We start from the raw sequence: 123,230 nt of genomic DNA, 5'->3' as shown, positions 1-123,230 counted from the left end.
GGAAATAAAAGGATGTCTATTACCTCCTGTTACTTGGAAGATTCTCATTCCAGATTATGTGGGATTGGCAGGGTGATGATATTTTACTTCATGTCCTATTTAGCTTTTCTTTTTTAACCACAAGAACTTATCACTTTCTTTTTTGCAATAAAGAAAGAGTACTAGTAATTGGGAAGTGGGGCTAATTAGGTCATAATTTGGTTTGCCTGGGTTGAGGACCACACATTGTATGGAGCCAAGGAGTCAAGCAGCTGATGGAAGCAGAGACCCAGTGTGGTTCCCTGAAGCACACCTTTCAGTATTGGCCACATATTTTGTACTGGGAGATGTGTGGCTTACCCAATGTTAGCCTTCTCCCTACTGTAATTTTCTTGTCAGCAGGCTTGGACAGAAAGCCAATTTTATTAACCAGAAAACTTACTAGTGGGTGCACCTGCTCCAGTTCCCAGAGCATCTACCTTCACCAAACTGGATTCAAGTATTATTTTTCTTGTTGTTAAGTTGTTAAAGTGATTTTTAAGTTGTTTGAGTGATGCATTAAAGAAAATTTGGAAAGTACAGAAAAGTAGGAAGAAGAAATAAGTCATGCACAATCCCATCACTCAAAGACAATATGTTAGTGTATTTTTGGACACTCCAAATCCCTGAAAGATAGGTACCTAACACTGAAGGTAGTCAGAGTTAGACTTGTAGCTCTACAGAGAGAGGTCAGTATCCCCCAACGATACTGAGGGACTATACCCTTCACTCAGTTTCCCCTAAAGTTAACATCTTACATAACCACGGTACACTTGTCAAAACTAAAAATAGCTAATAATTACAATTAACTAAAATCAAGAATTTATTTGGAATTTACAATTTTTTTCACTAACATTTTTTTTCCCTGTTACAGGATCCCATCCAGGACACTACACTGCATGTGAGTCTTTCTTTGTTTTTCATGACCTTCATAGTTCTGAGGAATACTGGTGAGGTTTTTTTTTTTTTTTAATATTTATTCATTTATTTATTTGGCTGTGCTGGGCCTTAGCTGCGGCACGCGGGATCTTTTATTTGCAGCATGTGGGATCTAGTTCCCTGAGCAGGGATCAAACCTGGGCCCCCTACATTGGGAGCGCGGAGTCATAGCCACTGGACCACCAGGGAAGTCCCTGGTGAGGTATTTTGTGGAATATCCCTCAATTGGGATTTGTCTGCTGTTTTTCTCATAGTTAGACTGGGGCTATGCTTGTTTTGGGGAGTAAGACTGCAGGAAAAGTGACCTTGTCATTATGTCGTATCAAGGGTAAATACTATCAACAAGACTTATTGCTGTTGATGTTAACCTTGATCACGTGGTTGAGTAGCGTTTGTCAGGTTTCTCCTCCGTAGAAGTTATTTTTCCCCTTTCCAACACTGCACTCTGGGAGGAAGTGACCATGCACAGCCCACGCTCAGGGGTGCGTGGGTGGAGATTAATACACCCTCTGTATGGAGCATGATTAATTAGAATTCTTCTATAAGGAAGAGTTAGCTCCTCTCCCCAGTAATGTATTTAATTATTTATTTACAGCAGAATGGACTCTAATAAACTTATTTTATATTCTAAGTTATAACTGTGCCAGGTTTGGGCACTGGAAGCTGTTTCAGGTTGACTCCTATGTCCCTTGACAGGCCTACACGCATTATTTTTGAGCATTCCGCACTTCTGGCGCTACACGATGCTCCTCCAATCAGCTGTACTTTCCCCGAAGCAGTTCTAGAGTCAGTCGTTTCTCTAAAGAGCCCTGCCTGGCTTCTTTCACTGGACGGTGGTACTTATAAGCAAGATCACGGGGCCTACAGTTCCTTTTCAGGTGAAACTTAAGCCTGCGCACCCCGCGCAACAGCCAGGCTTGCCCGGGCCCCACCGAACCTCCCGGCCTGCAGTGCGTGCCGTGCGCATGCGCGCCGGGGAGACGTGCCGTCGGACGGCAGCCAAGACGCTGGCGTGAGGCAGTCGGAGCCGAGGAGTCCGGCAGTGTCCTTGCGCTCCCGCCCTGCTTCGGTACGTGGCTGCGGCCGGAGGCTTTGCAGGTGAATGTTCCTGTCTGGTCCGGGCGACCCAGACCCCCTCGGGCCGGGCTCACCCACCCCACGCCCTTCCAGGGAGACCCCAGGCCCGCGCCCTCCGTTCCCCACCCCGGGCGTCGGTCCCTCCGGAGCCTCTCCAGGAGACTCCCGTCAGCGCCCCCCAGCCCCACCCGAGTCCTTCCCCTCTCCTCTCCCCTTCCTTCCTCTCCTCCCCACTCCCCTTCCCCCTCGCCTCCCTTCCCCGGATCCCTCCGGAGCCTCCCCTAGAGCCGCCCGCTCGCCGCCCCTCCGGAGCAGACCCCCCTCCCCTTCCCCCTCCCCCGGTCAGTCTAGAGTCTCCCCTGGAGCCGCCCGCCCCGCCAGAGCGCTCCTGCTGCCGCCCCCTTCCTGCAGGTGATCCCCGCCGGCACCCCGCCTTTCTGCCCGCGGGGCGCAGGTCTCCGGCCCTGCAGCCCGTCTGGTCGAGGGGATTGGGGCTCTTTTTGGTTATCCTGCCGCCCGGAGGTCGCAGCCTCCTTAAGGAGTCCGGAATGGCATTGAAGCTGTGCGCTCTCGGGTGGGGCCCGCCTCCGCTCGTTTCACCTACTCTTGGTTTTGCAGTGTCGTTGGCTCTAAGTGCTTGGTGTTGTATTATAGGTCTTTTTCCACGTTTGATTCTCTCACCTAACTACATGGGGAACCCCGAAGGTCAGGGGTTTTCATTTCGCGTCAGAGTAGTGTTTTTTGTTTGCTTTTAACTCAAAAATAGAGTAATTTACACAGAAAAGTCTGCATAAATGACCGAATAGTAAAGTTCCAGGTTTTCAGCGTGAGTGGGGGAAAGGAATGAGGTGGGATGATCACAGTGTCAAAAGATCCAGGGGAACATGCGTGGTTAATTCCAAACGCTGTTGACTCTTGAGAAGCTTTCGTTGTTTTAATACCTCCTCTGTCTAGGACGCGGTGGAGCCTCTGCCAGGGGGAGCGGCGCTTAGTCTAAAGGGAGGGAAGTTCCTGGGTCTTGGTAGTCTTTGAGGAAACCAGCGCCAATGCAGGAAGTGACTTGTGTAAAAGTCACGAGGGGAATTAGGGCCCAAGCTGGGACTGTTAACTACCTGTTTATTTACGACGCTTAATGTTTGACAAATTAATGACCAAAATATCTGTGTATGTGTGCATGTGCTTCTGCGACTGGTTCTCTTGTGCTCAGGAGTGGCGCCTGGGCTGGGCTGATGGTTATTGATGGGAGGTGGGTATTGGGAAGAGAGCTGGGCAGGTGCTTGTCTGGGCTTCCCTTGTGCTTGGTGTTTACTCAGTGGGGTAGTGATTCCTTAACTCCCCCCATCTCTGAGGGCAGGAATCAAGCATATGTTGCAGGATTATCCTGGCAGATAAGAGTGTCTCGCACAGTGTAGGTGGTCAGTAAATGCTTCCTGAAGGAGGCTGCAGAAAAGAGCTCAGAACCTGACAATGGTTCTTTACTAGCATATTTTTAATGGTTTAGCACATTCTGTAGGTAAATTTCCTGATAATCTCAGGGACTGAATTTGTGAAATGTATAGGTCAGTGGTATAGAAAGAACAGATACCACTCTTGAGGTAGTCATATTACTCCTTGGGGGAAGACACAGGTTTTTCTTCTCTTTTCTTTCTTTTTTTTTAAATTAATTTTTATTGGAGTATAGTTGTTTTACAATGTTCTGTTTCTGCTGTACAGCAAAGTGAATCAGCTATACGTATACATATATCCCCTCTTTTTTGGATTTCCTTCCCATTTAGGTCACCACAGAGCACTGAGTAGAGAAGTTTTTCTTGACTCTCTGGAAGGTTTGCTATACTTCCTAGCTTGCCATCCTACATTAATATTTGGGTTCTTTCTCCTTTCCTCTGTCTTTTTTCTTTTTTACTGGATGTCTAAAGAAATTAAAGAATTACTTTATTAGTGTCAGTAACTGCCAAAAACTGCTGAGTAAAATAAACTATTAAAAATGTTACAAAAAGTGGGCTAGTTGAACCAGTCATGTTTTATTTGTTGTGTATTTGCTTCTGAACTTGATCATGAGGCCAGAGTTGAACTTTCTTGCCTCTTTGTTTTAGTCTGTCTGTCCTTTGATGAGTGCTTATTATTGGGCTTGTTATTAAGAACTGATTGCTACCTGAAATGGCCAACACCACATATGAACTGACTGGGATGGATCACCCAGTCCTTCTTGTCCCCTGTGTCGTTTTGGAGTCCTTGAAGAACAGAGTTTTCCTCTCTTTGATAAGGAAACAACTTTCACAGCTAAAATAATAGTTCTTCTAGTTAACACATTCTGTAGGTAGATTTCCTGATAATCTCAGGGACTGAATTTGTGAAATATGTAGGTCAGTGGTACAGAAAGAACAGATACCACTCTTTTCTTCTTTTCTTTTTTTTTTTTTGGCCACGCTTCGCAGCTTGTGGGATCTTAGTTCCCCGACCAGAGATCAAACCTGGGCTCTTGGCAGTGAGAGCACGGAGTCCTAACCACTGGACCGTCAGGAAGTCCCCAGATATCACTCTTGAGGTAGTCATATTATTCCTTGGGAAGATAGAGTGCTAACTAGAGGAGCCAGGCAAAGTGGGTTTTCAGTTCAAACTGTCAGATTCCAAAGGCAATATTCTTTCCACCTCTTAAGTTGGTCCCTTTTGGATTCAATGATTTTTACAGTGATTTGAGTTCATATTTTAAAATAACTTGAATTGGGGAATTCCCAGGCGGTCCAGTGATTAGGACTGGCTCTCACTGCTCAGTCCCTGGTTGGGGAGCTAAGATTCCACAAGCCTCGAGGCGTGGCCAAACAAACAAACCTCAAAAACTTGAATTGTTGAATATGGTTTGTATTTTTAAAACTTTCTGTAGGTTTTATTGGCATGTGAGTAATGTGGCTATTTTGCAACTAGTTTGCTGGCATCCTCTAGAGACCAGCAGCAGATCAGACTTTAGTGAGTTTTAGTTTATGCATTAGATCCTGCTCCAGGGTATAAATAATAGTGAAAGGTTGAAATAAGTTATGGAGAGTGGAGTTCAACAAGGTACGTCCAAAAGCTACTCCTGTTCCTTCAGAGACTAATTTAGTTATGTATTCTGGGAAGGTTTTTGGTTTGATTTTTTTTTTTTTTTTCCTTCTAGGTATGTGTTCAAATTTTGACTGTCAGGCACATCTTACTAAGTCTTCTAAGCTATTTGAGAAGCAGCCTGATGTGCTTCTGTCTTCTAGAATGTTTTAGGCAAATTTTAGTCAGGTGGATAGTGAGGAAATAATAGCAAAAATAGTAGTAATACTTGCTGTGGGAGCAGCTACCATTCGTTAGTTTTAGTAACTAACAGGTACTATGCAAACACAAGTTATTTCACCCAATTTTCCAAACATCCTATCAAGTAGATGTTAGTATTCTCATTGTGTAGATGAAGAAATTAAGGCTTGGAAAAGTTAAATAACTTGCCCAAGGTAATTTATAAGTGACTGAGCCAGGATATAAACGCAGTTCTTTTAACTTCAAAGCCTGTATGATGAAACATTAGGCTCTATGAATTTTTCAAAGCATATTATCAAAATCATACTTTATGATTTTTGATTGCTAAGAATATACTAAGTTTCTCCCCCCATTTTAAAGAACTCTTAGAAGGGAGGTTCAAGAAAATGGTGTTCATCTAGGGTTTTTTTTTTTTTTGTATGTTTGAGGATAATTCAAATTATTGCGTACATGTTCACATTTATCAAAATAATACATATACATAGATTGAAAAGCCAAATAGCACTTTAAACCTCAGAGTCAAAAAATACTCACTCCCTTTCCATTAACTAGAGACAAACATTTTCACCTTTTCTTAGCTGCCTTTTTTACATTTATATTCGGGACATGATAACATTGCTGTTGATTTAGATGTAATCTTTGACTTCTTGCCATAGAAGACTTCTGCCTCCTGTAAACACTCTTCTTGAGTCCACCAGACTCTCTTAGATGTCAGGCTCTGTCCCTTCCCCTTCCCCTCCCCCGCCCCCCAACACTGTCCTCCAGTCTGGACTGGTTTCTTTTCTAGGCCTGTGGCACAGCTGTCTCCCTGGGACTTTCCTTCACCTGCATCCCCTAGTTCCTCTTGGTTTATGCTCTCATTTTGGTGGAATACATTCTTCGCTAGGCTCTGGAAACAGGGTAGGGTACATGGAAGGTAAATCTTAGGTCTTTCAGCATGCGTGTAAATGTCTTTATTTTATCTACTTGATTGATAATTTGACTGGGTATGGAATTCTGGCTTGAAAATAATTTTCTCTCAGCATTTTGAAGATATTGATCCATTGCCTTCCAGCTTCCAGCATTGTTGATGAAGATGCCCTAATGCTTTGTTTATCCTTTATGTGACCTCCTTTTTGCTCTGGGAAGTTTTTAGGTTCTATTCTTTGTCCGTAGAGTTCTGAAATTTCAGTTATAAACCTTACCGAGGATCTTTTAAAATTCATCTTAATGAACACTCATTAAATGTCTAGAAATGTGTCTAGAAATGTATTGTCCTGTTCTGGAAAATGTTTGTATAGTACTTTTTTTTATACTTCTTTTGCTGGTTTATTTGTGAAACTCTCCTGTAAGCAGGATGTTTTATATCCCAGGCTTATCCTGTAAGTTTTTTCATCTCTTGGCCTTTTTTTTTCTTTTTTTCCTTTCAGAGAGATTTCCTCCATCATGATCTTTTCAGTTCTTCTATTTTAAATTTTGGTTAATCACGTTTAACTGAGAGCTCTGAATGTTCCTATTTTAGAACATTTTGGTTTTGTTTTTTGGTTACAATATTGTGTATCATCTTTCTGATAATAGTAATTTTTTAAAAACGTTTCCTTTGCTCCCTGCAATTGTCTCTGATTCCTGTGAGGTTTTTGAGTTTTTTTACTTTTATTTTTTTCAGTCTCTTTAAGCTTCCTCAGATGTCTGAACATACATGCTGTTTCTATTTAAGATATTAAAAAAACTGATTGAAAGTTCATGTGTTTGTTTAAAGTTTATCACTTGATGAGAATCCCTGTAGGGTTTTAGGCAGAGACCAGCTTTTTTTTTTAATATCTTTTTAAAAATAAATTTATTTATTTTATTTATTTTCGGCTGCATTGGGTCTTGCTGCGCGTGGGCTTTCTCTAGTTGCGGCGAGCAGGGGCTACTCTTCGTTGCGGTGTGCAGGCTTCTCATTGCGGTGGCTTCTCTTGTTGCGGAGCACGGACTTCATTAGTTGTGGCGCATGGACTCAGTATTTGTGGCTCGCGGGCCACAGAGCACTAGCTCAGCATTCGTGGCACACGGGCTTAGTTGCTCTGTGGCTTGTGGGATCTTCCTGGACCAGGGCTCGAACCCATGTCCCCTGCATTGGCAGGCAGATGCCTAACCACTGCGCCACCAGGAAAGCCCGGAAACCAGTTTTTTTATAGAAAAAATGTCAGTATCAATGAACCTTTGGCTGTGCCCTTCGTCCAGAGCTAGAGAGTCTGGGAGTTAAGTAAAGGAAGAGGACAGGGAGTTTAAGACATTCACTTACTCTGTTACTCCTCTAAGTTTGGCATCTCTCTTCCACTCTCAGCTACCCCTGGTGTCCCCAAGACTAGAGCCTCAGTGTTTCAGCTTTTCCAGAAAGACGATCCTCAGGATTGGGGAGGGTCGTTGCCTGGATGTGTAGAGGGCCTACTAACTCTTCTTAAAGACTTTCAGTAAATTCTGATATTCTTCCCCACCTTCAGCATTATCTCATACTTCCAGTTTCTGAATCTTTACAGTGTTCTGTGGCTAGAGTTGGCTTGCTGTGTTTTGGCTTATTAGCACATGAAAAGCAGAGAAAGCTTTTTATATTTTATATTAGTTACTACTTGTTCATTTGCCTTTAAAACTTTCTCAGCGTTTTTAGCATCTAATCTGCTTTTGTCTCTGCTGCGATTCTCTTTGTGTTTGTGGATTTATGCCTTGTTTTCCCCTTAACTGTCATTTTAGTTGCGTTTCAGGAGAGAGCAGAGTTAGGTGTTTAATCTGTCATTAATGTTGGAAATAGCAAAGCAGTCACCAGCATGGGTGATCTTTACGTTATTCATAGATCTTTTGTCTTGGATTCTCATTTTTAAATTTTTAAAATATTTATTGATTTCTAGTTTTGGCTGTGTTGGGTCTTGGTTGCAGCATGTGGGATCCTCTGCTGAGGCACGCGGGCTCCTCGTTGCGTGGTTCAGGCTTCTCTCTAGTTGTGGCATGTGGGCTTAGTTGCCCTGCGACATGTGGGGTCTTAGTTCCCCGTCCGGGGATCGAACCCGTGTCTCCTGCATTGGAAGGCGATTCTTAACCACTGGACCACCAGGGAAATCCCTGGATTCTCATTTTAATGTCACTGTTGTGTCTTCTGTCTTTGAAAATAACTCTCATGTGATTTGTAGTGTTTAGTATCAAGAAATATGTATTTTCCAGAAATATGTAATATTTCTATATACTGTAGAGGGAAAAATGGGAAGATGGATTTTTTTTTTTTTTTTTTTTTTTGTGGTACGCGGGCCTCTCGCTGCCGTGGCTTCTCCCGTTGTGGAGCACAGGCTCCGGACGCGCAGGCTCAGCGGCCATGGCTCACAGGCCCAGCCGCTCCGCGGCATGTGGGATCTTCCTGGACCGGGGCACGAACCCGTGTCCCCTGCATCGCCAGGCGGACTCTCAGCCACTGCGCCACCAGGGAAGCCTGGGAAGATGGATTTTTAAAGTCTGCCTTTTTTTCTTTTTCCCTTCAGAGCACTGGTCCTAGGTAACCTCAACGCAGGGCAGGCTAGCAGGATTCAGGGCCAGGAATTGGTCTAGGCTAATGAGTAGGGTACCTGTTTTAGGCAGTGGCATGTGAATGCTCTATAAGACTGAGGGCAAGTAGGCTGAGTGATAGGCAATGTTTTCTCCTCCTCTGCTTTGTGGTCAGGGTTCAGGATACATTGGAGGAGCTTGGCAGGGGACAGACTCTAGATAGAAGGATTTAGCTGTGGTCCAGCATAGGTGAGGTGGGTCATTTGGGAGCAGATGAGGCAGCTGCTTATTTAAGTACTTGTTACCCTTGGCGTCTCTTACTTACATGGCCCAGTGTGGGGGTCTGTATTGTGTTACATCTTGCTTATGGGTTGGGAGCCAGAGGCGAGGGTGCTCCTGCTGATGAGGCAGTATGCTCCAGTGGTGATGGGATACCAACATGGTACCTGACAGCAGAGGCTGGTAGGCACAAAGGACACATACCCCTTTAATGGAGATAAAGAACTTACTTTTCTGCCCTCAGAGGACTGCCCATCTTGCGGTCTCTGCTAGATGGTAAAATGTCCAGCCTCAGTCCCCCAAGAAGATGACTGTTGGCTGATAATGTTGCCTGATCTGAATGAAGACGCCACAGATGCTTTAGGAAGCTCCTTTATTTTATTTTTTTAAAATAAGTTTATTTATTTAATTTTTGGCTGGGTTGGGTTTTTGTTGCTGCATGTGGGCTTTCTCTAGTTGCGGTGAGTGGGGGCTACTCTTCGTTGCGGTGCACGGGCTTCTCATTGCGGTGGCTTCTCTTGTTGTGGAGCACGGGCTCTAGGTGTGCGGGCTTCTGTAGTTGTGGCACGCAGGCTCAGTAGTTGTGGTGCACGGGCTTAGTTGCTCCACGGCATGTGGGATCTTCCCGGACCAGGGATCCAACCTGTGGCCCCTGCATTGGCAGGCAGATTCTTAACCACTGTGCCACCAGGGACGTCCAGGAAGCTCCTTTAATATCCTCTTGGCTTCTTCTGACTTCTGGAGATTGGCTTGTAAGTGCTTGCCCAGAAAGTGCAAGTAACCAAACTCAGCGCATTGCTGAGGGTGTGAATCCAGGGTTCTTTTCCAGGAGTCATTTCTCCCCAGCAGTGTAAGTTTTAGGATGGTTTGAAACCTGTTCCTGCGGTCTTCTCTGCTGCCTATGTAGCAGTACACTTGAGTCCTTAACTCAGAAATCTAGACTTCTTGTCTTAAAAAGAAATCCTAACATCTTAGACAGTAAACAACAAACAACTCTTACTTGTTAATTCAATAACTGTTTGAATTATTTACTGAGAGGAAGGAATTACACAAATCAAAGTGTTTAACCTTTTTTTAACCCACCCCGCACCTCCCCCACCCCAGTTGTGAAATTGAAGTCACATTGGAAGGTGTGTTTCTCTAAAACATTCTATAGTCATGTATATGGTTTTAATCATTTTATACTTAGGATGCCTTTTAGTCTCAGTTGGTTCTAATGAACCATATTATTATTTTCACATTGGCACCCATGTTGTCACAATTTGGGCATTAGATGCCGTTTCTTCAGCTGGTTGACTTTTTTTTTTCCTGAAATCATCTTTGTTTTTTTGACAGTAAGACAACTTAGGCACATCTTGAGGTGTCCTGTCCCTGAATTGTAACCAGTTCGTTTTCAAGGAGTACTGGCTCCTTTTAGAGGAGACCAGTATTAGAGATAAAGATCTGGACATGTGAGATTGTTTCACATAATGACTAACGGTAGACAGGATGATACCAGATAAGAAGCTGCTTGAGTCCGCAGAACAACTAGCCTTTTATAAAAAGTCCTGGGTTTCTATTGCTAATTTCAGTTCAGGTTTCTTTCTACCTTGTAATCTAATTTTCTCTTTCTTTAATAGTTTGGAACTATTTTATATAGGCACGCCAGAGATATGTTTATAATGTTGTCCTCTTGATGGAGAAGGTTTTTTTTCCATTTTAAATTCTTGACTCCAGTGGCCTGAAATTGATTTCCAAGTTGGCTTTTCAGTTTTCTCTTTTCTTAGTACATTTATTTATTTTATTTATTTATTTTTGGCTGCGTTGGGTCTTCGTTGCTGCACGCAGGCTTTCTCTAGTTGCGGTGAGCGGGGGCTACTCTTCGTTGTGGTGCGAGGGTCTCTCATTGTGGTGGCTCCTCCCATTGCGGAGCACAGGCTCTAGGCACACAGCCTTCAGTAGTTGTGGCTCGCGGGCTCTAGAGCGCAGGCTCAGTAGTTGTGGCGCACGGGCTTAGCTGCTCCGCGTCATGTGGGATTTTCCCACACCAGGGCTCGAACCCGTATCTCCTGCACTGGCAGGGGGATTCTTAACCACTGCGCCACCAGGGAAGCCCCAGTTTTCTCTTGTTGACATCCCTTGAGCCACATCTACCTGAGAAGTAAAAGAAACCCCGCCTCACCCCAAAGAAATGCCGAAGAAAACATAGGCACAATATCTGGCGACTCAGATGCTGACCCATACAATTAGTAGATAACTGGAAAGCTCTAGGTCCTTAAGGAACTCTGTTTTTAACTCTTTATTCTCCTGGATGCTACTGGTGGTGGTGTTAATCTTACAGCCACCTAAAGTTGTTGGACTCGGATTCTTGAAGACCTGTGAATAAATGAAGCTGTTCTTAATGTCATTGTTAGGCTGAGCTGACATTTTGACTATTATGATTGTCAGCAAATAACAGCCAAATTAATATCAAGAATCATGAGAGATTTAAAAAAATTTACCACAGAAGTTCGGGAGACTCCTTCCTGTTGCATCACATTTTTGCACTGTTCATTTGGTTCCATAACCAACTCAGAAGGTACCAGCAAAGTTGTATGACAACATTTCAGTCAGGTTTTAAATTTGTATTGTATCTAGGTAGCTCCCAATACATTCTACAAGTAATTTGTGATCTATTCCCAGCTATTTTCCAAAGAAAAATAAATGAGTTTATGTTATGATCGTAGGAAGTTTTAGTATAAATATCCAGGATTTGGCATGAGTTGAATACGTGTTATATACCCTTCCAGTTTTATGTTCTGGGGTAATAGTATCACTGCAGAGATGTGATGCTATCTATAACACTCCATCCTCTATCTTTTTAGCTTACAAGTGTAACCTGTTTCTTCCATTAGAATGTAAGCTAACATGAAAGCAGGGGTTTTAGCTTGGTCACTGCTGTATCCTTAGTGCCTGCTGCAAGGCTGGGCACACATTAGATGTTCAAAGAATATTTGTTGAATGAAAATATGTTGGTATTATTTCTGTGCCTCGAATCCTTTTGGAAGTAAATGATTGTTTTAGGATGTTTTAGGCTGCAAGTTGCAGGAAGCTAGTTCAACTCAGTTTAAATAATGAAGAAACGCATCGTTTTGCTTAATGGAAAGCCTTGCATTAGCGGGAGATCCCTGGTTGGGTGAGTCAGTGACTCAGCAGTTAGCGCTGCCATCTCAACAGTCAGCTGCCCTCAGGCTCGTCCCTTCACTGTCAGCAGGTGTCTCGCAGCAGCAGTGAGCAGTGTGAACAAGCACTGAGAGAAAGAGAAGAGACTGACTGTGCATCTAGTTCATCTGGGACTGTACGTTTGAGTACCTAAATGTGGGAGGGAAAAATGAAAAACGTCTTTCCTTTCTTGGTGAGGACAGACAGCATGAATTTGCAGAAACTGCAGGGAGGCTAAGAACCTTCAGATTACAGGATTTTGGAGATGCTGGAATATAGGATGATTTGTGAGACTCGAGCCATTCTTAGACATGGGGAAAGTTAAATGAGGGAGAACTCATTTGTTCTTTTGAAGTGCCCACTTGGGCTTCTGCTCCATTTTGCTAACCTTCCAAACCTTTGTGCCTTAAGGAGAATACCTAAAACTGCTAAAGTAGAAAACAAAAGTGGCCCATAATCTCAACCTCCAAATAATATGTGTTGATTTCAAAAATAAAATGATACAATACTTGCAAATGTTTTTTTAAAATTTATTTATTTAATTTTATTTTTGGCTGCGTTGGGTCTTTGTTGCTGCACGCGGGCTTTTCTCTAGTTGTGGTGAGCAGGGGCTACTCTTCGTTGCGGTGCACGGGCTTCTCATTGCAGTGGCTTCTCTTGTTGTGGAGCACGGGCTGTAGGCGCGTGGGCTTCAGTAGTTGTTGTGGTGCGTGGGCTTCAGTAGTTGTGGCACGCGGGCTCAGTAGTTGTGGCTCGCGGGCTCTAGAGCGCAGGCTCAGTAGTTGTGGTGCACGGGCTTAGTTGCTCCGTGACATGTGGGATCTTCCTGGACCAGGGCTCGAACCTGTGTCCCCTGCATTGGCAGGCAGATTGTTAACCACTGCGCCACCAGGGAAGCCCCGCAAGTTGTTTTAAAAAACTTAAATAGTACAGAAAGGTGTAATAGGCCTGAATAGTCACCCTCTTTTCTGACACATATGCAGCACTGCCTCATTCCTCTCCTCAGAGGTACACGTTGTTAACAGTTTTTATGATTCCTTCCAGAAAATAGCTGTGTGGGTATCAGCTACGTGTGCTCATCAGCACATACTGTTCTACTTCATTCCTTTTCACATCTGCATAAATATGCCATGGGTGGAGGTGCTCATTAAGCAGTCCTCTTTCGTGGAGCCCTTTGGTTGGGGCTAGTGTTACACATGTGTTGGTGAACCTGTGTATGTTTATCAATGAGGCATATTTCTAGTAATGGTGAGAAAGCTAGGTCAAAGTATATGAATATCTAAAATTTGGATGGATATTGTCAAATTTCCCTCCCAAAATGTTAACAACAGTTTTCATTCCTGCCATTATGCTTTCTCCTTTCTGGGTATCATAGTTTTTTTCATTTGTGGCCCTCTGATAGGTAATATTGTTAACTTGTGATTTGAATTTTGTTAGTTGAATTGAGAGAGAAATGGAGTAGCTTATGAGTTTTTTGCCCATTCATGTTTCTTTTCCTGTGAACTGCCAAATGATTGTTGTTTCTGTTATAAGTGAGCTTTGTATGTGAAGGAAATTAACTCACTGCTGCCATATATATGGTTGTAAAACGTATTTTTCTTAATCTTTTATTGGTCTTTTTGACTTTATTTTTTGCCACTCAGATTTTTATTTTTATGGAGTTAAATTTATCAACCTTTTTCTTCATGACTTCTGGTGTTCTGCTCTGACCTGGCCACTCCACCTGCTGACACCAGTGCGCACCTTACTGGGCTGTGTGCAGCTGTGTTCTAGGGCTGCTTTATGTCTGTTAGATGTAAGTGGAGTTAGACTTAGTTAGGTGGACAGGGTGCTGAGGCTAAAGCCTAGGGTGCGCGTGGGGGGTTGTATTGGCCATATTAAGGAGGTACTGGGTAAATTCCAGGTGGCCAGTGAGGTAAAATGGCTTTGGTCCTTTCCTCAGCTGACACTGAAAGGGCTAAGGATAGAGAGACCAAAGGGCTGTGATTTTGTGATATAATAAGAAACATATGAACTTCTAAAACTCTTGGAATTTCCTGAGAGATAGAGGTACTAGGGGTGTCTTTTTGTTGTCTTTTTATTCATAATAAACCCCTTTCAGCCATATCTAAGTTTATGTTAATGAGATGATGGGCCCCTAGATAACTTCAGGGTAGGGCTGGTTGCCAGAGGGACCAAGCTTGTGATGAGCAGGTTAGAACTTTAAGCCCCAGGGGCTTCCCTGTTGGTGCAGTGTTAAGAATCCGCCTGACAATGCAGGGGACATGGGTTTGAGCCCTGGTCCAGGAAGATCCCACATGCCACGGAGCAGCTAAGCCTGTGCGCCACAACTACTAAGCCTGCGCTCTAGAGGCCGTGAGCCACAACTACTGAAGCCTGCACACCTAGAGCCCATGCTCCGCAACAGGAGAAGCCACCGCAGTGAGAAGCCTGTGCACCGCAACGAAGAGTAGCCCCCACTCGCCGCAACCAGAGAAAGCCTGCGTGCAGCAACAAAAACCCAACGCAGCCAAAAATAAAATAAATAAATGTATAAATAAAAAATAAAAAGAACTTTCAGCCCCATCCCTGGACCTCCAGAGATGGTAGAGAGGCTGGAGATGGAGCTTAAGGACCAGTGTCCAATGATGTAATCAGTCATGGCTACCTAATGGAACCTCCTTAAAAACCCCTAAATGACAGGGTTCCAGTGATCACATGGAGATGCTGGGAGAATGGTGGCTGGAGAGGCATGGAAGCTCTGTGCTCTTCCCCCAATCCTTGTCCTCTGCATCTCTTCCATCTTGCTGTTCCTGAGTTGTATCCTTTTATAATGAATAGGTAATAGTAAGTAAAGTGCCTTCCTGAGTTCTGTGAGCCATACTAGCAAATTATCGAATCTCAGGAGGGGGTTGTGGGCACCCCCAATTTATAGATCAGAAATATGGGTGGCCCAGGACTTGTGTCTAAAGTGGGAGCACTCTTGTGGAACTGAGCCCTTAAGCTGTGAGGTCTGATGCTAAGTCCAGGTAGTTAGTGTCAGAATCTAATTGAATCAGTAGACATCCAGTTGGTGTCCTGAGAACTGGAAAATTGGTTGTTGGTATGGAAAAACCCCACACATTTGGTGTCAGAAGTGTTGTGAGTAGAAACAGCTCATACGGGTCATTCTGTTTTCTGGGTATAATTTTGAACCTGCCTGTTTCTTCTTCTACAGGTGGAAAGATGGCGTTTGTGAAGAGTGGATGGTTGCTGAGACAGAGTAAGTACAGGACGTGAGCCCCTTGGGCTGGGTTTAGTGTTGCCTTAGGGCACATCTTTATTTCTGTGGCTGACACTGCCAGTGTTTACAAACAAATAACAAAGTCTTACTAATGTTGTTGCCCTGGATTTCCTCTTGCAGATTTTTAGAGCTCTATGAACAGTTTTTCTGCACACGTGGAGCTTCTTGGTTGCTGGCTTGACAGGAACCAGGGGACAGTAATAGTTCCTGCTGGTTTCTCTTTTCTCACTAGCGTGCTATATTATTATTATTATTATTATTATTATTATTATTATTATTATTATTATTATTTGGCTACGCCGTGCGACAAAGTTAGTTCCCCGACCAGGGATGGAACCTGTGCCCCCTGCAATGGAAGCATAGAATCTTAACCACTGGATGGCCAGGGAAGTCCCTAGCATGCTGTATTATTAACGGCTGACCTGAGGTTCTTGGATCTACCCAAGCTGAGCTGATATATTGCCATGGAGCTGAGCTAATATATTAGCATGGAGGTACTGCTCGCTTTGTGGGAAACACCTGTCTCATCTGGGGATTGAACAGTGACCAGATTCTGAAATACTAGAGTCTTTAATTATAGATTAAGATTTGACCCGAGGGAACAAGTTTATCGAAAACCAAATCTTTTGTGTCTCCAAAAGGACTCTGGAGAAGGGACTCAGTTCTTTTTTTATGGGATTAAGTTCATTTTCTTAGACTCATCTCTATGGGCTTGCATATACTTAACTCTGCTTATCTCTGAGGCTGCCACCTTAAGTAGGATTCATAGTATGTTTTAAAGCAGGAAGGAGCAGCTCTGTTTATTGCAGAAAGAGTAAGCAGATTATTCTGCTGTGTTCTAGAAAGAGCAACATTAAGGGAAAAGTGACTAGTATATTGTTTATGACTCCAGCAAAAGCTTGAGTGGTGATACATACTGTACTGTTCAGATATGAATTTGTATTTAAGGAATATTTTCAATACTTAGCTAAAATTGAGCCTAGCAAGGAAGAATGGACTTGCATACCTTAGACGGTTTATAAAAACTATTTATGAAGCTTGTTTGTGTTCCCATTGTACAGATTTTTATATCAATATAATTATCACAACAGCTCTGTGAGGTGGGTGGCATTACCCCAGCTTCCAGCTGAAGAAATAGAGGTTCACTGATAACTGGTCCAGATGTTAACTATGGGTGGCAAATCTACATTCAGACTCAGGGCTGTCTCGTTTCAACATCAGCACCCTTTCTACCAGGAGACGAGCTTTCAGACTGTCTGTCCTGTTACTAGTTTTACGTTCTCAGACCTGGAGCTGAACAGGTGTCCTTTCAAGGTCTATGACAGTTCTGTAGTCTAAGAATAGATGCAGCTATTGTATTGTTGGCTTAAAAAAAAAAAAAAAGTTGTGACATATTGGAATCTAGCCCCAATGTTTGTGTAAGTTTCCTTGTCTTGGGTTTTGAGGATCTTGGGTGATCCTAAAATGGTCAGGGGACATGGAGAGCCTTGCTCAGACCTGGAGGATGTGCCTTCCCTTCCTGCACTCTTTGAGGGCAAGTGTCTTTTCTCCATCATGACTCAATGTAAATGCTCTGTCAACATAAGTGAACAGTGACCCTTTTGACAATTTTGTGCTTCCCATCAGCACTTAGCATGATGATGTACACAAAATAGGAGTTCTGTAAATAAGTTGTACAGACTTTTCCACTGTCTTAGTTATGGTTATCTCAAAAGTGTGTATTCGTAAGACTTATTCCATTTCCCAATCTCCTGATGTTGGGTTGATTTTTCCGTCTTTGCTAAAGCAGAAGCATCATTCATAATAAACTAAAATGAGGTGAGTTGTATTATATTCACTGAGTTGCAGAGCAGCAGAGATACACATGTAGTTAAACATATGCACCACTGTCTTCAGGTTTCCTTTTCTTGCCATTGGCAGACTCTTAGGCCTCAGTATCTGGACTCTGGAGGACAGCTTAATTTAGGGTTCTGCAGTCAGGCCTTTGATGGCAGGTGCGATCCTTGGGTAGAACTCCCCAACCCGGTGATTACACCTGTCTGTGTTCGGGTGGCTCTCTTTGGTAGTTTCTGCACAGCTCAGTCACTGCCAGTTAAATGGATGCTGGGTGTCACTTATTTATCAGTTTGGGCAAGTGCTGTGGTTGCCTCTCAGCAAGGTGGGTGTTTGATAGTGGTAAAAGAAATTTGGAAGGCTGCTGGGATGAATATTTGGAATTTGTGCACATTGGCCATGAACAGGGTGGGATCTATAGGAACAAAAGATGCAGCCGGTAGCGTATGGATGTGAGAAAGGTGCAGGGGTAACTTTTAGATTTCCCTTTTGGCTGACAAGGAACTTAGAGTTTTATGAAGTTAAATGCCTAGTCCAAGATTACAAATGAATGGATGAATTCTCTCAAACCGATAGAGACGTGTGAGTTAGTAGGATGGATGCGTGCTGGGTAGGAGTCAGGCCCTGGGCCTGGGTCAGTGTCTGGGTGTGGATGTATCCAGTGTCTGAGCCTGCCTCTGCATAGTCTTAGGCAGGGAGACTCCCCACACTGTGGGCTGTAAGGGAAGGTGAGCATTAGAGAAGAGTATATGTGAAGGCCCTTCAAGAAAAAGAGAAGTTTTTCCAGAAGAGGAAAGTATTACTGTTATTTGTGTGTAGAGGCTTTACAGTTCAACGTTTTCTGATCAATCTAGCAGTTAGATACTACTGGGAAGGATTAGATATACCACATGGAGAGTTAAATGTTAGACATGTTTCATTAGCTCAAAATCAAAGTTTTATTGAACTTTCTTTTTTTAAAAAATATTTTGATACTTTTAAGTTGGCAGCGTTCTCAGTAAGATCGAAGTTCTCATCTTAGAGCATGCTGCGTGCAGCCCTGGTACAGCATGGGTGTTCATGCAGTTCGGGTCTGCTTTCACTTCCATTTTGATGGACTGCTCTGGGAAATTGTATGCAGGTATACTTTTGGGACCAGAGGAAAGTTTCTTTTGTTTCTGTTACCGGTGAATTAAAGGACAAAGTCCTTGCTTTTCCACTCAAAGGCAACATTTCCCACTTTTTTTCAGGTACTATTTTGAAGCGCTGGAAGAAGAATTGGTTTGACCTGTGGTCAGATGGTCACCTGATCTATTATGATGACCAAACTCGGCAGAGTGTGGAGGATAAGGTCCACATGCCCGTGGACTGCATCAACATCCGCACGGGACATGAATGTCGGGGTAAGTGGGTCTGTCTTGTCCAGCTTCTGTCGCCTGCCCTTCTGCTTTCTTGATGGGAGTTGATTCTTCTTCCTTACCCATTCTGCTTTCATTTACAGACCAAAGAAGGGTTTCATCTGGGAAGAGGTAACCAGATGAAACCGGACACTTGGATTATGACCCATGTGGGTTGGCAGATTAATTTTCTCCTCTGAATCAGACCCATCAGTCCACATTTCCGTTCTCTCTCATGGAGAAGGTGGTGGAAGACTAAGGAACCAGAGTGCTGGGAACCCCAAGAAGGATGGAGCTACCCTAGGCAGTATAGATTTTGTGACTCAGAAACTGGCTTATTGATAACAACTCTAGTCAGTTTCTTAAAATCCATGATGTCTTTCAATATAATTATCACAACTATTGAAGGAATAGTTTTTTTTTTTGTTTTAATAAGCATAGACTTTTCTATTTCTAATTAATGGCATATGTAGACTTCCCTGTTTGTTTTATTAGCTCTGTTGCTATTTGGAATAAAGAGGCTGCTGTAGTAACCATTGGTGTAATAATATCCTGCCCCTATAAGTTCTTGAAACACAAGCCTCTATGGACTAGCTATTGAAATCCTTACTTAAACCAGGCTCAGATATCATAGGTCTTACTTCTTGGTACACAGAGATACTTTAAACAACCGATTTTCACTTTTAAAGCAGCGATCTAGTTTGATGCTTTGTGAATAAAAGCAGTAAGTATTCTGTTAACTGATGCTTTGCAACACTTTTCGTTGTGCTTATTCTTCTAATGTCTGGGCTATTTTGTGTATCACCATATGTGGATCGTGCTCTGGAAGAGGCTTACATGTTTCTCCAGCAGGAAGTTTAATTAGAATGGAGTAATGATTCATGTGTTTGGTTCTGTACAGCAGAACAAAGATGTTTTATAATTGTAATGTTCTGAAGTTCTGGTCCTTTGCTTATCTGAGCTGTTAAGAAATCCTTAAAAAAAAAACTATGTAAATACTCCTGTATCCTATATATTTTTCATAGATATTCAGCCTCCAGATGGGAAGCCAAAAGACTGTCTGCTGCAGATTGTTTGCCGAGATGGGAAAACCATCAGTCTTTGTGCAGAAAGCACAGATGATTGTTTGTAAGTTTTTTTCCAGGGTGTTTAATTTTAAAAGTGTTTTCTGTTTTAATTTCCAGTTATGAGGAAGGGAGAAGCACGGGAGTGGCGTGTTCCTGTAGGCAGCAGAATAAGTGACTCAGAGGTTGTGTGAAAGAAATGTTAAGAGTCTCACTCCATGTCTGATAACCCTGATCCTCGTTTCTGCCTCTGCAGAGCTGCCCATGCAGGGTCCCATTGTAGTGAGTATGGCAGAAACTATTAGATACAGTCACTTTGCACTCTCTTTTTTCATTACTAGATGCACATTGGGCAATGGGCATAGTTAAGTGGGTTCTTAAATTTTCTTTTTTTGGCCGTGCCATATGGCTTGTGGGGTATTAGTTCCCTGACCAGGGATTGAACCTGGGCCCTCGGCAGTGAGAACGTGGAGTCCTAACTACTGGACTGCCAGGGAATTCCCCTTAAATCTTGTCCTTTTTATGTAAATGTCTTTTTAAAAAGCACTGACATCTGTATTATATAGCCTTTCTCCTTTTGGTGGTTCTTATTTCCATCTGCCATCTCTGAAGAAGGGGTATGGAAGCACAAAGAAGGAAAACCCAACTTTATTAATTCTCAGTCTGTTAACATTAGCATTGATGTGGGATCAGAATCTTGAAAACACTGATTTTTTTTTTCCTGTCCACACTGTACCACTAACAAAGGTTAACTCTGGACATTGCAGATCTCTAGGGTTTATTTTAAATCCTAGATGTAGTTTCATTTTTACATGCTTCTCATTTATATTAGTGAATCTTAAATAGCACTTTCTGGAAAAGATGTACCTTTCCTAAAGACTAATGGAGAAATGAACACAGGTCAAGCCAGTTTGCTACTTTTTTATAAACTGGATCTATATTTTTACTCTTTAATAATTTGAACACTTACTTTGCACTGGGTACTGTGCTAACTGCTTTATGTATGTTGTTTAATCCTCACCATATCTTATAAAGTGGATACTGTTCTGTTGTAAGAAATTGAGGCATAGTGAGGTTAAGTAACTTTCTGTATCAGTTTTTAATGCTCTTGTAATAAATTACCACAAGCTTAGTGGCTTCGAACAGTACACATTTCTGATTACATTTCTGGAGGTCAGAGTTCTACACTAGGTTTCAAAGTGTTGGCAGGGCCATGATCCCTTCTTGAGGCTCTAGCGGGGAGTCCATTTCCTTGCCTTTTCTAGCTTCAAGAGTCCTCCTGCATTCCTTGGCTTCTGGGCTGAGCCCTTCTCCTGCTGTTATCTGTCTGATTCTCTGTAGCTGGGGAAGGTTATATGCTTTTAAGGATTTAAGAATAGTTTGAGCCAGCCTCGATAATCCAGTATAATCTTCTCCATTTCAAGGTCCTTAACCTTAAGTATAGCTGCAGAGTCCATTTGCCTGGTGAGGTAACATTTTCAGAGGTTCTGGGGATTAGGATATGGATCTCTCTGTAGGGAGGAGGCATCATTCTGCCTGCCACACTTCCCAAGGTTTTAGAGCTTGTAGGCTCGACTCAGAATTTGAATCTTTGTCTTCATAGCCCTTTGTTCTTAACTGCTCTATTCTGCTGTTTGCTGAGATGTCACATGTATGGACGGTTCCTTTAAGTACTAGTGGAAAAAACATCTAGAACTAAAATTTTAGAATATTTTAACAAAACATGGGAGGCTTTTTTGTCATAGAGGAGGGAGAAGGGGTAAAAGTACACTGAAGGACTTGCCTTGTTTGGCATGGAAGGCTGACTTTTTCTTAACCTTTATGGGAAAATAGAGGTTTATTTATGTGTCTAATTTTAAGGGTACAATTAGGGACAGAGCAATGGAGGATAATACTAGAAGAATAAAAAAACCCAGCAGGTAAACTTAATAAGGCATGACAGGAGATGAAGTAGCAGTAATTAGACCAATGATATCTGTGAATTCAATAAATGTGAGTTGGTTAAATTCTCCTTAAAAAGGATAAGATCTGAGATTGGGCAGAAAATACAAAGTCCACCTATTTATTCTGTTAACAGGAAACACACTTGAAATAAAATGACACAGCAAGGTCAAAAAGTAAAGAAGAGGAGACTGTTTGTTTCCTGGGGCTGCTGTAACACAGTATCACAAGCTAGGTGCCTTAAAACAACAGGTTTATTCTCTCACAGTTCCAGAAGCTAGAAGTCTGACGTTACTGTGTCAGCAGAGCCATGCTTCCTCTAAGACTCTGGATAGAATCGTTCCTGGCCTCTTCCTAGGTTTGGTTGTGGCCGGTTATCCTTGATGTTCTCTGGCTTGCAGCTGCACCACTCCAGTCTCTGCCTCTGTTATAACATGGTATTCTCCCTGTGTGTCTGTGTCCACATTTCCTCTTCTTATAAGGACACCTTCATTCAGTATGACCTCATCTTAATTTGACTCCATCTGCAGCGACCCTGTTTCTAAATAATTCACCTGTACTGGGGATTAGGACTTAAGCTTATCTTTCTGCAGGGGATACAATTCAACCCATGACAGAGACCTCTGAGAAAAAAGGGGGAAATGAATCTGTGTCATCTTCCTCAACTACCTAGTGAAATGAAGGGGAAGACATTCAGAAGCGACAGCCAAATAAAGAAGTTTAACTTCAAGCACAGAATACAAAGAGCAACAGTCAGAAAAAGAAATAGAAGATTCTGTTGAGATGTATCACAGTTTTTAACCCTACCCCAACTCCCAGAAGCAGTAACAAGATGAGCTAATTAAATCTTAAACATTTTTGGTAGTACCCTGCGGTCTGTAGAGGTGCTGATACTTCTTGAAAAAGCCAAGGAAAAACCCTTGAGCCTATGATATCCTTGGGACCTTAGCAGAGACTGGAAGGTTCCCCCAGGGCTTGTCATTTTAGAACACTGGAAGGCAGAGAAGGATAAGCGAGCCCCGGCATAAGACATTCAAAGGAATTATGCTTAGAAGAGTGTAGAACCCAGATTTTTCAGAAAGGACTTACTCCCTATCTTGACCAGTCACAAAAATTAACTTGAAATGGATTGAAGACTTAAATGTAAGACCGTAAACTGTAAACCTACTAGAAGGAAACATGGGGAAAAGGTCTTTGACATTGGTCTTGGCAGCGATTTTAGATATGACACCAAAAGTGCAAGCAACAAAAGCAGAAGTAAACAAATTGGGACTACATTAAACTAAAAAACTGCACAGCAAAAGAAACAATTAGAAAAATAACAAGGCATCTATGGAATAGGAGAAAATATTTGCAAACCATTTATGTGATAAGGGTTTAATATCTAAAATATATAGGGAACTTGTATGACTCCATAGCATAAAAACGAACCAATTAAAAGATGGGGAAAGGACTTGAAAAAACGTTTTCCCAAAGGTGCTCAACATCACTAATAATCAGGGAAGTGCAAACCAAAACCACAGTGAGGTCACCTCACACCTTAGAATGGCTGTTATCAAAAAGACAAAAGATAAGTATTGGTGAGGGTGTGGAGAAAAGGGAACCCTGTGCACTATTGGTGGGCATGTAACTTTGTGCAGCCACTATGGAAAACAGTATGGAGGTTCCTCAAAAAATTAAAAGTAGAACTACCATATGATTCAGCAATGCCACTTCTGTGTATACATCTGAAGGAAATTAAATCATTGTCTCAAAGAGGTAGCTGTACCCCTGTGTTTCTCGCATTATTCGTAGTAGCCAAGACATGGAAACAACTCAAGTGTCTGATGATGGATGAACTGATAAATAAAATGTGATACACACACACACACACACACACACACACACAGACTTGTGCATGCATGGGTAATGGACTGTTAATCAACCATAAAACAGGAAACCCTGCCTTTACAACAACATAAATGGACCTTGAGGGCATTATGCTAAGTGAAGTAAGCCAGACAGAGAAAGAAAAATACTATATGTTCTTACTTATATGTAGACTCTAAAAAAGCCAAAATCATGGAAGTAGAGAGTAGAATGGTGTTTGCCAGGGGTTGAGGGAAATGGGGGAGATATTGGACAAAGAGTACAAGCATCCAGCTGTAAAATGAGTGAGTTCTGGGCATCTATTGTACAGCATGGTGACTATAATTAATAATACTGTCTCATATACTTGAAAGTTAAGAGAGTAGATCTTAAGTGTTATCACCAGAAAAAATAAAAAGCTAATCATGTGCGGGGGTCCTGGAGGTGTTAGCTTATTGTGGTAATCAATTCATGATATACGTGTCAGGTCATCATGTTGTACACCTTAAACTTACATACGTTATAGGTCAGTTTCTCAAATACCAGCATTATTTTTAATAGCAAAATATTGCTGACCATCTAAATCTCATATCATGGAACATTATGTAGCCATTAAAAAAATCAGGTAGATCTGTGTGTATAACATGAAGAGATACTGCTAGTTCTAGTATAGTTAAGTATGGTACATTTTACATTTATTTAAAAAGTAAAGGAAAAACTGTAGATTATGCTTTAAATATTACATATGTACTATAGATTTATTTCTTTACATATCATATATTCCTAGTGCATGTCTTAGATAAGTTGATTGAGTACGTCTTGAGGCAAGGGCTTCAGATCTGCTCTTAAAAACAAGCTTTTTCAGAAATTCCGATGCCAATGCAGGTTTGAGAACCGTTGAGATAGATGTTGGATTGCCTGAAATAAAGTACCTCTTTCTTTTCTTCAGGGCCTGGAAATTTACGCTTCAGGATTCCAGGACAAACACAGTAAGTTGCTAATGGCAGTCACTAGTAATGTTTTCACTTAGTCTTGCTGTAACAAACGGGAGAACAGGAGGTTAAGAAGGGAAATGGGGAAGAGGGTTTTTTTGCCATCCGGCCCAGGATGAGCAAGCAGAGATAGGCAGGCTGTGTTTCGCTGACAGTGAGGAAGCTGGATTTTGCCAAAACATTTTGGCAGGAGGAGCCCTCCTAACACAGGCACACTGGTCCCAGTGTTGTTTTCTAGAAATGTTTGTATCTCACAAAGATTTGCAACACTTTGAATTCTGCTGCCGTTTACAGAGAAGGCACAAAAGGGACCACAGGGTCCTTTTCATGAATAGCATCTCAGCCTGTGAAATAAACATTTTTGGGACTTGTACTTGTCTCTAGTTTCTTCTGACTTTAGGAAGTAACTGAGACAGTAAACCCCATTTGTAGAGGCTAGTGATACCATCTTGGTGTCTGTCAGGGATTCAAAGGCAATTCCCTCTGTGGTCAACATTTTCATTCTTCAGGTAGGGTTTTATTTTTTCATTTATTTCTCTAGGAAGGAAAGAGAAAGGTAGATGGTGCTTTTAAAAGAATTTGTACAGGTGGGAAAAGAAAGTAAAAAGACTTAATATCCAAATGCTGTTTTTTCCTAGTTTTGTTAGCTCAGGACTGTTCTTCCTCCTAAGATTACAGGTCCAGTTACCTTTTCTTCGATGAAAATCCTTTACTTGAATGAAGTTAGTATTGATGATTCATATAGTTAGGGGCAAGAGCTAAGGTGATTCTTCACGTGGATATTTTTAAAAAGAGCACACATATTTTTGTTTTCCACCGGGGGGTAATTTACTGAAAGATTTTTAAATTTTTTAATGGAAAAACCAGATTGTGAGTGTAGAACATATCCCTGACTGCTACGTTTTAGATTGTAGGATTTTTATTTGTGAACAGAAGGGATGTTGAGAGTGATGTAACATCTTTTAAAAGGGCTGGGTAACAGTGGAGGCCCTGTGGCCTTCTTGGGCAGTGAGAACTCTACTTCTGCCCCCTGCTGGTGGCTAAGGAGGGCCACATCCTCCTGAATTCAAAGGACACTGGAGTGCTGGGTGGTGGGCAAGGGGAGGGTGGTCCTGCTAGTCATTGCTTCTCAGAGAGCTGTTATATTTCCTCTTCAAAGATTAAACTTTTCGGCTTTTATTAATTTTTTTATTTACTAAATAAAAGGGTATAGTATCATAAGAGCCTTTAGTTGCTTTGTGGCAACTCACTTGTTTTCATACTTTCTCTCCTCTCAAGGCTTATGTTGGCTCAGAAATCGTGTATGACGAGACTGCCGTGGTTTCCTCCCCACCTCCTTACACAGCCTATGCTGCACCAACCCCTGAGGTAGGGAGCAAATCTTTGCCTTATAGAATCCAAGTGAGGGAAACTTGGCGTCTCTGTGCTACTGTGCTTTTAAAACAAAAGAAAACTTTGAGCCAGCCAGTATCAGAGAAATTAGAAATGTACTGTAAACCCTTTCTTCTTTAAACTTTTCTTTTTTAAATAGATTGTTACCATCTTTTGCTTTCCTAAAATAAAGCAACTGCTTTATAATCTTCCTGTTCACATTTTCTTTTTAAGATAGACCTAAAAATGAATCATGGTAATATGATTTTGATGATTCAAGTTTATACTTAATTATTTACTTGAATACTCTCTATCATCAGAAAAAATGCTTTTTTTATTTTGAAAAAACAAAAACAAAACCTTAAAAACAAAAATCACATGCCCAATACCTTGTGGTGTCCCCTAGTTAGAGGTGCCAGGCATTCCGTGCTACATATAGAAGTCTCCTGTGGGAGGCACTTTGATTTTTTTTTTTTTTTTACTTTTAATTTTGAAATAATTATAGATTCACAAGAAGTTGCAAAGGTAATATGGAGAAATCTCATGTCTCATGTACTCTTCACCCATTTCCCCAGCTGTTACATGGTAGATAAAATCAAAACCAGGAATTTGAAATTGGTGCAATGTTTATGTCTGGTTCCATGTCATTTTATCATATGTGTAGATTTGTATAACCGCCACCTCAATCAAGATATAAAACTGTTCATAATATCTTCTTCCTGCTACACCCTCTTATAGTCACACCCTTCTTCCCCTTCCCTAACTCCTGTCAACCACTGATTTGTTTGCCATCTGTATAACTTTGTCATTTCCACAGTGTTATATACATGGAATCATATAACACGTGATCTTTTGAAATCTTTTGATGTTTTCACTAAGCACAACGCCCTTGAGAGTCATCCAAATTGTTGCATGTGTCAATAGTCTGTTCCTTTTTATTGCTGAGTAGTATGCCATGGTATGGACGTATCACATTATGTATTGAACGTTTAACTATTGGGAGACATTTTGGTTGTTTCTAGATTTTGGCTGTTACCAATAAACCTTATGTGAACACTCATGTACAGGTTGTTATGCAGACATAAAGTTTTATTTCGCTGGGATAAGTGCCCCAAAATGTAATTGCTGAGTTGAATGTATGGTAAGTATATGATTAGTTTTTTAAAAAGCTGACAAACTGCTTTCCAGAGTTTCTCTACTATTTCTCTTTCCCATCAGTAGTGTATGTGTGGTTTACTTTCTCTGTATCCTCACCAGCATTTGCTGTTGTCGCTGTTTTTTATTTTAACTATTCCGATAGGTGTGTAGTGATATTTCACTGTGATCCTAATTGGCATTTCCTATAGCTTGTGATGTTGAACATCTTTTTATGTGCTTACTTGCCATCCATATATCCTGTTCAGTGAGATATGTCTTCATGTCATTTGCTCATTTTCTACTTATTATTTTTTTATTGTTGAGTTTTGAGAGTTCTTATATATATGTTTGAGATAGGAATCCTTTGTCAGATATGTGATCAGTAGCATATCTTTTTATTCTCTTGACAGTGCCTTTCACAGAGTTTTTAATTTTGATGCAGTCCAATTTATCAGTTTTTCCTTTTATGGACTGTGTTTTGTTGTCATGTTTAACACTTCACCTAGACCAAGTTTCCCAAGATTTTCTCCTATGTTATCTTCTGAAAGTTTCATAGTCCTAGGATTTATACACGAGTCTTTTCTGTTGTCAGTTAATTTTGAATAAGGTGAGAGGGTTATGTTGAGGTTCTTTTTTTTTTTTTGCATATGGATGTTCAATTGTCCCATCACTATTTGTTGAAAAGACTGTTAATCCTTTCTGGAATTGGTTTTGCATCTCTGTAAAAAATCAGTTGGCTGTATTTATGTGCGTCTGTTTCTGGGTTCTCTGTCTGTTCCATCCTCTGATACCACACAGACTTGATTACTGTAGCTATATATCAATAATAAGTCTTGAGATTGGGTAGGCTGATTCCCCCCACTTCATTCTTCCTTTTCAGAATTCTTTTAGCTATTCTGATTCCACTTACTTTCCATGTAAATTTGTCTAAATGTACAACAAAATCTTTCTGGGATTTTGATAGAAATCAGGTTTTTTGGGGAAGCATTGACATCTTTATTATGTTGAGCTTCCAATCCATGAAAATGGACTGTCTATTTAGATCCTGTTTGATTTTTTTCCACTAGCATTTTGTAGCTTTCAATATATAAATCCTGTATGTTTTTTGTTAGATTTATACTTAAATATTTCTCTTTTTTTTGAATTTTTGTATATGGTATTTCAAATTTCATTTTCTCCATGTTTATTGCTAGTATATAGAAACACAGTTGATTTTTATATGTTGATCTTGTAGGCTGTGAGCTTATTACTAAACTCACTTATTGGTTCTATAAGTATTTTATTTTATAAATTTATTTATTTATTGGCTGTTTTGGGTCTTCGTTGCTGTGCACGGGCTTTCTCTAGTTGCAGCGAGCGGGGGCTACTCTTCGTTTGCGGTGCGCGGGCTTCTCATTGTGGTGGCTTCTCTTTCTTGCCAAGCATGGGCTCTAAGTGCGCGGGCTTCAGTAGCCGTGGCTCGTGGGCTCTAGAGCGCAGGCTCATTAGTTGTGGCGCGTGGGCTTAGTTGCTCCACGGCATGTGGGATCTTCCTGGACCAGGGCTCGAACCCATGTCCCCTGCATTGGCGGGCGGATTCTTAATAACTGTGCCACCAGGGAAGTCCAAGTATTTTATTTTAGATTCTTTGGAATATACTACATAGACAGTCATGTCATCTACAAATAGAGTTATTTCTTCCTTTGTAGTCTGTGTACCTTCTATTTCCTTGCCTTGCCTTGCCTTATTGCCCTGGTTAGAACTTCCAATATTATATTGAAGAGCAGTGGTGAGAGCAGGCATTCTTGCCTTGTTCCTGATTTTACGGGGAATGCGTTCAGTTTTTCCACACTAAGTGTGATGTCTTTTGTAGATGTTGTTTGTCAAGTTGAAGAAAGTCCTTCTTTTTTTTAGTTTTCTGAGTGTTTACCATGAATGGGTGTTGGATTTTGTCAAATACCTTTTCTGCATCAATTGATTTGGTCATGTGATTTTTTTTTAAACCTTTTTTTTAAAAACTTAAATATGGTGGGTTACATTGATTTTTGAATACTGAACCAGCTTTGCATCCCTGGAATAAATCTCACTAGGTTGTGGTGTATAATTCTTTTTATTTATTGCTGAATTCTATGTTTGCTAATATTTATTAGGAGTTTTTGCAACTGTATTCATGAGGGATATTGGTCTGTAGTTTTCTTTTTTTGTACTCTGTTTTATTTTGTTATCAGGTGGTACTGACTTTATAGAAGTTAAGGAACTGTTCCATGCTCTTGTATTTTCTAGAAGATATTGTGTAGAAGTGATGTTAATTCTTCTTTAATCATTTGGTAGACATTTCCAGTGAAACTGTCTGGGCCTGCCTGGAGATTTCTTTTGGGGGATATTTTAAATTACAAATTCTGTTTTCTTAATAGTTACAGGACTGTTCATTCTCTATTTCATATTGAATGGGTTGTGGTATTTTATACTTTTTGAGGAATTGGTCCTTTTCATTTATATAAGTTGTCTAATTTATGTGTGCAGCTCTGTCATTTGGTCCATACACACTTATATTTTCTTGCTGGATTAACCCTATTATCATTATGTTATGTTCTTCTCTGTTTCTGATAATTTTCTTTAGTCTCATGTCTACTCTATCTGATATTAATGTAGCCACTTCTGCTTCCTTTTTATTAATGTTTGCATGATATCTCTTTTCCCATCTTTTTTCTTTCAACATACATATTACATTTGAAGTTTCTTATAGACAGCATATAGTTGGGTCATCCCCTCATCCCACCATCTGACAAATCTCTATCTTGTAACTGGTATATTTAGGCCATTTACATTTTTTTATTGTGTAAGTTTAAGGTGTACTATCTGTTATTTTGATACCTTTATATATTGTAAATGATTGCAAATGTAGCAATATTTATTACACTACATAATTAAAGCATGATATTATTGTCTATATTCATTATATGATGGATTAGATCTCAAGGCTTATTTAATACTTGTTACAAGTTTGTATCCTTAAACACCATCACTCTTAACCTTCCCCACAGACCATTTGCATATGATGTAATTTTGATACGTTAAGTATGCCATTTTATTTTTTGTTTTCCTTTGGTTCTGTTTTTCATTTCTGTATGTTCTTTTACTTAAGCTTTTTGTGAGTTACTAGAACATGTTTTATTTTATCTTATTATTTATTTATTTTTACTTTTATTTATTTTTTGGCTGCACTGTGCGGCTTGTGGGACCTTAGTTCCCCGACCAGGGAGCTAACCCAGGCCCTTGGTGGTGAGAGCGCAGAGTCCTAACCACTGGACTGCCAGGGAATTCCCATAGAACATGTTTTAGAATTACATTTTGATGTATCTGTAATGTTTTGAGTATCTCTTTGTATTGCTATTTTAATGGTTGCTCTAGTTGTTACATTATACATGTACACATATTTTTCAAAGTCCGGTGTTCACATTTTACCAGTCCAGTGAAGTATCAAACCATTACCTCTAAATTCCTTTTTTCTCTCTCATTTTATGGTATAATTGTTTTAAGTATTTCTTTTACATGTATTGAGAACCATATTAGATGGTGTTATAGATTTTGCTGCAGCTGTCAAACTTATTAGAAAAATCAAGATGTGATTTTTATTATGTTTACATGTATTCTGCTTTGACCATATTTTTTTACCTCCTGATGTTTCAAGATTTCGTTTATTATTTACTGTTTAGTGAACTTCCTTTTGTCATTCTCTTAGGATAGATCTGCTGGCAACAGATCCTCAGTTTTCCTTCATCTGAGAATGTCTCAATTTCATCTTTGTTCTGAAGAATATTTTCAGTAGTAGAGAATTCTGAGTTGACATTTCTTTCAGCACTTGATAAATGTGTGCTATTTCCTCTGGCTCTCCTGATTTCTGATTAGAAATCTGCTATCATTTGAATTTTTTTCCCCCGTGTACGTAGTGCATTGTTTCTGGCTACTTTCCTTGTCTTTAGTTTTCAGAAGTTTGACTCTGATGTGTGTATTTGGGGATTTATCTTATTTGGTGTTCATTCAGTTTCTTGAATACGTAGGTTTATGTTTCTTGCTAAATTTGGGAAATTTTAACCTATTATTTCTGAAATGTTGTTTTAGACCCACCCTCTTTCTCTAATGAAACTGATGACGCAGATGTTAGATGTCCCACATGTCTCAGAGTTTTTGTTCATTTTTTTCTTCAATCTGCTTTTTCTCTGTTCTAATTAGGTAATTTCTACTCTTTATATTCATGTTCATTGATTATTTGTCATCTCTATTTGTTGTTGAGTCCATTCATTGAATAATTTATTAGTTATTTTTATATTTCTAAAATTTTCATTGGTTATTCTTGATATATATCTTTATATAGTTTTTCCTGATATTTTTCTGGTTTTGTGGAGACTTCCTGTTTCTTTTATGAATTTCAAACATGTTCTTAATTACTTATTGAAATATTTTAATGATAACTGCTTTAAAATCCTTCGCAGGTAATTCCAACATCTTTGTCATCTTGGTGTTGGTCTCTTTTGTTGTCTTTTGTCATCCAGTTTGAGATCTTCCTGGTTCTTGGTATGACTAATTATTCTTTATCAAAACCTGGACATTTTAAATATTATAAGACTGAATCTACTTAAGTCTTGCATTTTAGCAGACTTCCTCCTAATGCTCCTCCGCTGGGTGAAGAGGGGGTCTGCTTTGTTCCTTCATGTAACGGTGGAAGTCCAGGTTGTCCCCTGGGTCCCATTTGACACTGGCTCATTGTCACTGCTGAGAGGGCTGGGAATTCAGGCCCTTCTCTAGGTCTCTGTGACACCAGCCTGCCTGGGAGTTGGAGGGACTTTCCCTGCTGCTCCCCACTAGCCTTCACTGATACTATGGTTACTGATAAGAGGTTGTGGAAGTACTTGCTCTCCACTGGGTCTCTGTTGATCCTACTCCAGCAGGACAGGAAGGGGCACCTTGTTTCTGCTGGGCAGAGATGGGAGTTCTGGCTCCTTGCATGGTCTCCACTGACACTGTGGTATGGGACTGGAGGTAGCCTGTTTCCATCTGGTAGCAATGAAATTCCCAGCTTCCCACTTGGCCTTCTCTGACACTGTTTGAGATGGGGGTGGGAGAGCGTCTTTCTCCATACTGGACTTTGCTGGTGGGAGTAATAGCCACAGCTATTTTTGTGTTGTTTGGCTGGAGTGAAAATGGTCTCTCTTGCCAGATTGGCCTTTTCCTTCTTAGGCTCTTTGGGTAGAGACAGCAGGCTTTCCTTGAGGCAGACCAAGAAAGGTTGGCATTTCTTGGTTGCCGCTTCTACATTAGCCAGTCGGATGTAGGAGGCAAAAAGAAAACCCAGGGAACTCACTGTGTGTCCTTCTTAGGGTCATGAAGTCCCTAGACAGTCACCTGCTTTCTCTCTACCTTTCAGAGTCTCCTTGTGTTTGTTGTATGTATAGTGTCCAGGGTTTTCAGTTGTACTTAGAAGGAAGAATAGAGAAAACAACATCTGCGTCTATTCTGTCTTACAGAAGCATACATTCTGTCTCCTGCTTTTGTAAGATAACAGGTTTAGATCTACATACGTATTTGCCAGGCCATAGCTCCCTGTTCTCCCCTGTGTATAGCCTTTGTCACATAATGACAATAATTGTAATTGTCTGTAAACATGTCTGCCCTGTCACCACCTGTGAGCTCATAAAGAAGGTCAGGCCTTTCATCTCCGTATTTCCCAGTATACGGTAGTCCTTTACTTGGTCAGTGGAGGCAGTCCACTGCCCATTTCTGGCAATGCCCTTTCATAGGCATGTCCTTGTGGAAAACTGCCAGTCACCTGCCCAGGCCTCAGACCTCAGACCCCCCAGTATCAGTCTTTTATATTCTCCTGCCAGGAACTGCTGGTAATTGGGCTGGGGAGGGTTTTGCTGCTAGGCTGGCTTCACCAAGAGAAAACTGGCTTTGGATGAATCTTGTTTATCACCTGGTCCAAACTGATCATTTTAGAGATGAACAAAACAAGGCCTACAGTAGTTAGATGACTTACTGAAGGTCAAGTTAGTGGTACAGCTGAAATGAAATTGGAATCTCTGGGAAGTCCAGTTCTCTTTTTTGTTGTGTTTTCCACCTACTTTATTTTACAGCCTGAAAGTAGAGTCCAGTTGTGTGTTTGTTTTTTTAGGATCTTAAAACAAAGGGCATAAGCACACTGTCTCATGTTCTTTATTTATTGTTATTATTTTTAAAATATTTATTTATTTATTGGGCAGCACCAGGTCTTAGTTGCGGTGTGTGGGATCTTTAGTTGTGGCATGGGAATGATCTCTTAGTAGTGGCATGTGTGCGGGATCTAGTTCCCTGACCAGGGATGGAACCTGGGCCCCCTTCATTGGGAGCGTGGAGTCTTAGCCACTGGACCACCAGGGAAGTCCCGTCATGTTCTTTATTTTTTTAATAGAGTGTCAAACTTTATTGACTGCAACTTGGAGAACCAATTTTAATATATTCCCGGTGGTTTCCAAATCGTATTTTTCAAAATTGAGGTATAATTGACATGCAACATTTTATTAGTTTCAGGTATGCAACATAATGATCTGTATTTGTATATATTGCAAAATAATCACTGCACTAGGTCTAGTTAAAATCTGTCACCATAAAGAATTTTTTTTCTTGTGTTGAAAATTTTTAATACATACCCTCTTCGCAACTTTCAAATATGCAGTATAGTATTATTAACTATAGTCACCATGCTGTATATTATATCCCCATGATTTATTTATTTATTTATTTATTTATTTATTTAATTTTTGGCTGCATTGGGTCTTCGTGGCTGCACGTGGGCTTTCTCTAGTTGTGGTGAGCGGGGGCTACTCTTTGTTGCCTTGTGCGGGCTTCTCTTTGCAGTGGCTTCTCTTGTGGAGCATGGGCTCTGGGTGCATGGGCTTCAGTAGTTGTGGCTCACGGGCTCTAGAGCGCAGGCTCAGTAGTTGTGGTGCACGGGCTTAGTTGCTCTGTGGCATGTAGGATCTTCCCGGACCAGGGCTTGAGCCCGTGTCCCCTGCATTGGCAGGTGGACTCTCAACCACTGTGCCACCAGGGAAGCCCCCAAGATGTCCTTTTTTAATGGCAGATTAATATTCCATTGTATATTTGGACCACATCTTCTTTATCCATTTGCTGATGGACACTTAGGTTGTTTCCATATCTTAGCTATTGTAAATAATGATGCAGTGAACATGGGGATACAGATATCTTTTTGAGTTAATGTTTTTGTTTCCTTTGGATGAATACCCAGAAGTGGAATTGCTGAATCAACTGTTAGTTCTGTGTTTAATTTTTTCAGGAACTTCCTTCCATTACTGTTTTCCTTTTTGGAGGCACCAATTTATATTCCTGTCAGCTGTGTATGAGGGTTCCCTTTTCTCCACATCCGTGCCACTTGTTATTTCTTGTCTTTTTTTTTTTTTTTTTTTTTTTTTTGCAGTACGCAGGCCTCTCACTGTTGTGGCCTCTCCTGTTGTGGAGCACAGGCTCCGGACGTGCAGGCTCAGTGGCCATGGCTCACGGGCCCAGCCGCTCCGTGGCATGTGGGATCTTCCTGGACCGGGGCACGAACCCGTGTCCCCTGCATCGGCAGGCGGACTCTCAACCACTGTGCCACCAGGGAAGCCCTCTTGTCTTTTTAATAATAGTCATTCTAACAGGTGTGAGGTGATACCTCATTGTGGTTTTGATTTGCATTTCCCTGATGATCAGTAATGTTGAATATCTTTTCATGTGCCTGTTGGCCATTTGTATTTCTTCTTTGGGAAGTTGTCTATTCAGTTCTTCGGCCCATTTTTTAATCAGGTTATTTTTTTGCTGTTGAGTTGTATGAGTTCCCTATATGTGATTTGCAAATATTTTCTCCCATTCAGTAGGTTGCCTTCTCATTTTGTTGGTGGTTTCCTTTGCTGTACAGAAGCTTTTTAGTTGATGTAGTCCCACATTTATTTTTGCTTTTATTGCCTTTGCCTTTGGAGTCAGATCCAAAAAATCATCACCATGACCAATGTCAAGGAGCTTATCACCTTTGTTTTTTTCTAGGAGTTTTATGGTTTCAGGTCTTACATGTTTAATCCATTTTGAGTTAATTTTTGTGTATGGTATAAGATAGTGGTCTAGTTTCATTCTTTTGCATGTGGCTGTCTACTTTTCCCAGCACCATTTATTGAAGAGACTGTCCTTTCCCCATTGTATTCTCTTGGCTCCTTTGTTGTAAGTTAATTGACCATATACACTTGGGTTTATTTCTGGGCACTCTCTTCTGTTCCATTGATCTGTGTGTCTGTTTTTATGCCAATACCATACTGTTGTGATTACTTTGTAGTATAGTTTGAAATCTGGGAGCATGATGCCTCCAGCTTTATTCTTCTTTCTTTGGATATTTTGGGTCTTTTGTAGTTTCATACAAATTTTAAGATTGTTCTGTTTTTGCAAAAAATGCCATTGGAAGTTTGTTAAGGATTGCATTGAATCTGTAGATTACTTTGGATAGTATGGACATTTTAACTATTCTTCCAATCCATTAGCTTGGAATATCTTTCCAGTTATTTGTATTTTCAGTTTCTTTCATCAGTGCCTTATAGTTTTCAGTGTACAGGCGTTTCACCTCCTTGGTTAAATTTATTCCTAGGTATTTTATTGTTTTTTTGTTTGTTTTTGTTTTGCTTTTTAATTTTTATTTTATATTAGGGTATAGTTGATTTACAATGTTGTGTTAGTTTCAGGTGTACAGCAAAGTGATTCAGTTATACATACACATATATCTATTCGTTTTCAGTTTCTTTTCCCATATAGGTTATCACAGAGTATTGAGTAGAGTTCCCTGTGCTATACAGTAGGTCCTTGTTGATTATCTATTTTATATATAGTGGTGTGTATATGTTAATAATTTATTGTTTTTGATGCAGTTGTAAATGGGATCGTTTTCTTAATTTCCCTTTCTGAACGTTTGTTATTAATGTATAGAAACGCAACAGGTTTCTGTATGTTGATTTCGTATCCTGCAACTTTACTGAATTCATTTATTCTTACAGTTTTTTTGTGGAGCCTTTAGGGTTTTCTATATATAATATTCTGTCATCTGCAAGTAGTGACAGTTTTACTTTTCCCTTTCCAGTTTGGATGCCTTTTATTTCCTTGTCTAATTGCTCTGGCTAGGCCTTCCAATAGTATGTTGAATAAAAGTGATGAGAGTGGACATCCTTGTCTTGTTCCTGATCTTAGAGGAAATGCTTTCAGTTTTTCACCATTGAGTATGATGCTAGCTATGGGCTTGTCATATATAGCTTTTATTATATTGAGGAATGTTCTCTTTATACCCACTTTGTTGAGAGTTTTTATTATAAATGGATGTTGAAATTTCAAAATTGTATTTCTAATGGGCCTATATCTTTTCAGCAGGCATACGGCTATGGTCCATACAGTGGTGCATACCCGCCAGGAACTCAAGTTGTCTATGCTGCAAATGGGCAGGCTTATGCTGTACCCTACCAGTACCCATATGCAGGTAACTTATGCCAGCCTTTCATTCCTTGTTTCTCTTCATTTAGTGAGTAGATCAATAAAGCCTGAAGAATTTTTATTTCTCAATTTAAGGTGAGCTATGTTTCTTCTGGTTAGACTAGAAATCACTCCACTACTTAAAAAAAAAAAAAAATCATTATATATCTTCACACTGCTTCACAAAAGTTAGAGTGGGCTTGATTTTTAAAACTTCACTATTGTATCCAGATTCATCCCCAAGAAGAGAATTTGTACTTACTGAAATTCATTTACATTAAGAAGCAACCAAACTAAGAGGCCCATTTTAAGGGATAAAAGGTAATCTTTCTCTTTTTTTTCCTTCTGGTAATATCCTTCAAAAATTATCACTACTTAGGTGTGATGTTCCATTTTGCAGGTGAAGTAGAGGCCTGGGAGGGCTTATGTTTATTCTGGGCTTTTAATGGGTTCCTTTCATCTTCCACCTCACCCGAAACAAGTTGTTAGGTATGAATGACTGGCCTGTGTAGGAGGCATCAAGTCTTGGGGCAGCATGGTCAGGGGAAGTCTACAGGGCGGAGGTGCAGGAATATGCTGGCGCCTACAACCAGGGCAAGAGGGACCAGAGCTACGTGCCTGATGGCCTGAAGAGTGAGGCCACACCCAGACCCCAATGAGCAGGTGAAGTCAGGCAGGGGCAGGTCACAGTGGATATTGCTTGTCAGAGCGACACACAGGAGAGTGAGTTGGTGAATAGACCAACTGGAATGGGAGCCCAGAGCTTTCCAAGAGATCTGAACTCTAAGTGGCTGTGAGCAAACCTAGCACAGTGCCTTAACGCAGAAGCAGTAGAAGGAGAGTGTGTTACCAGAAGGGTGTGTGGTCACTGATATTAATGCCGCAGAGAAGCCAAGGGGGCTACCACAGGGTCTCTGGATTTGGCCGGCCCCAGACTCAAAGTGTCCTTTAGGTTAGTGGTGGTTACTTTGGTTTCTCATGCATTAGCACCTAATACAAGAGAGTTTCTCCTGTTATCTGTGTCTGGAATCTGATGCAGTGCACTCATCTAGCATAGGCTGAAGGATTCTGCCTTGCTTGATTTTTTTTTTTCATGTCAAGTTGAAAACTGATAAAATAATGATGCTGAAAAATGAACTATCTGTCTGTCCTCTAATCCTAGCACAACTATTTTTGTTTGAATTATTTTCCCCATGTAAAATAATTGTTTCATCTTTGTTCTCTTACATTACTTTTTGCATTCTATTCTCATTTTATCAATAAAAATTTTATGTATTTTGTTCAGAGTGCTACATAATCTTTTTAAGTATTTTTTTTTCTTTTGCGGTACGCGGGCCTCTGACTATTGTGGCCTCTCCCGTTGCGGAGCACAGGCTCTGGACGCGCAGGCTCAGTGGCCATGGCTCACGGGCTCAGCCGCTCCGTGGCATGTGGGATCTTCCCGGACCGGGGCACGAACCCGTGTCCCCTGTGTCGGCAGGCGGACTCTCAACCACTGCGCCACCAGGGAAGCCCATTAAGTATTTTTAATGATTGCATACTGTCATGTGGGGTGATGTATTATTAGTTAAGCCTTTACTTTTTTCTTTTCATTTTTACTATCGTAGATATTGCTTTGAATATTTCTAATCATTTTCTTTTTCATTCCTGTTAAATATGTCTTAGAATACATTTCTGATTTCTCTATATTAAATTAATATGTCAAAGGGCAAAAACATTTTTGTTTCTTTTGATACCATTAAAAAATTATAAAAGTTTTCAAACATACAAAAGTAGAGACAGTAAATGAACTGTCAAATTTGCCTGTTACCAGCTTCAACAGTTACCACATCTTGTTTCACCTGTACCTTCTCTCCCCACCTCTGGATTGTTTTGAGGGAAATTCAGACTTTATATCATTTCATCTGACAGTATTACAGTAAGTCTTGATACCATTTACCAAGTTAATTTCCAGAATAGTTCATCAGTTTATAATGCCACTAGGAGTTAGTGATGTACTGGTTTCTCTGTAGTCCCATAAAGATTACCTGTTGTTGTGCTCTGAAAGGTTTTTTTTTTTTGTGGTACGCGGGCCTCTAACTGTTGTGGCCTCTCCCGCTGCGGAGCACAGGCTCTGGACGCGCAGGCTTAGCGGCCATGGCTCACGGGCCTAGCCGCTCCATGGCATGTGAGATCTTCCCGGACCGGGGCACGAACACGCGTCCCCTGCATCGGCAGGCGGACTCTCAACCACTGCGCCACCAGGGAAGCCCTGAAAGTTTTGATAAGGTCTTAACATGGAGTCAGGTTGCTTTAGTTTACATTTGTATGATGACTGGCAAAGATAAACATTGTACAGTTGTTTACAAATTAGATTTTCCCTTGTATGAATTATTTTTTCCCCATTTATTTTGGGGTTGGTGGTCGGTTTTTAATCATTATTAAGGTTTTTAAGCCCTAGCCTAATCGTCTGATGAGAACCAGTCTTTTATTCAGCCCCTAGGCCACAGACTGGGATAATCCCAGCTGTTTCTAATTCTGTACAAAAGCAGAAGTTCTGTGCTTGTGCTTGTGAAGGGAATTTCTGTACATAGGATTCCATCCTTGCCTTTGACTTCGATGATGAAAAAAGAGACAGCACACTTGGGGCCACCTCAGAATACTTGCTACTGAGGGCTGAGTGCAGTCCATAGGCATTCGGCATTTGTGCTGTGACCAGCTAGCAGGGTGCTTGCTGTGGAAGGGCTGCTCAGTAGTGGTCGTCCCACTGCAGCATCGTGCTGGTAACCAGACAGGAGCTCTTCAGTCAGCCTGTCTAAGACACTCCGGTGCTTTGCCAGCTTCATGACACACTGCCTTGCAGTGTCCATAGAGGCCCTGGTCGTGCAGAGAAGGTTAAAGCCCTTCTCTTTAATATGATTGGGGACTGGTGGCCGGGCAGCCAATTTAAAAGTGCTCAGAGTGCTGTGTACACACTATAAGTATTCTGTTTTAATTTTCCCACGTTAGTGGACATTTGTTCAGCTGTCTCTTGTTGTGGGCTTGAGGTCTTTGGTTTGAGTTGGCTCCTTTGGTTAGAGTCCTCTGTTTCTCTCTTACAGAGATGGTACTCATGTGACACATAATTGCACTACAGTTTCCAGGGCCAAGTCTGAGAGCAGACCTCTAGATTTTGTGATTCTTGGTGTCTTCTCCCCCATCTTTTATTGTTTACTCAATTCGTTGGTTTGATGATAATTTGTAAAAGTTACTTGCCTTTATTTAGACTTTCCTAAAGTATCTAACTTAATTGTCATAGAAACAGTATCTGCCTTTTCTACATTCGTGTTTTGATCATTTATGTAAAGTTTAGTTAAATTAGATAATTAAAATAAGTACAACTTGGAAATGTCCCTAGTTGACTTTGTTAAGGACTTAGCTCCTGGGACTTCCCTGGTGGCGCAGTGGTTAAGAATCCGCCTGCCAATGCAGGGGACACAGGTTCGATCCCTAGTCTGGGAAGATCCCACGTGCTGCGGAGCAACTAAGCCCGTGCGCCACAACAACTGAAGCCTGCGTGCCTAGAGCCTGTGTTCCACAGTAAGAGAAGCCACCGCAATGAGAAGCCTGCACACCACAACAAAGAGGAGCCCCCGCTCGCCGCAATTGGAGAAAAGCCCGCATGCAGCAGCGAAGACCCAATGCAGCCAAAAATAAATAAATAAATAAATTTATTTTTTTAAAAAAAGAACTTAGCTCCCTGGTAGGAACAGAAGAAGTTGGCTCCTGGGCATGCATTGAGGAGATCCCTCTGGGGGTCTAACGGAGGGAATGCAGATTTAGATTTTTCAGGGGATCTTTTTTTTTTCTTCTTTTAAATGTGGATTAAACATTTTTTTTTTTACATCTTTATTGGAGTATAATTGCTTTACAATGGTGTGTTACTTTCTGCTTTATAACAAAATGAAAAAGTTATACATATACATATGTTACCATATCTCTTCCCTCTTGCGTCTCCCTCCCTCCCACCCTCCCTATCCCACCCATCCAGGTGGTCACAAAGCACCGAGCTGATCTCCCTGTGCTATGCGGCTGTTTCCCACTAGCTATCTACTTTACGTTTGGTAGTGTATATATGTCCATGCCACTCTCTCACTTTGTCACAGCTTACCCTTCCCCCTCCCCATATCCTCAAGTCCATTCTCTACTAGGTCTGTGTCTTTATTCCCATCTTACCCCTAGGTTCTTCATGACATTTGTTTTTTCTTAGATTCCATATATACGTGTTAGCATATGGTATTTGTCTTTCACTTTCTGACTTCACTCTGTATGACAGACTCTAGGTCCATCCACCTCACTACAAATAACTCAATTTCATTTCTTTTTATGGCTGAGTAATATTCCATTGTATATATGTGCCACATCTTCTTTATCCATTCATCTGATGATGGACACTTAGGTTGTTTCCATCTCTTGGCTATTGTAAATAGAGCTGCAATGAACATTTTGGTACATGACTCTTTTTGAATTATGGTTTTATCAAGGTATATGCCCAGTAGTGGGATTGCTGGGTCATATGGTAGTTCTATTTGTAGCTTTTTAAGGAACCTCCATACTGTTCTCCATAGTGGCTGTACCAATTCACATTCCCACCAGCAGTCCAAGAGTGTTCCCTTTTCTCCACACCCTCCCCAGCATTTACTGTTTCTAGATTTTTTGATGATGGCCATTCTGATGGTGTGAGATGATATCTCCTTGTAGTTTTGATTTGCATTACTCTAATGATTAATGATGTTGAGCATTCTTTCGTCTGTTTCTTGGCAGTCTGTATATCTTCTTTGGAGAAATGTCTATTTAGGTCTCTGCCCATTTTTGGATTGGGTTGTTTGTTTTTTTGTTATTGAGCTGCTGTTTGTAAATTTTGGAGATTAATCCTTTGTCAGTTGCTTCATTTGCAAATATTTTCTGCCATTCTGAGGGTTGTCTTTTGGTCTTGTTTATGGTTTCCTTTGTTGTGCAAAAGCTTTGACGTTTCATTAGGTCCCATTTGTTTATTTTTGTTTTTATTTCCATTTCTCTAGGAGGTGGGTCAAAAAGGATCTTTTGTGATTTATGTCATAGAGTGTTCTGCCTATGTTTTCCTCTAAGAGTTTGATAGTTTCTGGCCTTACATTTAGGTCTTTAATCCATTTTGAGCTTATTTTTGTGTATGGTGTTAGGGAGTGTTCTAATCTCATACTTTTACATGTACCTGTCCAATTTTCCCAGCACCACTTACTGAAGAGGCTGTCCTTTCTCCACTGTACATTCCTGCCTCCTTTATCAAAGATAAGGTGACCATATGTGCATGGGTTTATCTCTGGGCTTTCTATCCTGTTCCGTTGATCTATATTTCTGTTTTTGTGCCAGTACCATACTGTCTTGATTACTGTAGCTTTGTAGTATAGTATGAAGTCAGGCAGCCTGATTCCTCCAGCTCCGTATTTCGTTCTCAAGATTGCTTTGGCTATTAGGGGTCTTTTCTGTTTCCATACAAATTGTGCAATTTTTTGTTCTAGTTCTGTGAAAAATGCCAGTGGTAGTTTGATAGGGATTGCACTGAATCTGTAGATTGCTTTGGGTAGTAGAGTCATTTTCACAATGTTGATTCTTCTAATCCAAGAACATGGTATATCTCTCCATCTATTTGTATCATCCTTAATTTCTTTAATCAGTGTCTTATAATTTTCTGCATACAGGTCTTTTGCCTCCTTAGGTAGGTTTATTCGTAGATATTTTATTCTTTTTGTTGCAATGGTAAATAGGAGTGTTTTCTTGATTTCACTTTCAGATTTTTCATCATTAGTGTATAAGAATGCCAGAGATTTCTGTGCATTAATTTTGTATCCTGCTACTTTACCAAATTCATTGATTAGCTCTAGTAGTTTTCTGGTAGCATCTTCAGGATTCTCTATGTATAGTATGTCATCTGCAAACAGTGACAGCTTTACTTCTTCTTTTCCGATTTGGATTCCTTTTACTTCCTTTTCTTATCTGATTGCTGTGGCTAAAACTTCCAAAACTATGTTGAATAAGAGTGGTGAGAGTGGGCAACCTTGTCTTGTTCCTCATCTTAGTGGAAATGGTTTCAGTTTTTCACCATTGAGGACGATGTTGGCTGTGGGTTTGTCATATATGGCCTTTATTATGTTGAGGAAAGTTCCCTCTGTGCCTACTTTCTGGAGGGTTTTTATCATAAATCGGTGTTGAATTTTGTCGAAAGCTTTCTCTGCATCTATTGAGATGATCATATGGTTTTTCTCCTTCAATTTGTTAATATGGTGTGTCACGTTGATTGATTTGCATATATTGAAGAATCCTTGCATAAACCACCCTTGATCATGGTGTACGATTCTTTTACTGTGCTGTTGGATTCTGTTTGCTATTATTTTGTTGAGGAATTTTGCATCTATATTCATCAGTGATATTGGCCTGTAGTTTTCTTTCTTTGTGACATCCTTGTCTGCTTTTGGTATCAGGGTGATGGTGGCCTCGTAGAATGAGTTTGGGAGTGTCCCTCCCTCTGCTATATTTTGGAAGAGTTTGAGAAGGATAGGTGTTAGCTCTTCTCTAAATGTTTGATAGATATCGCCTGTGAAGCCATCTGGCCCTGGGCTTTTGTTTGTTGGAAGATTTTTAATCACAGTTTCAATTTCAGTGCTTGTGATTGATCTGTTCATGTTTTCTATGTCTTCCTGATTCAGTCTTGGCAGGTTGTGCATTTCTAAGAATTTGTCCATTTCTTTCAGGTTGTCCATTTGATTGGCCTAGAGTTGCTTGCAGTAATCTTTCATGATCTTTTGTATTTCTGCAGTGTCAGTTGTTACTTCTCCTTTTTCATTTCTAATTCTATTGATTTGAGTCTTCTCCCTTTTTTTCTTGATGAGTCTGGCTAATGGTTTATCAATTTTGTTTATCTTCTCAAAAAACCAGCTTTTAGTTTTATTGATCTTTGCTATCGTTTCCTTCATTTCTTTTTCATTTATTTCTGATCTGATCTTTATGATTTCTTTCCTTCTGCTAACTTTGGGGTTTTTTTGTTCTTCTTTCTCTAATTGCTGTAGGTGCAAGGTTAGGCTTTTTATTCGAGATGTTTCCTGTTTCTCAAGGTAGGATTGTATTGCTATAAACTTCCCTCTTAGAACTGCTTTTGCTTCATCCCATAGGTTTTGGGTCGTCATGTCTCCATTGTCATTTGTTTCTAGGTGTTTTTTAATTTCCTCTTTGATTTCTTCAGTGATCACTTCGTTATTAAGTAGTGTATTGTTTAGCCTCCATGTGTTTGTATTTTTTACAGATCTTTTCCTGTAATTGGTATCTAGTCTCATAGTGTTGTGGTCGGAAAAGATATTTGAAACAATTTCAGTTTTCTTAAATTTACCAAGGCTTGATTTGTGACCCAAGATATGATCTATCCTGGAGAATTTTCCATGAGCACTTGAGAAAAATGTGTATTCTGTTGTTCTTGGGTGGAATGTCCTATAAATATCAATTAGGTCCATCTTGTTTAATGTATCATTTAAAGCTTGTGTTTCCTTATTTATTTTCATTTTCGATGATATGTCCATTGGTGAAAGTGGGGTGTTAAAGTCCCCTACTATGAACGTGTTACTGTCGATTTCCCCTTTTATGGCTGTTAGTATTTGCCTTATGTATTGAGGTGCTCCTATGTTGGGTGCGTAAATATTTACAATTGTTATATCTTCTTCTTGGATTGATCCCTTGATCATTATGTAGTGTCCTCCTTTGTCTCTTCTAATAGTCTTTATTTTAAAGTCTATTTTGTCTTATATGAGAATTGCTACTCCAGCTCTCGTTTGGTTTCCATTTGCATGGAATATCTTTTTCCATCCCCTCACTTTCAGTCTGTATGTGTTTCTAGGTCTGAATTGGGTCTCTTGTAGACAGAATATATATGGGTCTTGTTTTTGTATCCATTCAGCCAGTCTGTGTCTTTGGTGGGAGCATTTAATCCATTTACATTTAAGGTAATTATCGATATGTATGTTCCTATTCCCATTTTCTTAATTGTTTTGGGTTTGTTATTGTAGGTCTTTTTTTCTGTTGTGTTTCTTGCCTAGAGAAGTTCCTTTAGCATTTGTTGTAAAGCTGGTTTGGTGGTGGTGAACTCTCTCACCTTTTGCTTGTCTGTAAAGGTTTTAATTTCTCCATCCAATCTGAATGAGATCCTTGCTGGGTAGAGTAATCTTGGTTGCAGGTTTTTCTCCTTCATCACTTTAAATATGTCCTGCCAGTCCCTTCTGGCTTGCAGAGTTTCTGCTGAAAGATCAGCTGTTAACTTTATGGGGATTCCCTTGTGTGTTATTTGTTGTTTTTCCCTTGCTGCTTTTAATATGTTATCTTTGTATTTAATTTTTGACAGTTTGATTAATATGTGTCTTGGCGTGTTTCTCATTGGATTTTTCCTGTATGGGACTGTCTGTGCTTCCTGGACTTGACTAACTATTTTCTTTCCCATATTAGGGAGGTTTTCAACTATAATCACTTCAAATATTTTCTCAGTCCCTTTCTTTTTCTCTTCCTCTTCTGGAACCCCTATAATTCGAATGTTGGTGTCTTTAATGTTGTCCCAGAGGTCTCTGAGACTGTCCTCAGTTCTTTTCATTCTTTTTTCTTTATTCTGCTCTGCAGTCGTTATTTCCACTATTTTATCTTCCAGGTCACTTATCCGTTCTTCTGCCTCAGTTATTCTGCTATTGATCCCATCTAGAATATTTTTCATTTCATTTATTGTGCTGTTCATTGTTGCGTGTTTACTCTTTAGTTCTTCTAGGTCCTTATTAAATGTTTCTTGCATTTTGTCCATTCTATTTCCAAGATTTTGGATCATCCTTACTATCATTATTCTGAATTCTTTTTCAGGCAGACTGCCTATTTCCTCTTCATTTGTTAGGTCTGGTGGGTTTTTATCTTGCTCCTTCATCTGCTGTGTGTTTTTCTGTCTTCTCATTTTGCTTATCTTACTGTGTTTGGGGTCTCCTTTTTGCAGGCTGCAGGTTCGTAGTTCCCATTGTTTTTGGTGTCTGTCCCCAGTGGCTAAGGTTGGTTCAGTGGGTTGTGTAGTCTTCCTGGTGGAGGGGACTAGTGCCTGTGTTCTGGTGGATGAGGCTGGATCTTGTCTTTCTGGTGGGCAGGTCCACGTCTGGTGGTGTGATTTGGGGTGTCTGTGGACTGATTATGATTTTAGGCAGTGTCTCTGCTCATGGGTGGGGCTGTGTTCCTCTGTTGCTAGTTGTTTGGTATATCGTGTCTCACACTGTAGCTTGCTGGACATTGAGTGAAGCTGAGTGCTGGTGTTGAGATGGAGATCTCTGGGAGATTTTTGCCGTTTGATATTACGTGGAGCTGGGAAGTCTCTTGTGGACCAGTGTCCTGAAGTTGGCTCTCCCACCTCAGAGGCACAGCACTGACTCCTGGCTGCAGCGCCAAGAGTCTTTCATCCACACGGCTCAGAATAAAAGGGAGAAAAAGTAGAAAGAAGGGGGGGGGGGGAGAGAGGGAGAGAGAAGGAGAGAGGGAGGGAGGGAGGGAGAGAGAGAGAGGAGAGAAAGAGGATAAAATAAAATAAAGTAAGATACAATAAAGTTATTAAAATAAAATATAATTAAGAAAAAAAATTAAAAAAAGACGTATAGGGCTTCCCTGGTGGCGCAGTGGTTGAGAGTCCGCCTGCCAATGCAGGGGACACAGGTTCGTGCCCCGGTCCGGGAAGATCCCACATGCCGCGGAGTGGCTGGGCCCATGAGCCATGGCCGCTGAGCCTGTGCGTCCGGAGCCTGTGCTCCACAGCGGGAGAGGCCACAGCAGTGAGAGGCCCGCGTACCGCAAAAAAAAAAAAAAAAAAAAAAAAAAGACGTATAGAACCCTAGGACAAATGGTGGAAGCAAAGCTATACAGACAAGATGTCACACAGAAGCATACACATACACACTCACAAAAGAGGAAAAGGGGAAAAAAATCATAAATCTTGCTCTCAAAATCCACCTCCTGAATTTGGGATGATTCCTTGTCTATTCATGTATTCCACAGATGCAGGTACGTCAAGTTGATTGTGGAGCTTTTTAATCCGCTGCTTCTGAGGCTGCTGTGAGAGATTTCCCTTTCTCTTCTTTGTTCTCACAGCTCCTGGGGTTCAGCTTTGGATTTAGCCTCTGTGTGTAGGTCGCCGGAGGGCGTCTGTTCTTCTCTCAGAGAGGATGGGGTTAAAGGAGCCGCTGATTCGGGGGCTCTGGCTCACTCAGGCCGGGGGAAGGGAGGGTTATGGAGTGTGGGGCATGCCGTGCGTTCTCCCCTGGAAGTTGTCCCTGGATCCCGGAACCCTGGCAGTGGCGGGCTGGACAGTCTCCCCGGCAGGGAGGTGAGGAGAGTGACCTGTGCCGCATCTCGCACCCGTCTCTGGAGTTCCTTTAAGCAGCCCTCTTAATCCCCTCTCCTCGCGCACCAGGAGACAAAGAGGGAAGAAAGTCTCTTGCCTCTTTGGCAGGTCCAGACTTTTCCCTGGACTCCCTCCCGGCTAGCCGTGGTGCACTAGCCCCTTTAGGCTGTGTTCACGCTGCCACTCCGACCGAAGCCTGAACCTCAGCTCCCAGCCCCGCCTGCCCCGGTGGGTGAGCAGACAAGCCTTTCGGGCTGGTGAGTGCTGGTTGGCACCGATCCTCTGTGATGGAATCTCTCCGCTTTGCCCTCCGCACCCCTGTGGCTGTGCTCTCCTCCGCGGCTCCGAAGCTCCCCCACTCCGCCACCCGCAGTCTCCGCCCGCGAAGGGGCTTCTAGTGTGTGGAAACCTTTCCTTCTTCACAGCTCCCTCCCACTGGTGCAGGTCCCGTCCCTATCCTTTTGTCTCTTTTTTCTTTTTTCTTTTTTTGCCCTACCCAGGTACGTGGGGAGTTTCTTGCCTTTTGGGAGGTCTGAGGTCTTCTGCCAGCGTTCAGTAGGTGTTCTGTAGGAGTTGTTCCACGTGTAGATGTGTTTCTGGTGTATCTGTGGGGAGGAAGGTGATCTCCGCGTCTTACTCTTCCGCCATCTTCCCCGTCTCCTCTCCAGGGGATCTTTTAATTAGGTCAGCTTACAGGTTCCTACTGTATTACATTTCACTAGTTAGAGTTGCCTAATTGAAATTATTTAAATTTCAAGGCTGTGATAGTGAATGCTACAGTTCACCAGTTTTGTAGTTTAAACATACTGCCCTCAACCCCTGTGTGCCTCACTTTTGCCTGTCTATAAAATAGGGATAACAGGAAGCTCGACTCATAGGGTTCTTGTGAGGATTAAGTGAGTCAATGAATGTAAATGCTTGTAATACTATAAGTGCTTAGACTAGTAAGCACTTGTAGATGTTAGCCTTTAGTGTCACTGTTGGTTTCACTTCCATTCTTCATCTACGTGGACATATCACTATTGGATTAATCTGTTTCCTAGGGTTGAACTGCTAAAGGAATAGTGGGTCAAGGAGGAAAGTTAACACTATATGTGAGAATTTTAAAGCTAATTAGCTATTGGACAATATATTGTGAAGCATAGAAGAGAACAAGCAATACATTTCCAGTTGTAAACTCTAATTGTGCAAATAAACTTTAAGTTTGTTTAAAGGTTGCTTTTTAGAAGTTTTCCCCCTAGCATAAATATTTTTCCCCATAAAGACATAAGGTTAAAAATGAAGAGCAGGTTAGGTTAGCAGATTAAAGGTTTAATTTAAAAACGGTTTGCATGAATACTAAGAAGCTAATTAACTTCTAGGTGGGTTTTTCTTCTTAGCTGTCAGTGGGGATTCTTGACTCTCCCATTGTCTCTAGGCTCTGTGTGTCTCCCACACTCCTTGTCTGCCTGCCATCCTGATGAGCAGAATGTGCGGGGCTGAAGTGGACATTGGAGGCTGGAGGTTGCAGCTCCATTAGGATTCTGCTCTCTGCAGTGTCTGGGACTGTGGACCTTGGGAAGCTGCGCATCTTGATTTTCTCTTAGTGCCATCTTAGAAATGGAGGTGTCCTCCTCACTTGGCCAAGTCCAGTCACTGTCGCCTGTGGTGGAGGAGAGCTGGGGAGCACTCACTGCAGTCACCCCACCAGCGCTCCAAGGGAGGGGTGCAGTGCATGGAGAAACCTCTGGAAGGGTCCCATTCAAGTGAGCCATCTTTTTGCGTGAATGTTGGACTTCACAAACTGCTCCTATTTTTTCCTTCTTTTCTAGGACTTTATGGACAGCAGCCTGCCAACCAAGTCATCATTCGTGAGCGGTATCAAGACAATGACAGTGACCTGGCGCTGGGCATGCTGGCTGGAGCAGCCACAGGCATGGCCTTGGGGTCTCTGTTCTGGGTCTTCTAGAGTCCTTGGAACCTGGATGTGCATAGCTTCTGATACCCTGTGTGCAATAATATAATTTGCAGGGCATTTCTGTTTGTTACAAATGTTTTTAATAATAGTTTTAGTAGTTCTTTTGAAAGTAGTGACATCATACTTATAACTAATCCATATATGTACCATGGAGAAGGCTTTGGAGTGCTGTTAAAACGTGGACTATTTGGGGGCACTGGCTCATTCCAGGAGTTTTTTTATGGAACTCTCAGAATACCTTATTTGAACACACCTGTTTGGAAAGGGCATTTTCCTTTTAGAATTAGGCCTTAGTGTTTAAGGGGTAGTTATTTTAGTGTTACGCGAGTAACGTCGTGATGTATGAGTGGTGAGTGATTGTGGCAAGAACTGCAGCTGTTTTGGTTTAATGCCAGACTTTGAAACCTCAGACCAGACCTGGATGCACGTTACTTCAGGAGTCGTAGGCTGGAACCTTCCTGAGGCAAAGGCGTGATATCGCCACAGCCTCTGGGGCTCTGCAGGCTTCCAACAAAACCGACTGCTTAGGATGATGGGCGGGATGGCAGATCCCCCGCTTTAAAATGATGCTTTTCATTTTATTTTTACTAGTTTGTTTTTGGTAGTGATCTTGGAAAACATCCCAAATTAGGAGTAGGCTTGAGTCTCAGCGTTTTAGGGCTTTATCATTTAAAACTTGAACAAGACAAAACAATTACAAACAAGTGTGTAGAGGTAGATTTGCTTTATTCAGAGGCATCATGTTTTAAGTGTTTGAGTGTTTTTATTGCCACTTCAGCCTACTTATAGCTTAGTTTTCTACTTGTTGAGAAAGTAATATTAAGAGAATGGTGAGGAAAGTGGAATGAGAGCCATAGTTACAGTGTTATTGTTTCAGGGGATTGGGCTGCACTGAGGGTCCTCTTTCCCACCCTTCTGAAGGCTGCTAAAGAGCCCGTTTCCTGTCCTGTGCAGGACTGGGGCACTGTGGCTGTCCCTGAGCATTGGGGTGCGTGGAGCCCTGGTGGTGGCATGGTGGGGGAGACTCAGGTTACAGATGGGAGTTGCGGCCTAAGGACATGAATGACCTGCTCAGGGTTATTACTCCACCTGACCAGGACACTGGCCTTGTTTTCATTCTTGACTCAAATGTCACAGAGAAGCTTAAAACCATTTAATTTGAGCCCCAACTATGTGTGAAGCTCTGGAAGACTTCGTGCATTTTTCTTATTTCTTTATTTATGTAAATTTTAAAACATCAGTTATTCCAGTTTTCTGTCCTGCATGCTTTTAAAAATGTACTTTTACAAAGGCAGTTCAGCGCATTGAAGGTCTCTACTCCTGTACTCCATGTGACCCAATTTTCCATAAAATACACTCCTAATAGCACAAATTCCGTTTTTATTCTATGTGGGCAGTTACATACATAGTCTTTTGTTTCACTGATCAACCCACTCCATCTCTAAGGCAGACTTAAATAGATCTATCTCCGTATGAAACCAGATGCCAAATGAACTTTGTGGTGACCACAGGTGTGTTTTCCTAGCCAATTCTATTGCACTTGTTGACACTGGAGAGTCTGTTTCCAGCTGAAAAGAAGTATACTTGGCTGTCATCTCTTTGGATGTTTGACATGGTGGAAAGTTGCCAGATGTGATGTGTGACGACACTGGTTTTCATGGTTAAAAATGTTGCTTTAGTTATTTTACATCGTATGTAGTAAGAATGGTTCTTTTCAGGTGGTAATCATTATTCGAGCTGTATGTTTTACTTACAAAATACTAAACTCAGTTTTTAATGTTGCATCATTTTGAACTTGGAGTTACTGGAACCACTGGTACTGAGTTACGTCAGTGAAACGCCTTTGAAGCAGATGGTCTCCTTGTGTTTCCCTGGCTTCCCTCTGACAGAAGGGGGAGAGCTATGGACTGAAACTCGTGCACACGTGTGCCCCCCCATCTTCAGTCCCTGTCCCCAGCGGGGCCAGTCCCACTGGGCAACTGTAGTTGAGTCTGGAAGTTCACTGTCACTAGTGACTTGATCCTGAGAGGAAATGCATACTCTGTATAAAGATGGGCTGAGATACTTCATTTCCCTGGCCCCAGCTCTCATAGATGCTAGCGCTTAGGTAATCCTAAATCAAGAAGGTGAGTTGGAAGGAACTTGTTCAGGTTTAGTCAGTATTTTACTTCCATGTGTACTTTTAACTGGTTGGCTGTTGACATTGCACACATGCCAGTTGGCTTGTTTCTTAGCTCTGTTCTTTTAATTCCTTGAGTTAAATTCAGGGTCTTAGATGTAAAGAGAAGGGAGAGACCCGTGGTTGTTTCAGATCATCATTCATGAAACGGGCCAGACCGGGACACAAGATCTGGATCATGGGAGAAGTTCCTGCCATTGAGACAGAATGACCCACATTTATTTTCTACATTACTTGTGATACTGTGTGATCTTTCTCCTTCCCAAGTTTATGTAGACACCAGCATGGGATGCAGTTCCATTTTTTTCTCCTAGGGTTGATCTTTTTTTCTGATTGCTTGCCCGTCTCTAGTATTCTGTTGTGTCCTCAGAACCTATTTTTCCCTGTATATGCAAATTGTATGTTTATAAGTGAAAATGTTAATACATTAAATGATTGTTAACCTTAAAGCATATTTCATTGACTTCTATTGTTTTTTTAAAATTCAATTTATTTAAACTATAAAGATAAAAACGGTTCATGCGTTTCTCCCATCCCCACCCCCTCGCTCTGACAACCATGAATCTGGTTTTGTTTTTTTTTTTCATTTATTTTCTAGTAACACAGTCAGCTTTTTCTGCTGCATCACAGGCAATAAGAATGCCTTTTATTGAGTATTCCATAAGTGCTAGGGAATGTATTGTCACATCAGAAAACAATAACTTATTAAATTCCTATATTAACTCCATAAGGGGTGTATTATCCAAGTTACTCTGGGTTAAATTCTTTTCTTGGGAGCGCACAGGTAGTAACTGAAACAGATTTATATCTGATATTAAAACATATTCTTTTTCCCTGTGCCACGTGTATATGAGAGTAATTTCCACAAGAACGTCGCAGGGGTCAGTACTTCTAGGATGACTATTAAAAAACTGACAGTATCTTCCTCAACCAGATCTACTTGGCCTTGTGGGTTCAGTAACTTCTCCAATATCTTTGGGTACACGACTTTGTGTTTTTGTTGTTTTGTTTTAAAAAATTATTTACATTTTTTTTTCATTTCTGCATTACCTCACTCTCTTCCTGGCTAGCTTTTCTGTTTATCTCGCCTGTTGCAGACTTTGATTAAATTGTGATGTGTGGTTGCCTGTAATAGTTTAAGATTAGGAATCTCATACTAGAAGCTCTGGGTCTGTTGGTTTCATTTCTTTAGGGAAGAAGTCTCTAGTATTTTGCCTGGGGACACTTATTTCTGGATGTCGGGTAGGGGAGACACTGCACACAGCCTTTGTAAGCCCTTCTACTTTTCAGCTGGACTTTATCTCATCTTCCATCATGCTGGCCCTTGCTGCCTCTGGCTCTTTTTTTTTTTTTTTTTCAGTTTTTGAATAGGCTATACACACACACACACACACACACACACACACACACACACACACACACACACACACACACACACACACACACACACACATAGCTTCAAAATGAAAGAAAGGATTCAGTAAAGTTTCTTGCATCTGCCCATTTCCTATCTTCTCTTTGCTTAACCACTCATACTGGTTTATTTATCCTTCATGAGTTTTTCTTCATGCATATATAAGCCAGTACAAAGATAAATTCTTATTTTTCTTCCTTTTTTACAAAATAAGGGTAGTATATACACCAGTGGTACTCAAACTTCTTAGTCTCAGGATCCTTTTACAGTATTAAATTTTTGAGGCTTCCCAAGAGGTCTTTAAGGTGAGTTATATCTATCATTATTTACCATATTAGAAAATAAAATTGAGAAATTTGAAAACTTTCTTAAGAAATGGTAAACCCATTATATTTAAAAAATAGACTTGATAAAAAATATTTTCCAATACAAAATCAGTGAGGCAGAGTGTTTTCACGTTTGAAAAAGTTTAACATCGGGCTTAATAGCTGGATTTGCCTGTTTGCTTATGCGTTCAGTCTGTTGTTACTTGTCTTTTGGTTGAAGTATAGAAGGAAATACAACCTCACATAGATACATAGTTGGAAAGGGAGGACTTTGCAGACCCTCAGAAAGGGTCTTGGGTACCCTCAGCGTTCCTTGGATCATACCATGAAAACTGCTGATGTATGCTGTTTTATCCTTTTTTTTTTTTTCACTTAACATATCTGAGGTATTTCTATATCAGCACGTAAGGAACTTGCCCATTCATTTTATTTGTCCTGTAATTCATCCAGTACCCTTTTACTTTTGCTAAGAATGCTATAATGAAGGATACTGTACAAAAGTGACTCATCCCAGCGTGGGACTCTTGGAGGTACTGTGTTCTCTTTGATAGTGTGCAACTAGTGGATGACAGGGTTCCCTGGAGCGTAACTGTCTTGAGTGCCTCCAGGATGACACCAGGGCCTGGGACTGGGTGTTAGAGAACTGTATGCACAGAGGCTGACTGCTGTGATAAGCCACCGCAGGAGCTGAAGGCCAAAAGCTCTGCTGCTCAAGCCGCGTCCACTGTGGTTTGCTTGGGAGGGAGACTTCTGCCCCAGGTACTCATTTGGAGACCGCAGCTGCCTCTCTTGGGTGCCGTGGAGTCCTCAGGGAGCTTCTGCATCCTGCTGGCAGTGAAAGATGGTGAAGACACAGCCCGCTCCTCAGCTTGGCAGCGGTGCCCGAGGTTCTGCTCTCATTCCAGTGGGGAGAGCTAGTCACGTGGCCCTGGTGCCATGCAGGGGGTCTGGGAGGTGTAGTCTGAGCTCAGGAAGAAGTCGCCCTGGCCACAGCTGCCGCTGAGCCGCAGTAAATGGTAAATACTGATGGTCCACTATCTTCAGCACTCAGTGCAAGTCAGGCTCCTATTCACCCTCATTTGCACAGTATTTACTGATTAGTGAAGTGGGTGGTAGCAAATTACATGTAAATTGTTGGTTCACGTAACACAGATGTCATTTGGTCACAGAGTATTTTCTTTCCCTACTTACCAACTGATGGGCAGGTTTGCACCTAGAGAAAGACATTCACCCTGTCCAGCAAGGAATATAGTCATTCCAACCGTTTGTTCTTTAATACGTTAAATTCGCTCATTCCATCAAGTATTCACTGAGCATCGTGGCTCCTGATTATTTCCGCCCCCCCCCCCACTTCCCTGTGAGTTACACATTCTTGCCTGTTGCTGTGTGACCTCCAGGGTCTCCTCCCCCACTGGGAAGAGTAGACCCCCCTGCCTCACTTGGGATGTGGGGTGTGGCGTTCTTCGGCTCAGGAACATCGAGGTCCAAACTCTGGTGCCTAGGTGCTGACGAGAAATGCGTGTTCCTGGGACTCAAGCCCAGAAAGTCCTGAGAAGGTCCACGGGGGGCTGGATTCTGCAGTGCCACCAGCCCCCAGGGGTTTGTCCAGGCTTGACTCTCCCCTGGTCCTAGCTCCCCCAAGCCCTGCCTGTCCTGAACACTTGTTCCTTCCTTTCACCTCTGCCAGGAGCATCTCCCTCTTGCACTTGCAGTGCCTGCTGACAGCCTAGGAAGACTTTCTCCCCTTGCAGCTCAGCACGGTGATGAGAGGAACGACACAATGGGGGACGGGTGTCCGGCACTGGCTTTTTCTCTGCCTGGCTGGTAGGAAATCAGGTCAGAAGTGCCTCCCCCTGGACCCCAGGTGGGCTGGTGACTCTGTGTCATCCAGGTGACATTCCTTAACAGGGTCACCCCCCAGTGGGCAGTGAGCCTGGGGTGCTCGAGTGGCCTCTCCGGCAGGGCAGGCCTGGTCTTTTTCAGTTACCTGTCAGAGGCCAGGTGAGCACCTCCTGGGCACAGGGAATGTGTTCTGGGTGCAGTGGGAGGCTGAGGCCTAGGGTCCCTGCAGGGAGGTGTCCTGGGCAGTGTGCGTGGAGACTGTTCATCCCAGTTTTCAGGAGCTGCCTCACCTGTCCAGATAGGCATGGTAGGTACAAGGGTGGGCTGCGACGGCTCTGCAGACATGCAGAAGGGACCACAGGGAGGACTTGGGGCCACACTGGGGGAACGTAGACAGCATGGGCTCTCCAAGTGTCAGCTACTTCTTCCATAAAGTAGGCGTAATGATGAGAGTCCCGCCCTGGAGGACACACGGTGAGCAGTCATCCCCTTTCTTCCACTCCACTCCTAGATGGTGGTTCCCTGTGCTCTCAGGTCACCAGCAGCCCCTGGGAACCTATCAGAAATGCAGATTCTCTGGCTCAGCTTGGACTCTTTGAGTCACCAACCAGCCCTCACGTTGATTCCAGTGCAAGTTCAGATCTTGAGAACCACCGGTCTAGAATGGACTCCCCCCGCCCCGCCCTCTTCCATCCTTTCCTCTTCCCTCCCCCACCTTCCTTCTCTCCCCATTGGGAGCAGCTGCACTTCATCCTTGCCACAGCCGGATCTGAGAGTCACCACTGGGTGTCAGAGCAGCCCCAGGAATGTCCCTGCTGTCACACCTTCTCTCAGCCCCGCCCCCCACCCCCCAGTCCCTGCTGTCTCCCAGGGCTTCCCAGACTGAGCCCAGAAGAAGAGGAAGTGCTTGAATTCGGGTCTGGTTGCAGAGTCCCAGAGCCCTGCACCCGTGCTCCCGCTTCCTCGTCACGGGCTTGGGCTGGGCCGCCTGCTCCACGGCTCTGCCTCCAGTGTTCCTTGGGGCCTCAGGCGAGGTCCTGAGAGGCTAAGGGGCCTGCCTGAGGTCACCCCTGCGCCTCTATCAGGGCGAGGGCTTGGCCCGGTCCTTCCCTAACTGCCCGGGGTGAATCGTCTGGGCACCAAGGTAGCTCACCTGGCAGCACCCATGTGGTAGGGACCAGGGCAGCCCCTCCACCGTGTAGGCTGTCATGAGGGGCGTGAGGGTACAGACAAATCCCACTCCTGCCAAACTGCCTCTCGCTCATTGTCACAGCCTGTAGAGGGTGCAGACGGCGGCGTGGTCAGGGGAGGGGGCAGTAGAGGGTGGCCACTGGGTTTGGCAAGTGGAGGTCATCAGTACCTTAACTTGCTTCAGTGGAAAGTGGAGAGGATGGGAGTGGGTTTGGGGCAGGGCCTGCACACAGGCCCACACACCCTCCTGAGCTTTCCCTCCCCAAGCCCGTCATGGCAAGGGCCTGGCTTCAGGCATCAGGGCCTACCAGCCGGCTCTGAAGCTCCTCTACCTGGGGATGAAGCCTCTGAGCGCACCGGGTGATGCAGGCTGAGCATCCCGGGCAGTGTGGTGCATGCGGGCTCCGTCTACTTTGAGACCCTTGCCGTGAGCAGCGGCCTGTGGCACACGAGGAGGACGAGGGGTCCGGGTGGGCACACCTTGGCCTCAGGGAACTACACACAGACACGCGCAGCTGTGCACACACAGAAGGGGCACGTGTGCTCTCCAGACGGCATCCTCCAGGAGAGCTCCACATCCAAGACTGGAGGGGGTTATCACCATTCTCGTCACCCGCTGCCAGGTTCAAGTCTGGCCCTGAGCTGTACCTGCTCTGTGAGCGTCTGGGCCAGGCAGTCGCTGGTGCCCGTGTGCCACGTGCCACAGGGTCTGTAAGAGAAGCCTGATCACCAGTGCAGGGAGGCGAGTGCCCGCTCAGTGGGGACCAGGAGAGAGAAACCTGGAGAGAGTAGGGCCCGGCTATCTTCTTTCCTCCCCTCCTGCCCTCCTGAGACTCAGCAACCTCATCTGTAAAATGGGGACGTGGCCGCAGCCGCCCCGGGGGGAGCTCAGCTTGTGGAGTTAACACACAGGAGACGCTTTGAAAGAGGGCCCGGCGCAGGTGAGTGCCCTGTGTGCTGCTCCTAGGACTGTTTTCACAGGTGAGGACACCGAAGCCCAGGAGGGTAACCCAGCAGGGGCTCCTGTGACTGGGACTCCTTCCCCTCCCAGAAACGGCTTCCAGCATGCTCTTGTGGCTGGCATGGAGCTGGGTGCTCAGCAATGGTGGAATTCACTAATAACATTCTGTTGAATATTCAGGGTTGGAAAATAGCATCTTATTAGAACAACACTTGGGCCATCTGCAAGGGAGTGGCATCAGCTTGCCCTGGGCTAAAACCTTGGCCAGTATAGACTGGCTGGCCAGTTTTTCCAGGCCACACCGTGAAGCAGTGGAAACCCTGGTGCCATGTAATGGGAAAGGCCTCTTGTCTTTCCCATTAGCTGTGGAGTCCTCAGGCGCTGCAGAACCTTCCCATTTCTCACAGCATTCAGACTGAACACCTTCCCAGCACTGGACCGGCCCAAGCCTCCCTTCTCTTCACCTACAAGGGGCTTCTGGCCTCTGGTCCTTTGCACTCACTCTTCCCCCTGCATGGACACTGTTCCCTGCTCCAGAGTCCCCCCCCCCTTGCCCCCACCCCGCTGCACTTCACTCTTTGCACATGCTGTTCCTCACCCATGGGCATTGTTCCCTGCCCCAATGTCCTCCCTCTCTACCCAATTCTGAACCCTTCACAGCACACATCTGCTCCCCAGTTAGCTCTAGCTCATCCTTCAAATCTCAGCCAAAGGAGCATTTTCTCAGGGAAGCCCCCTGACCTTGGAGACAGGCCTCTCATTTCTTTGATGGTGCCTTCCTTTTCTTTCTTCTTCTTTTTTTTTAACTTTTTATTTTATGTTGGAGTAGAGCCAATGAACAATGTTGTGATAGTGCATAGCAAAGCGACTTAGCCATACATATACACGTATCCATTCTCCCCCAAATGGTGCCTTCCTTTTCTTTCTTCTTCTTTTTTTTAACTTTTTATTTTATGTTGGAGTAGAGCCAATGAGCAATGTTGTGATCGTGCATAGCAAAGCGACTCAGCCATACATATACATGTATCCATTCTCCCCAAAATGGTGCCTTCCTTTTCTTCACTGCTCCTCTGTGGCTTCTCCTTTGATACGTGCATATTTGTGTAATTAACCAGTCAAGGCTCTCAGCCAATGAGTGGCATGCGTCTCTGTTCCTATTCTACCTTCAGGCCTCCTGTGGCACCTGGGGGATGGGAGGTGCTGAACGAATGACCTTCCATTGTTTATGTCTCAACTTTCTCCCTATCACTTGCAAGGGGAAGCCGCCAGAGAAAAGAGCCCAACAGGACATTGAGGCACCCTGAGGAAATTTGAAGAAAGCTGCTTGATAAGATCTTTTTGGGGGCCCCCCTTCATGAGGACTACCCACATGGGGGCTTAGTCTTCACAATGCCAGACTTGTGTGTGGTCTGAGTTCCTTCCGTGCCCACTGCATGGCCCCCTTCCAGTCTGGGAATAGCTGGCACTGCCCCCAAGGGGGGGCCAATCTCTGCCTTCTAATAGGAGAGTTTACTTATACTTAAAGTAATTTACTTTAATGAAGAATTTACTTCTGCCATTTGCCTATTTGTTTTCTCTGTATCTTACATATATTTTTTTCCTCCATTGGTTTTGTGTGTGTGTGTGTGTGTGTGTGTGTGTGTTGATTTTTTTTGTAGTGTACATTTTGATTCCCTCTCTTTTACTTTTCTATATAATTTTTAGTTATTTTTAAGTGGTTATCTTGGGGATTGCAATTAACAATTGTTTCAATTAAACACATTTTGTTTGAATAATATCAGCTTAGCATCAACAATATAGAAATACTCTGCTTATATACCTTTCCATCCTTTACCCTTTATATCATTATTGTCACAGATCATTTTCCCATTGACATTGATTTATAATTATTGCTTTATGTATTTGTCTTTTAAATCATTTAGGAAAAAAAGAGGTGTTACAAACCTAAAAACAATAATATCAGCCTTTATATTTACCTATGTAGTCACCTTTGTCATTGTTCTTTATTTTTTCTAACTTTGAGTTAATGTCTAGGGTTTTTTCATTTCGGCATGAAGGACTCCCTTAGCATCTCTTATAGGGTAGTTCTACTGGTAATTCACTCCCTCAGTTTTTGTTAATCTGGAAATATCTTAATTTCTTTCATTTTTAAAAGATGGTTTTGCTGGATATAGAATTATTGGTTGACAGTTCTTTTCTTTCAGGACTTTAAATATGCCATACCCTGTCTTCTGGCTTCCATGGTACTGATGGAAAAATCAGCTGTTAATCTTACTGAAAATCTCTTGTACATGATGAGTCTGTTCTCTCTTGTTGCAGTAAACATTCTCTATGTTTGGGCTTTGATAATTTACTATAATGTGTATTGGTGTGCATGTCTTATCCAACTTGGTATTTGTTGAGCATCTTGAATGTGTATATGCATGTGTTCCATCAGCTTTGGGAAATTTTTGGCCATTATTTCCTAAGAATTCTTTCTGTCCCTTTTTGTTCCTTTCTGTCTTCTCTTAGAATTCTATTATGCATATGTTGGTATTTTTGATGGTGTTCTGCAAGTCCCTCAGGCTTATTAACTGTTCTCCATTCTTTTTTCTTTCTGTTCCATAGACTGGATAATTTCAGTTGCCTTATCTCCAGGTTCATCAGTCCTTTCTTCTGCCTGCTCAAATCTGCTGTTGAATACCTCTAGTTATTTTTCATTGCCAGAATTTTGGTTTGATTCCTTCTTATAATTTTATCTCTTTATTGATATTCTCATTTTGCTCACATAGTTTTACTGATTTCCTTCAGTTCTTTTCCATGGTTTCCTTTAAGTGACTGAGCATATTGAAGACAGTTTGTTTAATGTCTTTGACTAATATTTCCAATGTCTGGGCTTCCTCGGGATGGTTTCTGTCAAATACTTTCCTGTGAATGGACTATTCCTCTGTATGGTTTGTTTTTTTGTTGTTGTTGAGAGTTGGGCATTCTGAATATTATAATGTGTTTACTCTGGAAATTTGATTCCTCCACTCATTAAGGACTGCTGAGTTTATCTTGTTGAGGGCTGACCATCATTTAGTGACTTTTCTAAATACACACAAATATGTATATACACACACATATATAAAGATAAATGAAACTAAATGGAAGTAAGGAAGTATGTTTCACTTGAAGTGGTAAAATGTTAATACCTATAGATCATAAGTATACATCCTTACTTCCTTTTAGTTCTATTTACCTTCCCTATTTAAAAAAATTGTTGTTTTTGATATCAGATCATTTCTGTTTTAGTCATCAAGTATGATTTATAAGTTCTTTAGAGAGAAGTATAATCTATTGTATATATTTATATTTCTGCTCTTACTGTTTTTCTTTTTTACTTCTTCTTTGATCATTTTTTTGGTGTTTGAAGTACTACCCTTAGTCTATCTTTAAGTTTAGGTCTGTTAATGACAAATTATTTTAGCTTTCTTTCATTTACAAATACCTTTATTTCCACTTTGTTCCTGAAGGATAGTTTCACTGAATATAGAAAATTACATTTGGGAGGAGTTACATCAGCATCATGGCATAGTAAGATGCTCACTTTGCCTCTCCCCCTTCAATCTATAGGCAGTAAAACATACATAACTCATAACTCAAAGGTGCCTCTGCCCAACACACCAGGATGCCAGAGAATTCCACACATCTGTACATCTAAAGGTGGATGGATTGGAACACATAGAGGAAGTGGAATCAGGGAACAGTGGAGGTGGTACCTGCAATCCTGGTCCCCTGGCTATGGCTGCTGAACCACAGTCCTAAGGAACCCAGGAGGAGCAGGGGAGGTGGTTGCCCAGGACTCTGGCCTCCTGGCTGCAGTAGCACTTGCAGCTTTGGTAACTGGGTAACAGCAGCAGTTGGGCCTGGGACCCTATCCCTTCAGCACCCCCACCCCCATTGGTGGAGCCTGTGAACCTGACAACACTTGACACAGCAGAGGCTCCTATGACTCGGGCTACCCTCCCACACTCCCTCTCCCCTCATGGAGGTGGAGCCTGCGACCCAGGAGATCATGGATGTGGTGGAAGAGCCTACTGTCTTGGTGCCCCAGGCAGTGACACCAGCGACACTGGCAGTGGCAAGGCACCAATTACCCCAGAGCAACAAGCAGTGATGAAGGCTCTCCACGACACCTCTGACCCAGATGGTGGAGAGCTGGAAAGTGCGACTCTCAATTATAAGCAGAGGTGGCTCAGGTAAGAGAAACTAAAACCGTATGCTACAGCACCACCTACTACAAAACAAAAGAAAGGCCTCTAATTTCTAACCTGTTGAATCCTTAGAATCAAGTTAAAAAAAAAGCTTTATCTAAAGAAGAAAGATGTTCACTACTTTGGATGTGCTGGCAGACAACTCACCAAGCACCACAAAGAACCACAGGAACACTATACAACAAAAAGAAATTGACAATTCTTCATAAATCAAACTTAAAGTCATGGAATACTGCGATAAAACTGTTAGAGAATTCAAAACAGCTGTCATGAAGCTGTCATAGTTGTCAATGAGCTACCAAAAAACCAGAAAGATAGCCCAATGAGCTCAGGAGTAAAATTAATTAACAGAAGGAATAGTTTACCAAAGACTCTGAAACTCTAAAAAAGAACAAAACAGAAATTCTGGAGCTGAAACTCTCAATAAGCAAGATGAAGAATATATTAGAAAGCACTAGAAACAGAGCAGACCTTATGGAAGAGATAATTAGCTGAGCTCAAAGATAGAAATCTAGAAATGATGCAAGCAGAAGAAGAAAGAGAGTTAAGACCCCCCCCCCAAAAATGAGAAAATTCTACAAGTGCTATCAAACTCTTTTAGAAAGGGTAACATTATGGTAATGGACACCCCAGAAAGAGAGAGAGGGAGAGGGAAGGAGATAGTTTATTTAAAGAAATAATAGCTGAGGACTTCCCAAACCTGAGGAAGGAACTAGATATACAAGTCCATGAAGCTAAGAAAACACCTAATTACCTCAATGCAAAGATAGTTTATTCAAAGAAATAATAGCTGAGAACTTCCCAAACCTGGGGAAGGAACTGGATATACAAGTCCATGAAGCTAAGAAAACACCTAATTACCTCAATGCAAAAAGACCTTCTCTAAGATATATTAAAAGTATCAAAAGTCAATTACAAAGAAAGAATTTTAAAGGCAGCCAGGGGCCAAGGGATGGTGGCCTACAAAGGAACCCCCATTAGGTCATCAGCAGATTTCTCAGCAGGAACTTTACAGGCCAGGAGGAAGTGGAATGACATTCTCAAAATACTGAAAGATAAAAACTGTCATCCAAGAATACTCTATCCAGAAAAGTTTTCCTTTAGATATGGAGGTGAAATAAAGGATTGAGACAAACAGAAACTGAGGGAGTTCATCAACACTAGACTTGTCTTACAAGAAATGTTGAAAGGAACTCTTCTATGAGGGATGAAAAGGCAAAAGTACACAAAACTTTGAGTAAGGTGATAAATAGCATCAGAACATTGCAACTCTTTAGCAGAATAGGTTTTTTAAACACTTTATTATAGCATAAAAACTAAAGGGGAAAAAAAGCAGAAAAAATAACTATAGCTATTTCAATTTTGTAACAAACTCACAACGTAAAAAGGAATAATTTGAGACAAAAAAGGAGAGGAAGAGGAAAATGATGAAACCCATATAGATGAATGAACATAAGATGTTATCAGCAGAATCCAAAACAATTAAGAAAATGGCAATAGGTACATACATATTGACAAGTACCTTAAATGTAAATGTATTAAATGCTCCAAACAAAAGATATAGACTGGCTGAATGGATACAAAAATAAGACCTGTATATATGCTGTCTATAAGAGATCCACTTCACACCTAGGGACACATAAAGACTGAAAGTGAGGGGATGGAAAAATGTATTCCATGCAAATGGAAATCGAAAGAAAGCTGGAGTAGCAATACTCATATCAGACAAAATAGACTTTAAAATAAAGACTGTTACAAGAGACAAAGGAAGACACTACATAATGATCAAGGGATCAATCCATCAAGAGGAAGATAAAACAATTGTACATATATATGCATCCAACATAGGAGCACCTCAATATATAAGGCAAATACTAACAGCCATAAAGGGAGAAATAGACAGTAACACAAAAATAGTGGAGGACTTTAACACCCCACTTTCATCAAGGACAGATCATCCAGACAGAAAATCAATAAGGAAACACAGGTCTTAAATGACACATTAGACCAGATGGACTTAATTGATATTTATAGAGCATTCTATAGATAGATTACTAACAAAATTCTGAAGATTCCTTTATTTATATTTGTCTATTTTTCATTGAAGTGTAGTTGATTTACAATGTTTTGTTAGTTTCAGGTGTACAGCAAAGTGATTCAGTTATACATACATATACATCTATTCTTTTTCAGATGCTTTTCCCTTATAGGTTATTACCAAATATCGAGTATAGTTCCCTGTGCTATACAGTAGGTCCTTGTTGGTTATCTATTTTATATATAGTAGTGTGTATATGTTAATGCTAACTTCCCAATTTATCCCTCCCCCCTTTCCCCTGTGGTAAGCATAAGTTTATTTTCTATGTCTGTGAGTCTGTTTCTGTTTTGTATATAAGTTCATTTGTATCATATTTTTTTTTAAGATTCCACATATAAGCAATAGCATATTCTAGGATATTTGTCTTTCTCTGTCTGGCTTACTTCACTTAGTATGATAATCTCTAAGTCCATCCATGTTTCTGCAAATGGCATTATTTCATTCTTTTTTATGGCTAATATCCCACTATATATATATATATACTACAACCTCTTTATCCATTCATCTGTTGATGGACAGTTAGGTTGCTTCCATGTCTTGGCTATTGTAAACAGTGCTACTAAGAATATTTGGATGCATGTATCTTTTTGAATGAGAGTTTTCTCCAGATATATGCCCAGGAGTGGGATTGTAGGATCATATGGAAACTATTTTTAGTTTTTTAAGGAACCTCCATACTGTTCTCCATAGTGGCTGTACCAATTTACATTCCTACCAACAGTGTAGGAGGGTTCCTTTTTGAAGATTCATATTTTAAAAAAATTTGAGAAAATTCTCAGCCACTTTCTTTTCAAAAATTGTGTCTCCTCCATTCTGTCTGTCCTCTCCCCTGGAACTTCTGTTCAGCGGATGTTGGACCTTCACATTCTCTACCTCACGTTTCTTAACCTCTTTGTCATACTTGCCATCTTTTGATCTTCGTTCTTACTTTCTCCAGTTTACTACTTTTCTCTTCAAATATATCTAGTTTGCTATTGAACCTGTCTTTTTGGATTTTTGATTTGAATTAATATATTTTTCATTTCAGGAAGTTCTATTTGCATACCTTTCAAAATTCTATACTTTAAAAGAATTATATCATCTCCATATTTTTGAGTCCTGTGTAGATATAAAGACTTTAGCCTATCTAATTAGCTGGATCTAAAAACCTCTTAACCCACTAACCGGACAGTCACTGCATCAGCTTATATAGTTCAGGGTGCAATTTTTTAGTTCTCCTTTTGTTTCTGAGATGTAAAGATTTTCATTTATTTCTTATGAGCCCAGTTATGCATTTAAAAATTGTTATACTTAATCTAGTATTTCTTGATTTTTGTATTAGAAGAGTTTTGGGATTATTCTAGTCCACCATCTTATAGCACCTGGAAATCAGTGTATTCTGTTCATGTGTGGAGACTGAGTGGGGAAGTGGCTTGGTCAAGATCAACAAACAAGCAAGACAGCCGTAGAGCTTAAAAAAGAACTTGTTATCTCCTAGCATATAATACATAAAACGATGTTTCACTTTTTGGATCATTGAGACTCAAAGACTTAGTTTCCTGAGAGTGAGTAACTGGGCCCATCTCTTTAAACTTTTGTGGTTTATAATATATTATCCATCCATCCCTCCATCTATCCAGCCCTTCCTTCCACAAGCTGTGGCATGCTGGCCACGTGCCTGACTGTGGCAGAAAGGAGGCACTCTCTCTCTACTGAAGGAGCTCACGGTCTGGTAGTGGAGAGAGAGAGAGTAGTAAGCAGAGTCCAGGACCAGACAAGAAAGGCTCTGATGCGTAAGCCCAAGGGAGTGCTGAGCACCAGGGGAAACCCAGGATCAGGAGACGGTTGGGAAAGGTGGTCATGACTAAGTAAGGTCAGACCTGGAGTGTGAGTCTGAATTGTTCAGGCACAGGAGAGGTGGGGAGAGTTTTCTCACCTGAGCCTGGGGACTGCACAACCCTGAGTGAGGATGGACCTCCAGGTGTGGATGGGGAGTGAGAGTAGAGAAGATCAGGGAGGCCATCGGAGGCCATCAGAAGACTCTAGATTTTATCTGAGGCCCAGAGGACCCACTGAAGGATGTGAAGGGAGTGGAGAGGGGACTGAAGCGAAGGCCAGTGAGCTGCTGGGTCTGGGACGGGGGCCCGTTGGGGGCAGGGTCAAGTGGGGGGGCATGCTGGGGGCAGAGCAATAGTACCAGTGGAGGCAGGCAAGGCAGGGCAGGGGAGGGCAGGGCAGGGAAGGGCAGGGCTGGGAGGGGAGGAGAGGGACGTAGCCCCGGAGACTGCAGGTTTGTGCCCAAGCGCTCTCTCCACCACAGTGCCCGGGTGCCCTGCTCTTTTCGCCAAGCATCTCCACACCGTAGGCCGGTCACATGGCTGGTTTCCCACCTTGTCTGCAGTGTCCTCCCAGCTCTCCTCACCAGGCTGGGAGGAGGGCACGTGACTGTCTTCCTTAACCTTCATGGAACCTCCCTGCCAGGATCCAGAGAGGGGTTATGGTGGGGCTTTCCAGTGCTTTTCCCAGAGAACACAGAACAAGCCTTCGAGCCGAGCTTAAGTCAGTACCATGGCTGACACACCTATGCCGGCAGGGCTACTGGTGGCCTGCTCCCTCGGCCACATTCTGTCCCCATTTCCTGGCTGCCCAGGCTCAGCACTCTCTTCTGTGGGAGAGATGCCTGTTTTTCTTTCACCTGGGTGTCTGAAATTATGGCCTCTCCAAGTAGGCAAGACACAACATGATGGGTGCTCTCACTGGCCATGCAGTTAGGGACCAGCCGTCACCCCGTGGCTGGGTTGGGGAGCCCTTCTGCTGACCCATTAAGGGGACTGAGAGACGCTTCAGGGATGTGGAATCATCTACAATGAAAACAGATAAATTAAATGATGTTTATGCTTGTGCTCATTTAAGCTCCAAAGATGAATTGCTTAAAAAGCAGCCACATACATGGACATATATACACTACTAGATGTAAGGTAGATAGCTAGTGGGAAGCAGCCGCATAGCACAGGGAGATCAGCTCGGTGCTTTGTGACCACCTAGAGGGGTGGGATAGGGAGGGTGGGAGGGAGGGAGATGCAAGAGGGAAGAGATATGGGAACATATGTATATGTATAACTGATTCACTTTGTTATAAAGCAGAAACTGACACACCATTGTAAAGCAATTATACTCCAATAAAGATGTTAAAAAAAAAAAGAAATATATGAAAATACTCAAACAAAATGAACCTGCTTCACAGTGGTTAATTTGCAGATATTTACATTTGCAATAGTTGCCAATATATGTTTAAAGTCTTAATTCTTGGAATATCAAAGGATATACAGAAAGAGCTATTCAGTTTCTCCCTTCATGTTGTGGTAACAACAGGCTCTTTCTATGTGGCTCACTTTCTGGAAGTAGTTGTAAGCAAACCTATAAAATTTAATAGTTTGTTCTTTTTTTTTTTTTTTTTTTGCGATACGCGGGCCTCTCACTGTTGCGGTGTCTCTCATTGCGGAGCACAGGCTCTGGACGCGTAGGCTCAGTGGCTATGGCTCACAGGCCCAGCCGCTCCGCGGCATGTGGGATCCTCCCGGACCGGGGCATGAACCCGTGTCCCCTGCATCGGCAGGTGGACTCTCAACCACTGCGCCACCAGGGAAGCCCTGTTCTATTTTTTAATCCTATAAATTAATTCACGGGTCATACACATTTTATGACAAACTACCACTGAGATTCAAAAATTTTGTAATGTGGCAACTTCTTAGATGTACAGTCTTCTAAACTGTCATTAAAATCTGGTTGACGTTTTACGTCTTAAAAAAAAAAGCAGCCACATAAATCTCGGAAGAGGAAGAGTCAAGATTAATTGAAATAGTAAATCAAATTATGGGCGTGCGGGAGAATGCATTTCGAGTGCATTAGTCACCTGCTCACTAAAGCAGCACTGTTTAGGATGCTGACTTACAAATGGAAAGGGGGATACTGGGGCATCAGGTTGCTTCAGTGTGCTGCCAAATTAGAAGATTCCTATGAGAAAGAGTCATTCTTTGGCATTTGTCTAAGTGTAGAATCAGCTGAGTTCCTGTTTTTCCCAGTTCTCTTAATCTGAAGCTATGGGAGCTGTGCTCTGGCCAGCTGGACACGCAGGCCAATAGCAAATGCAGGACTCCCCAAAATATCATTTCACCGAGATGAGTCCACAGAAGGCCCCAGTGATAGATGGGTGTTTACATCTGAACCCCTTCCTGTGCCAGCATTCCCTGCCGTATTTTTTCTCCTAAGGAAAGACCGTTTAACATGCTTAATTTTTAATTTATCGCCTGCTCAATCTCACTGGAAGGTAAACTCCCTGAGGGCCAAGGGTTTGTCTGTTTCATGCCCTGCCCGGCACTTTCCCTAGATAGGCCTGGCGCATCACAGATACTGCCTGAGCATTTGTTGACTGACTGATGAAGCACAGCCCCTGCTGTGAGGACCTGCCCTGTCCATCGCTGCCCTGGCCTCAGCACATTCTGCTCTCACTGCAGAGGCCGCTTGCCTGGGTTGGGCCAGTTTACGATGTCACTCCATAGGGATTAAGGAATATGCCTGGCTGGGGGCATTCACATAGGCAGGGAAGAGAAGAGAAGCCAGAAAAGAGGAGGCCTGGGTCCACTGATCTTCCCATTTCTCCATTGGGGCGGGTTCCAAGGCCAGGTGCTGTTGTGTTTCAGTGGAGGGAGCCCTGCCCTGCCGATGTCCCTCCCGTAGGGCGAGCGTGAGAGCAGCCTTCTCCATGGGTGTGAGTAGACACGCTCGGCACCACGTGGTCTGGGCTGGGCTGCCAGCTGTTGACAGGAGCTGTCTGGGAATACCACTACCTGGAAACTGCAGCCTGGCAGGAAGCTGAGCAGGGCTAATCCCCTCCCACGGGGATCTGGGTACCTGGTGACCCCTGGCTCGCTGCCCAGGGTCACCTTTGGAAAATCCTGCTTGTTGTCCCGCGTTTTGTGGTGAGGAACCGAGGCGCAGAGAGCCGCACACGTTGCTCAAGGTTGTGTAACTTCAAGTGGCAGATGTGCGTCCAGATTTGACACCCAAGACTGTTGCCGTCTGACTGAGCCATCCTGCCCAGACTCCTCCAAGCTGCTCAACAATCTTGGGAGAAACGCGATGTCACCACTGGGTTACCTCTGGGGGCCCTCGTGTCTGTGGTCTGGACACATCTGCTGTGGGGGAGGGAGAAATGTCAGTGTCGGCCCGGGGCCTGGGGTTCTTCCTGCCCCCTCTCATTTGCTCCTGGTGGCTGTACAGCTGAGGTTCAGCCACTTGCCTGGGTTCACGCAGCGAGAGATGGTGGGCCAGCGTCGATCTCAGGCCCCTGCCCTGAGAGGTGTCTGCTTTGCACTTGCGCTGTCCTGTGGCAGGATGCTGCGGCTTCTGCGGGTTTTCATGTCACTCAAGCTCCTGCACGGTGATGCCTCGTGAGCACCGGCAGGGCCACGTTTTCCTCTGCCTCCACCCCCTGGGCAGTGTCCAGGCGAGGCTGCCACATGCAGCCTGCTGTCCAGATGTGACTGACCTTTGGTAGTTTGGGGCTGTCGTCTCAGCTTTGACACCACTGGGAACTAGGCCCTCCAGTGCAGCAACAGGCTCATGGACCAGCTTCTCCACTGAAGAAGCCAGAGGGGCTAAACATTAACGGAGTGAGGCACAAGGACCAGCAGTGCCCACATGAATGCATGGCACACATGCGGGGGTCATACGCACACACGTCAGCACAAGGATGTATGCGTGCCCTGTGATTAAATACATGCTTAGATTCACACATGCCGGGTGCCTGTGTCTGTGCATGTAGGCACACACACACACACACACACACACACACACACACACACACACACACACACACACACACACAGCCAAACCGACACGCCCAGAAGGAGCATTGTGTGGAGATGATCTCGTTTGGTTCCTATATCTGTTAACTTTTGATTCCTTCCCTTGGGAAATACATCAGACCTTAATGCATGATTGAGCAAAATGCTCTGGACTCCAGTCCTGAGAATCGCGTTGGCCTTGGTCAGGGTTACCCACGTCCAGGGAGTTAAGCTGCTCAGGCCCCAGGCCACCAGTCCACTCTGCAGTGTGGGTCCATGCTTCTGCCTGGGGCCTGCCGCGAGCCCCTCCCCCTCCTCCCCCAGGCGCAGCCCTGGTGGGTCCCGCGGCCGCCTCCCCTGTGCCGCCATGTGGGGTTCCCACTGTGCACACTCTTCAGAGAAGGGGCCGTGCTCCCCATGGGTTGCTTTCCTGGCTCTGTTGCCCCTGGGCACTCTGCCACAGTTTAATTTATTCTAAGAAGGAAATAATGACACCACGTCCGTGGGGTCATGGTGAGGAATAAACGGAAGTCCTTTTGTAGAGAATCATAAATCCTCTGAGCTTTATGAGAGGCGGCAGGTCCCAGGAAGGAACTGCTCTTCTGAGGAGGCTGTTTCCCTTTCCCCCCATCGTGATCCCTCCTGTCCCCTCTGTGCCCCACGCCGGGCCGGGGAGGGTGGCCTCTGCACACACCCCGGGTGCCCTTGCCTGTTGGCTTCCAGGTGGGTTTGGCCATCGAGGGACCCAGACAGGCATGGTGGTGCGAGGAAGGAGGGTAGGGGTATCTCTTCCCCATCTCCTCCTGCCAGCCCCGCTCCGGTGCTTCCTGCCTCCCCCTCCCCCTGCCCCGAGGGCCAAAATGCCGCGCCGCCCACCCCCCACCCCGCCGTGGTGGCCTCCGGGGGCGTGTCCTGTGCATCCTCAGGTCCACAGATGGGAGGAGCTTGCTCCCGCTGGGATGGGGAGAGCGGAGCCCCGGCGACGGTCGGGCTGGAACGATGAGGTTCGAGGCGCAGGGGCTGTAGCGGGAGGTCAGAAGGTAGAACCAGTCCTGGGACGTGGCGCTATTGTACTTCTTTGCCTGGGGTGGGCTGGTGTGAGCAGCTGAGCGGCTGCCCAGCTCTTGCTGGGGATCGCACAGGGTTCTGGACGGGGCCACGGGGCAGCAGGTGGTGAGAAGTGGAGAAGCCATACCCCTGCTGGGCCACCTTGCCCGAGGGGAGTCCAGTCCTGTATGGAGACCTGGGAGCTGACCCTTTCTCTGCGGGGGTCTTCCCATGGCCTCTCCTACTTTGACAGGTCCTGACCAAGCCCTGCTCTCCGGGCAGCCTGCCACAGGGATGGCGCGCCCCTCTCTCCCAATACCCAGCCCCACCCATCCCAAAGCCATCGCGGGGCTTTGCCTGTCCTCACATGCTGGAAAGATCCAAGGCTCCTTACCAAGAGGTTTTCCAGCCCAGTGGTAACAACAAACAAGCAAATAAGACCTGTGGGCATGGGAAATAAGATGGACCAGTGTGAGGGGCTCCACACACAGAGCGCACACCATAGGGCCTGTCCAGGGGCTTCCTTCTGGCCAAAGGAAAGAGGAAAAGTGACTGGAATTTGTTTCCCTGCAAGGCTAAGGCTCCTTTGGCCTCCATATGTTTCCCCTTCATCTTGGCACGAGGTTTTTTTTTGCAGGCTGTTATAACTGAGGCCAAGGCTGTGGGAGGCACCCAGGTCAGGTGAGGCCCTGGCACGGACAGCGCTACGTGCCCAGGGCCGGAGCCCCTGACTTGAGACCTCCTTGCTGCACCAACAGCGAGGCCTCTGCCGTCTCCCTTCTTCACGAGGCGTGTTGTGTGACAAGGGTGGGAGAGACAAAGGAGCTGAACTCAATTCAGAGATTATAAAAATGTCGCGATGGGAGATTATATTTCTGCTTTTAAATCCTTAAACAAAACGGACCTCTTTGAGCAACGGGACCCTGGTCCGTCCCTATGGTGCCAGCAGGCCTCAGCGACATAGGGGGGCTGGGCCGACGTCTGCCTCCGGGGTGGGGGGCCCTTGGTGCCAGCCACAGTGTCCCAGGAGTTAAAGCCAAGCAGGTGCCTCTGTGTGTCTCTGTGGACGGCACCCGTGCCATCACCTCCCACGAGGGATGCAGCTGCATTCCTGGGACAGGCCTTAGGCTGCCCAGTTCACAGAGCCCCAGATAGCGCTGCAGCGGACAGCAGGCCTGCGGGAAGAGGCAGGAGCAGAGAGCCTTAGGGGTCCCCCTGCTGGCACCCCGAACCGCCACACCCACTTTATCCAGATCCATGCCGCTCATTCCTGTTTCATATGTGGTGCTTCCTTTTAAATCTTCATATGGAGAAGAAGTCCGCCGCTGAAAGTGCCCAGAGCACTGCGGGCCCCACGGGCAGGCTGCCAGCCAATCCCCAGTTGAGCCACGTGAGCATCACTTCTCCCCATGCCTCCGGGCACCATTCGGGCACCAGAACAGGCAGCACCACATTTGGGGCGGAAGGCCAGTGCCCTTGGTTGACCCACGTTGGCCTGCTCTGCCCTCATCCTCTTCCCCTTCCCCCTTCCTGCCCTGCTGGGCCCAGTGGAATGGGCTGCCTGGGGACATGGGAGGGCCCCTCGTGGGGCAGGCACGACACGTGGGGTTGGATGCCACGGGGTGGATTCAAAGACTGTAGAGAGCCTTTTGTGGGAGTACCTTTGAGGCTCCCTCTGTGGATAAATGTGGAAAAGTTGCTTCACGAGTTTGATAATCAGGTCAGAGTCATTTTTCTGTGTAGCCAAAACTGTCTGCATCCATAGCTTACTATAAAATATAGGTATCGGGAGGCAGGCCGTTTCCTATTTGTGCATATTTCTGTATCACCTTGTGACAACCTCATAAATACTGTTGAAGGATGGCAGCTTGACTGAAAACTTCTTCGCATCATGGTAAATGGCCCTTCCCTGACAAGCATAAGACAGCAGAGGGTGGAGTGTCTGTGCGGTCAGAGCGGGGCTCAGGTGCTTACTTCTGAGGGAGGGGCCTCAGAGCTGGTGGGGACGGATGCTCCCTGGGGGTGGAGGTGCTGGGGCCCTGGGAGCCGGGTGAGAGCTAGCTTGGCGTTCATCTGGTGCCTGCCTGATCCTTGGGTCCCGGTGCTCTCTGAGAGTTTGCCCAGGGAATGGGGAGCCCAGCTGCCGCCAGGACCCTGCAGGGTGCGTCTCCCCAGGACACTGGGCTGCGCCCTCCACTGCCTGAACGTGGAGCTGTGAGGCTGAGCCACGGCCGTAAGCTTTTGCAGCTGTGGTCGCCTGCGCGCTCCTGCTAAAGTTGCTGGAGGCGTAGAGGAGGGGATTGCTGCGCACTTAGACAGTGACTGGCGAGTAGGAACAGCTCACCATGGCCACCAGCTGCTGCTGCTCTGCTGCCCGTGGTCAGCGAGTGGACCCTGCTGTGCTCTTTTGATGTCCTCTGGGCCTCACAGTTGTCCTGGAGGGTCTGGCTCACTGAACTCCATCCTTGGGCCCATCCTTGCCTCCCTGTCGTCGGGCGTCCTGACCACTCTGTGCAGGCTTATTCGGGGTGGGGCCTGGCGGTGAATGGAATGGGCTGGAGCTCCACATTCATGAGTTCATCTAATTTCACTAGCACCTGTGAAGTGGGCTCTCCTATCCCTTTCCAACATGACTCACTTGAGGATCAGAGAGATTAAGTAGCTTGTCAAAGTCACAGAATTTGAGTGGGTTTCCTGGTTTTCCTCGAAAGCTGTACACTTACTGCATTTTGTTGTGCTGTACCGTGTTGCACTCTATGGCCTCCTGTGTGCACGGTATGAGTTAGGACTTTTTTGAATGGGTGTGATCTGAGGACCCATTTCTGTGCCTGTCCAGGTAACCTACTGGCGACCTTCTGGGCTGCTGGATGTGGAATGAAAGACAAAGTTTGGGGGCACAATAAGCACGGCATGGTGTTTTGGGCGTTGGAGACTGATTTTCGGGGTCTCCGAGGGGCCAGGTCCTGCCGTCTCTGGCTCGTATTTGCCTGGAGGGAATGAGCCCTGGTGATTATGAGAAAAGAAAGTGACTTTGTCACTGTTAACCTGGCCACATCCTGCTGGGCTGTCCTCCTCTGTTAGTAGAATCCAGTAGCTTTTCTGGGAGATGGAGTAGATTAACGTCCCTGGGCCTGGGGACACACATGCATCTGGATTAGCCTGGGCAGTGTTTGCAAGCAGCGGAGGGTGGCGATGGTTTGTGGGGTGCTCTCTCAGTCACTGCCCAGTGGGGGAAAACCAGATCCCACTGTCCCCTCCAAGGGAAGGCTTGGGTCCTCCAGTGGAAGGCAGCTCGGCTCTCTGGCACACCCCTCTTCAGACCTCGGCACCCTTCACCCGCCTCTTTCCTGCCCAGCCCTCTTTGCCTGTGGCACAGGCATTCATCCCTGTCTTCAAAATGGATTCTAGACCCAGCTGCACCCGCTTCCCTACCATCGGCCTGGCCCAGGGTCCTGCTTGAGCCTTGCTGCTGCCTCCCGCCTGTCTGTGGGGAGGCCCTTGGAGTTTCCGACACGCCCTGCCCTCCAGGGGCTCCCTAAGGCACCACTGGATCTGCTCTTGGTTGTCTGCCCCCCTGTCTCCTGCTGTCACCCCAGCCCTTCTCCTGTGTCCCTCACATGCAGGCGCATGCCCCCTGTCCTGGGGTGACTGCTCCCTTTCCCGCCCTCCTGCGGCGGAAGGCTTTCACACTCTCTCCCGCTCCTGTTCAGTCCCCCGTGCAACGTCACCTTGTCAAAGCTCTCACTGCACACCCCTGTGTTGTTTATTACCACCAGGCAGGAGATGATTCACTTCCTTGTTTACCATCTGTCTTTCCAGTCAGCCCGCCTGCTCTGCCCACCGTGACGTCCCTCCCGCCTGGGTAGGCAGGGACCTGGCTTGTGCTTGGGAACACTGCTGTTGGAGGAGCATGGACAGGAACCCACGAGAAGAGACAGGGAGCCCAGGAGACCCTGGATGGGCGCATCTCTCATGAGGGCAGAGTCTCTGGTTCTGGGCCCTGCACTGGACAGAGAGATGGACACACAGGAAGTGAGACAGCTCATCAGCCTGGGGTAACCCTTCCATTTACTGGGAGCCCACTCTGGGTCTGCCCTCCACAGGCCCTGGACATGCACCTTCACCCTGAGGGGTCAGGATGGTGCTGGGCTCAGAGAGACACAGGTCCTGCTGGGGATCTCCTCTCCACCACCTGCTCCCCTTGGTCAGGCCCTGGTGGAGGGGAGCACAGGGAAGACGGGGCAACGCCCTGCACTCCCAGGCTCACCCCCTCCTGGCTGGGGCCTCCTGGCATCTCATTTACTTATTCAGTAAATGCTCACTGATAACATGGGGCCAGCGGCTGGGCATACAAATGTCGAAAAGACCCACTGTTGTCAGGAAGCGTGAACGACGCCAGGAGGGAGAGCTGTTCCCTCCTCAGCGCTCCACACGGGGTCCCAGTCCAAGCTGAGGCTCCTGTGAAAAGAGTGCCCTGCGTGTGAGTGAGCTCATCCTTTCCCTGAGGGCACTGCCCAAAGGCAGAGTCAGTGCGCATTTTATTGCAGAAAACGATCCTCGGGAGGCAAGCTGTTGGGGTGAAGCTTGGGTAGTGCTTTTATTTTATTTTATTTTACTTTATTTTTACATCTTTATTGGAGTATAATTGCTTTACAATGGTGTGTTAGTTTTCTGCTTTACAACAAAGTGAATCAGCCATACATATACATACGTTCCCATATCTCTTCCCCCTTGCGTCTCCCTCCCTCCCACCCCTCCATGCCACCCCTCCAGGTGGTCACAAAGCACTGAGTTGATCTCCCTGTGCCACGCCGCTGCTTCCCACTAGCTATCTACCCCACGCCTGGTAGTGTATATATGTCCATGCCTCTCCCTCGCTCTGTCACAGCTCACCCTTCCCCCTCCCCATATCCTCAAGTCCATTCTCTAGTAGGTCTGTGTCTTTATTCCTGTCTTACCCCTAGGTCCTTCATGACATTTTTAGCTATGGTGACATAACGGACACCTCCGAAATGTAACTCAAAATAACAACAATCAGCTTATTATTATCAGTGACGGTTCTTGGAGTTGAATGGGCTCAGCTCAGTGGATCTCACTCTTAGAGTCTCTCACGTGTTTACAGTCAGATGGTGTATGGTCATTAATTGTGTGTGTCACCTTTGCAAGGGTATAGTGCTCAGATGTTTGATTAAACTCAAGTCTAGATGTGTCTTTGCAGGTATTCTTTAGATGTGATTGGCATTTAAGTCAGTAACATTGACTAAAGCGGAAGACCCTCCAAAATGTGGGTGGGCCTCATCCAAGCAGTTGAAGACCTTAAGAGAAAACATGGAGGTTGCCTGGAAGAAGGAATTTTGCCTCCAGGCTGCCATTGGGCTCCAGATTACAATGGCAACTCTCCCCTTGGTCTCTGGCCTGCCTCGACTGCCCTGCAGATTTTGGACTTGCTAACTTCCACAATCTTGAGAACCAATTTCTAAAAAATAAATCTCTCTCTCTCTGCACGCACACTCTGGAGAACCCTAGCACATGGTGGCACCTCGAAGGCTTCCTCTTGCGTGTGTGGTGTTTGGGGTGGACTGTTGACTGGGCCCTTGGCTGGGCTGCCAACCAGACACCCACACGTGGCCGGGGCTTCCTTACAACATGGCGCCTGGGCTCTAATAGGGAAGGTCCCAAAAGAGCCAGCTAGAAACTCTCACCTTTTATGGCCCAGTCTTGGAAATCACATGGCACCTTCCCCCACAGTCACAGCCCCACTGAATTCAAGGGAAGGGAGCCTAGAGCCCTTCTCGTTGGGAGGCGTGTCAGTGGCACACTGTGAAGAGACACCATGAGATGGGAGATCTCACCGCTTCCAGGTTAGAAGATCTGGTCGGTCCCTTTGGAGGGGGAGAGAGGAGTGGAGATGCACATGGCAGCATGAGGCGTGAAGGAGTCCCCTCACCTGGAACACAGGCCCTGCGCCTGTCTGGCCTGCAATGTGGGTCTGGATTCCATCAGAGTTTCTGCCTGCAGAGAGATGGGCTTAGAAGGAAGGAAGGAGGGGTTTCCTAGAGAGCCAGGACTGGAGATGAGAGAGGGGGCTGGGGGTGGAGCCCGGTATCCCCCCAGGGAGCATGGAGCTGGGGCAGCTCAGGGGGTGCAGGGTGGGGGGGAGCCCACGGAGGGCATCATGCAGGGGGCTGGTGGTCAGATGGGCTCTGAGGGTTGGCGACGGGGGTGAAGAGGCAAAGGGTGCATAGAAACTGTCCACCGGGGTGGGCTTTCCAGGCAGGATGGACGGAAGCGTGGGCCTACTGCTCTCCAGCCCCATTCAAGGCAGCGGGTGTCTCCCAGGGCCCAGGGTGCTCTGACACCTCATCCCCACCCCCTGGGAGCAGAGCAGGGCTACCACAGCTCCCGCACACGCTCATGCACACACGCAAACTCACCCACTCACTTGCTCTCGCCCACCCATTCTCACACTCCCACACTCCCTTTCACACACTAGCAACACACTCACTCATTCTCTTGCACACACACACACACACACACGAACAGTATCACCCACACTCACACTCTCACAATACCTGCACTCTGTCTCTCTCTCTTTCTCACACACTCTCTCGCACTCCCCCACCCTCCAGCTCCCCGAGGACAAAGGGCCACCTGACCCTCTGTCTCCTCATGTGCAAGGTGCAGCCTGAGAGTGTCTTTTATTTTCCCTCAGACTTTTTAGAGTGAGTCTTCTCAAGTGTGCAGAAGTGGAAAAGGCAGATTACAGTGAACATCTGTCTACCCACCACCTGGCTTCAACAATTGTTAACATTCTGTCACATTTGCCTGACAATATTAAATCTTATTTTTGCCAGAGCGTTTAAAGTTTATCTTGAATTCCCTAACCCTGAAATTTCTCTCTTCTCTTTCCCTCTTTCTCACATCATTATGGATTCAGATTTTTATTTATTCTCTCTTTTATAATAAATTAAATTATGTATACATATTAATTTATATTATATAGTTTATATTATAAATGAGAATCATTATTCTTTCTGATGCTCACATTACCCCAAATCTGTCCAGCAAAAGCCCCTTCAAGTGGCCTTCTGAGTCTTTCTTTTTTCTTCTTCTTCTGAGTCCTGTTGACCCACATGTTTCCTTGGTTTTGGTCTAACGAAATGTCCCAGGGTCATCCTGTCCTTTCCCTGGCTTGGCCTTAGAACTGGTCATTTCTCCAAGGAGCCCTAGTTTCTACTGGTGAGGGGATTTGAGAAACCACAAACTGTACTCCGAGTGTGGTCATTCCTCCTGGGGTATCAGTTTCTAGGCCCTTTCAGTGGATAGAGGTAGGAAATTTATTCTTAAAATCACAAATTCTTATTAATATTTTGAATTCTAATTTCACATCGTAGGGTTTTTCTGACCTTCTCTTATTTTTTATTTGCATCTCATGTCTCTTTACAGCGAAAGATTTGATTTCTAATTCTATTAACACTAATGTCTCCCATGATTTCAAACTCAGTCTTGGCCTCTGTTTGCCCACAGCCCACACCCTTCATCGCCTGCCCACTGCTCACTCTGCCACTGGGGCCTCTAGTAAGCCTGGCTTTGTGGAGACACCATGTCCCCAGCACCCAGCAGCCTTGCTGCCTTCACAGTCAAGCTCAGGGGTATTTTTTTTTTTTTTTTTTGAGTTACACAGGTCTCTCACTGTTGTGGCCTCTCCCATTGTGGAGCACAGGCTCCGGATGCGCAGGCTCAGCGGCATGGCTCACGGGCCCAGCCGCTCCGTGGCATGTGGGATCTTCCCGGACTGGGGCACAAACCCGTGTCCCCTGCATTGGCAGGCGGACTCTCAACCACTGCGCCACCAGGGAAGCCCAGCTCAGGGGCATTTTGCTGCTTACTGTGGGAGAAGGGGTGAGGCTGGAGGTGGGAGAAATGGGCCCAGGAATAAACACGTGGAGAGCTTGTGAGGTTCTAGCCGTCTGTGCTCTCCCATCCCAGACACCGGCCGTGGTTCTGAAGTTCTCTGTATTGCAGCTGCAGACGTGTGAAGTCCACATCTACTTGCTCTCTTCATTCTTTAAACTATTAGCAGAGGTAATTAGCATTTATCCTTTTTCAGCAACTCCTGTTCCTTTTTGTGTTGATGCCTAGAAAAGCCCACAAGACTGTCATAGCAACAGAGCAGTGAGGCCAGTGTGCAGCGGGGAGGACGGCCACCCTTTGGGGCCATTTCCTGGACATGAGAATAGTTTCTGTTCTTCCAATGACCTGTTGACAAGGCTCTGTGATGCCCTCATGTGGGTCTCACTCATGTGGCTGGGAGCCCACTGGTGCACCCAATCATGTGTGCACTCACTTACCGGGTGTCCATGGAGCCCAGGAGCCCAGTGTGTACGCCCAGCAGTGACCACAGCATGGCCCTGCCCGTCGGGGTTGGGAGGCTCACATGATCAGCTGGTGATGCTAGGACGTGACGAGCTGGGGTAGAGAAGCGCCTGGGCTGCAGGGACACAAGGGAAGGCACCTGGGTAGTTTGAAGAGTCGGGACCACTTTTTAGGGTGGCTAAAGGGTGAGCAGGAGCTGGCCAGAGAGGCAGAGAGGGGCTGCTGGTGGGCTGCCCAAAGAGAACAGAGGCAACGTGGTCTCCACAAGAGGACCGCTGCCTGGGCTTCTGGCGTGCTGCTGAGACAGAGTCGAGGAAAGTGGCCTTGAGGGTTGGTGGCCCCCTCAGTTTTGCTGCATAGGTCCTGGCCACCCCGCATCCTAGTGTTTGAAAACCTCCAGAGCAAGGAGCCGCATGAGCGCAAGAAAGGCAAGTGACCAAGTGGCCTAAGACGTGTGAGGAACTGACACAGGGCTGGGGACATGGTACCACCCGTGGGCGTCCAGTGTGACTACTGGGCAGCCGCTGAGGCTGCTGAGGTGGCCGACGTCCTTCACCTGAGCTTGCATTTGCTGGTCACGGGGTCCAGCTTGGGGAGGGGCCACGGAGCCTGCTTGTCCTGTCATACCCGGAGCACGGTGGCCAACAGGGGCCGCGAGCTCTCCGCTTCCCGTGCACAGCACATTGACCTCCAGATGCTGGGCTCCAGGATGTGTGTCAGGAGGTGCTGTCAGCAACACCCACAGACTTCTATCTGATGAGTCATCCTTCTTCCCAGTGAAACCCTGAGTGCAGGCTGAACCCTGACAGGTCCTCGGGAAAATGCAGTCCTAGCCATGCTGGAAGCACAGTTTCACCTCCCAGAGTAAATTGAGCCACTCCTCCTGGTGACCTGCAGGCTCTGGTTGCATTGTGCCAACTCTGGTGGTAGAGCCAGTCAGGAGAAATGATTTTCGCTCTAGCTGAAGATTCCAGAGACAGAACTGGGTTTAATGGGAAGTTGGTATTGGATGAGGAGGCCAGTGCATATCAGCGAGGGAGACAGGGCCATTCGAGAAATGTGCAGATGTCTGAACAGCTGTACAGATATCTGGGGGAAAGGTGAATTTATCTACCTCCCACTGTACACCAGAGTAAATTTCAGACTAAAGCTTTAAAAGTGAAATAGAAACCCATAAAAATAACTAGAAAAAATTTGAGAGTTAAAAAAATTCTTTTCCAGTAATCATATTTTAGGGAAAACTTTCTTAAGCATGAAAACCACAAAACCATAAATGAAAAGTGATAGATTTGACTATAAGACAGTTTATAAAGTTTCACATGGAACCATTTACAATAGCCAGGACATGGAAGCAATCTAAATGTCCACGGACAGATGAATGGATAAAGAAGAGGTGGCACATATACACAATGGAATATTACTCAGCCATTAAAAAGAATGAAATAATGCCACTTGCAGCAACATGGATGAACCTAGAGACTATCATACTAAGTGAAGTAAGTCAGACAAAGACAAATATCATATGATATTGCTTATATGTGGAATCTAAAAAAAAAAAAAGATACAAATAAACATACTTACAAAACAGAAATAGACCCACAGACACAGAAAACCAACTTATGGTTACCAATGGGGAAAGGGTGGGGGAGGGATAAATTAGGGATTTGGGATTAACATATGTACACTACTATATATAAAATAGATAACCAACAAGGGCCTACTGTATAGCACAGGGAACTCCACTCAATATTTTGTAATAACCTATAAGGGAAAAGAGTCTGAAAAAGAATATATATATATATATATATATATATATATATATATATATATGTATTTATAACTAAATCACTGCGCTGTACACCTGAAACTAACACAACATGGTAAATCAACTCCACTTCAATTTAAAAAATAAATAAAAGCTTTCCTTCTGTAAAAAAAAGTTCCACATGGGAAACTAGAAATATATAAGCAAAGTCAAGAGGCAAATACAAACTATGGTAAATATTTTCACCTAAAGTACTCATGTCCTTGATAGAAGAGTTCCTACAATAACCCACAGGAAAACGGGCAAAGGCTGAGGAGACAGAAAAAAACTTTACAGGAAAGCAGAAACAAATAGCTGTCAAACTGAAAAAAAAAAAAAAAAGTTCAACTTCACTCCTTGCTCATAATGAGAGAAATACAATTAAAAGTACAACGAGCTACCATTTCCAGGAGCCTGTTAAGGTTCCTTGCTGGCAAGTTGTGGGGTGACGGGTACTCTCGCATGTTGGTGGACGGGTGTGGGGCTGGCCCACGTCTGCGGAAGACACTCTGGCAGCATCTGTCAAAGTGAAACTGCACAGAAATTGTCCTGCAGCCACAGAGTTGCTCATGGGAAGTGGCACTTGTACAAGGACACGCACTGCAATATTGTCAGTGGTTGTGATACGTTTGAACACCTCACTGTCCATCAACAAGGCACTGATTAAATATATTTTGATATATTCAGGCATGGAATACGATGCAGCTAACTAAAAGAGTGAGGAAGCTCCCTAATTGCTGGTGAGCATTGGTTTCCAAAGTGAAGAATGTGAGATGAGGAGAGAGCTCTGTGTGTCACCGTGGAGTGAAATTTGGACAGACGAGCGCTCAGCCTGTAGTATGGAGGGAGGCCTGGGACATGCGATGCGGAGGGGAGGGGGCGTTTTTTATGTAAAGCCTTTTGTATCTTTTGAACTTCTCCATGTTGACGTTAAAAATAATTTCTTAAACATTAAATCTTCCGTTTTAAAAATAATTTTTAAAAACTGCTGGAGAGAAAGTCGTCTGGCTGATGGTGGTAGGTTTCTTCCAGGGAACCCTGTGTCACTCCCTCTAGCCAAGAGGAGAGGTGGGAATTTCTGAGGCCACTGCCAGCCTCAGGCGATGTGGGGATCTGTGGTCACCAGCCCGGGACACGATGATTAACTCACGTCCTGGAGGAACTGCTCTGCCTCAGTCAGCTTTTGCTCTGCAACACGCGTTGACAACAACTCTGTGTTTTACCCTCCAGAAACTATTTCTTGCTCTCAGGTCTGTGGGCAGCAGAGACCCAAAGTGCTGGCAGGAGTGCAAGAGGGCACCTGACCACAGCAGCGTGGCTGTTGCATCTGCTGGCACCCCATCTGTCAAAGCAAGCCACACGGCCTGGCCCCGAAGCCACAGCGTGGAGGCGCACGACGCACTGAGTGTGAGCCTGCAGGATGCAGCCTAGAGGCCCATCACGTCCACTGCTCCCTTCTACACTTAATTCACGTGCCCTCCCAACAATCCGTAGGGCACACAGCGGGTTGAAGGACAAGTCTTTCTTTGTCCATCGCATCTTCTTTCCAAAGGTTTCTTAGTCAAGGCTGGGGGAGTCGATAACAAGACTCCCTCCTCCACTTGACAGAAAACATGGAGGGGGAGCGGAAGTGACGAGAATGAAAAGGCAGAGATGGTTTAGCCCGTTCAAGATTAATCCCACGACTGGAAGTTTGGCTCAGCTGCAGACAAAAGTCAGCAGCTAGAATCTGGCCACTGTCTCTGTGAACATCTGACTGAAAGCCCCAGACGCCAGCGGAGGTGCAGGGCTGGGAGGGTCTGACCGTGCATGTGGAGGCAGACCTCTGAGGACCCCAGAAGCCTCGGAACCCGGCGAGGGCGCTGGAGTGACACCTGTCTCTCACAGAGGCTTGCCAAGCGTGCTGGCGGCACAGGGACCTCCCGAGTGATTTGGAGCTTGGTGGGGGCTGCGCTTTCTTCCCAGCGCATCTGGAGGTGACTCTAGTCCTCTAGTCACTAGTGCCTGGGTGGCCCTTATGAGCAGCGTGTGTGAAAGTCCTAGCGGCAAGTTCTTGGTGTGTGGAAATGATGGAGCGTTGGTTCACCTCTGCCAAAGAAGATGCCCAGGAAGGGTGCCGGCCAAAGATGACGAACACAACTGCATGAACATCGTGTCCACAAAAATGGCTATCTGCAAAACCGAAGAAGGCCTGGTCATCCAGGGAGGAGGCCAGCCCACAGGATGCTGAGCAGAAAGGAGGGAACTTCCTGGAAAACCTCGACACAGCCTTCTCGCATGGCGAGCTATTGGGCCAGGGCCAGGTCGTCTGGGGCGCTGGCCTGCTTGAGGGTGACGGGGGCCAGCCGGGGAGGGCCTTCTCGGGTGGAGAAACATGAGGAGTCAGGGCGGCTGCGTGTGTGTGCTGGAGGCCCCGCTCAGGCGCTCCACAAGTACAGGCTCTCCTGCTGCTTGAGCAGATCTCAGTGGGTTCCATCGGGTCATCAGGGGAGGGCCTTGCAAAGGAGCCTGTGGCATCCATGGCCGAGCTGTGTGGGGGCTCCGTCCACAGCGCACATAGATTCTGGGCTAACTAGTGACATTTTGTGGATGGCAGCTTCACAATCCGGAGTTGGCCCCATTAAAATTATAAGACCATTAAAGCACAAACCTGACAGCCAGATGGGTCTGACTCGGTTGCCCTGGGAGGGCCATCCTGTCTGGGATATAATTTGAGGCATGGTATAAGGAGGGAGCAACTCTTTTAAGCATCGCTCCCCGCAGTGTTGAGGGAGGCGAGCTCTGTGTGAGCATCCACACCTGGTGGACGCTGGCTGAAGCCCTTCCGAGGGGTCTGCTGACACCTGGTGTGCAGCCATCCTATTTTGTTCCAGCACATCTCCTGAGACAGGGTTAGGCCAGAGGGGTCTGCTAGCAGCCCTTTTAACCAGGCTGTACACGGCAATAGTAACAGCCACCCAAGGAGAGCATTGCATTGGGTTAGTGTGCGGGGGCCTCCCTCTGGGCATGTAGTCTGGACGCCGACTAAAGGCCAAGTGTTGTTGCTTTGGGACAAGAGGTTGCTTCCCTCTTTGTCGAGGGTGGGCTAGGGGCCTGGCCTGGGGCTGCTGACAGAGGCCACTAGATCCCGGGGTTTTGGTTTGCATTTCATTTCCTAGTGTGACTGGCATCCACTAGGTGGAGGGCCTTTTATCCTTGCTCTGAGACCCACACAGTTCTGCTATTTGTCCTGGAGCTATAAGACCACTCTCCTGCAAAATTTGTGATGAATTTGGTATTATTGGCCAGTTTTTATAACCTGAAGGGTGAGGCAAAGCCAGTGGCTTTACCTTGGTTTTGTGGCTGGTGTTGGGCCACCGTGTAGGCCAATGAATTCTGTATAATCATGATCTCTAAGCAATTCAGTAGGGTTTGTCCCCTTGGCTTTCTATTATAAGGGGGTCATATTGCATAATCCGACCTCAGTAGGGTCACCAGCTCGTGGGAGATGGCAAGACGATAGAAAAATCAATATGTAGGACTTCCCTGGTGGCGACTAAGGGAAGTAGTTAAGAAGTAGTTAAGAATCCGCCTGCCAATGCAGGGGACATGAGTTCGAGCCCTGGTCCCGGAAGATCCCACATGCCGCAGAGCAACTGAGCCTGTGCGCCACAACTACTGAGCCTGAGCTCTAGAGCCTGCAAGCCACAACTACTGAGCCCCTGTGCCACAACTACCGAAGACCACACACCTAGATCCTGTGCTCCGCAACAAGAGAAGACCCCGCAATGAGAAGCCCGCGCACCACAATGAAGAGTAGCCCCCGCTCGCTGCAACTAGAGAAAGCCTGCGCGCAGCAGCGAAGACCCAACGCAGCCAAAAAGAAAAGAAAAACGAAAAAAAGAAAATCAATATGTAAGGGGAGCATTCATTTGGTGAGCAGATGTGAATGACATATTTTCTGATGTCGAGGGGGTGGTCCTTGTAAATACTAGTGGGGGAGTCTTTGCAGGATATTGGTTGTACTGTGGGGTTTTGGAGATCCAGGGGCCAGGAACTGAGCCGTATTAGAGTTTGGAGTGGAATTTCTGTCCGTATGGGGGAGCCACCTATTGTCTGAACGTGTGAGGAGCACGTCTTTGAGGACAGTCAGCCAGGTGGAAGTTCTACAAGATTCCATGTTCTAGAGCCTATGATTGAACAACCTGGTGAAATGGGTACACTGATGTGAATCTGTGATACCTCGTGGGCCCACGGGGATGAGCACGTACCTGGTTAAGGAGGTGAGTTGATGGCAATCAGCTTTTCTGGAGGGCGCGGATAGCAAGAGTCCAGGGAATGTGTTGCTGAGGCTGGGTACACACCTTCTAGTTCCAGCAGAGGGCAGCAGCTGCCCAACAAATTTGATTTGCCATCGAGGTTCAGTTTATGACCCTGGGGACACATGTCCCCACACGGGAGCCTTCCGGAGTTTCGTTTGCGGTTGGGGACTTGCGTGTGGAGCCTAGTGGGCTGCCGAGATTTGTCGCTGAAGTGGCTGCTGTCTGGGGCAGACGTTTGGTCCAGAGCCCCACGCACAGGCAGGTGGAGCTGTGCTTAGTTCATGGACTCCAAGAGGCATAGTCGGGTGTCACCAGTGATTCAGCTCGGACACCTGAGCCGGAGGGACTAAGGGCAGGGCGTGCTGTGTGGCCGGCTGGCCCCTCGTAAGGCAGTTTGTCAAGTCCTCCCCAGTGGAAAGAATCTGATTTTCGTGTCCTGGCACAAATAGCCCGAGCAGAATGGTAGGTGTGGAGAGGTGTTGCCTCTAATGCAGGCCGTGTCTGTCGTCATGGAGGCTTGATCGCGGGGAGCTGATGTTTTTCAGCGAGAGGAATTTCACGGCCCACGGCTGACCGCTCTATGCCCAGAAGCTGGACAGATTGGTGGTCCTTGGATCTTACGGCGGCAACGGCCCATCGTCTCTGCTGTAAATGTTGTGTAACTAGGTACAAGCCTTCCCGGATGGCATCCTAAGGGGGCCCCTGCAGTAGAATGCTGTCCATATAATGCCAAAGGTGGCAGTGGGTTAGTTTGAGTGAATTCAGATCTTGTTGGCAGGGATACTGAGATAACCCGTGGGCACCCGAGTAAAGTGGGGGCCCTTGAAAGTGAAAGCAAATTAAGGCTGTGAGTCTTCAGTTATCCAGACCGAGCACACCATGTTGGCTAGATCTAGGGCAGCAAAGTGGGGACTCCGAACCTTATGGATGACATCTTCCGTCTCTAAGATGCTGGGCATGGGAGGCTGAATGGTGGAAACCTGTGCATCTAAGTATGAATAGTCAATTATTGATCTCCTTCACTGATGGTCAGTTTTGACTCTGGCCAGATAGGCTATTACAGGGTGAGATGGTGGCTTAATGACCTGGTGTCCAACTTATCTCCAATGATGGGCCAAGGGCCCTCTGCCCCTTATTTTAGCCTATATTGTGGTGCACTTACTGTTTACACTGGAGAAGGCGGTTGGACAGGCTCTCATTCAGCAACTCCTACGAGGAAGTCCAGGGATTTGGGTTTATTCCATCACGTATGTCTCTGGATGAGGGCATCTGTACAGTTAGTAGGAAAAGAGAGGGCCAGAGGAGGCCACCACCACTGGCAACTGTTTTAGAAATACGGTCCAATAGGCACATCCAGCTTCACTGGCACTGTCATTCCAGTTTTACCTGCTATGCCTTCTAGGCTGTATGAGGTTCCCTTGGGGGATTGAGAAGGGTTACCTGAGATCATAGTGACAGAGCCAGGAAGAGTCTGGTGATTGCCTTTGTCCCAGTGGACCACCAGAGTTGTAAACGGACAACCATCTCTGGCAGGTAGGACAAGCTCCGGGGAGATGCTAAGCCTCCAGGGGAATGCCTTGGGGGGGGCTTCCAAACCTGCAGGTTGGGAAGTGCTTGGGGCAGAGGGGTCCTCACGACTTCAGGCCTCTGGGCCTTGGAGATTGGACTCTGGGGTGAGGTGATGGCTCATTTTAAGGAGAGGAGCTTGCACCAGGGCTGGCCAGATGTAAGACCGTTGGGGACCCCAATTGGCAGAACTGCCAGCCTAAGTCCCTCTGCCGTTTAGAATCATCCCAGGTGCTGCCTCCTGACAGTGTTGGCACGAGGGCTCTAGGGCCAGGAGCCAAGAGCCTGCTCTGTGAACTGGGTTGTGGGGCCTGGCCCCCGAGGGCTGTCCTTGGGGTTGTGGACTGCCTTGGTGCTGTCTAATCTGGGAGTCTGGGTGAATGGTTTTTTCGTGGCAGGCCAGCATGTCTAGCCCCTCCAAGGCCTCCTGAATAATATGGGAGGATCCTACGAGGTAGAGGAGCACAGCCCTGTAACTTAGGAGGGCTCCCTGCAGGAATTCACTGGATTTGGGGGTGACTGGGGCCCCTTCAGTGTTGAAGATAAAATCTAAGTCATCTGGTTTGCTATGTCTGATAATAGCCCCTTGGGCCACACCAGTCTAATGGAGAAGGAGCGGGGCTTCATCTAGTGTCTCCACTGGCTTTGAGCCTTTGTGGTAATAACTGTGATGGTAGGGTGAGCTTGGTGCCCAGGCAGACAAATCCAAGTGGGCAGGGGAGGGCTTCTCCCTCTGTATGTTAGGGCTGGTGCCTTTGGGGAAGACTCTCCCTCATCACTGGAAATCTTGATTATGACACTCGGATTATCTGTGGCAGCAGCCTTTGCTTTGATTCTGGTTGACTTAGTCATATGGGTGTTGGGTGGCCCCCTGTGGGTGAGGGGGTCAGGGTCCCCCGCGTCTCTCAAGAATTTGTCCCTCAGCTCGGGAGACTTTTATAAGGGTATGCATTTGGGGTCTCTGGAAGTACCGATAGTTGCCTCATTTCTGTGGTGGTGACAGTAGCTCAGAGTTAGTATTAAACTCTCTCAACAGCCAGTCAGCCCCTTTTCTCCCCCAGTGCTGTACAAATTTATTAAAATATTTTGAATCTTGAGACACGCCAAGTTCTCAGTTTCAGTTTCAAATTCTCCATTATCCCCCACTGATTTTTTTTTTAACATCTTAATTGGAGTATAATTGCTTTACAATGGTGTGTTAGTTTCTGCTGTATAACAAAGTGAACCAGCTATACATATACATACATCCCCATATCTCCTTCCTCTTGCATCTCCCTCCCATCTCCCCATCCCACCCCTCTAGGTGGTCACAGAGCACTGAGCTGATCTCCCTGTGCTATGCGGCTGCTTCCCACTAGCTATCTATTTTACATTTGGTAGTGTATATATGTCAGTGTTACTCTTTCACTTCGTCCCAGCTTACCCTTCCTCCTCCCTGTGTCCTCAAGTCCATTCTCTACGTCTGTGTCTTTATTCCTGTCCTGCCCAAGTTTCTTCAGAGCCATTATTTTTGTTAGATTCCATATATATGTGTTAGCATATGGTACTTGCTTTTCTCTTTCTGACTTACTTCACTCTGTATGACAGACTCTAGGTCCGTTCCCCCACTGATTTGACCTTCTGAATCGGGTGTGCAGCCCCAGAGGGACGGGGTTGGGCATAGGGTGGGGTGGAGTGGGGTGGAGTTGGGGGGATGGGGAGGGTGGCCACACTGACCTGTGTGAGGAGGTGTGCCTTCCCGATCTCGAGGTGTCCCTATTGTTCTCGTCAGGACTTGGAGTGCTGGGAGGTCAGGGATGGGGTGTCACCTCCTCTTCCTTCCAAGGCCACCGCCTGGCCCTGTATCTGCTAACCCACAGTTGGGCCGGGGGTTGCCACTGGCGAGTCATGGCTGTTAACTAATGCTACGAGACCTTTTGAAGATTTTAGCCAGTTCTCCTAACGGTCGACAGCTACATCCATCCTTAGAGTCAGGAAACACACACAAAGTCTTACACCTGCTGGGGGGCTTCATCCTCTGTGGGGTGTTAACAGGTGGAGGACACATCCGAGGCACCAACCAGCTCTGATGAGTGATGTTCAAGGTGCAGGGGGACTCTGGTTGTCCTTTCACAGCTTGTACTTTGGGATGGGAAGCCAAGGCAACACCTCCGCATGGGCGGTATGCTACAGGGCAAAGCAGCGCAAACCAACACCCACGAGTGTGGACCCTCCCGACGGAATCACCTGCCTGGAGGGCCAGTCAACCATGCAAGCTAAGAGGCATCCTCCTGCTTGCGATGCCAATGTTAAATTAACTTTCCTTAAGCGGAGCACAGGGTGCTGGGTGATGAGCACAAGAGGAAGTGCGATAGAGAAGTTGATTACTCCCAGTCCTGAAAAGGTTCACTGTAAGCCTGGGGTGGGGTGGGCACCCTGGGAGGTCCAGGCAGAGTAAGACAGGGAGTGGGGTTGGACCTGGGGCATGTGCCTTTGTTAGAGTCTATGGGGGTGTGCTTTGTGGTTTCCAGGCTAAGGCTGGATTGGTTAATCCAAAAACCAGATCGGAGTTTTGGTAAAGCTCTGCTGGGTCTTACCTAAGGGGCCCACAATGGGAAGCCCTGGGAGGCGGGGGAGACTGTTGGTCACAGGGGTCACTGGGGGAGTCCCACCAGGAACTTACATTTATTTATGACTCTGTGGGCTGCTATCCAGGACAGCTGCTTGCACGAGGGGCTAAGCCAGCTTAAGGCCCTGTGGACCACTTGGCCAAACAAAATGGATGTCGAGGCAGGAACGCCATGGAGTAGCTCAGCTGAACTCTCGACAAGACCCAAACAGATAATGGCTCAATATGACAAAAGTTTGTTTCTTGTTCATGTGGCTCTCCTGGGCTGCTGAGCAGATATCTAGGGTGGTGATTTTCTACGTGGACACTCAGGGACAGAGATGAGAGTGGTTCTGCTGTTTGGACGCGTGGCTTCCAAGGGGAGGAGAGTGGGGGTTTGGATGGTGGCCAGGGCTCAGGCACAGGCGTGGAGACCGAGTACAGCCTGGCTGTGTGCCGAAGAGGATGAGGGCGTGGAGAGAGATGACCAGCTAGCCACTGTCTGCCGCACTGACTAAGGACGCTTTAGAGCTGCGGAAACTCTCTGTGAACATGAATTGGCACTGTACCGCTATTTACAGCGGTGAAAAACTGGAAACAACCCAACGTTTAGCAGTGAGAGACTAGCAAAGATATCTACTCAGTGTGACATAGCACTGTTACTAGAGGTCATGTTTTGGGGACTATTTAAGGAGGTAAGAAAATGATAGTGTAAAATATTAACTGAAAAAAGCAGGGTACCAAGCTGAATATTCAACACCTCACCTTTGAAAAACATAGATCAGTAGGAAAGGCTGAATTATTGACAGTGGTTTTCTCTGGGCAGGAGAATTATGAATAGCTGCTATTTCTTCTTCATTTTCCCCCTCCCTCCCCCAGCTCCTAATTTTCTGCAATGAATACAGATTTATAATCAGAAAAAAATGTTACAAAGTTACGTGCTGATTTACAAGGAGCAGGCATGAGGGCCCTCCTTCCCCTCATGACCCGGTCTGTATTGATGGATTCCTGCAATCGGCCGATTTGGGAGGCCTGCTGCAGCCTGGCAGAACGAAATCAGCCACTGGCCCGGCAGGCCCAGCAGGAGATGTGGGCCTCCGCCATCATATTCCTTGGCTTTCTTTTCTCTGGAGGATCTACCTTTTCTGCTCTGATTCTCACGAAGCAGAGCGTAGGCTCACACTGCAACCCTAGGCCTTTGGAGGAGGACGGGGCAGGTGCCAAGGGGCTCTGACCCATGCAGGCCCTGCTCTCACATCACGGGGCTCTTGCTGCTCTGAGAGGGCTGTGGAGACAGCGTGCTCCCCACACTTTGCCTGTGTGACGTACTTACTGCACAGACCAGCTCTGAAATCGTGTTTGCTCATCCAACAAATGAGAAGACAGTGGCAGAGGGGAAAGCACCCAGCCATCACTGGTTGAGAATGAATGCAAAGAGGTGGCTGATTGCAAAGCCCTGGTGAAAGTCTGCTCTGCTCCCACTGAGCTGGTAGAAACGCGTGAGCTTTCCTTTCCTGAGGAAGGGCTTAAAGAAGGTAGTGCTCTCCTCTGTGGGCTGAGCTGTCGTGATGGAAATACTGACTTGTGGCACGTGGGTTCTGGAGGCATTTCTCTGTTGGAAGCTGGTTCAGTAGTGTAGCCTGGATGCAGAAGGATTAGCACCCAGGGGTCTGGTAGACTTGCCTAGAAGCATGAGTCCTCCAGCCAGAGCCCAGGGACAGGCAATGGTGGACTTAGGGTGAGCTGAGGGACATTGCCAGTGAGTCAGAAGCAGCCCACAGCCAGAGGGTCTCCGGGCTAGTGGCACCATTGGGGCCTGGTCTCAGCTGTGCTGTGCCCAGTACTACTGAAGTTCATTTTTTTTTTTTGCGGTACGCGGGCCTCTCACTGTTGTGGTCTCTCCCGTTGCGGAGCACAGTCTCCGGATGCGCAGGCTCAGCGGCCATGGCTCACGGGCCCAGCCTCTCCGCGGCATGTGGGATCTTCCCGGACCGGGGCACGAACCCGTGTCCCCTGCATCGGCAGGCGGACTCTCAACCACTGCGCCCCCAGGGAAGCCCTGAAGCTCATTTTCATTGCGATTTCATTAAATCTCATACTGGATCCACCAGGAAGAGACTGCCTCTCTCCATCTAACACAAGCAGAAGGGTTAGAGGATTTAAGGGCAGGTGTCGGGCCCAGGACATGGGGCTGGCTGGGTGCCTGGCCCCAGAATATAAGACTCCTGTCCTCTGCTCTCACTGTGTGGGCCCTGGCAAGGCACACGCCCTTCTCCAGGAACTGGCAGGGAGTTTCCAGAAATAAGGACCCCAGAGGCTGCAGCAGGAGACCAGGGCTGATCTCCTGGCTCGGAGCTGCTCCAGGTGTGCCCAGGGGAAGGCAGGCCCTCCTTGGACTGCAGCCAGTGGACCCCACAGGTCACGGTGATCAGAGAAGAGTGGTCATATTACCCCCAAACTGGGTAACCTCTTGGTGGGTGGGAGCCAAAAGACAGAACCAAGCCAAAGCTCAGGAGAAGGAAGGATTTATTACTTGCAGCAAGTAAGGAGAATGCCGGGGATCTTTCCCAAAGCAGTGTCTCCCAAAAAGCAAAACTGGGGACTTTTTAAGCTAAGGGTACATGTATATTCATGAAGGGGTTTGAGCAGAGGAGAATTCAGCATAAAACTGGGGCAAAGGTTGACAGAGTCTAAGCTTTAGTTGACTGAAGTCAGGAGGGTCACATCATCTTTCCATCCTCCACCTGAGTGGGGACCTTGATTCCTGAAGAACTCAAAGATTTACTATTATGTATAGTCCTTGAGGAGGAACTAGGACTCTGCTTTACCATTGCACGATGGTTTGACTGCCTTTTCTCTGTTCCTGCATTCCTTTGTCCCCTTAAGATCATTAATTACTGAGACCTGTTCAAGGGCAAGCTTTGTGGCCAGGCTTAGGTCCCAAAATGGCTTAAGCCAAAATGGCTTCTCTTATGTCAAGAAAGCCATGCCTGGGACTTCCCTGGTGGCACAGTAAAGAATCTGCCTGCCAATGCAGGGGACATGGGTTTGAGCCCTGGTCTGGGAAGATCCCACGTGCTGCGGAGCAACTAAGCCCCTGCGCCAAAACTACTGAGCCTGCGCTTTAGAGCCCGCGAGCCACAACTACTGAAACTCGCGTGCCTAGAGCCCGTGCTCCCCAACAAGAGAAGCCACCACAATGGGAAGCCCGTGCACCGCAACGGAGAGTAGCCCCTGCTTGCCGAAACTAGAGAAAGCCTGTGTGCAGCAATGAAGACCCAACGTAGCCCAAAATAAATAAATAAGTAAGTAAATAAATAAATAAATAAATTTATTAAAAAAAAAAAAAAAAAAAGAAAGCCATGCCTGGTTCTCTTTCTTCGGGGACCCCCTAACCTGTCTGCTTACAGTCACTGGTGCAGGGGGAAGATAGCAGGCGAAGTCCAGCCTCAGAGATGGAAGGCCTGGGGCTGAGGCAAGCCCACAGTCAACCCAAGGCACAAACAGCAGAAATAGAGGCTTGTCCAGCCTGTCTCAGCACCACTGTCCCTGACACTATCCTTCCTCCTCAGGAGTCCTGGAGTCCTTTCTCTAATAGTCTCACTCCCAACATCCCCCCACCCCCACCCCAGGTAGAAATCTGTGTTCAGGCAAGGGTTTGACACCACCCTGTCTGGGGCCCAAGCAGGCTTGTCTGTGGAGCAGGGCTGGGCTCCCGTGGAGTTTGCTTTGGCCATCACTGGTTACTGTTGTTGTCTTGGTTTACTCCTCCCTCTGGGCATGTGTTGGCTGGTGTGCTCTCACTGCAGGGGTTTCTATTTCCAGTCTCATGCCTAATTAGATTATGGAAACCTCTGAGGCCTCAGCCAGCAGGTAGGAGAATAATTGAAGGATCACAACAACAACAAAGCTTTTTTGAATGAGGTCGTCTTGGTAGTTGCAAAATTGCGACAAAAATAACAACATTAAACCATGCGTTCATGAGTGTTTGCCATAAACCAGCACTTTTCCTACATTATCTCACAAACCTTCAGTTTACTGATGAAGGAATAGCCAGCGAACCTTTGCGGGATTCCAAGGCTAGTCAGTGGCACAGGTGGTGTCCCAGCCCAGCTGGGGCTTGCTCTCCAGCACTAGACCCTGTTCCCTGGGCTCCTGTCTCCCCTGACCTCCTTCCTATGTGAGCAGAAACCTCCCTGTCACTGTCAGTGTCGGCAGCACCCATGCAGGGCTGCCCTTCCTCACATAGGCCAGCCCCCTTCCAGCCCCAGGCCACTGCTGGCTGGTTTAGGCTCCAGCGGAGGTCGGACGGGGGACACCTTCCAGGGCCCGAGAGTGGGGTCTTGTCTAACACGCGGACATGAATTGTCCGAGGAGGCACACGTGCTGACAGAGCAAGAGACTTTATTGGGAAGGGGCCCTGGTGGAGAAGTGCAGGGTAAGGGAACCCGGGAGAACTGCTCTGCCACGTGGCTCACAGTCTCAGGTTTTACGGTGATGGGGTTACTTTCCAGGTTGTTTCTGGCCAATCGTCTTGCTTGGTCCATATTTGGTCTGACTCAGGGTCCTTCCTGGTGGCGCACGCAGCTCTCAGCCAAGGTGGATTCCAGTGAGAAGGGCTCTGGGAGGCTGGTCGTCTCCTCCCTCTTGTGGCCCCTCCTGGATTCTCCCGGTTAGTTTTCGGTGGCAGCACCATGTTCGTTATCGATACCACCTGTTGTGAGACAGCTCAGGCAAGCGGGCTTGGCCAAGGCGGGGGGATTCGGTCAACAGTTCCCTCACAGTGGGGGTGGGGTAGGCAGATGCTGGGGCTCTGGGAAAATGTCTTAGCTCTGAGCAAGGGCCCTTGCGAAGGGGAGGGCAGCCCCTCTCTGCCTCGAGGTGTTTCTGTATCTAGATGTGGCCTGCTCCCAGCCTGCGGGTGAGGCCACACAGCAGGGGGTACCGCCAAGGACGCGTGGGGCGGGGGGGGGGGGGGTGAGGTCAGCTGGAGGACGGAGCTCCAGCCAGCCCAGGATGCCTTACTGTTGCTGCAGCTCCCTGCTGAGGTCACTTTAACTGAGACTAACCCAGGTCTGCACCGAGCGTCTTAGAGCTTAACTGATTTGTTTGCAAGACTCACTGTGATACAGTTTTCATTCCAGGACATGGGTTCAGCATTTCAACCAATCCCTGTGTGGTCTTCATTCAATCCCGAATTTAGGATCCCCAGTCACTGTGGTGTGCAAGGAACTAGATGTCCTGGAGATGGCCTGCCTCTGCGAGTCGTGATTCTGGGGTCTGGTGAGGAATCTCTCCAGAGAATCTCTCCGGCCTCTCTCCACGTATATGCTTTCACAACCGGGATTACTTTTGCCAAAGAACATAGCATAGAATTTTTTTAGTCTTTGAGAATACTGTGCACATGTCAGATTCTAAAAGCCTAGATGTATTTTCAAAAATGAAATGAGAAAAGTGGGGAAACCCAACAATACATGTGCAGTGAAATTGAAGGTGGCACAGAGTTAAACCTTCCGCGTCCCACCCACTCACCCCTCCCACCTGGGCTGCCCTTCAATGAACCTCACAGAAAAGGCACTGATGGGATTAGGGAGAATCCAGGTGATGGCAACAGCTGGACCCAGAGGATGAGCTCATTTTAACTTAACTTCTCTAAAACCATGTTTCCTAGGTGATCACAATCTAGCTCCTAAGATACTTTTGCTCTCTGTTAATTTCATGTCCTATCTGACTACTGATCTTTTGAAATAGACCTTTCCAATTTCCTATAATTATGATATTAGACATTTCTGGGGTTCAGTCCCCTGAAAAGAAATGTTTCATGAATGCCATAAACACCTCTCCTGGGAGTGGAGCCTGTCATTGGATTGAGCCTTCCCGTGGAGACCTGGCTAAGTCTCTCCAAAATCGCTTCTTCCCCGACGTGAATTTATTTAAGTTGCCTCTGTTTTTATGAAACACATTTTTTAAAGGCATTGGAACACAGAAACTTGACAGCTCTGTTCTCTTGTGAAGTCAGTTTCCCCTGGCTCTGAATTGCAGAAAATCCAATCTTTTTATCAAGATTTCTTCCCTCTTTGTGAGTGATGTATCCAAGTGTTATATTTCAGGGGACCTGACCTAGAGCTATTTGGCTCCAGCATGAACTATTCAAGGACAGGGAAGGACCTGCAGGTATTCAGAGATCATCAGGGCCACTGCTTCATTTCAACAGGTCAGATGGCCTCTGACTGAAGCCGTGGGACCACCCTGTGGAACCTCGCGGGAGAGGTGGCCTCAGCTTTTGGGGCAAAAGACCTGCGGGGCAGCACTGTGGAGGGGAACCACTGCCCAGTGAGCCTAGAGGGCACAGCATCCAACCAAGGAGCGCTGTTCTCCAATCTTGAGATCTGGTGGAACTTCCTTGCTAGGGTTTGGACTTCCTTGGGACTCACCACCTTTACCTTCTCTCCCATTTCCCCCTTCTGGAATGGGATTGTCTATCCTCTCCCTGTCCCACCATTGTATTTTGGAAGTGCATAACTTGTCTGGTTTCACAGTTCACAGCTGGAGAGGAATTTTGCCTCAGGATGAGTCATACCAAGCCTCTCACCCATGTCTGATTTAGATGAGACTTTGGCCTTGGAGTTCAGAGTTTTGGGGCTGTTGGGATGGAGTGAATGCACTTTGTCTGTGAGAAGGACATGAATTGGGGGACCAGGGGAATATTACGGACTGAATGGAGGCCATTTGTCAGGAAGAGCCCTGGACTGCTGACTCCTAGGGGATACTTCAGCCGCAGAGATGAGACCAGGCCTGTGGAGCCCAAGAAGCTGACTGCTGTCATGCGTGAGGAGTGAGGAGATGGGGCCGAGGCTAGGTGGCTTCCGTTCCCAGACACATTCTCACTGAGTCCTTGGAGCAGCCCTGTGAGGTGTGCACGTACACCCTGTCTTACAGGGATTTCCAGGCTCAGTGAGGTCAAGTGTTTCCCAATCTTGTGCCTTTTGCTCCATCAGCATACTCCCTCTAACACAGACTTTCTGGTTTTGAACCAAGGTCAGCTGTCTGTGTGAGATTGTGTAAAAAGACTCAATATTCCCATACAGACGACCAGCTTCCCGAACCTCAGCAGACGGAGTATGATGAGTGCATTTTGATAGACTCTGCTGTCAGCAGGGTTTGGGGCAAAGCTGACCTGGCCATGCGCTGTCCGAGCTGGGCCTCCCTTTCCAAAGCCTTGGTTTTCTCACTTTGTAAATTTCTGATTATGACCTCTGCCTCTTAGCAGTGCTGCAGATTTTAAGCAAGAGAAAGTGTGTAAAGTGGCCCCCCCTTCCTCTTCCTCTCTTCCCCTCCCTCCATTGTCTCACTTGCCCCTCCCATAGTCCTGTGTCTTCTGGTGGGGGTGTTGGGGTGTGGAAGGGAATGGTCACCCTGAGTGCCCATCCTCCCTGGGCACCGTGGTGGGACTTGCACCGATGTTATGCCACACTCCCAAAGCCTCGACCTGGCTGCTGTTCCAACGTTCAGTAAATCCACACTGAGGGTCTGCCAGGTGCTGGTCTCCATTCTAGGGGCTGGAGATTCAGCAGTGATGGAAACAGACACCTCTGCCCTCCAGGAGCCTACATGCTGTGCAGAAACAAACAAGTCCATAAAATGTAGAACAGGTGACATGCTGAATAGTACCGAGAAGAAAAATAAAGGTGGAGGAGGTGGGGTGTCAAGTGGGAGGTTTGTAACTACAAATAGGTGTCCTGAGAAGTTGTTTGAGCAGAAGCCTGAAGAAGATGAGGGAGGAAGCCGTGTGAGGTCTGGGAGGAGTGTTCCAGGCAGAGAGAACAGCATGTGCCAAGGCCCTGCAGTGGGTGTTTGGGAGGTAGAGACCAGAATTAGCCCAGCCTGCTGGGCCAGTGCAGGGGCTTCAGCCCTCGCTCTCAGTGAAGTGGGAAGTCACCAGGGAGCAGGAAGGAGGGACATGAGCTGACTTTCATTTAGAGAGGGGACTAAAGGGCAAGGGTGGGGGGCCGAGCAGGAACGCAGTGAGAGATGGGGTGGCTCAGGCTAGGGGTTAGCAGAGGGGTGGTGAGAAGTGCTCGGAACCCGAGTCTATTTGAAGGTAGAGACCACTGATGCCTTGTTGGGTTGTGTATGGGCCCAAGTGGGGTCAGAGCTGATGCCATGGTTTGTGGCTGAGCAACTGGCTGCCTGGAGCTGCGATGCCCGGGTGGGCTGGGCAGGCCGCTTTGGGATGTGGGGCTAGGACTCCCAAGGGTGGAGAGCAGACAGCAGGATGCACGGTACAGCAGGAGGGATCAAGGGAGAGCCACCGACTGGACTCATACCTTGGGGGGTTTTAGTGAGGGTGGTTTGCTTGCCAGGAGACTGGACAAGCCCTGGAGAGATCTGAGAGTGACCAGAGAGGAGGGAGACCCAAGTTCGTTTCCTGGAATTGAGAGACTAGGATGAACTAGCAAGTAAGACAGGAAAGGAAAGGCAGGAGGAGAGCAGGCCTCATGTCTGGGGCCCAGACGTGGACCCTTCACACGGAGAATGGAGGCGGCATCCTTCAGAGCTAAAGTGTGGGGGCGATCCTGGTCACTGTATTTTTCTTTCTTTTTTTAAAGGAGAAGAATATTTATTATGTGCTATTTAGTTTACAAAACAAAACATTCAACATACATGTAATTTATGGAACACAATGACAATATAACACTTTCCTTTGAATGCCCCTCATAGTTCAAGTTCTAGAATGTTCCCAGGGCCACGCGTCTTCCTTTTTAAACCTCAGCCTCCCCAGAGGTAATATCATTCTGAAATCTGTGTTTATCATTTCCTTGTTTAAAATAGTTTTATTAAATATATATTATCTCTAAACAATGTCATTTTATTTTGCTTTTTAAAAGTGTTAAACGTTATGAAGGTGTTCTCAGCATTATCAGATGGTGCTAAATTGTTTACCAAAGCGGTTGAACTAAGGTACTCACCCTCTGTGGCAGGGAAGACTGTTCCTTGCTCCACATCTTAGCACATAGAATTATCAGACTTCTAACTTTTGCCAATCTAGTGGGAGTAAAATGATATATCATTGTGATCTTAATTTCTATTTACCTTATGATTAAAGAGGTTGAACCTCTTTATATATGTTTATTTGCCATTTGTGTTCCTTTTGTTGTGAAATGCTTATGACTTGCGCTTATTTTTCTGTTGGATTGTTTATCCTTTTGATTTACAGAAATTCTTTTTATGTATGTTTTGAATACTAATCATCTGTCAGTCGTATGTGTTGCAAATATCTTTCCCAAATTTGTATCTTGTCTTTTCACCTTCATTACAGTATCTTATTTTTTTTTTAATTGGGGTATAATTGTTTTATAATGTTGTGTTAGTTTCTACTGTACAGCGAAGTGGAGTTCCCTGTGCTCTACAGCAGGTTCTCATTCGTTACCTATTTCATGCATATTGGTGTATATATGTCAATCCCAATCTCCCAATTCATCCCACCATCCCTTTCCTCCCTTGGTGTCCATATGTTTGTTTTTTACATCTGTGTCTCTATTTCTGCCTTGTAAACTGGTTCATCTGTACCACTTTTCTAGATTCCACATATATGCGTTAATATACAGTATTTTTCTCTTTCTGACTTAATTCACTCTGTAGGACAATATATTTTGATGATAGAAGATTTTAGTAATAATGCAGTAAAATTTTACCAATGTTTCCCTTTATATTTTGTGCTTCATTGGTCTGGCTTAAGAGTCTTTCCCACTCCAAAGTCATGGAAAGAGTCTCTATGATTTTTTAATGAAGAGTTTTAAACTTTTGATTTTAAAATTTAAATAATAAAGCCATTCGTAGTGAAGAGATGTCAGTTTTTCCCCACATAGGTAAACCATTGACTTAGAACTGTTTATTCCATGTTTTGAGGATTGAATAGTCCCCAATGATCTGCAGTGTCACTTATGTCAATTATTAAGTTTGCATGATGGTTTGCCTTTTTCTGAACTCTCTATTCTGTTCCACTGTTCATTTTGTATGTTCCTGAACTGATAACTGATAACTTGTAGGGCAAATTCCCTTTCAAAATTCTTCATGAATTCTTTGGCCTTTGCTGTTCTCCTTCGAAAAACTTTAGAATCGGAGGACCTTCAAGGTATCAGAGGAGTAAGAGGTGGAGATCACCTTCCTCCCCAAAAATACATCGAAAATAGATCTACACGTGGAACAATTCCTACAGAACACCTACAGAATGTTGGCAGAAGACCTCAGACTTCCCAAAAGGCAAGAACTCCCCACGTACCTGGCCGTGTGGCTGAAAGGGTCTTGGTGCTCTGGTCGGGTGTCAGGCCTGAGCCTCTCAGGAGGGGAGAGCCCAGTTCAGGACATGGAACCACTAGAGACCTCCCGGCCCCATGTAATATCAAATGGCAAAAGCTCTCCCAGAGATCTCCATCTCAACACTAAGACCCAGCCCCACTCAACGACCAGCAAGCTACAGTGCTGGACACCCCATGCCAAACAACTAGCAAGACCGGAACACAAAACCACCCATTAGCAGAGAGGCTGCCTAAAATCACAATAAGTTCACAGACACCCCAAAACACACCACTGGATGCGGTCCTGCTGACCAGAAAGATAAAATCCAGCCTCATCCACCAGAACACACGCACTAGTCCCCTCCACTAGGAAGCCTACACAACCCAATGGACAAACCTTACCCACTTGGGGCAGACACCAAAAACAACGGGAACTATGAACCTGCAGCCTGCGAAAAGAAGACCATAAATGCAGTAAGTTAAGCAAAATGAGAAGACAGAGAAATAAACCGCAGATGAAGGAGAAAGGTAAGAACCCACCAGACCAAACAAATGAAGAGGAAATAGGCAGTCTACCTGAAAAAGAGTTCAGAGTAATGATAGTAAAGATGATCCAAAATCTTGGAAATAGAATGGAGAAAATACAAGAAGTGTTTAACAAGGGCCTAGGAGAACTAAAGAGCAAACAAACAATGATGAAGAACAAAATATATGATATTTAAAAATTCTCTAGAAGAAATGAATAGCAGAATAACTGAGGCAGAAGGACAGATAATTGACCTGGATGATAAAATAGTGAAAATAACTACCAGAGAGCAGAATAAAGAAAAAAGAATGAAAAGAACTGAGGACAGTCTCAGAGACCTCTGAGATAACATTAAAGGCACCAACATTCGAATTATAGGGGTCCCAGAAGAAGAAGAGAGAAAGAAAGGGACTGAGAAAATGTTTGAAGAGATTATAGTTGAAAACTTCCCTAATATGGGAAAGGAAATAGTCAATCAAGGCCAGGAACCTCAGAGAGTCCCATAAAGGATAAATCCAAGGAGAAACATGCCAAGAGGCATATTAGTCAAACTATCAAAAATTATGCAAAGAAAAAATATTGAAAGCAGCAAGGGAAAAGCAACAAATAACACACAAGGGAATCCTCATAAGGTTAACAGCTGATCTTTCAGCAGAAACTCTGCAAACCAGAAGGGAGTGGCGGGACATATTTAAAGTGATGAAAGGGAAAAACCTACAACCAAGATTACTCTACCCAGCAAAAATCTCATTCAGATTTTACAGAGAAATTAAAACCTTTACAGGCAAACAAAAGCTAAGAGAATTCAGCACCACCAAACCAGCTTTACAACAAATGCTAAAGGAACTTCCCTAGACAGGAAACACAAGAGAAGGAAAAGACCTATAATAACAAACCCAAAACAATTAAGAAAATGGTAATAGGAACATACATATTGATAATTACCTTAAATGTAAATGGATTAGATGCTTCAACCAAAAGACATAGACTGGCTGAATGGATAAAAAATAAGATCCATATATATGCTGTCTACAAGAGACACACTTCAGACTTAGGGACATGTACAGACTGAAAGTGAGGGGATGGAAAAAGATATTCCATGCAAATGGAAATCACAGCAATTCTCATATCAGACAAAATAGACTTTAAAAAAAAGACTATTACAAGAGACAAAGAAGGACACTACATAATGACCAAGTGATCAATCTAAGAAGAAGATTTAACAATTGTAAATATTTATGCACCCAACATAGGAGCACCTCAATACATAAACCAAATGTTAACAGCCATAAAAGGGGAAATCAAAAGTAACACAATCAGAGTAGGAGACTTTAACACCCCACTTTCACCAATGGACAGATCATCCAAAATGAAAATAAATAATGAAACACAAGCTTTAAATGATACATTAAACAAGATGGACTTAATTGATATTTATAGGACATTCCACCCAAGAACAACAGAACACTTTCTTCTCAAGTGCTCATGGAACGTTTTCCAGGATAGATCACATCTAGGGTCACAAATCAAGCCTTGGTAAATTTAAGAAAATTGAAATTGTATCAAGTATCTTTTCTGAGCACAGTGCTGTGAGACTAGATATCAATTACAGGAAAAAAACAGTAAAAATACAAACATATGGAGGCTAAACAATACGCTACCCAACAACCAAGAGACCACTGAAGAAATCAAAAAATACCTAGAAACAAATGACAATGAAAACACGATAACACAAAACCTATGGGATGCAGCAAAAGCAGTTTTAAGAGGGAAGTTTATAGCAATAAAATCCTACCTCAAGAAACAAGAAACATCTTAAATAAACAACCTAACCTTACACCTAAAACAATTAGAGAAAGAAGAACAATAAAACCCCAAAGTTGGCAGAAGGAAAGCAATCATAAAGATCAGATCAGAAATAAATGAAAAAGAAATGAAGGAAATGATAGCAAAGATCAATAAAACGAAAAGTGGTTCTTTGAGAAGATAAACAAAATTGATAAACCATTAGCCAAACTCATCAAGAAAAAAAGGGAGAAGACTCAAATCAACAGAATTAGAAATGAAAAAGGAGAAGCAACAACTGACACTACAGAAATACAAAGGATCATGAGAGACTACCACAAGCAACTCTATGCCAATAAAAGGGACAACCTGGAAGGAATGGACAAATTCTTAGAAAAGCACAACCTTCTGAGACTGAATCAGGAAGAAATGGAAAATATAAACAGACCAATCACAACACTGTAATTGAAACTGTGATTAAGAATCTTCCAACAAAGAAAAGCCCAGGACCAGATGGCTTCACAGGTGAATTATATCAAACATTTAGAGAAGAACTAACACCTACCCTTCTCAAACTCTTTCAAAATATAACAGAGGGAGGAACACTCCCAAACTCATTCTATGAGGCCACCATCACCCTGATACTAAAACCAGACAAATATGTCACAAAAAAAGAAACCTACAGGCCAATATCACTGATGAACATAGATGCAAAAATCCTCAACAAAATACTAGCAAACAGAACCCAACAGCACATTAAAAGGATCATACACCATGATCAAGTGGGATTTATCCCAGGAATGCAAGGATTCTTTAATATACACAAGTCAATCAATGTGATACACCATATTAACAAAATGAAGGAGAAAAACCATATGATCATCTCAATAGATGCAGAGAAAGCTTTCAATAAAATTCAACACCCATTTATGATAAAATCTCTCCAGAAAGTAGATATAGAGGCAACTTTCCTTAACATAATAAAGGCCATATATGACAAACCTTAAGCCAACATCATTCTCAATGGTGAAAAACTGAAAGCATTTCCACTAAGATCAGGAACAAGATAAGGTTACCCACTCTCACCACTATTATTCAACATAGTTTTGGAAATTTTAGCCATAGCAATCAGAGAAGAAAAAGAAATAAAAGGAATCCAAATCAGAAAGGAAGAAGTAAAACTGTCACTCTTTGCAGATGACATGATGCTATATATAGAGAATCCTAAAGATGCTACCAGAAAGCTACTAGAGCTAATCAATGAATTTGGTAAAGTAGCAGGATACAAAACTAATGCACAGAAATTTCTTGCATTCCTATACACTAACGATGAAAAATCTGAAAGGGAAATTAAGGAAACACTCCCATTTACCATTGTAACAAAAAGTATAAAATACCTAGGAATAAACCTACCTCAGGAGACAAAAGACCTGTATGCAGAAAACTATAAGACACTGATAAAAGAAATGAAAGATGATAAAAACAGATGGAGAGATATACCATATTCTTGGATTGGAAGAATCAACATTGTGAAAATGACTATAATACCCAAAGCAATCTACAGAGTCAATGCAATCCTTATCGAACTACCAATGGCATTTTCCGCAGAACTAGAACAAAAAATTGCACAGTTTGTATGGAAACACAAAAGACCCAAGTAGCCAAAACAATCTTGAGAAAGAAAAACGGAGCTGGAGGAATCAGGTTCCCTGACTTCAGAGTATATTACAAAGCTACAGTAATCAAGAGAGTATGGTACTGGCATAAAAACAGAAATATAGATCAGTGGAACAGGACAGAAAGACCAGTGATAAATCCATGCACATATGGTCACCTTATCTTTGACAAAGGAGGCAAGAATATACAATGAAGAAAAGACAGTCTCTTTAATAAGTGGTGCTGGGAAAACTGGACAGCTTCATGTAAAAGAATGAAATTAGAACACTCCCTAACACCATACACAAAAATAAACTCAAAATGGATTAAAGACTAAATGTAAGGGCAGACACTATCAAACTCTTAGAGGAAAACATAGGCAGAACACTCTTTGACATAAATCACAGCAAGATCCTTTTCGACCCACTTCCTACAGTAAGAAATAAAAACAAAATAAACAAATGAGACCCAATGAAACTTAAAAGCTTTTGCACAGCAAAGGGAACCATAAAGAAGACCGAAAGACAACCCTTAGAATGGGAGAAAATATTTGCAAATGAAGCAACTGACAAAGGATTAATCTCCAAAATTTACAAGCAGCTCATGCAGCTCAATATCAAAAAAACAAACAACCCAATCCAGAAATTGGCAGAAGACCTAAATAGGCATTTCTCCAACGAAGATATACAGATTGGCAACAAACACATGAAAGGATTCTCAACATCATTAATCATTAGAGAAATGCAAATCAAAACTACAATGAGATATCATCTCACACTGGTCAGAATGACCATCATCAAAAAATCTAGAAACAATAAATGCTGGAGAGGGTGTGGAGAAAAGGGAACCCTCTTGCACTCTTGGTGGGAATGTAAATTGATACAGCCACTATGGAAAACAGTATGGAGGTTCCTTAAAAACCTACAAATAGAACTACCATATGACCCAGCAATCCCACTACTGGGCATATACCCTGAGAAAACCATAATTAAAAAGAGTCGTGTACCACAATGATCATTGCAACTCTATTTACAATAGTCAGGATGTGAAAGCAACATAAGGGTCCACTGACAGATGAATGGTTAAAGAAGATGTGACACTTATATACAATGGAATATTACTCAGGCATAAAAAGAAATGAAACTGAGTTATTTGTAGTGAGGTGGATGAATCTAGAGGCTGTCATACAGAGTGAAGTAAGTCAGAAAGAGAAAAACAAATACCGTATGCCAACACATATATATGGAATCTAGAAAAAAAAAAAAAGTTCTGAAGAACCTAGGGGCAGGACAGGAATAAAGACACAGGCATCGAGAATGTACTTGAGGACACGGGGAGGGGGAAGGGTAATCTGGGACGTAGTGAAAGAGTGGCATGGACATATACATACTACTAAATGTAAAATAGATAGCTAGTAGGAAGCAGCCACATAGCACAGGTTGGTCAGCTCGGTGCTTTGTGTCCACCTAGAGCAGTAAGATAGGGAGGGTGGGAGGGAGACGCAAGAGGGAGGGGATATGAGGATATACGTATACGTATAGCTGATTCACTTTGTTATACAGCAGAAACTAACTAACACATCATTGTAAAGCAGTTATATTCCCATAAAGATGTTTTAAAAAAAAGAACTTACAATGATATAATGCAATTCTGTTTTGTCAAATATTTGGCATAGACTTTTGTGTTTCAATTTCCATGTTACTGATGAAGAAAGCTAACAGTTTCAGAATTAAAATGGATGGAAAATTAGAATTTTTATAGTATATTGTGGGTGGCTTCCAATTATTTTTCAATAAACGTTTTGTATGAAAAACCTCCAAACCAAAAAACTTTAAAGTCAACTTCTCAAGTTCCTTCAAAACCCTGTTGGGATTTTGAATGGAATTTATTGAATCTATAGTTCAGTTTGGAGAAAACCAATCTCTTTGTAATATTGAATCTTCTTGTTCATGAGCACATTTTATCTCCATTTAGTCCCATCTTCTTTATTTTCTGTATGATTTTCTCCATATGTCTTTAAATATTTATGTTAGATTTATCCTTATGTGCCTTATATGTTTTATCTCTGTTGTAATGGCATATATATATTTTTAAATTTCATATATATATATTTTTGGCTGTGTAGCTTGCGGGATGTTAGTTCCCTGACCAGGGACTGAACAAAGGCCCTGGCAGTGAAAGTGCAGAGTCCTAATCACTGGACCGCCAGGGAATTCTCCCAAAATTACATTTTGAACTGCTTGTTGTTGGTATAAAGAAGTACAACTGTTTTTCGTTTTTTATTTTCACCACCACTTTGAAAAAGTCTCTTTTATATTTCTAAAATTTTATCTGAAGATTTCTTTTTTAAAATATAAGCAGTTATACAAGTTGTCAGAAGAGATAGTTTTCTTTCTTCCTTTTCAATCTCTATAGTTTTAAATTTCATTTTCTTGCCTTTCTGGCTTGACTATAGTATAAAATCGAATATGAAAAGAGTATAGTGGCAACCTGGTCTTATTCCTGATTTTAAAGGGGAAGCTATGAATATATCACCCTGAAGTATAATGTTTGCTGTCGGGCTTTTGGTAGATGAGCTTTTCGGGCCAAGGAAGTTCCCTTCTATTCCAATTATGATAAGAGTTATACTAAATAGTTTTAGGGACTTTATAAAATGCTTACCCCTGCATTTAATAAGATAATAGTTTTCCTCCTTTAATCTATTATGTAGATTTAGTTTTCATTTTCTGCTCTTGGACTAACTTTGTGTTTCTGGGACTGACCCAATTTGGTCAAAATGAATGATCATTTTTAGGTCATTTATGTTCATAGGTAAAATCATTCTACAAATTTCCTTTTTTTTTCCTGTTCTTGCCTGGTTTGGATGTCCAGGTTTTCGCTGCCCCATCGAATGAGTTGGGTCCCCCTTTCTGCTCTCTGGAAGTGTTGGTATGGGACTAGAAGGCCCTTCCACCTGCCTTCTCTGTGGGTCTCAGCCCTCAGACTCTGTGTGGGTGTGCAGGGCAGGCAGCCCTTCTCAGAGATGCCACAAGCTCTCTCTCCTTTCCCTTTGGTTTCCTCTCTTCCCTCAATTTTGGAAATAATTTCTCCTGTGGGAGAGAGGATTTGCTCTGAACTTTCTCATATTCTTCTGAACCTCTTGTTCCTTTCCTGAGCTTAAGTTTTTGAAATGCCTAAGTCAAGACTGTAACTCCTGTTACCTGTGGGATGCTTCCCTCAGTTGTCAGGCTGAGAGCCAGGCGGGGGTACAGAGAACTCTGAGGAGTGAAACCTCAGTTAGCATCTTAGAATAGAATTCCACGACAGTGGCACAATCTCTCAGCTTCCTTGTGCTACGGTGGGGGGGGATTTGTGCCTAGATCTACTTGAACCTGAAGAACTTGCTTTTTCCTTTCTCCTTGCTGCTTCTTTACGCAGACCCCTGCTCCTGGCCAGCAGCTGTGTCCTTGGCCTCTGGCAATGATTCTACAGCTGACAGAGGCCAGGATTGCTTGTCTCTCACCTTCTCCACCTCCCTGATGCCCTCTCAGCAATTTGTGTCTGGGGAAAAGTGTAAGCCCCAGACAGAAAATAAACTATCTGTGCTACTAAGGGCCCTGCCTGTGTTCTGCTCAGGGGAGGGGAGCCCTGGGCAATGAAGGGCCCTGAGAGCCTGGAGACCAGGCTCCTGTCCTGGATCCAGCACAGACAGCTGTGTGGTCTTGGTCAAGCCCCTCTGTCCACTAGGATCTTTGTTGCCACATCAGTAGAGGAAGGGGTTTGACCAAGTGTTCTCGGTGGGTCCCTCTCATAGTGCATTCACTGTATATAAAGTACTCAGGGGAAAATAAATTTGATTCTTTTAAAAATAAACCCAATTAAGAACTCAGGCCCGAGCCGGGATTTCTAGATAGTAATATTAACAGCTGACATTTATTGAGTGCCTATTACAGACCTGACACTCTTCTAAGTACTTTGCGTGATTGAAACGTGTCATCCTCTCAAAAGCCTTGTGAGGTAAGTATTATTATCAGCATTCCTGTTTTACAGATAAGAAAGTGGAGACTTCAAAGGGTTGAGGGGCGTCCCCCTAGGTCACGCAGCCAGTAGGTGGTAGATCCAGATTTGAACCCAGGACTCTGGTACCAAAGCCTGCAGGCTTTGTATCCATGCCAATTTAATTCAGTCTATGTTTATTGAGTGCTTAGAATGTGCAAAGAACTGTGTGGAAAACAATGATATGACTTATATATCTTAAACATCAGTGGAGGAAATGCCCATTAACAACCATAAGACAACAGCCTGCAATAAGTAATTACAGACTTGTAACTCCCACTGGGTGATGGGGAAAGGAGGCCAGGTTTAAGAAAGGACATAGTGGGTAAGCAGGGTGAAAAAGTTAACTTCTCGTTATCGGGCAAAATTGTCAGGCTTGGATTCAAACAGATTCCTGAGTGTTCCTTCAGAGAGAGCTGAGCTGGCCATGGTTAGCGCTGGGGAGGGCCAGCTTCTATGGGATACAGCTTTAACTTCCTATTGGCCAGGCCACTCACGTTTTTGTAGGGAGAGAGGGTAACTTGTAGACACTGACAACAATACAAATGGTTCTTGTCTGTGGCAATACAAATGAGTTTTTTTCCAGTAGAGTTTATAAATCTCTGTAAGTCAATTTCATTTGAACCATTTTCAGCATCTGATTCTCATATAATTAATGAGTTAAATGAAATCTTTAGAAAGTATTTATTTTCTATTTGTATAAGAAGCATAGTTTTACCATTTTAAAGGCTATGTTTTAACACTGTGAATATTTTCAAACATATATTCAAAGCATCGAGATTAGCGTAACGCATTCCCATGCGCCAGCCTCCAGATGCCACACGGCATGGACACAGCTGCGAGGGCTGTATGTATTTAGTTCACTTAATTTGCTCACTCTCTCCACGGAGCAGGTGCAATTGTTACTCCACTTTATAGAGAATGAAACTAAACCACGAAGAGGGAAAGTGACATGTCCAGGGTGCCACAGCTGACACAGGCAGAGCTGGGATTTGTCTCTGGAGCCCTGGTTGTCAATCACTGCTATCTGAGCAGACTTCAATCCTGGAGGATCACTGGAGCTAGTATGTGGCTATGCATTTTGAAGCTTCAGGAATGTGATGTTGTGTGTGGACTCCGTTAACACTTTCCCTCACACCCAGAATGAGGACCTCTGGATGGCTTTAGGAAATGCCGCACTGAACCCAGCTGAGTAAAGCCAGGTCAGCACAGCATGGGCTCTAAGCTCAGACCACACTGAGTGAGATCTGCCACCTAACAGCTGTATAGCTCTGGACATGTCACTTCCCCCAGAGGCCCAGTGACCTCCCAACAGCTCCCAACAGCCAGCCGGATGGAAAAGGTTGGCTTGTGTGACGATCCTGCAACTGGTGGGCATTACTTTCCCTTTCTCCAACTCTTGTCTTTCTGGCTTGTTGGCTGCGTGGTGGTGGGGGACTGAGCCTGTCCATGAGTCTGATGGTGGGGCACTGACCCCATCTATGAGTCTGATGGTGGGGGGCTGTCCCTGTCCACAGGTGGTGTCACAGGTGGCCAAGAAGTCCACCCACACTGATCCCTGAGGAGTGGAAGCCTGGAAGCCCTGCTCCCTGAAAATGAAGGATCCTCCCTGGTCAGCAGGACAGGGGTGTCAGACTTGGGCCTCTGACAGATTTTATTGCTCAAACAGGCCCACAGCACTGTTGGAGAGGGGCCAGAATGAGAGGGAAAGTTAGATTTTATATATCCAAACAGGTTGTTCTTAGAATAAAAAAAACAAAAACTTAACTAAAAGCAAAAGGAAGCGTTCTGGCTCTGTGCCTGTGGGAGGCTTGCAGAGGTCACAGGGGCAGGAAATCCAGTTCCCTTTGGAGCCCAGAGACTTCCAGCAGGCAAGGGTCACAGTCCTGGAGCCAGGCCAGGTCTCTGTCCTCTGGCCTCTGCTCTAATGCTAGTATCCCCATGTTACTTGCAGGGGAGCTCAAGGCACACGTTGTCCGTGTTGATGTGTCTTTCCTTGCTCCGGGGTTCTGCTGAGGTGCTCATGAACTGCCTGTGCTTGTGGTGTGGCCCCAGTTAACCCTCCAGCAGAGCTGTGAGGTGCACCTTCCACGGGCTGGAAGGCAGGGGAGGCCAGGGCTCCGGCTTGCATGGCTGTAAAAGGAAGGGCCAGAATTTGAATCCAGGTTTTCTGGTTTGGAGCATATGTTTCTTTGCTTTTCAAATTCCCCTTAAATTAACTCAGTTTTCTTATCTGTCAGTTGAGCTCTGTGGCAACAACCCCTTTACTGATAAAATGCAGATGAATGATTTGAAGTGCAACAGGGTTGTCAGAGAAAGGCCAAAGGTGCTGGGCCTTCTCGGGGCCAGGTGATCATTTATGATTCTTCCATATTATCCTGGAAAGGGATGTCAGCTCAGAGCCGGGCATCAGGTGTCTATGTCTTTGTGGTGGGGAGAGCCACAGTGAGAGAGTTGAGAACAAACTGCAGGTCTGGGAACTGTGGGTTTAGAGAGGGCAGGGGAGGAGGAAAGAGGAGGAAGAGGCTGGGTGGAGGATGGCTGGAGGCTTATCTCAGGAAACTCGGCAGAGGGATTGGGGCCTGGACAAAGGACTAGCTTCCAGGACCGTTTCTGTGGAGACAAAGGCTCAGAGAAGGGGTCCTAAGGCTTGGAGAGGAAATGTAGAGCCATGGTAGGCTGTGTGGACATTCAGGTGGAAATAGGCCCTGTGCATTAGGAGCTGTTCTCTGCTCTTCTAACTTGAGGAGCCCAGTTCTCCATAATGACGAGGATGAAGATGATAATCAACATTTACCGACTTCCTATGAGCTGAGGACTCTAAGCACCTTAAGTGTGGTAGGTCCATCAATTCTCACAATGGTTCTGAAAAATAGGCACTATTAACCACCACGAGGGACAGACAAGGGCAGAGAAAAGATCAATAATTTGCTCAAGGTCAGGTCACACAGGTCATGGTGAGGAGCTGGGATGTGAACCTGGTAGTCCAACTTCAGAGTCCACTCTGGGGTGTGATGCCACACCGCCTCTTTCTCTCCAATAGCTAGATCGTGTCCACCGTCCATGTCTTACATCAACAGCAGTCTCTGGAGGGACTCCTTCAACCCGGAGCTCTGGAAGGGATAGCAATGAGATGGAACAGAAATGGGTGAGAACCATCATGGGGGACAGTGCAAGAGCACAAAGGACTTACAGCCGGTAGTCACGGTGGTTGGCAGCTTCTTACGTGACCCTCATCCCTTGCCTCCTGGTGCTAAGCCCTCATGTAATCTCCTCCCCTAGTGATCCACTTCTAAACAATAGACTATGTCAGGATGATGGGATGTTACCCCCAAGATTAGTTTATAAGAAAACTGTGGCTGTCTTGGACTCTCCTCTCTGTTTCTCTCTGTCCTCTTCCTCAGTCTTAGATCACTTGCACTGGGAAGCCAGCTTCCTTGTGAGCAATGCTGTGGAGAGACCCATGAACCTTGATAAGGAATTGAGTCCTCAGTCCAGCAGCCCGGGAGGAAGTGAGGCTTGCCAACAACCATGTGAGTGACCCTGGAGCTGGGCTGCCCCACCCCCTGTCACCACAGCTGAACATTTAGATGAGATCACAAGATGAAACCAATAGCTTAACTGTGACCTCATCAGAGACCTTGGGTCTGAGATGCCCAGATAAGCCATGCCTGAATTCCTGACCCACAGAAACTGTGAGATCATACTTGCTTGTTGTTTTAAGCTGCTAAGTTTTGGGATAGTTTGTTAGGCAGAAATAAGTAACTAATACACTTCCTACTCTTAAGAACCTGCCAATCCACTCTAAATAGGGGGAACATATAATTAATCACCTTACCTGGAACAATTCTGAGAATAAAATTATGCTGGAATGACAGGCATAAACTTGGACCATCCTTTTGTGCAAATCAGGGCACATAGAACATAAGGAATACGTGTGGCATGTTAGAATTCTCCTGAGGTCCTTTCATGTTCCACATGCTCCCTACCTGGCCTGGAGGTGCTGGGTGCCAACGCCTTGCTTCTGGAGCACCAGAGCTAGATCTTGGCTTTCTTTATTTTACACATGCCCCTGGTCTGGCCTCTGAGGGCTTAGAACTTTTCACCTGATTGCCATGGCTGGTTTGCTCTCCTACAATTCTCTGTGCACTGAATGCTGGGTATGTCTGTCTGTTAGGATTTAGAATGGCTGGGGATGGGAATCTCTTTATCCCTCTGTCTGTGCCATGGGAGTGACATTTGAGGCAAGGAAGACCTCCATCCTGCCTAAAGTCCAAGCCAAGAGCAGGTTTCCCATTCCTGGAAATGTGGCTCCAGTGGTCCTGGTGAAAGATGAGCTTATATGGGAGCAGAGAACCTAAATTCAGGAGGAATTATGGCAAGAATGTTTGTGAACCGGAGTTGGAGGACCATTTATGATGAGCCCGTCTTGCCATCTCATAGCAGCTTCTTCTTGTTCTCTTGCTTCTGAACTGGCCTCTTAGCCCAAATTCCAGAAGGGACCATTCTGATTGCTTTAGAAAATTAACTAATTCCTTGTGTATCAGGTCCTTATGAGCAGACCAGCTTGGGGATAGCTGATAACTTATTGATTGGCCACCTTTGGGCAAAGATGCCAACTCAGGTGCACAAAACAACTACCCCTTGGCAACAAGCCGCCCAACGTTGTTTCCTTGAGCAGGGGCTGAAGGTGGGGCCCAGTCAGCTGAAATGGGACACTGGTTATGGTCCCTTGAGTCTCTTCCAGAAGCAGCAGGGTGACTTGGCCACATTGTCATTTCAACTACGTCTTGGAGTGTCTTCTGTCCTGGAGCGTCCTCACAATCACTCTGACAGGTTGTGCACTGATAGTATTTTTCCATCTGATTCTCTTGCTATTCTGAACTCTGTGGTGGCAGGAAGCAAAAATGATTCCTAAGAGACTTCAGAGTGGTGGACCCCTCATGTCAAGGGTGGTGATTGAGACACAATTGCATTTAAAATTGCTGCTTTGTGTCCATCTGATATGACATCTGTGGGTCTGTTTATCCTCACACTGTGAAGAATCAAGGAATCACAGTTGGCCAGAAAGCACTGGGGTGTGCTCCACCTTTGGGCTCCATCCACCTTTCGGGACCTCTTGCAGAAGCTTCTCCTTGGCCATTGCTAAAGTTCTTTTCTGGAGAACCCATTTCCTTTGGGCAGTGCTTGCTAACTCCCTGTTAATTATGCATTAAAAGGGATGGAGATAAATTGATTTCTGTGTCAGACACTCTTGCTCCCATTGCAAAATTGCTTTAAAAGGCCATAAAACATGAACTTTTGGTAGATCTTTGGAAGACAAGCATACAGGGAAATGTTATTTTACTGTCTCAGTTATTAGTGCTGTTTTTAAAATGATCACTGACCAGGGCCAAATTCAGTTTCTCTGAAGTGTCTACTTGAAGTGTCTAATTGAACCTCTTCAAGGAATTTAATCGTGGGACACGTGTAACTTATTTCCATACTCAAACAATAGCAAATTATCTTCCTTTGGATCACACTGTTAAGTACTTTCATATAAGTATCCAAAAAACACATTGAAAAAAATTTGGAAATGTTTCAGGTGGAGAATTTACATCTTTCTTGGAATAAGATTAATAAGAAGCTGAAAAATGAATCCATGTTCATTGGAGATTTTTTTAAAAAAATTATTTATTTACTTTGGCTGTGCTGGGTCTTCATTGCTGCGTGCGGGCTTTCTCTAGTTGCGGTGAGTGGGGGCTACTCTTCGTTGCTGTGCGTGGGCTTCTCATTTCAGTGGCTTCTCTTGTTGTGGAGCACAGGCTCTAAGCATGAGGTCTTCAGTAGTTGTGGCATGAGGGCTCAGTAGTTGTGGCTCATGGGCTCTAGAGTGCAGGCTCAGTAGTTGTGGCACACGGGCTTAGTTGCTCTGTGGCATGTGGGATCTTCCCGGACCAGGAGTCTGGGAGAAATCCAGGCATCTTTTCCAGGCCAGCACTTCTGCTCACATCTGATTGGCCAGGCTGTACCACATGACCTCACCTTGCCTGAAGAGAGCCAGGGACATTCTTCTTTCACAGTCATTGGCTACTCCCAGAAGAAGGGGAAAGGACTTGGGGTGGATAATTCCCAGTGACTCACTCTGGCTTTAGGCAGTGAGAGGGCTGGGGTAGAGGAACATCCTGGGTAGTAGGCAGGGGTGGGTAAGGGAGAATCTTGTGTGATTTAGGCTAAGAAACTTCACTTTTTCCTGCAGCCAGCAGTTGTCAAACTGGGTCTTATAGATGCTAGGTCTCTGCAGCGATGCCTTGCACATATGGCAAAAAATTGATTTGAATTACTTTTTAAAAATATAAGTTTCAGGTGTACAGCACTATAATTTGACATCTGTAGACACTACAGAGTGATCACTACCACAGTAGAATTACCATCCATCACCATACATAGAGTTGACCCCCCGCACCCATTTCACCCACTTCCCATCCCCCTTCCACTCTGGTAACCACTAATCTGATCTCTGAGTTTTTTATTGTTTGTTTGTTTTTTTTTAGATTCCACATATGAGTGAAATCATGTGAATTACTTAAAAAAGGATTTAAAATGATTTGAAAAGCTACTCAAATGTGTGGTGTATCACTTATATTTCTTTATTCACAGCCAAGAGAAGCTGACTCTGCAAATAAACACAATGATTGCTGGTTGCCTATGGCAGTGATTTTGAAACTTTTAGTTAAAGCAACAAAATCCCCTTTCAAACCAAAGATGCCATGGTGCCTCGAAAAATAAGATGGATAGAATGCATATTTTAAAAACTATATGGATTTGATAATTTTTTATCTATTATAAGGTTGATGACTTAGGGAAAGAATAGGAAGATAAGGAAGGAAGATAAAAGGGAGCAGGGAAGCAGTTACAAGGTTGCTGCAATGGCGAGAGATGATAGTGGCTCAGATGAAGGTAAAGATGAAATTGAAATAATTTGAGGTAAATTTTGGCTTCAGAGCCCCTTGGTTCTAGTTGATGGATTGGATGTGGGTAAATAGGGTGGAAAAGAGAACACCAGGATGACTCCTGGGATTTTGGCTTGAGCAACTAGGTGGATTCAGGTACTAGTTATTGAGATGAAGGGTGGAACACACTTACCTTTCTGAAGTACGATGAAGGATGTCACTAATCATATGAGCTGTTGGGGCAGTCATGGGAGGTAATTGTGAGGAGTGACAGAGAATAGAACATCAGAATAATCCTGATAAGGAATTATGAGAAACAGGACAGTAGGGTAAGCTCAATGTAAGTATGGCTACAACAGAATAATGTCTGTTTACTAATAGTGGGATGATGGATAAGAATTGTAGCTTTGATTACAATTTATATCAACAGAGCCCCAACTCCACCATAGCTATGTAGACACTTGCTGGCTACCTGAATGCCTTTGAGATTTTTTTCTAAATGATAGAATTATTTAATTCTCTATTATGAATTGGTGTGTTCCTTTGGGTCTTGTTTTCTTTTTTTGCCCTCGAAAGTTTGGTGACAAGGATGGGAATGAACCTTTCCACTGGGCCAATTCTCATTCACTGTTGGAGGGTTAGTGGACACCTTTAATCAGGTAAATGGCCCTGACTGTTTGCTAAAAAAGTCTTTCTTCAACACTTTGGCTCAGTAAATACACCATTTAATCAATTTCACTGTTGTAGCTTACAGCAAAAAAATATCATAGTCATGTGGGAAACAATATCTTCTCTCTATCTCAAATACAGGGAATAGAACCTGTAATTAGAGAACTAGAAAAACAGAGAATAATAAGGGAAGGACATTTTACTTCTAATGCCCCATATTATCTGTGAAAAAGGAAGGAAAATTTGATAAGGAGGGTCAACCATGTATAGATTTGTATAAGATCTGAGAGAAATAAATATGTGTTTGTTTTCTCTGACACCTAAAGTACAAACCCTGCCACTATCCTAACCTCCGTATTAGGTGAGCTAAATATTTTTCTGTAATGGACTTATGTTCATCTTTCTTTACTATGCCTTTAGCGAAGGAGTCAAGGCGTTTCTTTGTGTTTACTTAGGGAGGCTTTCAATATTTGTGGCGATGGATTCCCATGAATTCAGATATTTGCCTAATATATTCTCCAGGTATTTACAAGAGAACTCAGATAATTCTTTCCCACCTTCGGGGTCCATGCTAACTCACTCTATGGATGACTCATTGATAGCTAACCCTTTCTGTGCCTGGAAAAGAAGATATTTCAGCTTTACTAACCTTTTAGCCTCTCAAGGACATTAGCCTCCCTAGATAATTTGCAGTATTGTTGGACTGAAGTCAAGTATTTGGGATATTTGTTATTAGCTGATAGGTGGAAAACACTCTCATCCCCAAATCATCCTATTTTACAAACGAAGCGGCCCACCATGAGAAACAAGTCTTCCATGTTGAAGGTCCCTGCCTTCTCTGAGACGCTCAGCCGCTTACAGAGGTGGTACAGCAAAAGCATCACTCATGCTTACGTACTGTGGTCCAAGAAATCTAAAGAAGGTTTCCAACTCTGCAAGTATCCATTGTTTTCCCACCTGTGTTAGAAGTTCCTCATGGACAGACTGCTCCATCTTTTCTGTAGGAGAACTAGGGGGCTGCTGGTGGCACGCTTACTCAAAATTTATGCTTCCCCAAATTAACCTCTTGTCTACCTGTGAAACTGCACACCTCAGATGGGAGTCGAACCCACAGTCACGCCTCAGATGGGATTTGAACCCATAATCTTCCAACTGAAACCACACAACTCCTCTGAGGACTTGATAAAGCTCAGGTTCTTTATGTCTCGGTGCAGAAGGAGTTCAGCAAGAGGCAAAGTGTTAGGCAAGAAGCATGTTTATTAACATAGGATGCTTGTGAAGGATACAAGCAGGAGGGCAAGGGGGCTCTGCCCCAAGAACTAAGTGGGCTACATTTTTATAATCAAAATAGGGAGGGAGAGAAGTAGGGAGGGAGAGAAGTAGGGAGGGAGGGAAGACCGCCTTTGTCTTCTTCCTTCATAAAGATGTTGTAGGAAAATGAGGCATGAGAGGATGGTCATGTCCCAGGTCTTGGGCATGCCAAGTGAGGGTGCATGGCTTTACACAGGAAAGAATACAAGAGCGAGCCAGAGTAAACTGAAAGCAGAGGTACACATTCCATAGGCAGAGACATTGCGCACCCAAGGTGTGGGGTGGTTCGTTTTTATGGGCTGGGTAATTCCATAGGCTAACAAGTTGGGGGGATTATTCCAAGTATTTTGGGCAAGGGTGGGGATTTCCAGGTTTTGGGCCACGCCCACTTTTGGGCCTTTTATGGTGGGCCTCAGAACTGTCATGGTGCTGGTGGGTGTGTCGTTTAGCTAATGTATTACAATGAGCGTATAATGAGGCTCAAGGTCCATTGGAAGTTGAATTTTCTGCCATCTTGGACCTAGTAGGTTCTAACCAGTTTATGTCATATCCTCAATGGCTGTGTCATTCTTTTAAAGGTTGTGCCCTGCACCCTTCCCTCCTGTCTCACCTGCATGTGCTCTGGATGCTGGGTTGTTCAGGAGCCGCACTCGTAGCCCTTCTACTTGAAAAGTGTGCAGCTGTGGCTCTGGGACATTAACTTCCTTGTGTGAATCTAGCTCTGACTGCTGTTTTCCAAGTCCCCATGAGACAGCACTTGTCAGTGGGTTGCAGGCCTTATTGTCTAATCCTAATGTGATGCTCCACAGCGGTAAACTCTGAAACCCAGCTGCCCTGTTGCCAGCTCCGGACCAGATGTGTGAACGTGACCACCTCACAGCCACAGAGGAAGATCCTCAGTCTCAGTCTGATTCATCTCACATTCTTTTTTTTTTTTTTTATGCGGTTCGCGGGCCTCCCACTGTTGCGGCCTCTCCCGTTGCGGAGCACAGGGTCCGGTCGTGCAGGCTCAGCGGCCATGGCTCACGGGCCCAGCCGCTCCGCGGCATGTGGGATCTTCCCGGACCGGGGCACGAACCCATGTCCCCTGCATCGGCAGGCGGACTCTCAACCACTGCGCCACCAGGGAAACCCTCATCTCACATTCTTATTCCCAGTGTTGACTTCTATTGTTCACTGATGGATCTTATGTGAGAGACACACAGGGAAATATGGGTCATATGTAATAATCAGTCCTCGTGGGATTTAGAGGCTTATGTTCTCCCAAACATAAAATCAGCCCAAGCTCTGGAACTCATAAGCTGTTAGATGAGCTGTGAAATTAGCCACTGGTCTTAATGTGAATATCTATACTGATAGTAAATATGTGTTTGGGTCTGTCATGTTAGGAAGCAAATGAAAAGAAGAGAGGTTTTCTAACATTACTGGGAACTAAATATCACAGGGGAGACTAATTGTTGATTTGCTAAAGTCATTAAAACTTCACCAGCACATTACCGTAAGTCATACCAGCTCTACCGAGGCTGAATGGGGGGTGGGGAGGCACTGGATGCTAACCAAATATTTAGTGTTTTGTAGGTCTGAGGCCATTCAAGCCTGCAGGGTGGGGACAGGAACAGGGGTAAATGGAAGAATTGTAAAGAAAGCACTTGGTGCCGACTGGAGGGTAAAGGAGAAGGGAAGGAAGCATCCAGGAAAGTGCCTAGACTTTTGGACTGGGCGGCTGGGTGAACAGATGTGACATTCACCATTTATGGAAACACTGGAAGAGGGTGCAGGTTTGTAGGACTCATTTTTGGTCACATTGAATTTAAGGTGGTTGTGTAAGTAAACGTTGATGTCACTCTGGATGATGACAGAAGTTGGATGTGTTGCAGGAGAGGGAAATGTCACGCCCCAGGACTTGTGTGACTGGGAAGGATTGCTGAGTGAGGGGCTTTGTCTTCCTGAAGGAAAGAATTCAAGAGTGAGCCAAAGTAAAGTGACAGTGGATTTATTTAGAGATACACACTCCACAGACAGAATGTCATCCATCTCAGAAAGTGGGAGCAGCCCCAGGGCATGGGGCTGTTGGTTTTTATGTGCTGAGTAATTTTATATGCCAAAGAGCGGGAGGAATATTCTTGCTATTTTGGGGAAGAGTAGAGATTCCAAGGGGTTATTGGGCCATTGCCACTTTTTTTTTTAATTTAATTTAATTCACGTGTTGACAGACATTTTGGTTGCTTCTATGACCTGGCTATTGTAAAGAGAGCTGCAATGAGCATTTTGGTACATGACTCTATATGAATTATGGTTTTCTCAGGGTATATGCCTAGTAGCGGGATTGCTGGGTCGTATGGTAGTTCTAATTGTAGTTTTTAAGGAACCTCCATACTGTTTTCCATAGTGGCTGTATCAATTAATTCCCAGCAACAGTGCAAGAGGGTTCCCTTTTCTCCACACCCTCTCCAGCATTTATTGTCTGTAGATTTTTTGATGATGGTCATTCTGACTGGTGTGAGGTGATACCTCATTGTAGTTTTGATTTGCATTTCTCTAACGATTAGTGATGTTGAGCATTCTTTCATGTGTTTGTTGGCAATCTGTATATCTTCTTTGGAGAAATGGCTATTTAGGTCTTCTACCCATTTTTGGATTGGGTTATTTATTTTTTGGATATTGAGCTGAATGAGCTGCTTGTAAATTTTGGAGATTAATCCTTTGTCAGTCACTTCATATGCAAATATTTTCTCCCATTCTGAGGGTTGTCTTTTGGTCTTGTTTATGGTTTCCTTTGCTGTGCAAAAGCTTTGAAGTTTCATTAGGTCCCATTTGTTTATTTTTGTTTTTATTTCCATTTCTCTAGGAGGTGGGTGAAAAAGGATCTTGCTGTGATTTATGTCATAGAGTGTTCTGCCTATGTTTTCCTCTAAGATTTTGATAGTGTCTGGCCTTACATTTAGGTCTTTAATCCATTTTGAGTTTATTTTTGTGTATGGTGTTAGGGAGTGTTCTAATTTCATTCTTTTACATGGAGCTGTCCAGTTTTTCCAGCACCACTTATTGAAGAGACTGTCTTTTTTCCACTGTATATTCTTGCCTCCTTTATCAAAGATAAGGTGACCATATGTTCTTGGGTTTATCTCCAGGCTTTCTATATTGTTCCATTGATCTATATTTCTGTTTTTGTGCCAGTATCATACTGTCTTGATTACTGTACCTTTGTAGTATAGTCTGAAATCAGGGAGCCTGATTCCTCCAGCTCCTTTTTTCTTTCTCAAGATTGCTTTGGCTATTTGTGGTCTTTTGTGTTTCCATACAAATTGTGCAATTTTTTGTTCTAGTTCTGTGAAAAATGCCATTGGTACTTTGATAGGGATTGCGTTGACTCTGTAGATTGCTTTGGGTAGTACAGTCATTTTCATAATGTTGATTCTTCCAATCCAAGAACATGGTATATCTCTCCATCTGTATGTATCATCTTTAATTTCTTTCATCACTGTCTTATAGTTTTCTGCATACAGGTCTTTTGTCTCCATAGGTAGGTTTATACCTAGGTATTTAATTCTTTTTGTTGCAGTGGTAAATGGAAGTGTTTCCTTAATTTCTCTTTCAGATTTTTCATCAGTAGTGTATAGGAATGCAAGAGATTTCTGTGCATTAATTTTTTTTTTAATTTAACATCTTTATTGGAGTATAATTACTTTACAATGGTGTGTTAGTTTCTGCTTTATAACAATATGAATCAGTTATACATATACATATGTTCCCATATCTCTTCCCTCTTGCATCTCCCTACCTCCCACCCTCCCTATCCCACCCCTCTAGGTGGTCACAAAGTGCCGAGCTGATCTCCCTGTGCTATGCTGCTACTTCCCACTAGCTATCTATTTTACGTTTGGTAGTGTATATATGTCCATGCCACTCTCTCACTTTGTCACAGCTTACTCTTCCCCCTCCCCATATCCTCAAGTCCATTCTCTAGTAGGTCTGTGTCTTTATTTTCGTCTTACACCTAGGTTCTTTGTGACATTTTTTCCCTTAGATTCCATATATATGTGTTAGCATATGGTATTTGTCTTTCTCTTTCTGACTTACTTCACTCTGTATGACAGACTCTAGGTCCAACCACGTCACTACAAATAATTGAATTTCGTTTCTTTTTATGGTGAGTAATATTCCATTGTTTATATGTGTCACATCGTCTTTATCCATTCATCCGATGATGGACACTTAGGTTGTTTCCATCTCTGGGCTATTGTAAACAGAGCTGCAATGAACATTTTGATACATGACTCTTTTGAATTATGGTTTTCTCAGGGTATATGCCCAGTAGTGGGATTGCTGGGTCATATGGTAGTTTTATTTGTAGTATTTTAAGGAACCTCCATACTGTTTTCTATAGTGGCTGTACCAATTCACATTCCCACCAGCAGTGCAAGAGTGTTCCCTTTTAACCACACCCTCTCCAGCATTTATTGTTTCTAGATTTTTGATGATGGCCATTCTGACTGGTGTGAGATGATATCTCATTGTAGTTTTGATTTGCATTTCTCTAATGATTAATGATGTTGAGCATTCTTTCATGTGTTTGTTGGCAATCTGTATATCTTCTTTGGAGAAATGTCTATTTAGATGTTCTGCCCATTTTTGGTTTGGGGTGTTTGTTTTTTTGTTATTGAGCTGCATGAGCTGCTTATAAATTTTGGAAATTAATCCTTTGTCAGTTGCTTCAATTGCATATATTTTCTCCCATTCTGAGGGTTGTCTTTTGGTCTTGTTTATGGTTTCCTTTGCTGTGCAAAAGCTTTGAAGTTTCATTAGGTCCCATTTGTTTATTTTTGTTTTTATTTCCATTTCTCTAGGAGGTGGGTCAAAAAGGATCTTGCTGTGATTTATATCATAGAGTGTTCTGCCTATGTTTTCCTCTAAGAGTTTGATAGTTTCTGGCCTTACATTTAGGTCTTTAATCCATTTTGAGTTTATTTTTGTGTATGGTGTTAGGGAGTGTTCTAATCTCATACTTTTACATGTACATGTAAAGTTTTCCCAGCACAACTTATTGAAGAGGCTGTCCTTTCTCCACTGTACATTCCTGCCTCCTTTATCAAAGATAAGGTGACCATATGTGCGTGGGTTTATCTCTGGGCTTCCTATCCAGTTCCGTTGATCTATATTTCTGTTTTTGTGCCAGTACCATACTGTCTTGATTACTGTAGCTTTGTAGTATAGTCTGAAGTCAGGGAGCCTGATTCCTCCAGCTCCATTTTTTGTTCTTAAGATTGTTTTGGCTATTAGGGGTCTTTGGTGTTTCCATACAAATTGTGAAAGTTTTTGTTCTAGTTCTGTGAAAAATGCCATTGGTACTTTGATAGGGGTTGCGTTGACTCTGTAGATTGCTTTGGGTAGTAGAGTCATTTTCACAATGTTGATTCTTCCAATCCAAGAACATGGTATATCTCTCTATCTATTTGTATCATCTTTAATTTCTTTCATCAGTGTCTTATAATTTTCTGCATACACGTCTTTTGTCTCCTCAGGTAGGTTTATTCCCAGATATTTTATTCTTTTTGTTGCAATGGTAAATGGAGTGTTTTCTTAATTTCACTTTCAGATTTTTCATCATTAGTGTATAGGAATGCCAGAGATTTCTGTGCATTAATTTTTTATCCTGATACTTTACCAAATTCATTGATTAGCTCTAGTAGTTGTCTGGTAGAATCTTTAGGATTCTCTATGTATAGTATCATGTCATCTGCAAACAGTGACAGCTTTATTTCTTCTTTACCGAATTGGATTCCTTTTATATCCTTTTCTTCTCTGATTGCTGTGGCTAAAACTTCCAAAACTATGTTGAATAAGAGTGGTGAGAGTGGGCCACCTTGTCTTGTTCCTCATCTTAGTGGAAATGCTTTCAGTTTTTCACCATTGAGGACAATGTTGGCTGTGGGTTTGTCATATATGGCCTTTATTGTCCTGAGGAAATTTCCCTCTATGTCTACTTTCTGGAGGGTTTTTATCATAAATGAGTGTTGAATTTTGTCAAAAGCTTTCTCTGCATCTATTGAGAGGATCATATTGTTTTTCTCCTTCAATTTGTTAATATGGTGTATCACGTTGATTGATTTGCGTATATTGAAGAATCCTTACATTCCTGGAATAAACCCCACTTGATCATGGTGTATGATCCTTTTAATGTGCTGTTGGATTCTGTTTGCTAGTATTTTGTTGAGGATTTTTGCATCTATGTTCATCAGTGATATTGGCCTGTAGTTTTCTTTCTTTGTGACGTCCTTGTGTGGTTTTGGAATCAGGGTGATCGCGGCCTTGTAGAATGAGTTTGCAAGTGTTCCTCCCTGTGCTATATTTTGGAAGAGTTTGAGAAGGATAGGTGTTAGCTCTTCTCTAAATATTTGTTAGAATTCGCCTGTGAAGCCATCTGGTCCTGGGCTTTGTTTGTTGGAAGATTTTTAATCACAGTTTCAATTTCATTGCTTGTGATTGGTCTGTTCTTATTTTCTATGTCTTCCTGATTCAGTCTTGGCATGTTGTGCATTTCTAAGAATTTGTCCATTTCTTCCAGGTTGTTCATTTTATTGGCATAGAATTGCTTGTAGTAATCTCTCATGATCTTTTGTATTTCTGCAGTGTCAGTTGTTAGTTCTCCTTTTTCATTTCTAATTCTATTGATTTGAGTCTTCTCCCTTTTTTTCTTGATGAGTCTGGCTACAGGTTTATCAATTTTGTTTATCTTCTCAAAGAACCAGCTTTTAGTTTTGTTGATCTTTGCTATCGTTTCCTTCATTTGTTTTTCATTTATTTCTGATCTGATCTTTATGATTTCTTTCCTTCTGCTAACTTTGGGGTATTTTTGTTCTTCTTTCTCTAATTGCTTTAGGTGCAAGGTTAGGTTGTTTATTCGAGATGTTTCCTGTTTCTTAAGGTAGGATTTTATTGCTCTAAACTTCCCTCTTAAAACTGCTTTTGCTGCATCCCATAGGTTTTGTGATATTGTGTCTCCATTGTCATTTGTTTCTAGGTGTTTTTTTATTTCCTCTTTGATTTCCTCAGTGATCACTTCGTTATTAAGTAGTGTATTGTTTAGCCTCCATGTGTTTGTATTTTTTACAGATCGTTTCCTGTAATTGATATCTAGTCTCATAGCATTGTGGTCGGAAAAGATACTTGATAAAATTTCAATTTTGTTAAATTTACCAAAGCTTAATTTGTGACCTAAGATATGATCTATCCTGGAGAATGTTTCATAAGCACTTGAGAAAAATGTGTATTTTGTTGTTTTTGGATGGAATGCCCTATAAATATCAATTAAGTCCAT

General features: G+C 44.4%; 1 protein-coding gene across 4 annotated transcripts; it reads left to right on the top strand.

The window, feature by feature from the left end:
- The first annotated feature begins 1,914 nt into the window (after positions 1 to 1,914).
- On the top strand, positions 1,915 to 51,581 carry PLEKHB2 (pleckstrin homology domain containing B2). Of its 4 annotated transcripts, none has more exons than XM_067742313.1 (8): positions 1,915 to 2,055; positions 15,458 to 15,502; positions 18,586 to 18,738; positions 19,758 to 19,860; positions 24,535 to 24,574; positions 25,856 to 25,945; positions 36,500 to 36,605; positions 48,803 to 51,581. In XM_067742313.1, the coding sequence occupies exons 2-8, from the start codon at positions 15,466 to 15,468 to the stop codon at positions 48,937 to 48,939; spliced, it is 666 nt and encodes a 221-aa protein (XP_067598414.1). In that variant the 5' UTR covers positions 1,915 to 2,055; positions 15,458 to 15,465; the 3' UTR covers positions 48,940 to 51,581. The 4 variants fall into 4 exon arrangements, with proteins under 4 accessions (XP_067598414.1, XP_067598415.1, XP_067598413.1 ...); XM_067742312.1 differs by having other exon boundaries at positions 1,916 to 2,055; positions 36,497 to 36,605; XM_067742315.1 differs by having other exon boundaries at positions 1,938 to 2,026; positions 36,497 to 36,605.
- Positions 51,582 to 123,230: the final 71,649 nt, after the last annotated feature.

The sequence above is a fragment of the Pseudorca crassidens genome, chromosome 6, assembly GCF_039906515.1.
Source record: "Pseudorca crassidens isolate mPseCra1 chromosome 6, mPseCra1.hap1, whole genome shotgun sequence".
Classification (NCBI taxonomy): Eukaryota; Metazoa; Chordata; class Mammalia; order Artiodactyla; family Delphinidae; genus Pseudorca; species Pseudorca crassidens.
The sequence above is the reverse complement of the archived record's forward strand: the minus strand, read 5'-3'. Positions and strand labels throughout refer to the sequence as shown.

Coding starts and splice junctions, on each gene's coding strand:
- PLEKHB2 (XM_067742312.1), top strand. CDS start 15,466: ATGGCGTTTGTGAAGAGTGGATGGTTGCTGAGACAGA. Junction 25,946..36,496: donor ATGCTGCACCAACCCCTGAG/GTAGGGAGCAAA, acceptor ATATCTTTTCAG/CAGGCATACGGCTATGGTCC. Junction 36,606..48,802: donor CTACCAGTACCCATATGCAG/GTAACTTATGCC, acceptor CTTCTTTTCTAG/GACTTTATGGACAGCAGCCT.